Source organism: Rhinatrema bivittatum, chromosome 7, assembly GCF_901001135.1.
Source record: "Rhinatrema bivittatum chromosome 7, aRhiBiv1.1, whole genome shotgun sequence".
Classification (NCBI taxonomy): domain Eukaryota; kingdom Metazoa; phylum Chordata; class Amphibia; order Gymnophiona; family Rhinatrematidae; genus Rhinatrema; species Rhinatrema bivittatum.
The window spans coordinates 68,252,453-68,396,631 of NC_042621.1; the positions used below are offsets into that span (position 1 = coordinate 68,252,453).

The following is a 144,179-nucleotide window of genomic DNA, read 5'->3' on the forward strand; positions in this document are numbered from 1 at the left end:
AGATTAAGCACATAAAATTTTATGCACACAAAAATTAGGCGTCCCAAGAGTAAGCGCTGCCAAAAAACACACAAACAGTACACAAAGATCTGGGCACACCACAGATATGCTTGAAAACATGCGCACAGAAAGTGCGTCCAAAACTGAGCGCACAATTCGTATGCAGAGCCGGACAAACTGCACACACTGACGTGCCTGTATAGGGCAGTCGAACACTCAGAAGTGCACGAAAATGCCACAGTAGCCTACCATGCGGCGCACAGGGGGGGGGGGGGGGGGGGGGGGGGGAGGAGAAACTAACAGCGAGGCCTAGCCCACCCAGGCTGCTCAACCCGCCAGGTTGCTCAGTTCCCTTAACCCCCATGGAAGCGGGAATGAACGTCGGAACGGCGCACTGAGCACAAGAGACCGGAACTCCTACAAAACCCCTTTACACTGTCTTTTTTTTTTTTTTTTTTTTTTTTTTTTAAGACTTACCTGAGCTCGGCCCTTCCCTGCTGAGTACAGAGATGGTCTCCGGCTGTGGGGGTGGGGAGAGGGCATCTGCCATCATTTCGCTCGACGTCCTGCACCTGCTGCCTTTAAACTGTATAACCAGCTAAGTCCACACCAACAGAAAACCAGCTACCGAACCAAGGCCCACATCTGAGGAACCACAAAAATCACCTCAGGAATTCTCAACTGGGGGCATCTGGTATCACCAGAGGAGAACAGGACTTTTTTTTTTTTTGCGCTCCCTCTAAAAGCTGAAGCAATCCCCATACGGAGATGCACATCCACCATCTGCTGAAGACAGAGAATACTGGCAGACTGAGGTCGCTGCAGGAGTGTTTATACTGTGACTTCAGCTTGCTCCGTCTCCATCTGCTGGCAGAGGTGCATAATCTACTGGTCCTGAGTCCATCTGTCTACATGCTAGAAAACATGAATTAAAGCAAGCTCCCTAACAACTCATTTCCTGCTTAGAACAGCTCTTTAACATTATGAATGATGGCAAAGTAGTATATACTTTTACTTTTTTTTTTTTTTTTAATATTCTGATTAGAACAGGCTGAGAACCAAGAAAGCCAGGGTTTAAATTCCCCTGATGCTCCTTTTGACTTTGGTCAAGTCACTTCACCCTCCATATTCTCAAGTACAAACTTAAGTCCTCTGGAGACAGGGAAATACCTACTGTACTTAAGTGTAACTTGCCTTGAAGAACCAATGAAAAGGTCAGCTAAATAAACTTGCCCTTTGATATGGCACTTAAAGCACTATAAAGTTAATTTTTTTGCTAGTGAAAAGCAAAATACAAATGTTTAAATCAACTGAAAAATAAGATGCAGTCTGGTTGTGAAATTAAAGCAAAAACTAAAAAAAGGTAAAGCATTGAATTTTCAAGGTACTTTAATGACAGAATTATAAAAGATCAAGAACATCTCATTTTGAGACAACTTAAATTATATCCAATTTTAGCTTTGTCTGTAAGCCAATGTTGTCTTATACTAGAAAACAGTGAACACAAGGGTATAGTTTCCCTTGAAGTGCAAACATTTTACTGTCTATGAGGACTAGATTCAAGTCTTAGCACCAGCTGGTACTATCTCCCATAGAGAGAAAGGTTTTATACTGTAAAAGGCTAATTCAACCTCCTTCAATATGGAAGTCCCCTCTATGGAGATACTATTAAATGGTGATGGCCAGCATGTAAGTGTGCTTTCCATTTCCAATTAAATCCTGGAGTTTGTTTCCAGGTATGAAATAAGAATAAAAGTTTTGATTTTCTTTTTTTTTTTTTTTTAAACTTCTTCCAATATAACTGCTCCTGTAAAGTTCATTCACAACATATCTAAATTTAGAATGTTAGCAATAAACTATTAACTGGAAAATGTTTACCAAATGAAAAATATCAACTTTCAAACCATAAACTATTACCAGTATGCACCTGTAATCATCTAGAAACCAAGAGGGATGGGAAAAGTAGATAAGACAAAACAAAATAACCCCTAAATTACAGAAAAGAACTTCAAATTTATTTAATGGAAACTAGAAGTTAATAAAAATTAGTAATACACAGAAAATGTACACAACAGCAGCAGTACTATGTAGTGACTTACAAAGGGGGATAAAGAAGTGGCCAGAGACCACTCTGCATGGCTTGTAAATCAGAGGAGGTGGAAAAAAAAAACACAAAACAGTATCTTTTTCACTGTACAATCAATCTACAAACACAAATTTGTTTAGAATTATTTTACATTTCCTGTATAATCATGGACTTTTTTTGTTTTTTTTAATACAAAAGATGCCAGTCTGGATGTCTGTTTCTATATATGTATTTCAGTGGTTTACTGTTGATTTTCTTTTAAATATATTAGTGTTATAACATGCAACTGCTTCTGTTCTTCACTAGCCTTTCCTTGTATTTGCTTTCATATGCCAAACAATCTAACAAATAATTTGGCAGTAAATGTCAATAATAGTTAACCTCATTTCTGTAAAATTAAATGCAAAAGTTTTCCCAACACTGGCCTGAAAATGTCCAAATGCCATTTCAACACATTGAAATTGTAACATTTATGCCTAAATTACCATTTTCTGCAAAAAGCTGTGCAATACTAGTGTCAAAGACAAGGCAGTCACTGTTCATAATGGCTGTTGCAATTCCCTCATGAATAGAGCGAGGCGTTGCTTCCCAAGTCAATCGTCGCCTATGACCATTAAGCTCCAATCGATAAGCAAAGTTTTCAGCTTGCTTGCGTGTTCCTATCAGTTGTACGATTGCAAAGAACTGCTGGTGACCATCATATTTTTCCTGTTTCTCCAAAACTAGCATGAAATGAAAACCAAAACACGACTGCATCATAACCCAATCAACAGCACCAGGAAGATTAATGTCCGTCGCAAGAAAAACTATATCTTCTCCTTGTAACGTTGTTATAGATTTATGCTGATGCATCAGGTGTGGCATTACAGCATCCAAGGAACCTTGCCATTTACAAGATGCCCCAGGACATGGACAGGAATAAGGCCTGAACTCACAGAGCTCTTCATGGTCTGCTTTTTCTGTATGTGGTAAAGTTATCTCGCATCCAGAAGAGGCGTACTTACATGGAAACAATACAGAATTAGCAACTTTTTCCATAGCCAAGTTACGAATCGACCCCAGTGGGCCTCGGCAGGTTGGACAGCATGTGAGTTTCGGGCGACAGTTACTACAAACAAGATGACCACTCTGACACTGAAGAATAGGTGGCAGCACATAGTCAAAGCACACAGGACATTCAAAGAGACTGGCCAAGTCATTGTTGGAAGCTGTAGTGCCAGTCAGAGCAGGTACCCTCTGGGATGGTGTACACTTCAAAGTACCTGTTGGAAGTGCTGTAGCAGTCTGACGGCTCATTTCTATTAAGGAGAAAAAGAAACAAGTTTACCATTCAAATAATTAAACAAGTTAATTTGAATACAGCAATCCCTTGTTAAATGACAACTCAGTAAAATTCTGTTATAACTGAATTTACATTTTGAGACCTGAATTCAAAAAGATAGCACAGACTCACTATAACTAATTTGTACTATTCCGTTTAATGTTTTCTGTTCAAGATTAATGGTTATTCCTTATTACAAATATTTAAGAAATCAAAATAAAAAAAAAAAAGTAAAGCAAGTGGTACAAATCAAAAGTTGTGCATAATCATTGGATGAGAGTGAAAAATGATCAGGGATAATGCAATGTAAAGATGCTGGGAAGCCTGTTTTCCCAGTGAAGGGAAAAGGTTCCAAAGTAGCAAATAACATGAAAATAAACAAAGACTCAAAAGTGACTCTCAGCTAAAACTACTGAAAAATGTTCAACATTTAAAAGCTCCTCCCACAGGATATAAATTATTATACAAGAACATTATAGAGGTAACTTCCCTGGATACACACAAATGCATCGCCAGCTTTTTAATGGAAAAACAGGTTTCAATATACAGAGGAAGTTACATGAACATCTCTTCTGTATAGCGAGGGTTATATTGGTTTTCCTCTAAGTCATGCATGCTGTTAATAAAGAATGTAAGCAATTCATCTTTATCCACATTTTTCTACATCAGGGCCTCCCAAACCTTTAGGCCATATAAACCCAGTTTTAGTGCTTGAAAATTCACATGACTCCAAATTAATGGGGATGGGAGTAGCCTCCCTCCAACAATCATTGGATTCTCACCCTCCATGCACTCCAGCTGATCCCCCCCCCCCTTTTTCAAGCTCAACCTCCTCCAACGGACCCTTCTCTTAACTTCCTCCCCCTTCCAACTGATCCCCTTATATCCACAGGCTCCTCGCCTTCTCAGCTGATCCACTTATCCCTTCCAGCCCTTTCTGCATCCTTCTAGCTGAACCCCCACAAATGATCCATCATCTCCTCTCTCTCACCCCATCCCCCCCCCTCACCCTCCACAACCAATCCTAGCCCCACCCTGACTTCCTCAGCTGATCCCCTTTCTAAAACCTCCTGCCAGCTGATCCAATCTTCAAATCCCTCCTGCATTTGATTCCTCCTTTCAAAACATCCCCATGGCCAAGGACAGCAGCAATATTTTCTTTTGGGCCCCACCAAATGGTGGATAACAATTGGAGGAAAGAGAGGACAGGCAACATTTTTCTTTTGAGAAGGTTCAGTAGTGGATGAGGAGAGAGGAACAGTAGCAATCTCCACTGGTTCAGGTTTCCGAGTCCAATGGTTTTCTGCAAGTAGCAGTAGTATTAGTAATGAGAGTTAGTATGAAGCCTCCAAGCTAGTGCAAACTCACAGGCCCCATAATGGCCCCAATCCCTCCTCATGCAAGCTTCCTTTTATCACAGAAACTCACGTGAGGAACAGGGCCTGCGAGTGCATGCTGGCTTAAAAAAAAAAAAAACCATGCTGAATTCCACTACTAATGCTGCTGCTTCTGGTGTCAGATACTTGTGATGCCAGCTGAAGGTTTTGTTTATTTATTTAATTATTTATTTATTGTTTTTGTTATACCGAGTTTCATGATAGGCATCACATCAACCTGGTTTACAAATAACAAGGAGTGTAAAGCATAACGTAAAAAACAATATTTTCAATAAGAACCTTGAACTTTAAATACAGTGAATCAGAAAAAGGGAGAGGGAAAGTTACAAAAAACAAGGAAAATAAACTTGGGATGGAAGGGGAGAAATTGAACAGCACAATATTTACATTTCAGCCTATTGATACATTAGAATAGCAAGTGAAAAAATAAGACTATGAAACGGTACATAGGTAATCAAATGAATAAATATGACACAGTTGTGAATGGTAATAGTATGATAAATATTCAGCAGGAATTAGTGAGAGAGGGTTTGAGGTTGGTTGATTCGTGTTTACATTCCATTATTGCATACGAGTTAGTGCTAGTGAGAGGAGGTTTTATTCAAGGCTTGGAAATGCTTTTTTGAAAAGCCAAGTTTTTAGTCTTTTCCTAAATGTTAAAGAGCATGGCTCTTGTTACCCCATTTGGCATCACGACCCAGTTTGGTAAGCCCTGCTCTACATAAGGACAGTGTAACCATAAAGAAGTCCTCAGATCTACTCAATTGTCTAAAAGATGCAGAAAATCTTTCCCTTTTAAAAAGATAACAAAATAATACACTTAGGAAACTGTTGACATGTGATGTTTACTGAATTGAAAAAACCCAATCTTTTTAAACTGCCAAGAAGCAGTCACAAGGCTTGCCAATCTTCTGAAGCCCTGAAGATTGTTCAGTCCTCTGAAAACCAAAAGTGCACCAAATATTTAAAGCATACATCATTCGAAAATACGGTTTATAAATCTGTGTAAACAGGATATGCACAGATAGTTTCAGATGTATCCAAATTGCTCATTTTGTAGGATTTGCTGATATAAAGAAAAAAAAATTACTTTTAGTAGTAACTAGCACCAAATATTACTAAACCTGAGGTGGTCATTTTAAGTACACTTCAGACTCTGAATGCCAGCATGGAAAGTTTTAGGCACAGCAAAATTACTAACAAAAGAACAATGCAATGTCAATGCTGACATTTTTTCAGAGGAAACATTTGATGCAAGTTTCCAAAACTATTCTCTTTCATTTGTTGTTTCAGCAGTAACTATTTTAGAACTATTCATGGCACATGAAAAGAACATACACCATAAGATCATCACTAATGCAGGAAACCCCAGATCTAACTAAACCAAGTTTAGATTAAAAGGGCTACACCATAAATATCATAAACGAGCAAAGAAGAAAAATGTGTATTCCAATCCTTTGAGTCTAATTCACAAGTTCAAACTAGGGATACTGGGGTGGAGGGGACAAGATCCAATAAGTTGCAAGTTGGCATTTTTCATGTTTCCCCCGCAATTTTCTAACTTTTTCTTTTTTTTTTGCAGGTCCCCCCAAGAACATGCTCATTTCTCTGTTGTAATTTTTTTGGGATGCAACATACTGTATCACCCTAAATTTTGGTCTTCTCAGAAGCCAAGCTCTCCAGCTGGGAGAACAAGTTCTTCTAACCCTGAGGTAAAGAAATTCAGCAATGAACTGCTGAAAAGAAATTCCTGAAATTTACCCAGGTTAAAAAAAAGCAAACAAATGTTTTGCAACTTCTTCTGGCTGGTTATGGGCAAATGACTAGCAATGTTGGGAAGGCTGTGAGGCTTACCATGGAATACTATCTTACTGCTAAATGTTCCCTCAATAAAAAAACAAAATAGGGAGGTCTGAAAAGCAGAGTTGCTCACCTGCAACAGATGTTCTCTAAGGATAATAGGATGCCAGTCATCAGCTGGAGGCCAGCGTAGAAACTGTATGCATGCAACAAACAGGTTTGGTTTACAGTATATTCACAATGAATATGCACAAAGTATTATTTGCATGTACTGCCTCTATTGTATACAAATCTCACTCCTGCATATTCATTTGGGATGTTTTGTACACCGACGAATTCAGTAGAAACTGGCTTCGATTATTCATAACCTAGTTTACAAGCTCACCTTACCCTGGACAAAAGCAATGCTCAAGCTATACGTTCCCAGCAGAAATTTATGCTCCTGCAACCAACAGCTTCTCGAAATCCCCTCCCACTAGATTGACTCGTCTCAAGTCCAAAGGATAAGCTTTTTCAATAGCTGGTCCAAACCTTTGGAACTCGCTGCCCACTCAACTTCACAGTACTAATGATCCAAAAATGTTCCAGAAAGCCCTTAAAACATTTCTATTTAAGAAATGTAAGAATGCTTACAGCAAATTATTAGCATCCAGTCCAACCACTTAAGTTACTTTTTCTCCCGAAGATTAGTGTACAGACTCCTGGATAGATTCTGCCCAGATGCCATATCTATTTCTGTTGTGTTTATTTATGTAATTTTTAGGAATGTTTTTAGGTTACCTGCTCCAAAACCTTGGAGGGTGCGGGATACAAGTGATCTTAAATAAAAAGAAAACATAGCCAGTCCCTTTTTTTGAAAAAGGGAATCAAGATGATCAGAGAATCCATTTTGAATTTTCCCTTTTCAGGAAATTGTTTAAAGCCCTCGGGTTTAGGATGGGACAGAGCACCAAAGCAGCCACCCCCTCCCCCACACTCACTCTTCTTTGGGTTCAGAAAGTTCTTGAAGTAAAATCCCTGCCCTCTTTTCCCTGGTGGAATGAGTTGAACTGCATTGGCTTCTATGAAGGAAGAGACCTCCATTTTTAGCAACGCCTGATGCTGAGACACTGACCAAGCTGGTTTCGGTGAGCAATTTGGAGGTATAGTTTGTGCCCTTTTCAGATTATGCTGAGGACCCAAGAGCCCAAAGTTATTCTGAGCCAACTGTTTGTGTAAAACCTTAGCCTGACTCCAACAGAGGATCCTCTGGCACAGATACTGGAATCTCAGCTATGCTCTCTGTGATTCAGTCTAAACCCCATCCCAGCTTTTGGCTGGGATATTGGGGTGTGGCTTTGGGACCCTCTGCTGCCAAGTACAACACACGGACCCCACTGTTGACAGTACCAATGAAGGAGAGGAAAATCCATCTCAATTGATAAAAATGCCTCCTTGGTGCCCCACTCAGGTACCTCCTGGTTTGAAGAGTGCACCTGAAGTGGTAGTGGAGATGGTCTGAAGTGTCACACAGTAGTCTTTAATATAAGTGATAGTTTATTTGATCCTGTCTGCAAAGAGATACTCCCCACTGCAATGCATATCAGCAAATCTTTCCTGAACATCCAGGTGAGCCTGCGGGTGCCAATACTCACCATAGAGACTGTTGCTGCAATCTTGAAAACATCAAAAGGTCAAACAAGCCACATGCTTTCCACACTCCATGCCTTTTGTCCACCAGCAACTCCCAAGTCATCACCGCTGCTTCTGAGGAAACTGCACTGCCAACACTTTCATGCTCTTCAGAATTCCCACATATCCTGGCTCTTTAAGAGCTGAAAGGTTGCTATGTGAGTACTGAGCAGAGCTCCCTGAAAAACCTGACTCCCAAATATGTCCAAGGATATGGGAAGCCTTCCCTGAGGGCACTGAGGAATGGCTTCTAGACCTCTTGGTTTCTGGAAAGCAGATTCAAACACCATTGATTAGTGCTGCTGTTTCTTGAATCCTGGAGTCTTCTGGAAATCATATAGTGCCCAACTTATTAACTGGAGCCTCAAAAAAGGGACTCTCCAACATTTCATCTACACCTCCTGAAGGATTTCATTGATGGGGACTGCCATGATATCCGTAGAGGAAGGCTCCACAAATTGAAGGATGTCAAGCATCTTAGTTCCTACTTTAGAAAAGTAAATAGAATGGCATCTATCATTTTCTTAATAAAATCAACAAAATAGAGGTCCTCAGAGGCAGCTTTTCCTGTTGACCCTTACTGGCCAGAGAAGTCTTCAGATCCATAGCTTTGCTCCCAAGAATATAAGCGTGAGCTCGACTGGTAGGTCAGATCTTGCCTGGCTAGCAGACAAAGCCTCAAAGTTTTCTCCCCCAATGGGCCGGGAGTACCATCAGTTCAGTGATACCAGTGTCGATTCTCCTCCAGAAACAAGCATTGAAGGTGTTCTGCCGGGCACCAGCAGGAATTCTGGTAGTGACTAGATATCTGTTGGCAAGGATGTTCTGCATCTTTTGATTCAGAACCTCCTGGATTTTCCTATCAGCTACCTCTCAAAAATTACTGATGTCAACATGGATTGGGAGGCAGGAGGAGAAGCCATGTCTTCCTGGGATACTAGAGATGTACTGGTAGCAGACACTAGACTCAGACTGGCATGGAGGATGAATTTATATTCCACTTTTCAGGTACTTCAAAGCAGAATACATTCAGGTACTATAGGTATTTCCCTATCCTCATAGGGCTTAAAATTTAAGTTAGTACTTGAGGCAATGGAGAGTGATGTCCCGTGCCCAAGGCATTTGAAACTAACTTTTCTAGTTCACGACCCGCTGCTCTAGCCACTAGACTATTCCTCCACTCCTCATTGCGAGAACGCTTTGGGGGGTTCACAGCTACCCCCAAAATGTCCATGCACCCAATACTGAGCATCGACAAAGACCTATATCAATGCTTCTTGACCTTCATCAAATGCACATCATCACCATACTGAAAGTGAATAGGCTGAATCCCTTGCTCTCTTCAGATGGGAGGAGACAGGGGACAGTCTGAACCCTCGGTCCTGCCTGGTGCTCAATGTCAAAGGGGATCGATGCCCTCCCGATGTAGATGCAACACCAGCAGTCAATGCAGTTCCCGGGTCCCATTACGTTGATGCCTCTGATGGGTCAGACTTATGAATCCCAAGTGCTTTTCCAAGAAACTTGGAATGACACTTTCTAAAGGTCAAATCACAAAGAAAACCAAGAAAATTGCCAAAAACAATGACACCAAAAAAAGGCAAACAAACAATAGCAAATATAAAATTAGATCCTAATGTACCAGATGATTAGTGTCTACTATAATACACGCATCAGCAAGCCTGACTGTGTGCCCCTATTTAAATGGACCACCCGCTCTGATACATCATTTGCGAACTGTTAAAGTCTCTTTTTTTGAGAAATATATTTTTTTAAAAAAAAAATTTTTGCACGTAAAAGAGTAACAATGATCACAGCTCTAAAGGTCACAATCACAGAGAATGGACATCCCTGGGTCTTGATCATATCTAGGCAAAGAACATATCTATCAAGACCTGTGATAAATAGGCACTTTTCACACAGGGAACACACTTTGAAACAGCTGGCTTTCTTTTCTTTAAGGGGTAGCAGATAAAAAAAAGAATGCAGCAAAATCAAAATGACCCAATGCTGCCTCATGTGGTAACTGAAAAGGAAAGGAAAAACACAAAAAAAACTTACTAGTGACTAAAATCATACTTAGGTGGCTAAGACAGATTCCTGCATGTTTAGGAAGTATACAGTTCCCTCACAGTAGGAGAGACAGATCTGTAACACTTGGGCTCCACAGAAAAGATAGGACTGAATGTGCCCCTACATAGACATGTGGTAGTATAGAATGTCATATATGCCCAGTGGACATGCTCAAAGTTTCTATAAATTTTAAAATCAAATATCCATGCCAAGCTCCATCTGATGTCACCCATCGCACTTATCCTGACGAAACCACATGTAGTGGGTTATAAAGTATAATAGATTCTCAGTACAGAGTTCCCAAATTCATTATTTCATTCGTTTCTTACATGCATCACTTGGATTCAACTAACTGGCATAAAAGCAAGATTTTTTCAGCAGTAAAATGTCTCAATTTTTGAGAGGTAGCATTTTACAAGTATAAGCTGCATTCATGGCACTCAATTCTACATCTTCTGCCTTTACAAGCAAAACATATGTTCATTTTTTAATCTTGCATTATTTAAGAAATGTTTTAATCATTTTTTATATTTAAGACTGGTTTATGTTGAATAGCAACATAAATGACAGCAGATAAAGACCCAAATGATCCATCCAGTCTCCTCAGCAAGCTGTTTAGGATTGTAGCTGCTATTCCATTCATATTACCCCCATTCAGAAACGTTATTACATCAACATTACAACAGATTACTCTGTTTCTTCATTTCCATCCTTCAACCAACTAGGGATCCTCTGTGTTTATCCTACGCCCTTTTGAATTCCATTACCGTTGTCTTCACTTCTTCCAGGAGGGCATTCCATACATCTACCACCATTTCCGTGAATAAGTATTTCCTGACATTCAGGTCGATACAGTTATGCCGCGTTAGAAAGAGTGCGGCAGTGCAGGGCGCACCCTCGTTCCCCGCACGCACAGTTCTCTTCACATATCGCTCGATACTCTATTCAAATTGCTTGCAAATGCAAGCCGTGTCTGCGAAGCATTAGGCCCATGCAACCCATTTTACTGTATAGGTGCTTAATACAGCGCCTATACAGTATCCTGGGTGCGCTGGTACCTGTCATTTCAAATGTCATTTCAACTGACATGTACCAGGAAGTGGATGGTTTCCCCCCTCCCGAAGCAAGGCGGGAGGGGGGAAACCATCAAAACTAAAACAAAACTCACAACCAAAACTAAAACAAAAGTGTATATATATATATCCAGGCGGCAGCGGGAGCCGGCGGGGCGCCTGTTCATCCAGGCGCCGGCGGGCGGGTGGGCGCCCGGTCATCCAGGCGGCGGCGGGCGGGTGGGCGCCCGGTCATCCAGGCGGCGGCGGGAGGCGGCGGGCGGGTGAGCGTGCGTTCATCCAGGCGGAGAGAGCCGGCGACGAAAGCGGCCTCCAGCAGCCCCCACCGGCAGTGAATGAATGCACGCCTGTTTATGCCCGTGCAATTTCGGAGCTCAAGGCGTGACGTCATGACGCTTGACGTCACGGCATGTGACTGCCTTGAGCGCCGAAATTGCACGGTCGTAAACAGGTGTGCATTCATTCACTGCCGGCGGGGGCTGCTGGAGGCCGCTTTCGCCGCCGGTTCCCTCCGCCTGGATGAACGGACGCCCACCCGCCCGCCTCCGCCTGGATAAACGCGCGCCCACCCGCCCGCCGCCTCCGCCTGGATAAACGCGCGCCCCCACCCGCCCGCCGCCTCCCGGATGAACAGGCGCCCGCCCACTCGCCTGGATGGACCGACGCCCACCCGCCCACCGGTGCCGCCTGGATGAACGGGCGCCCAACCGCCCGCCGGCTCCCGCCGCCGCCTCGATGACCGCACGCCCGTCTGCCCGTGTGGAGATGGGGGATTTGGAAAGTGACATCTAGTTTTTGTAAGCCGCTGTCAGCTCCCATACGGAACATGCGGGATGAAATAATTTTTTTAAGCAAATAACTAATGCAATCGGAGTTCCGTGCAGCATCGTTCATGCAAAAAGAAGGGCTGAGTGCAGTTTGAAAGCGGGTTAGTATATATGGAGGTCGTCCATGGTGCAGGACTAACACCAGGTAGAGGGTAGGCGGTAAACTAACAGGCTACGGACGCGGCAAAATAGCGGGTTACAAAGGAGATAATCGGAGCGCGCGTCACAGTATCGGAGGGAATAGCTAATTCCTTCATTAAATAGCTAATTCGTTCATTTACATATGATATACATGCTGGGTGCGGAAAGGGTTATGCGTCGGTTTCAAGAAGCACTAAGGACGCATGAAACTGGAGACTGTATCGCAGGATCGCTTTATGCATCCCAATATTGCGCCCACAGCGAGTTGCAGACGGGGAATCTCCAACCGCACTTTACAGTATAGACCTGATTATTCTGAGTCTACCCCCTTTGGAGTTTTATACCATGACCCTTAATTCTACAGTTTCCTTTCCATCAGAAAAGGTTTGATTCAAGTGCATTGTTGTCATCCAAGTATTTAAAGATCTGCATCATATCTCCTCCCTCTCTCCTCTCGGATATTCATACAAGTTTTTAGTCCTCATCTGACATTTTGGTGGCAATCCAGAAAACTAATTTATATGATATTCCAGCAAATTTAATAACGTAATGGCAACAGTAATAGAGAGACTAGTTGTTTGGGCTGGTATAAAACTCATAGCATACCTGGTGGTCATGTTCAAGTGCATGTAAGGATTTTTGCCTCTAACTTTTGTGTTTGTATTTTATTTACAATCTAACATTTTAAATGTTAGATATGGTAAACAATATAGTTTCAATACAATTTGCTACGGAAAACTTGAGATGGTTGCTTGATAACACCATTCTCATCATCAAGCATCAGACTGGATCAAATAAATATAGCACCATCTGTCGGGAGTAACCAAAAAAAAAAAAAAAAGTCTTTTCTTAACCCTTCCCTAGTGATATTACTTCCTCCTGAGCACCAGTCCAACCACATTAACAGTCCTGAAAACAAAGAGCTACATTTTGATTATTGTAGCCATCGTAAAAATTTAGCAAAGAATCAGCACACTAAAAAACAAATGATTCAATAGTCCAGTCTTGTATGAGACTAACAGAGGTAGTTTCCATTGAGTAACTACTCTGTTTTGCATCAGACTATATAGATAAAACCTACAGTATGTCTAAAAGCCACATTATAAACAGTCATTTATCAATCCGAAGACAAGCTATACACAGATATCCACAGATAAAACCTCTCTCTCTTCCTGAGAGGGAACCCATAGTGCTAGTAGACAGAGGCTTCACAAATTCTGGTACCCAATAATTGTGTAACATGCAGGACTCAAAGATACAATTTTTAACCAGTATCTTGGCTTTTGTGAGATCCTCAAGGGAAACAACCTGGGGGAAAAAAAAAAAAAAGGTGCAAAAGTTGTTTCTCTATCAGGTGTTTAAAGAGGACACTCATGCCACACACATGGGTAAATAAAATGTCATTGATGGAGCACTGGAAAGATACTTCTTGGATAGTTTTCCAGAGCTTTCTGTGTGTTCCACGGAGCATATGCAGGTTGACCTATAATCAACATTACACAGGGCCCCCTTCAGTTTAATATCTGAACTGAGATAAAAGCAAACTCCTAGGGGAGAGAGGAGGGGTTTGGATGGAATAAATGGCCTATCACTGCAGAACACCCATTAGACGTAAGCAGCTTTGTATAGGATGGATAAGTCACTAAGGGACTGAAGGTCACCGAGACTGCGGGTTCAAGCAACTATTACCAAAAATATGATCTTCTGTATCACGTAGTTCAGCTCACAGACTTGAAAAGGTTCTTTCATCAACTGGGTTTGATTGACGTCGAGTTCACATTACACAGTGGGAGGCTTCACATGAAGTAAGCCCTGAATGAAATCAAACAACTCAAGACTGTATAGTTATGGAATTACCTTCTATATGAAGATAAGAATCAACTGTACTGGGGATGAACCTTAACACAATTAACTCGAAATCATAATCTGAAAGATGCATAAGCTATTAAGCAGTAACTGACTGAGACTGGAGAAAAGTATCTAAGGACTGTAAACTACCTCTACTTAAAACCATAAGACGTTGAAGCAAAATCTGTTTTAGAAAACAAAGATCAGACTCCATTAGTTAAATTCAAGGAATGCATTACCCCCCCTCTCTCAACATTCAGGCTTTGAAGGCTAGGGATCTGATGCTGGGATGAATCAACATTCCCTGATCCTGAATTAGGAATGTCACAGCTGAATTGGTTCCTGGGTAGAAAGAAATCTGCCAAAGAACCAAATCTGTCTCAATATCATCATTCCCTAGTAACCTCTGAGTTTTCATAGTCTTTGTGACTAACAGAACAAATAAATGTGAATTGGTTATTTACTCTTTCAGATAATAGAGGGACTAGGGAGCACTCCATGAAGTTAGCAAGTAGCACATTTAAAACTAATCGGAGAAAATTATTTTTCACTCAACTCACATTTAAGCTCTGGAATTTGTTCTCAGAGGATGTAGTTAGTGCAGTTAGTGTAAAAAAGGTTTGGATAAGTCCCTGGAGGAGAAGTCCATTATTTGCTATTAATCAAGTTGACTTAGGGAATAGCCACTGCTATTACTCACATCCATAGCATGGGATCTACTTAGTGTTTGGGTACTTGCAGCTTGGATTGGCCACTGTTGGAAACAGGATACTGGGCTTGATGGGCCCTTGGTCTGATCCAGTATGGCAATTTCTTATGTTCTTATGCATACAAGATACCACAGGTGTCCCACACTCATGGAATATCTTGTTTATCACCCCTCTGTGCAAAGACCACTCTTGGAGGTCTAGGAACCAACAAAAGTGTCTATCAGGACATTCTCCCTTACTGCCAGATTTGTAATCCTTAAGATATCCCTTAGGAGTTGGCCCAGTTCCAGATTCTAACAGCTTCCTGACACAGGAAGTATGAGCTTGTACCATCCTGCTTATTCATAAAGAACACAGTAACCTGATTGTTTGGACTTTTACAACTTTGTAGACTAACTGATTTCTAAAAGCCTTTAGTAGATTCAGAACTACCACTAGCTTTAGGAAATGTATGCAAAACTATTCCTGAGCAGTCCAAGGTGCCAGAATCTGAAGCCTCTTCTATATGGATGCTTCATCCCAGGCTGGAAAAACATCTGTAGTCAAGGTAAATTGGTAAGGATGAATTTAGAAGGCTACATTTCGGACTAGATTTGACTGAACTAGCCCCAAGGACAGGGAGTCCCTAAGCTACTGAGTGATCTGACTGCTCGTTCAAAAGATCCCAGGTGATCTGCAACCAAGACATTAGGGTTCACTGGACCTCTCATGTCGAAACATGCTTTTTTTTTTTTCTCTTCTTACTGCAGAGGCCATAAGACCAAACATCAGTGTGTACCGATATTCTAGGCGACGTGGCATGCGTAGCCTTTGGCGCCACAGCCTGTAACTGTGTCTTCGGCGCGGACGGTTCCGGCTCCGTATAAGTCAGCGCCTGCGCCATTCTCTGCACCTTGTGCGGCCGATCGTACGACGTCTTTTTTAACAAGGCCGATCCATCCCGATCCCCCGGATCAAATCCCTGATCCAATGGCTTTGAACGTCATGGTACCTCTCTACCTCCAGGCCTGGAGGGGCGAGGATCCCACGATGCTGCTCTTTTGTGTGAGGGAGCCGGTGCAGTCGAGGGCCCAGGTGAAGAATGAGCCTCCGATGGTTCTGACAGGCTGAGTTCCCTCATTTTGTAGGCCCGCTGTCTCTGGGCCCTCGGGGACATGCGGGCACAGAACTCACAATCTTTCTGGTTGTGATCGGCCCTGAGGCAACGGTAACATCGGTCATGGCCATCCATGACAGACATTACCTTGCCGCAGAGACAAGGTTTGAATCCCGATTTCTTCGACATTGCGAAAAAAGCTGAGGAGAAGTCAGCTCCGAGTGTGATCCCACACATGGAAAGAACAGACTGAGGAGAATCTGTTACTTTCCTGCGCGGGAACACACGCGCAACCGCAGAGAGCAAAAAAATCGAACCTCTGCTTGATAAAGCTCCGTCTCCCGGACCTGATTGACAGAACCCATGATAGCATGGCTAATTCAGCCCTGCTATCAACGGGGAAAAAAAAGCACTCTCGAACTCCCAGAGCCAAGAACCCACAAAACAAAAAAGTATGGCTACCAAGGGGGGGTCCCCTGAACTAAATACAGTGGGGCTCACAGAAGCTAACTTAAGTATAAGAAAAATCCAAAATAGTCCACTATAGCAGTAGCAGCTAGTTCTTCATGCTTAATCCAGATTATAGCAGAAAACTCATTTCAGTTTGGAGAGCTCCTCTCCTACAGTTGAAAATAGCTGGTTTCCTGCAATGTAGTTGAAGGGTGCCATTTTTACAGTTGTACAGCCAGCAAACAAGAAGCAGCACATATTCCTGCAAGAGCACAAGAAAGGGCATTTTCTGCCCAACAGATTGTGCAACAAGTTTGATTTTGGGTAGGGTTGGTGGAAGCATTAGGTAGTTGCCTAGAGTGCTATGGTTCTGCTGGGCAGCTTGGAAGAGGAAATGGTGTTCCATAGTCTGCACAGGCCACAATCAGGAGGAAAATTAGCAGAGCACCCTGCACACGAACCAACAGCATCATTGGCAAAGTGGTTTGGAGAAGCAGAATGTAGCACCGGCCCAAAGGAGCTACAGAAAGCCAAAGTAGGGTCGGCCCCTGTCCCACAGCTCGGAGTCGTCCTGTAGGTTGTGGAAGCTGAAGGAAGAGCCTGCTGCTGCATTCTTTGCTTCTAAGTACCAGAAGAGTAGGACATGAATATGAGCGCGCGCAGGTGTGTGAGAGGGTGTGCACAAGAACATGGGTCTGTACACGAGAGAAGAAAAAAAAAAAGTATGTGCAACTTCCCTTCTCCCCTTGTTAATCCACAGCAATCGCAAGGAATCTGGAAAAGCTCCTACGTATTAATTATTGCGTTATTTGACATGTCTGCTGTTCTGTAATATTTTATTGGTATTTGGAAAATGTTTATGGGCTTTTACTTACTATTTTATTCTTCAGCTACTTTAATATATTCTTTTTATTTGAATGGTTTAACTACTATTGATGTTTTATATTTCTAGATTTTGTTTGATGCTTTATGAGGAATAGTAATTTTGTTTTTTCTACTGATGCATTGCATAATCTGGCATGTTGTGGTTTCCAGTTCGTATTTGGTGAGGGTCTGTCTTTGTTCTGCATGTGTGATAGAGGTGAAGTATTCTGCTAGGATGAAGTTTGTGAAAGGGTTCTCAAATAGCTTGGTTAGTTCTGTTTTCTTAAGTGGAGAATATGAGATATTGGTGTTTTAGGACCTGATGTAATATTTACAGTGCTGCCTTTTCATAGATAGGATTGCTGCTGTTTGCGGGCTGGCAATTAGTGCCATTTAAGTATAAGAGGTTTATTATTTTGTAATTTTAACCATTTACTCATGGCTTTCTGAGGATCACACCCAACATTCGTTACAATAGGCCTAATAACATGGGTTCCACATGTCTTTTGCAGGATTTTCTGGTTGATATCATAGCAGTGCATGTAAATATATTATACATGTGATATTTTTACCTCAAGACTGTACTTGAATATATGTAAAATCTGATAAATATTTTTTGTGTAGGGAAGGCATAAGGCTGTAAGGTTAGCTAGCCTAGGACACCAATATCTTTTCAATGGCTCTGATTTTGGGGAGGAAATTGCATTTCTAAGGAAGATAACAGGAGATTAAAAGGCCATAAGTTGCTGGTTTCACCCCAGCAAGTGCACTGTATGCCATTCGTAAGTTTGACATAAGATGCAGCAGACATGAAGTTACTATATATTTTATATCACTAGCCTTAGTGCTGCAAAATTCCTCAGCCATATAACTTGCTAAATATCTAGAAAGAATTAGACCACAACATACCCTTATACTGCAATAGTTATTCCAACCAAATATATTGGGCAGAAAGTTACACTTGGTGCATGACTAATTTGCACATTGCTGGATTTCCTAGGAAATTGGGCACCAAAATTTTCCTTTCAAAAATATTTTTCAATACGGACCTCACTTTTCACATTGTTAAAAGCTGGTTACAATCAAGGTTCTTAGTTTTCTAAAGCAAATCACTGGCAGATTCTATGGCGATTTAGTAGTCTGGCTGCTATGTTAATCCACTTGAATGCAGGGAAATGATTGTTTTAAAAAAAAAAAATACACCTTTTTATTGAACTAATACAGTTCTTAATCACCTGTTAGGATTTAAACTCCATCAGAACAAAAACAATGAGTAGATAAAAGGCAAAGGATGATGTTGCCTAAATGTATAAGCAATTCAGAGATTATGCTGCAATGGTCTGAAAGGATCTTAATCTGTTAGAATGGTCAGAAAATACAACAAATTGTTTTAGTTCTGTGATTTGCATAAAATCAATATGCTGTGTATTAAATATGCACAAAGCCTACTTTTATATAAAAACTTTGTTTTTAACATTTTTCTAAAACCATCATTTAACTTTCCTCAGATTTTTACAGAAAGTGGCGGATGCAAGCAACAGCCTCCCAATGGAGGCACTGGAGACAAGGACAGGATAAGCACAGGTAATCTCTGAGAGAAAGATAAAATACTGTATAGCTGAGTAGTAGTTGTATATAGGCAGACTAGGCCATGTAGTCTGCCAATCTATCTCCCCTGCCAAGTGTTTCACCTGCTTCCATTTCTTCTCTCATCTATTTGCCAGTATAACCTCCTTCCCTCGACTTTAAAGTTTCATCTTCCAACCAGATGCCTCCTTCTGATTCTGCCTGTTGACAAGTGCACACTTTGTTAGTAAATTATATAGCCTAGCAGTATTCTTGGCACTACATAGCTCCAAACTGGTAAACAGAAGGCAACAAGACTGTCAAAATGGATCCAGCAGCTGGAGTGGTGGTGTATTGAGATGAGGAAATGGCCAAGAGTTGCAGCAGCTACAGGGGGCATGGGAAAATTCAGAAATGGGCAGCTTGGGTTGGTTTCCACAAGCCATGTTAGTTCAGTGTTACATTTAATGCAAATGCATCATCAAATCATAGGAAACAATACAACTTGCAAAAATAAAAAAAAGAGTGAATTGAACATAGGATTTGATAAGTATAACACAATGAGACCTACATTTACAAAAACAAAACCTTGTGAACAACCTCAGGTTTGTGCAGTGGTTATTTTTAACAAAATACAAATTTCATTTAAAGTCAAATGTGAAATCATGGTTCAAACAGATAAAAATGTTTCATGTGTAATTACATATTTTGATAGTAGAGCAATGTTCAATCTAAGAAAAAAATGACATATCTTCCAATTTAGTTGTAGCACATATAGCTATTTGTGAATGAAAAATACCTCTAGCTTATTTTTCTCAGCAAACTTAAGTAAAAACAAAATCCTGAAGATCACTTAAGATGAAGACATCCAGTTTTATGTAATGCAAAATGTGTGCATAAAAGAATGCTTGCCTTTCAATTGAATGAAAAAAAGAACTCAATTATATATAAACACAATTTATGTGTATGACACACACACACACACACACACACACACCCACCAATGACAAGATAGAGAGATCCTTTTCATCAAATTTCTCCTTGTACCCTTCCCAGCAAGATTCCTATGAGTTTTATTCCAGTCTGTAGCCCTAAATAACATCTGGTAAAAATGTGGTTGGGTAGAGCCACTATTAGGCTAACAAATGTTTTAAGGTACATGCTTTCAGTACTTCTGAGGTCACTTCCCTTCAGGAATGTGTTAGCCTGTTAAAAGGCAGCCAGCATCTGTAGCAAAACTTGGAACACATGTTCATTTTTACTGAATTAACGCAGTTACTTCTATTCTGTTTCTAGCCTAGCCCCTGGCTATTTTTCTATTGCTATGTTTAATACTAGCAATTTACTTAATTTAAAAAAATTTTTAAATTTAAATTACTAGCATACAAAATAAATGAACTATACAAAAATCTCTTAAGACATTTCAGAAATTATGCTAGTATTAAAACTGGCAGCTTTCCCACCAGAGTCCTAGCTAAGGGAACCTTCAAGGACTTACAAATGGGCCAGTTGTCCTACTCCTTTGGACTTCCAGTTCAATAATTGGTGTGGACACCTTGAGTCTTCAAATTTAATAACCAAAGATGTCTCACCTCTTTTGCAATCTCTCCCAACTTACCATGACAAGGTCAATACCTGGCTGGGGGCCACACGCCAGAGGTACTTGCAATGGTAGATATGAAGTCCAGTCACTAGGTGTCACTGTTATGCAATGATGAACTCCTTCAGGAGCTGTGAACACTGCCTTTGCAACCACCAAGGAATATAAGATCTGACCAGAAAATCAAGCCCAAACCACCGGGCAAGCAAGTTTCTACATTTGAAATTTATACAGCCATCAGATTTTTCAAAATATTTTGCCTTGGGTTTTGCAGTTCGAAAGTGGGTCACAAATGGGAAACATGCTTAGCTATGCTCCTCTGCACAGCGAGTGACTGACACCCCTGAAGAGCGAGAGCGCGCGCGAGAGGCGAATAGAGGATCAGGTTTCCACAGGATAACTAATTCCTTGCACTGCAGAATGTGTAACACAGCTTTATCGCCTCCTCCTGCAATCAAAACCTGTCTACAATTAAAATTTGCTTTACAAGGCACATGAAAATATCACATGTCCTTCAGCTTGATTACATTAGTAAAACGATAATTATTAAATAACTACAGTCGTTATTCCCAAAAGCCGCCTCAAGAAAACTAAAGGTTGTTTATGTTAACCTTGGTTGTTGCACAAAAATGCATATTTCCTACGTCCCAGTTTAAAACAGGTTACATATAACAAAGAAAAAAAAAGTCAAAGCTTTACCTTTATTTTTCCTAGCCTTACTTCCTGACAAACATGTAAACAGCACTCCCTTCCACGAATACAAAACGCCGTAGGAAGCCTTCCCCGTCATGGATAGTTGAACAGTTCATTTCGCTTCCCCATAGAAACATAAACAGATCATAATAGAGGCCCCTCCTGGATACCTCAAACTTAAAGACATTGAAACCCACAAAGGACTTGTCCTTGAAGAATCGGGAAAATTCGCAATCCTGAGAAAAACCTCTGGCAAAGCTCAAAGTCAATTGAGTACGCTGGACAAAATCAATTTAATCCTTAAAAATCGATAGCTGCGACAGTATAAAAAAAAAAAAAAGAAAAAAGCTTTAAAAGTAATCCACCCTGAGTCCGGTTCAACTGAAACCAAGAGTGTACTGCGAAAACTTCAACAGAATTTTTCCCACGGCTCAGGCAGTTGTATGCGCACTTCGTTATCACTCGTACTCCAAGTCACCTACAAACGGCTTCTCAAGTTCCATGGGCTCCGAAAAGTGCAGCACGCAACCCCACAACAGCAGCAGCCACCGGCTAAAACTGGAGATAAGGTCGGCAACATAAATCTGCCTTTCAATCACCGAAACTTCTCTACCATCTCGCTTTTAAAAGACGTTCGTTACTATAGACAGCGTTCTTCCCCGCTCAACACGCAGCCTGCTCGAGAGTACGAAAGAAGGGGCGAGGCTATCCCCTTCCCCCAACCGGGCACGCGCTGCGCCGTAGACACACGCAAAGTGACGTAGAATCCAGCACGCAAGCACGCACAACGTTGCAGCTCTGCTCGACAGAGCCAACTACACAGACACACCCAGAGAAACCGTGAACGTCTTAACCACGCTTTATAAAGAAAATAAAAGCCACACGTTATCTATGTTCCGGATGTAGTCTGGTCTGCCTATTCCCATATAAAATAACGGTTACTATGTAAAACTACAATTTAACAAAAAGTGCTCCAATAATTCAACAGCAAACCATATGACGGCAGGGCTGCCGAGTACTAGGATTCCTGGATTGCGTATCATATCTGATTCAAGAAGGGCTTTCCTCCATTGCAGGACAAGCAGTGAAAAAAGTTTGGCGGCACTGCTGACTTTCTCTGGTTGGCAATGAAATACCGCACAAGATTTAAAAAAAAAAACAAAAAAAAACCCCACCACCTCATAAAAAGCCCATTTTGGATACTTCATTAATTCTTTTCTTTTTAATTTATATCAATCATTTATGTAGAACCGTGCTGTTTAAAAACATGGAGGATACAACATTAACCTTATGGAATAAGGACCCTTACCATGAGCTCCCCTATGTCAAGGTAGCTCAGCAACATTACTTAATTTGTGTTTAGAACAACGTGCCGGCTAAGTAAAAACCACTATTTGTCGGCTATAACATTATTCTGGAGAATCCCAACAGAAGTAAGTCTTTGAGGCCGGCTATCTGATCACAGCATCTGCACATTTTTCCTCTATAATGGCGCAAAGTATGATAGTATTACATCATACGCATTACACAGCAGAAATTTTGGGAAACGCTAATTTCCTTTCAATTGTATTAAAAAAGAAATAGACAAGGGTTACAGTATTAATTAGGATTCAAAATTCTCAAAGTTTTTTAAATCCTCTTTCTGAGAAACTCAAATCTGGTGTTAAACAGGAAAGCAAATTACATAAACAACTGTAATTTTAACCTAAAAACAGGTTTGCTTACTTGTAAGAACATAAGAAAATGCCATACTGGGTCAGACCAAGGGTCCATCAAGCCCAGCATCCTGTTTCCAACAGTGGCTAATCCAGGCCATAAGAACCTGGCAAGTACCCAAAAACTAAGTCTATTCCATGTTACCATTGCTAATAGCAGTGGCTATTCTCTAAGTGAACTTAATAGCAGGTAATAGACTTCTCCTCCAAGAACTTATCCAATCCTTTTTTAAACACAGCTATACTAACTGCACTAACCACATCTCTGGCAACAAATTCCAGAGTTTAATTGTGCGTTGAGTAAAAAAGAACTTTCTCCGATTAGTTTTAAATGTGCCCCATGCTAACTTCATGGAGTGTCCCCTAGTCGTTCTACTATCCGAAAGAGTAAATAACCGATTCACATCCACCCGTTCTAAACCTCTCATGATTTTAAACACCTCTATCATATCCCCCCTCAGTCGTCTCTTCTCCAAGCTGAAAAGTCCTAACCTCTTTAGTCTTTCCTCATAGGGGAGCTGTTCCATTCCCCTTATTTTGGTAGCCCTTCTCTGTACCTTCTCCATCGCAATTATATCTTTTTTGAGATGCGGCGACCAGAATTGTACACAGTATTCAAGGTGCGGTCTCACCATGGAGCGATACAGAGGCATTATGACATTTTCCGTTTTATTCACCATTCCCTTTCTAATAATTCCCAACATTCTGTTTGCTTTTTTGACTGCCGCAGCACACTGTACCGACGATTTCAATGTGTTATCCACTATGACACCTAGATCTCTTTCTTGGGTTGTTGCACCTAATATGGAACCCAACATTATGTAATTAGAGCATGGGTTATTTTTCCCTATATGCATCACCTTGCACTTATCCACATTAAATTTCATCTGCCATTTGGATGCCCAATTTTCCAGTCTCACAAGGTAAACAGAGTTCTCCGTACATAGCAAGATGAATCAGCCATAACATGTGAGTGACATCATCCAACAGCACCAACACAGACCCAGCTCTCAGAGCAGGGTCAAAGTGTTTGAGCGGTGTGAGTTCCCAGGCACCTTCACTGACTCATGAGCAGTGGACGGATGGGTATTAAGTAAGGCTGATTCATCCTGCTGGCTAAAGAGAACCCAATTTACAGGTAAGCAAGCCTGCTTTCTCCATCAAATGGGCATGAATCAGCCATAATGTTTAGGTAGTCCAAAGTTGAGAGTTGCACTATGGAACTACTTAAAACACAAACTAGTCCCAACAGGTGTAGAATAGACTACTGAGTGAACAGGTTACACAGAACTGTTTGCCCAAACTTACTGTCTTCCTCTGACATACTATCTGAATAGCAATGGAATGTAAAGGTGTGAACAGACAACAGGTAACAGCTTTTCATATGTGTTCAATGGAAGCGGCCATCAGATGAGCCACTTAAAATCACCAAGGCTTTCATTTGATGACACTTGACAGAGTAATATGTAAACCAGCCAGAGTATAACAGTGCACTATATAGTCCACTAGCCAATTAGACAAGAATGTGTTTGGTAACCGTCCTTCCCAAACTGTTTGGATCAATGGAGATGAATAAAAGGCTAGGGCTCTCTTGCAGTCCAAGGAAAGTTAGGAAAGTAAATAAAAAGGAGGAAAAAGGAAAAGGCCACTATGGTTTTCTAAAGTAGTAGCTGAAAAAGGAACATAAAAAAGGTTAGCATTCATAAAGTAGAAGAGATTGCAGAAAGAGGACCAGCCATAGTCTGAGAAAGCTAGGTTGGGAAAGTAGTCAAGAAAGCAAAGATGCACATGTAAGGAACGATAGCTAATATGGTACAAGACTTTGGGTTAGGGGACAAGACTGTTAGGTATCTTAATGTTAAGAGGCGATGCGGCAGTTACTACCCTTGAGAGAAGCATGGGGGTGGCCTGCACGGAGCAGGTAGTTGCTACCTTGGGAAGCTTGCTGGGCAGACTGGATGGACCATTATGGTCTTTTTCTTTCTGCCATCATTACTATGATGTGCAAGTTTATCTCATGCATATTAATTTTGGATATCTTGAAAACCCAACTGGCTGTGGGGTCCCCAAGACAGGTTTCGGCAGCCCTCTCATACGCAACAATTTCTACAGCTTAATTGTGCATGGACTGAAAAAACTCTCAAATTTGTTTTAAATACCAGATAGTTTTATAGAGAATCCCCTAGTACTGTCAGAGAAGGTAAATAACTGTTTGCTATGAACTTGCTACTTATCACTCATTATTTCATAAAATTTCTATTGTATCCCCTTTCATCTCTAATCTAAAGAGCCTTTCATAACAGAGCCATTCCATATCATTTTGTTTACCTTTCTCTGATATAAAAATGCACACAATATTCAAGGCATGGTAACACCACAGATCTATATAAAGGCATTAAATTCAGTTCTATTCTCCTTTCCATTCTGAATAATTCCTAATATTCTATTTACTTTGTTGACTGCTGCTGAACACTGAACTATGGATTTCAATGTATTGTCCACAATGATGCCACAATCCTTTTCCTGACTGGTAACTCCTAATATGGAACCCAGAAGTGTGCGTATGTATAGTTATGCTTATTTTTACTTGTGTTCATCACTTTGCATTTGTCTGCACTAAATTTCGTCTTCCATTTAGATGCCCAATTTGTCTTACTCAGTCCTCCTACAATTCTTCACAATCTACTAGTGTTAAATACTTTTAAATTATTTTGTGTAATCTGTAAATTTGATCACCTTACTTATAGCAACTGTTCTGCTTAAATGGCAGGCTGATTTGGGACAAAACTAACAGGGATTCAAGAGACTGAAATCTCTTATTGTACATGCTATCCTAAGAAAGATGTAATTTAAAATACTCCATAAGATATTTACCTAATTTGGGCTTTCAAACCAGGCACAGCACAGACTAGTAAATTCCCAAAATGCTTAGCTAAGGAAGGCTCTTTTATTCATTGTTTCAAAGTTGTTTCTTGTCTTGTACAGCACTGTGTATGTCATATAGCACTATAGAAATGTGTAGTAGTAATGACAAAATTCTGGGAAGAAATCAAATTTCATCGACAGAATTATGAAATGCAAAGTGGAAAAATCATTAAAGTTTGCATCTGACACATTGTGGAATGTGATCCATCCATAAGAAAAGCAAGTTTGTTTACCTTAAACTGTGTTTTCTGTAGACAGCAGGATGAATTAGACATAGTCTGTGGGTGATGTCATTAGGCAACACTGAACATATCTGTCTCTCAAAGCTAATAGAGCTTTGAGCTCTACAGAGTGTGTGCGAGAGGTACCATGAAAGCATTGCCTCAGACTGTCCTCAGTCTGTTTCAAAGCTAAAAGCATAGGACAGTTTGCTATCCAGGCTGGAGGGTGGGCATCTCAGACCAACTCATCCCATCAATGGTATGTTTAAGGTAAGCAAACTTGCTTTTATGTCAATAAGCAGGGCTGAATTAGCAGAGGACTGCAGCGTAGCATATCTGGATAAGCAACCCGGACTTCATCGTGGAGAGCAGATTATTTAGATGAAAGACTGCTTGTTCCACTGCACTGTCCATGGATACCATGGCATCTAAAACAGTAGTGGAAAGTACATGTATGAACAGATGACTAGGTAGCTGCTTTACATATGTCCTCTATGGGTACCTTCCCGAGGCACGCAATGGAGGAAGCAGTTGCTCATTCCTGGTGAACCCTAACTGGATTGGTGAAATTAAGTTCAATTGCGGTGTAGCAGTGCTGTATGCAACTAGTTATCCAATTTTATAGTGTTTTTAGCTATAGGTGCACCCAATTTATTGGGATTATATGAGACAAACAGTTGTGAAGCCTCACTATGGAATTACATTAGACATTTGAAGCATGCCAGAGCTCTTTTGCAGTTCAACATATGCAACATTTTTTTGTCTTCGTGTACATGAGGCTTTGGAAAGAAAGTAGGGAAACTGGTTGATTCAGGTGAAAAGCAGAAGCCACTTTAGGTAAGAATTTTGGATGTGCCCTGAGAACTACCTTATCATGGAAGAACTGCATATAAGGGGGCTAATGAATTAGAACTTTCAGTTTGCTTACTCTTCGTGTAGAAGTGACTGCTACTAGAGAAAGTATCTTCCATGTTAAGTATTTCAGAAATGCAGTTTCTAGGGGTTCAAAAGGAGCTTTCATCAGCAAGACTAGAACAATGTTGATGTCCCAAGGCACCAGTGGTTTTCAAACTGGTGGGTACAGATGTAGAAGTCTTTCCATGAATTTGAAGACATGGGGATGCATGGAAATAGGTGCTTCATTTTCTGGTGAATGAGGAGCTGCAACGGCACAGAGATGCATGCATATTGATGTAGTTGCCAAACCAGACTGGGAGAGGTGCTACAGATAAGACAGTAAATGTCGAGGTTCGCAACTGAATGGGTTTAGGTTGTGCGAAGTATACCAGTTTGATTAATATTTCCACTTGAAAGAATAACTGTGTCTCATGGATGGCTCTCTAGCTGAGAGGACAACATTTGAATTGAGTCTGGCAGAGACCACTGAACTAGGACCAAGAGTTCAGCATCCATGCTATCACATTGAGCGTTAGCAGTGTTGGGTGTAATAAGCCATCCTCTTGGGTTAGTAAGGCAGAACTGACTCCCAGTCTCAAGGGAGATTTGATGGAGAATTGTACTAGACAGGCATACCACAGTTGTCTGGGCCAGTGGTTCTCAACCTTTTTTCTGTCAGGACACACCTGACAGATGGTTCTCACATGCGTGACACACTGAACATATGATTGTCATGGGACTAAATGTAAACATATACTCTGTATCTACAGGATCCACCCTGACCCCCCAACAATGGCTACAGAACAAAACTAGGACATTCCCACTTCAATTTACCATACAAAAGATATTTCTGGTGTCATCTCAGTAACAGCAACATAAACCCTTGCATAAACAGCAACATAAACCCTTGCAGCCTGTTGAACTACCTCCCATTGTAAAAATGTTAATTTAATGTAAATATCTTTATCTAATGTTATCCTCTCCCTTTCTTCTCTACTCCCAGTTCTAGTACCTTGTTATTTGTAACTGCTTCCTCCTCACTAATAGGTTACTCATTTGTTCTTTGTACACCCCTGTTCTATGTAAACCAGCATGATGTGATTGTATCATGAATGCCGGTATATAAAAATTTTAAATAAATAAATAAAAATAAATAAACACTCTCCCCTACCAGGTGCAATAGCCCTCCTTATGAAAAAACAGTAATTTACCACCAATGCATGTTCTATTGAGAAAACACAACAAATAATATTGATACAAATGCCTACATGCTATTAAAATACTTCATCTCGGTCACACCATAGAATTGACCTTCACCAAGTACAGAAATACCACAAATTACAAATATGGAAACAGAAACTGGAATGGAAACCCAAAAAAGTCACTCTGCATTCTGTGCAAAACAGAAATATAGCACCTAACAGACTTCCAGGATCTGCATTAATGTACACAAACTAATGCGCACAAAGTTACACCTGCATTATGGAACTCAAACAGTAACATTACTGCAACAATTACACCAGGCTCTAAACACCAATACACCTCCTATTAGGAAAACAGAACAAGCCAAGCTGCTATAGATCCCTACCAAGGAACTACAAGCTTGCAGAACACCCTTAAGCTGGGTCACACACACAGAACACAGATAGACCCTCACCAAAAACAGAATAAAGTGACCATAAAGCTAATGTTTCTGTTTTTGCGTTGTTGCACTGCATACAGATTTTGGCTTCTTGCTGTTTTGTCTCCAAATTTCTATTTATACATTCCTTGAGAAATATAAAATAATTCTAAAACTAGAATATAATAAATGTTTCAAAACAACTGATAAATGGAATATCCAATCATTACAAATTTTCAAAATTATTAAAAATTCTCCAATCATCTAACAGCTAGTCTGAAGGGTAGCGCCCGGAACTGGTAATGATGGTCCAGTATCACAAAGTGAAGAAAGCGCTGATGGTCGTGATGGACCAGTATGTGGAGATAGGCTTCTGACAGATTCAGAGAGGTCAGGAATTCTCCCGGCTGTACTGCCCTTATGACTGAGCGTAGGGTTTCCATGCGGAAGTGAGGAACCCTCAGGTAGCGACTGACTGACTTGAGGTCCAGGATGGGCCGGAACGTTCCCTCTTTCTTGGGGATGATAAAATAGATGGAATAGTGCCCAGTATTTTGTTGGTGTGTGGGCACCGGTGTTATTGCCCTTAGGATGAGTAGTTTTATTAGTGTGGTTTCCACCGCAGTTCTCTTGGAGGGGGCGTGGCACGGTGATTTCACAAATTTGTTTGGTGGGATACTGTGGAAAACCAGGTAGTATCCCTCTCGAATGATGGTTAGGTCGAGATAACGTCGGACAAGTGAGTCCTATCTTTGGTAGAATAGGGCAAGCCTGCCCCCTATGGCTTCTTCCTGTGGATGGGTCTGTTAATTCTCATTGTGGGGTGCGGCTGAGGCCTGAACCTGAGCCGGCTCCCCTCTTGTTGTGTCTGTTCCGAAAGGACTGGCCCCTGCCTGTGGGGCGAGGTGCTTGGTATGTATTTTTGTATGGTCTCAAATGCTGAGACCCTCTGCCCTTGGATCTTCGGGGAGAGGGGCATTGGTTTCTTTTGTTCCTGTCCTCCGGTAAAGAGGGACTGGGGATTCGCCCCATTTGTCGGCTAACTTCTCCAGTTCACTTCCGAACAGGAGGGCACCTTTAGAAGGCATCCTCGTGAGCTTCATCTTGGAAGTCGCATCGGCTGACCAACTTCGGAGCCAGAGTTGCCTTCTGGCTGCCACTATGGAAGAGATGCCCCTGGCTGAGATGCGCACCAGGTCGGAGGTCGCATCCTTGAGAAAAGATATCGCCAATTCTAATGTTTCAACAGATGTGGTTGTGTCCCTAGACAGTGACAAGCAGGCACGTGTCACCATGGCACAACAGGCAGCGATCTGCAGGGACATAGCTGCGACATCAAATGACTGTTTAAGGATGGATTCCTGACGTCTGTCCTGGACATCCTTGAGAGCAGCTCCTCCGACTGGAATGGTGGTGAGTTTTGAGACCGCGCAGACCATGGCGTCCACTTTGGGGAACCCCAGGAGTTCTTTGGCTGAGGGTTCCAGGGGGTATAGGGTTTCTAGGGCCCGTCCTCCTTTGAAGCTAGAATCTGGGGCATTCCATTCCAGGTCAATCAATTGTTGTATGGCCTGCAGCATTGGGAAATGGCATGAGGCTTGACGAAGCATAACCAAAACCGGGTTAGTCTTTGGCTCTGCTGCGGAGCTTGTGCCTGGGATGGCCAGCATCTTCAGGCTCAGAGACACAAGGTCTGATAGCCCGTCTTTTGAGAAGAAACGCATCATGGTTCGGTATGGTTCCGTCCCTGGAGGGATTTCCCCTTCCTCCAGGGAGTCCGGCTCTTCCTCAGAGGTGTCTGTGTCCCCTAAGGGGAAGCTTTTGCCCGGAAAAGGCATGTCTCAGGGCGGAGGCACGTCTTGTTCTTCTGGTGGAAACAGAGGCTGTGTCACAGGTAGCACCGATTGCACCTGGATGAAGGTTTGCAGCCCTTTGAAGAATTCCACCCAGGAAAAGGTCCCTGGGTCCATATTGAATCCAGCTGCATTCCCTGAGGTGCCCATCGGAGGAGGGCCAGAGCCGGAGATAGAGAGGTCCAGTGTACTGTCATTGGTGGAGCCAGATTCCTCTACTGGCTGAGGGGGGCCTTGTCTTGGTTCCCCCAGAGCCTCTTTACACTGTAGGCACAGGGCAGAGGCCACTTTGTGTTGTGCAGCTCTCAGGTGGCAGGCTGGGCAGAGGGCTTGTCCCTTGGCTTTCTTGGCCAGCAGTGCCAGGATTTGTGCGCATGGAGTGGTTCCAAATTTGTCTATGCGCATATGTGCGGGCGCCGGGAGGCTTATTCGTGCTTTCCGGGTGTGCCGACGCTGTGCGTGCAAGATGCGCGCGCCGCTGTGCGCCCAGCTCGCCACTGTGTGCGCGGCTCAGTTGTGCGGACAAGTCAGCAATCAACGGGGGAAATGGGCCCGAAGACCACGCGGGCAAGATGGAGACTCTCCCCAGAGGGTCTCCATGTGGAAGGACCCTTGCGCCGGATCGGGGCCTAGCCTGGACGGGGCTGCTCAACTCGATGGGACAGACACCGGATAGCGATCTGTGCGGCTCACTGAGCCTCAGAGAACGGAAACTTAAATAATGTTTTCTACCTTTCCTTGTCTCGGCACTTCCCGGTCTCGTGCTGGGTGGTTTCCGGCTGCGGGGGGAGAGAGAGGATTACTTTCATCACTGTGCTCAGTATTGCACCTGCTGCCTCTTAGCCACTCCCGTTCCAAGGGGCAAAGTTCACACCGGGAACCGGCTACCGGACCAAGGCTTACCTCTGAGGGATCTTGGAAATCACCTCAGGAATTCTTGACTGGGGGAGGGACCTTTAGGTATCACTGCAGGAGAGCGGGGCTCATCTTGTAGGGGTAAGATTTTTTCTCTTCTTTGGATTTCGTCTAACAGTGTGCTAACGTGTGTAGAGTCCCAAACTGCTAAGGAGACAGAGAAATACTGAAGAGCAGAGCTTCCTGCATGGGTATGTGTAGTGCCAACATCAGATTGAAATCTGACTCCGTCTCCAACTGCTATCAGGAGCACACTATACCCATTGGTCCTGAGTCCATATGCTACACGCTAGGAAATTTATATTTTTGGCCGGATAATCTTAGACAGGGGAAAGAATTTTATTCTGCTATGAAGTTGATAGCTATTGGGAGAAGGGCATAACATCAGTTTTGGAAAAGGGTACTCCCACCCTCTATTGAGAAGTGGTCTGTGGAGCTCTGTACATGGATGGAGCTAGAGTTGCCCTTTGCAAGGATTCGTGGGAAAGTGAAGTCTGTCCAACAAATTTGGGATCCCATGATGTGCCATTTTTCTTTGAAATCATAAATGGAGTATTTCTTATGCTGATACTGTCTCTTTTTTTTCTTATTTTCCCTTTTATTCTCTTACTCCTTTGTTGCTCTTTGCTTATTATGAGTAATGCCTGTGATGGTGGGTATTCTCTGGAGGGAGGAGAGAAGCGAATACAAGAGAAAAGTGTTTGAGTGGTATTAGACTTATGCTGGATCGTGTTTATTAGACTGGGAGCCATTGTTATTGTGATTGTATGTTTCTTGTTTGAGTTTTGAATGTTTATTGGATCTGCTGAGCTTGCTGTTCTAAGCCTGGTGTGTTGTACAAGATCTTGAAGGCTTTATTTCTGTATTATTGGATATGCTCAATAAAAATTTTAAGCAGAGAAATCCTACCGCTATTAGCGGTAGAATGAAGCTGACATTAGCCACTGTGGGGATGAAGATGTGCATATGCTCACCCCATCCCCCGAAATAGGGCCAATACTATCCATTCTAGGGACACAGAAGCACATCCTCATGGTGATCCTGAAGATACCTCTGTGGTAACTTTCAGAAGCTGGCAACAGCAGGACCACTATGGAGACAGCGAGCGAGTGTGCATATGTTCCTTCATTTCCACGGTGAATACAGTTAGCCACATTCTATTGCCAGCTCCACATTTTTTATAACTGTATAATTAGAGCCCTGGCAGCCAGGTAACATTATTCAGCAAGCTGCAGTTTGAGACCCTCCTACCTAGATGGTATTTCCTCTTGAAATATTGAATTCAGCATTATTTTATGGTCAAAAAAATTTATTTCAGATGACAATCTGCTCAGCCACAAGAGGTATTGAAATGAAGGCACTGTTGTCAGCAACAGCCTATATAAAAGTTGTGTTGAGGACTATTCCTAAAGCAAATTCTCTTACACTTTACCACATCTGAGCCCCACCTAATGACATCCCTATAATTACAAGATACCTCCCATTACCAATAACCCCACCACTTACTCTCCCATTACATTAAGAACTTAAGAACATAAGAAATTGCCATGCTGGGTCAGACCAAGGGTCCATCAAGCCCAGCATCCTGTTTCCAACAGAGGCCAAACCAGGCCACAAGAACCTGGCAATTAACCAAACACTAAGAAGATCCCATGCTACTGATGCAATTAATAACAGTGGCTATTCCCTAAGTCAACTTGATTAATAGCAGTTAATGGACTTCTCCTCCAAGAGCTTATCCAAAAAGTTTTTGAACCCAGCTAAACTAACTGCATTAACCACATCCTCTGGCAATAAATTCCAGAGCTTTATTGTGCACTGAGTGAAAAAGAATTTTCTCCGATTAGTCTTTTTTTTTTTTTTTATAATCACAATTTTTATTGAGTGATCCATTTACACGATAGAAACATCAAATGAACCAGCTAAATGAACATAATACAGTACCATTCGCCTGTGTCATAAGGCAATTAGGGAACACTCCACATTTTCCCCCTGTCCTTAATACAGTGTTGCGTGGACTAAATATAACATGGAAGCAGCCCTTCGGGTGTAGCTAAGCCTACAAATACCAAGAGAGGCTGCGCTCTGATACCTCTCCCGGCCATGTAACTGAACCAATAGTAAGGTCTAACCCTCCCCACGGACAAGGATGAAGAGGAATTCCATGAACATCCCCTACCCCCCAAAATGCCCACCCCCTTCCTACTCCCCCCCTCCCCAGGCCTGGCCATCAAGCAAAAACAAACCAATCATCTAGGTTATATATAAAGCGTAGAACATCAGAGGGTGTGAGGTCATCACTCCTTCAAACAGTCAAACATACATTAGGCATTGAATATCAGGCTACGAGCATGATGTGGTAAAGTCTGCACATATATTTCCCAGATCTCCAAGAATATCCTGCGGTGCGCTGGAGACAATTTAGAAGTAAGATTGTCCATGATCATCAGTCGATGGAAGTGGTTACGCCAAGTCCAATAGGATGGTGCCGATATCTCCAACCAGTGGGCTAGAATCACCTTCTTTCCCACCAACCAGGCCTTTCTAATCAAGGTTCGAGTTCCTGCCTTGCGAACGAGCGCCTGGGGTATGCAGTCAAATAGAATCAATTGTGGAGTAACTTGGAACCGTATTCTCAGAAGGCGCTGCAAGTAATTAACAATTTTCTGCCAAAACTGTTGGATAAGGGGACATGCCCAGAAGACATGGGACAGAGTACCCTCCGCAAGTTGACAACGAGGGCATGTGGAGTCTGTAATAATTCGCGCTCTCCATGCGACCTGTGGGGAGACATAAGCCCTCCTCAAAAATTTATATTGCATTTCCCGCATGTACATATTATCAGTGGATCGCTTTAGAGTCCCCATACAAGCAGAAAAGGTAGCTACTGTAATCGTAAATACTCCATCTTTGGCCCAACGTGCCACTGAGGTCTCATATGTGCATTGTGACCTGCCCCGATGCAGCGTTCTATAATACGTTGAAAGGGAGAGTGGTCGCTCCCTACCCAATTGAAAAAATGATTCTATCGCCTCGAAATGCAGTGGGTCCTGAGTGCCAATCCTCAGAGAGGATATATAATGCTGAATTTGGAAATACCCAAATAATTGGGCCTGCGGTATACCATACAAACGTTGAACAGTGGAGAACGGCATTATTACCCCCTCGGGATCCACCACATGGCCCAGGTGGGTAATACCTTTCAAGGCCCACCCCTGCAAACTACGATCATAGGATCCGGGCAAAAATTCAGGATTCCCTTGTACTGGGAGGAGGTAAGGACTGCAGCGAGGCATCCCCAACTGTTTAGTAAGGGATTGCCAAGATTTCTGAAGCGGGGCAATCAACGGGTTTTTGGTAATCGCAGATGGCATCTCTTTATTCGACCCCATCAAAACATAGGTCAACTCAAAAGGGGCTACTAACGTAGATTCAGCCAACAAGTTTACATAAAAAGAATTTCTCCGTATCCACTCTCTAACAATGCGGAGGTTGGCCGCTACACAATAGGATTGTATATCGGGGACTCCCATTCCACCCGCACCCCAGCGCAACATGAGCCAAGACAACGGTATGCGTGCTTTTTTCCCCCGCCATATAAAGGCACGTACCATCTGCTGAAGGGCAACCTGATCGCCACGTTTCAGAGTTAAGGGTAAATTTTGCAACAAATATATCCACTTAGGCAACAGGGTCATTTTAAACAAGTTAATTTGCCCTCCCATAGAAAGGGGCAGATTTTTCCAAAGTTGAAGTTTATCTCTAGTGAGATGCATTAATTTCTGTATGTTTAAATCATATAAAGTATGTAAATCTAATGACACGTCCACCCCCAAGTATTTGATCACTCCATTCGCCCAGCGCAATGGAAAGGAACCCACCCATTGTTCTCGCAGGGAGGTCTGGGATCCCAAAGCCTCTGATTTCTCCCAGTTGATACGAAGGCCCGAACAGGCGCCATAATCCGTGACTACCTTCAGAAGGGCCGGTAGCGATCCCCGCGGATTCGTAAGAAATACCAGCAGGTCGTCCGCAAATGCGGCATACTTAAAAATCTCCCTCTGCCCCTGTGCCTGAAACAACACCCCTCGAATCCCAGGAGAAGCCTGTATGGCCAAGAGTAAAGGTTCCATTGTCAGGAGGAAAAGGAGGGGGGACAATGGGCAGCCTTGTCGCGTACCCCGAAATACAGGGAAATCAGCGGAGAGCTGGCCATTAACCAACAATGAAGCAACCAGGTCTGTGTATAAAAGTTGCAAGGCGTGATAAAAAAAACCTCCAAACCCCACATCCCGTAAAAGGCCAAACATAAATCCCCATTCTACTCGGTCAAACGCCTTTTCTGCATCTAGACTAGCCATAAGAAAGGGAGTATGGTATCTGGAACAAAGATCCATAGCAATGGTCAGTTGCCGTATATTAGTCAAGGCGTAGCTTTTTTTTTTAACAAAACAGACTTGGCCAGGTTGAATCATCTGCGGGAGAATGGCGCTTAATCTATCCGCCAGAATTTTCGCCAAGAATTTGTGATCTACATCTAGTAGGGAGATGGGCCGATAAGATGCTGGTGTCAGAGTATCTTTCCCAGGCTTAGGGATCAGTGTGATGTGTGCCCTGTTCCCCTGCACCGGGAAGCTCCCCTGGGAAATTAGTGCTGTAAACACTAATGGAAGAAATGGCGATAAAGGCTCTGAGAGACACCGATAAAACTCTGCGCTATATCCATCTGGCCCCGGGGCCTTAAACCTCGGGGACTTCTGGATAACCTGTCTTATCTCGTCCTCCGTAATGGGCCAATTTAAGCTCTCCAACTGATCCGGAGTAATTGTGGGGAGATTAATCTTTGCCTTAAATGCGTCCCACTGGCCGGCATCCCAACCCTCAGCTCGATATAACGCAGTATAATATTCCTCAAAGACTTTCAAAATTTTAGGAGTTTCATGCACTATCGAGCCCTGCGAAGAACGCAATGCTGTAACATGTCGGGACCCTCTACTAGACTTGACCAAACTGGCCAACATCTTCCCAGCTTTATTGCCGTGTCTATGTAGCCGATGCTGATAGTAGAGGATGCTATGCTTCACCCTCTGGTGTAGCAGCGAATTCAATGCGGACTGGATAGTCCTATATTCACTCTTAGCTGCCTGGTACCAGAACGAAGCATCGCCCCTTTAGCCTGCTGCAAGCGCTTAGTTAAGGAGAGCAGCTGACTATTCAACGCTTTTTTCCGATGTGCTAGGTAAGAAATGTCTCCCCTAATGACTGCCTTAGCAGTGTCCCAGAGCAATATAGGGTCATTACTATGTTGTGCATTAAGCTTTGTAAAGTCTGTCCACCTTTCTTGTAAAAAGGTTTGAAAGGCCAAGTCCGACACTAAGTAGTAGGGAAAACGCCAGCATCGACGCTCACTGCCCGGAGGGAGCAACGCCAAGTCCAGCCAAATTGGAGCATGGTCTGATATAATGATATCCCCGATTCCCACTCCGACACCTTAGAAAAGGAATGTGCGCTAACCAACCAGTAATCTATACGGGATTGTGTCGAGTGCGCCCTGGAGACATGTGTGAAGTCGCGCTCACAAGGATTTAAAGTGCGCCAAGCATCAACCATATGTAGATTCCGCTCAAGAAGCTGTATTCCCCGACCCTTGGTCGCCATTCTCCGCGCATTGGCGGAACTATCTAATTCAGGATCCCGTAATGAATTGTAATCTCCCCCCACTACCAAGAATTTATCAATATGGGAAAGCAATAACTTATGCACATTTTGAAAAAAAGGCATTTGCATAGAGTTCTGCGCATTCACATTGCATAGCACTATGGACATCTGGTAAATAGAAACGTCTAAAAGCAGAAATCGACCCTGGGGGTCTTTATGTTCCTCGTGCACCTGCATTGGAATATTCTTACGCACCAGGATTGCTACCCCCGCTGACCTCGTGGTTGCAGGGGCATAATATACTGAGCCCACCCAAGACTGACGCAACTTCAGATGTTCTGTTTCATTTAAATGGGTCTCCTGCAGAAACACTATGTCTGCAGCCTGTCTCCTCAGTGCTTGTAAGATTTTTGACCTTTTAACTGGCGAGTTGATACCACAGACATTCCATGAGACTACTTTGAGATTCCGCATAGCCATTTATCCACAACAAACCACTGAAAATTCCATTGAACAAAATGATTTCCCCACTGCCAAGGGAGCACTGGCCGTCCCAGCATGGACCAGTGCCCCGTGAATGTGATTTCCCCACCCCGCTTACCAACCAGTTTATCAGGATGTATACCATGCCAGAACCTTGCACCCTTCCCCAACCCCGCCTCCCACCCCTTCGTCCCTGACCCTGACTCTCCAAGAGCCTCATCTCAACAAACCCCCCACCTAAGAGATCCTTGGACACTTGGGTACCCCCCCCCCCATCCTGCTTGAAACATACACAGCAAGTAAGCATTCTGTGTGTGTACAAACATTTTTGAGAAAATAAGGTTATATAACATGGAAGAAAGCATAAGCAACCAGCTCTTGCAGTCCTTCCCCTCTAATAAGGCATCATACGGTAGTGCAGACATTGTACATAATAATCATTTCAATGTGCCAGAGAGACCCACAGTCCCCCCAGGAGCAGAAAGCACTTAACCAAACAAAACAGAAAACTCTGAGAAAAAAGATCAAACAACAAGTCTCCCAGCCTCCATGTAACGAAAAACTAAGCCCCCGGCTCTGTGCTGGGAATAGATTGCCAAAAACAAGCTGAAATTGGGTGTTGATGTGTAGCCAGTCAGCCTATATCCGATCCAGGGCTGCGTCCACCCGATTTAATCGCCTCCTCCACGCCCCAGGGTGTCAATATAGGCTTTTAGATCCGCCACCTCAGTAAACCACCTAGGCCCTCCGTCGGTGGCAACCCGGACCCAGCTGGATAAATCACCACCGCCCTCTGACCCAGATTGAACAGCTGGGCACACAACGGGGCGAGCACCCTACGTCGCGCTGAGAGGGCCGCTGAAAAGTCCTGGAAGATGAGAACCTTCTTCCCCTCATACATCAGCGCTGGCCCCCGGCGGGCTGCCTGCAGTATCTCAACCTTGTGAGCATAATTTAGGATTTTAAGAATTGTCACTCGTGGTTTGCCCTGCTGAGCCCGTTTCTGCCCCAACTGGTGAGCTCTTTCAATTCGCAGGGGCCCATGTTCTGTTTTCAAAGATAGTTCACGGGTCAGCCATTGCTCTAATATGTAGGGCAGCGCACTGTCGTCGATATCCTCTGGGAGGCCAACCAATCTTAAATTCAACCTTCTGGATCAGTTTTCCAGGTCCTCGACGCACTCTATATGCCGAGTGACCGCCGCACGTAACTCTGCAATCTCGGACCGCATGGCCTGGGCGCCATCTTCCCCGTCCGACACACGCTGTTCAAGCGCGGAGAAGCGCACCTCATAGCCAGAAATCGCCGCGGTCACCTCGCCGATTTGGGAGGAGAGCTTTTTAAATTCAGGCTCCAGCGCCTCGCCCACAGCCGCGCGGATATCTGCCCAGTTCGTCGGCGCCAAGACATCCGCCATGTTAGGCTCATCCTCGGCCGCCGGATCAGTAGGCCTAATTTTGTCTTTCGCTGCCTCCTTGTCTCTGCGCGCCGTTCGGGTAGCCATCGGTCCTCACTGCAGCTGCCCAAGCAGAATAGGTAGTAGGATTAGCCAAGTCCACACAAAAAATTTTGAAAAAATAGGGCAGGATGAGGGCAGATAGGGAAAACCAGGGAGCCCGAGAGAGTCGGCTACATCCGCCCTCTCTCACGTGTTACGTGATCTCCCCTTCTCCGATTAGTCTTAAATGTGCTACTTGCTAACTTCCTGGAATGCCCCCTAGTCCTTCTATTATTTGAAAGTATAAATAACAGATTCCCTTCTACTCGTTCAAGACCTCTCATGATCTTAAAGACCTCTAACATATCCCCCCTCAGCCATCTCTTCTCCAAGCTGAACAGCCCTAACCTCTTCAGTGTTTCCTCATAGGGGAGCTGTTCCATCCCCATTATCATTTTGGCTGCCCTTCTCTGTATCTTCTCCATCGCAACTATATCTTTTTTGAGATGAAGTGACCAGAAATGAACAGTTTATTCCTCCTCCTCTTACCTTTATGCCATCTTCTCTTTCCCCTACTCCTCCCTCCCACAAAATCAAAAAGTTATCTGGTTGGCTTCAGCCACCTTATTTCTGGACCTGGGGCTAGTTGGATGTGAAAGTACTGCACAACTATGTATGTTAGTTTGTGAAAAACTGTGTTATGTCCCTGACAGCAAGACTGTAAAATCCACTTCCTACTTACAACCCTTTTGGAGACCCTCGGGTCTTTCACTTGTACTCACCCCTGACTCCCCTCGTCCGCAAGCCAGTCTATCTTTTGCTCCTTTCTCCCCACATTTCTTTCCTTGTCTTCCTGCTAGTTTTTCCTCTTCTGCTTTTCACTGTCAACTGGTCACAGAAGACAAAGCCTAACCTGTCATGCACTACTCGTTTTCCATGTCAACTTCTTTTCATTTCTGCAACCAAAACACATTGCAATAATTTTTTGAAAACTTTATACCTAGAAAACTGTACTTCCTAGACATCTAAAAGGGTAACTACTTTTATTTTTTAAATGATTCCCATCTCCCTAATGGTTTTGCTCTTAAATCAGAATTATTATGCAGCAAATCAGCTAACTGAATTGCCAAGGTAGGCTAGCCTCTAAGTTACACATGTATACCAGCTTCTCCTTCTTCCGCTGTGTATCCTGTAGGGGGCAGATTTCTGCTGTGGCTGCCTGCACATGACCCAAAACATGGTTATGTATCATGGCTCCCAATCTACAGGCTAGTTCAGTTATGAACAAAATAAAAATCTGCTTGCCAAAATTCACTTGACTTCTGCCCACACAATCTGACATTGTGAAGGGTAAATAAGAATCCTACTGGGGAAATGCGGCTATAGAGAAGAACATAAAAATTGCCATGCTGGGTCAAACCAAGATCAATCAAGCCCAGGCATACTGTTTCTGACAATGATTAGTCTGGGTCACAAGCACCCAGCAGATCCCAAACAGTGGAAGAACACTGGGATCCAGACTGGTCCAGTGCCTAAAATTCAGCACCTGGCGCAGGCACAGAACACTCGTTGCTGATTGTGCCAGCCACGCCAGAAAGACTTGTGTTCACCAGGTTATGTAGGAGAGAGTCTGAAGAGGTGGTAAGATACATGGAAAAGGGTAAGGGGAAATGCAAAGGAACTACAGATAAAAGCAAAAAAGTACAAATATAAGAAGTACAAAAAAAAAAAAAAAAGCCACTCCCAAAATAGTCACAGTACAAAAGTGAATAAAGAAATCAGGGAAAAAAAGTTACCTAACTACTAAGATCTTTGGCTGGAACCTAAGTTTTTAAAATATTTGTTCCCAGTCCTGCATCTCACCCTGGTCCTCCTTCCTAAAATGTACTTGCCTAACAAATTCTCACTAGCCTCCCTCTCTCTTGAATGGCACTGCTAAAACGAATGACTCTCTGCCACATAGTTCTGGTACATGGAGAACAGAGTAAGACCTGCTGGTATTATGCCAGTGGACAGTTACCATGCTGAAAACCACTTTTCTCCATTTAATGGCTAGAGAGGGAAGAAACAATGACCTGGTCAGCAAGCAGGAAAGGAAGAAGGGAAGAGAAGCAAAGTGCCCAGGGTGGGCCGGAAAAGGAGGAGCACGGTGCTGGCTACAGGAGATAAGCAATAACTAGTGCTGGCAGTGAACTGGGACAGGAAGACAACTTCCCTATTCAGAGCTCTTGCCAGAAGCATGGGGCAGATGGAAGAGCAAGGAACGATTGTTCTCCTGCTAGCAGTCTGATTTCATTCACCTCTTTCCCTATAGCACCAAATAGATGAGAAAATCAGAAGCTCTTTATAATGCATGCTGCAATCCTCTTTATCCCTCATCCATGGCAGGAGCAAAAGCTGTAAAGACAGCATTTCTTAGTTGTTTACTGCAGTGTAGAAAGAGAGGGAAAGATGCAGCCTGGACTGCTGGGCTCCCTGAGTGAAGGAGGCTAGCTGTTCCTTCAGGGATGGAAATGGGATCACCCTGTTCCAACATTCCCACCCCATCATTGCTCTCTGCTTCAATGGCAAGGGGTACAGGGTATGGGATTCAGACACTAACAGAGGGCCCTGAATTTTATGGTTTGGGAAACTGATAACCTGTACAGTATGGCAGATACTACTATAAGCTTGCTGGGCAGACTGGATGGACCATTTGGTCCGTTTCTGCCATCACTTCTATGTTTCTATGGGCATGATTCACTTATTGCTCATATATACCTTGGCGCACGCACGAAGCACAACAAAGGAGCTTGCCCCTTTGTGCGCACCTGAAGTGTGAGTTGCCACAGCCATGGATCCAAAGTATTACATTGAACCAATGCTAGGACGGGGTTGGTAGGAGATCTAAGGAGAGTCCACAGAAGTAAGCACAGAAAGACCTCAACACTGATCCACCCTACGATAAATGTTCCTACTTAAATGTTCACACTGTTCCTACTAAATGCTCAGTCTCTGTCAAAAAATATCCCCCTGATTAATGACCTGCTAGAAGTTTTAAAGCCTACCATCTTTTGTATCTCTGAAATCTGGCTGAAAGACAGTGATAATATACTCCTAAACCAAATTTACCAGACTAACAATGATGTATTTCATTTACCTAGAGCTAAATGAAAAGGTGGGGGCCTATTAATAATTAGCAAAAAAAAAAAAAAAGAGCTTAAGCTTGTACTGTATAAAGTAGAAATGAATCCTCCCTATGAAGTGGCAATTCTAAAGTCGCCACAACTAAACATAGGGCTGGTCTACTGTTCACTAGGTATACTACAAAAAGATTGCTCACCACTGATTTAATTCTTCGCCAAGGTGTTTCCATCACCAGAGTCTACACTAATTGTAGGATACTTTAACCTCCAGGGAGACAATACACCAAGAACATTTGCCTGTGAAAAGTTTTTAGAAACCATGGAAGCCCTGGGATGGTCACAGTTTGTTTTGAAAGCCACTCACAAAGCGGGTTAGACTCTAGACCTAATATTTGAAAATACTATTAACTGCCTAATCAATATATCACACATGACTGATCACTAATTAATAAAAGCTGAAATAGCCTTCACCAACCAAAGCCATAATAAGATAGACAATAAGCTTTCTTTTACCTTCAGGAGAGAGACGGAAGTGCTTGAAACAATAGAAAATAAACTCCATGAACTAAATCAAATTCCACATCTTTTTATTCCTGGGATAAAATTATCAACTGCAAAAGCAGAAACACAGTGAAGGTATTAACAACACAATCCCCAAAAATTGGGAAATCAAAACTAAGATCAAAGGGAATCAACCTATCCATATAGACATACACTCCCTGCAAAAATCTTAGATTGAAGAATAAACGATTACAAATTCCCTCTCCGAGAACAAGGCTAATTACAACTAGAGAACATGCTTTCTCCATAGCAGGACTCAGCCTATGGAACGCAATTCCCCCCCCCAACATCAGACTAACCACAGACAAAAGCACCTTTAAGAAAGCCCTTAAACACCACCTTTTTCTGCATGCCTTCCCTGACTTATGTCATAACCTCATCTTGTTTCTAATTTTCTTTGAAATTCCATTCTTCTATCAATGTTAATATTTTATCCTTATATTGTGTATTAAGTCTGTTTTTAATTTTATGTCTTAAATGTTATTATGCATGTGTTACTGTAACCCGCCCCAAACTTTGGAGGGCGCAGGATATAAATACTTTTTAAACAAAACAATTATATAATCAAAAAAACAATTTTAAAACATCTTATCACAAAACCTTAAACAGTGTAAAGTCATTGAAAAGGTCCAAAAACCCTCAAAACCACAGGCACCAAACATTCAATTAAAAAAAATACTACACACATACCAAACATGCACGCAAACTCATTCACACCAAAAATAAAACCATAAATGAATATTTCATTGTAGGAAATACCAAAGTACCATCCTAGATACAACGTATACAAAGTTCTTTGGGGTATATTTTAAAAGAGAGCGCGCGCGCGAACAAAAGTACGCTGGATTTTATAAGATACGCACGTAGCCGCGCGTATCTTATAAAATCCAGGGTCGGCACGCGCAAGAGGGTGCACATTTGTGCAACTTGCCCGCGCCGAGCCCTGCGCGCGCTGCCCGTTCCTCCGAGGCCACTCTGATCGGCGCGGCCTCAGAGGCAACTTTCCTTCCATCCCCCCCGCACCTTCCCCTCCCGGCCCTATCTAGACCCCCCCTTCTCCCCCCCCTTTATCAGAAAAGTTACTAGTTCCTCCGGGCAGTAGTAACTTACGCGCGCCAGTGCGGCAGGCCCTGACACAGGCTGCTGTGTTGGGGCATTCGGCCATGCCCCCGGACTGCCCACACGCCCCCAATCCAAAACCGCACCCCCTGGCCACGCCCCTTTTTGCAAGCCCCAGGACTTACGCGCGTCCCGGGGCTTGCGCGCAGGGGTTTTTTTTAAAAAGGTTACGTGTGTGCCTTATGCGCACAACCCTTTTAAAATCTGGCCCTTTATGCCTTACCCAACAGAAAATAAAACAGGGATACAATGTATACAAAATCTCAAATGTTGAGTGCAATGGATTCAAATTCACTAACGTACCCCAACAGAGGCCGCTGTTTTGCTGAAACAGCTTCTTCACGGGCATTTGTTGATAAACAACATACATATATCAATATTGATTCTGGAAAATCTGAATGCTCAAAAAACTGAAGTTGAGGGTCTTTTCTTGTAATTCCACATGCAGATAGTCTCATAGGGTAGAGAAGTTCTTTCAAATGCGGTAAAATGGATTTCTCAAGATCGGCTGTAAATGAGAAAAATTAAAAAAAAAAAAGCTACAAAAATTATTTTAACCACCAATAGACAAACAGGTTTTTTTAATATATTGAATTATTTACAAGGGTGGAGGAAAAAAATGTTTTAAATTTTAAATGTTCTTCCTGACTTTGGACTGCCAGTAAATGGCTCCAAAGCCAAAATGTCCATTCAGATGCTCTCTGAAAAACTGAATAAAAACTAATAAAAATAGTCAAAGAAATCATCATGTATTAATTTGACAAAGAGCTAGCATGAGAAAAACTATTAATGTAAACTCACCAGATAAAGTTTAATTGGATAAGAACTGCAAGACAATGCTGTAAATAGTTTATGTTTGCCCTGATTATTAACCAAATAATTAAAGATGTCTTAAAAATGTTTTTATATATAAGTGTTTTATATGGCTATATGTTGATTCCCTTTGATCTTAGTTTAGTTTTCATAAAGCTGTCAATGACATGACTGAAAAAACTCAGTCCCATCCAGATGAAAACTATTAACAAAGAAAAGAATAACTCCAAACATAAGCCCTGGTACAATGATGAATTAGGAAGCAACAAACAGAACCTTCGAAAATTAGAGAAACAATGGCGGAAATGCCCATCAGCTAAATCCCTAGGAAAATATAAATCTTTTCTTACAAAATACTGTATACAAATCAATAAAGAAAAAAAATTATCCTAAGCAGATTCACAGGGTTATATTTAATTCTAAACTGCTCTATGAGGTTTTTAAAAATGTTATTAAAAGACCCGACATCTTCCATCACAAGAAACTACAATTTCACAAAGGTCGCTTGCAATGAACATGCCACAGCATTCTTAGACAAAATCAATAAATTAAAAACACAATTCCCTACCTGTTCTCCATTAAAAACACCTGAAGACTCTAATGGTATGGTTAAATGGTCCACATTTGACAGAGTATTTAATCTGGAAATTATTCAAATCATTACTAAAATTAAACCTGCCATTCACCCAGCAAATTCCTTGAAACAAGTACATGGGGTTATAATTCAGACAATCACAACATTAGTTAACCTCTCTCAGAAGGAAATGTTCTAATTGGGTTAAAAAAAGCTGTGATAAAATTGATCGAGCTGATGACTGGGACAACTATCATCCAACATCCAACTTGTCTTTTCTTGTAAAAGTTCTTGAGAAAGCAGTTTTATCCCAGCTTATAAATCACTTGGAAGATCAAAATATACTCTCCGCAAATCAATTCGGATTTAGGAAATATCATTCAACTGAGATATTACTCCTTTCACTAATGGACCCGGTTTTACAAGAACTTTATGCAGACAAATCATATTGCCTTGTGCTAATTGATCTAACGGCCGCCTTCAACACCGTGGACCATAACCTGATATGCCGTCAGATGAAAAACATTGGCATTGACGGCAGGGTTCTAACATGGTTCTATTTATTCCTAGCTAATAGAACATTCCAAGTCAAACTAGGCAACCATATATCTGATACTTTCCATTGCTATATAGGTATCCCTCAAGGCTCAGCCCTCTCAGCAATACTATTCAATATTTACATGCTCCCACTGTGTAAATTACTGACGAATCTAAAAATAACTTTCTTCTTCTATGCTGACATCATACAATTTTACATCCCACTCACCAGAACATTTGGACATACAGCTTCATTTTTCTCTACCTATATGAAAGCAATACAACAAGAACTTTTGAAACTTAAACATTAAACCCCCAAAAGACTGAAATCATTTGGCTGAGTAGAAACTCATTGATAGATAAATCACCTGCCCTAGATGAATTATTTTCAAATTAATCCTTCAAATCAAGTATGGGATTTAGGTGTACAATTAGATGAGAACCTCACAATCAGGCCGATTCAATAAACTCCGCGGGGGAGCCGGCACTCTGAGGCGAGCACCCGCTCTCCTGAGCGCATGATTCTTTATTTAAATTAGGACCAGCGCTAATAAGGAGGCACTACGGTACCTCCTTATTAGCGGAAATGGCGGCTATCAGTGGGTCTGACAACAGACGCTTAATTATACCGGCATCGGCTGTCGAACCCACCGACAGCCACAGGTTCAGAAAACGGACGCCGGCAAAATTGAGCATCCGTTTTCCAACCCGCAGGCCAGTGGACAGCTTTTTTTTTTGGGACCTCCGACTTAATATCGCCATGATATTAAGTTGGAGGGTGTACAGAAAAGCAGTTTTTTCTGCTTTTCTGTACACCTTTCCGGGTGTTGTCCCTGATTAACGCCTGCCTTTGGGCAGGCGTTAATTTCTGAGAGAAAAATGTGTGGTTTGGCCGCACTTTTTACTTTCAGTATCCCATGGGGATAACTAATAACCTCATCAACATGCATTTCCATGTAATGAGCGCTATTAGTTTCGGGGGGGGGGGCCCGGCGCGTTTTCTACATGCTATTACCCCTTACAGTATAAGAGGTAATAATAGCGCATGTAAAACGTGCGGTCAAATGGGGCTAAACGGTGCGCTCAGCTGAGCGCACCATTCTGTATCGGCCTGAATAAAAATACACATCAGTAAATTAATTAAGACAGGTTACACTAAGTTGTGGATACCTCAACAGTTAAAACTACCATTAACTCACATGGACTTCCGAACTATAAGGCAAACACTAATCTTCTCAAACCTTGACTACTGTAACTCCTTCCCTACTACGTCTTCCAGCAAGCCACTTAAAACCTCTTCAACTATTACAAAATGCAGCAGCACGAATATTATTAGGAACCAGGATTTATGATCACATCACACCCTCACTGATGTCACTGCATTGGTTACCAGTACAATCCAGAATCCACTATAAAGTATAGTAATATTCAACATCATTCACTCAATAACACCAGTTTGTTAGGAGTGACACTACAACCTTTCAATCCGCAACAAACATTAAGATCTCAAAATAAAGGGCCACTGACTATTCCCACAATACGGAGCACACATCTGACACAAATAAGAGATAGACTGTTTTCCATAGCTGGTCCAAAGCTCTGGACTTCTCTGCCTGAGACTTTACGTATTTTACCAGATAGAAAGAGATTTAAATGTGAACTAAAAACATGGCTATTCAAGAACGCATTTAATTTAACTTAAAACCATTAGAATATACAGAACCACAAAGACAAAAAGGTCAAAAGACAATAACCGAATCATAAAGAATAAATCAAACAAGAGAAAGCGATACCCTCAAAACAATCCACTAAGATGTGATAACTATCATTTTATATTATCTGTAATCTTTGACATATGTACTAGACAAATTTCATAAAGGTACCAGAAAATGTAACCTGATAGATATTAATGCCTGCCTATGATTACCTCCCCTGTAACCAATCTTTGGTGAATTACAACTATGAATGTCACTTTGTAAACCGTTGTGATCTTTACATAGAATGATGGTATATAAAAGGTCTATATATCTATATCTATATCTATACACACACACATCCCACATATCTATTTCTATATATATCTATATATAGAAATAGATATGTGGGATGTGTGTGTGTATGTGTGTATATATAGAATAGATATGTTGGGATATATATCTCCCTCAGATTCTTAGTGGGTGGGTTCTGGACTGGTTTGTTAGGACAGGTAAGAACCTAAATTAACCTTCCTCATCATCCTGCCAGAACAGTCCAGGCAAGTGAGATGCACCTATGCAGTACCTATCCCAGACAGGAGTATTCTAGAAATGTTGTGTCCTCCCTCTCCTGAAGATTCAGCCTATAGCATTTTTGTAATTAATATAGCGATGTCCATGTGGGCTGCCCTGCAGATTTCTGCTGAGGCCACTAATCTCTGTTCTGACCATTGAAACTGTCCGAGGCCTTGTAGATGTATTTTTAGGGGCCTCTGGCACCAGCTTTCCCTTTATGTATGCTGTCTCAATTGCTTTCCTTAATCCATATCTGATACTACCTTCCGAAGGGCTTAATTTACAGGCAAAAAAGAAGTGGAACTGTGGGGGGGGGGGGGGGGTGAGATGAGCAGGGTGGTGCAACCTGTGTAAAGCAGTGGGACCAGGGCCCCGAATCAAAGCCATGTGGTTGTCCTTATCTCAGGGTAAGCAGCTCCAATACTCTGTTCTCCTCTGGAGAGCCATAAATTATCCATGCAGCTACTGGCTCTGTTCCGTTTCCTCAGGGGAGCCAGACACAATTTTACACTGCCAGTTCTGCTCCACTTTCTTTGGTCCATTCTGGGTTGTTCTGCCAGAAAGTAAGCCTTCAAAAATGGACACTTAAAGGGGCTGAATTAGCACAAGTTTGAAAGTTGTGAGTAGTGCCATTCATCAAGACCAGGGCTGAGGCTTTGACAATTGGCACTCATGCTCATAAGTTTCAAACTTGTTAATTTTTTAGACTGTTCTGCAGTGTTTGCTTCAGTATCACCCCTTCTGTTACCTGCAATACAGAAGAGGTGAGGGGGAGCAAGAGGGGAGAGTGTGGATTAGGGAGCAGTGTGGCTGTTTTCCAGGCTCCCCCGCTCTCCTTCTCTTCCCTGCAGGCTGCCTGGAGGAGGAACTGGAGCAGAACACCCTTTCTGCTCTGCCTTTTGAGCCTGAAAAGCCAGGCTATTCCCCCATAAGTTAAGCCCTAACCTTCAGTAGGAATGATTGTGTTTCTTTTCTTTCGAAAAGGCCAGGAAAGAATTGTTTACAGGACAATGCCTATAATGCTGAGATCCTTCCGGCCGAACAAATGGACAGAAAAATGGCAACAAACCTTTATGGATGCACTCCTCAGAGACTCAAATGGTGTCCCTGTCAAGGCTCAGAGGACCAGATTTAGGTCCCATGGTGGGACTAGTGGCTTTACTGGTGGCCTGAGCTAGAGCTCCCCTTTCAGGAAGTGGACTACATCCAGATGCAACACTATAGCATGCAATCATTGCCAACTGTATCCGCAATGAGCTCACTGATAGCCCTTTATCTAGCCATCCTGTAGAAATTGAAGAATAGCAGGTACTTGAGCTTTCTGTGGTTGTACATTTCTCTTCCTCTGCCACCTTCAAAGATCTTCCAAATTCTAATGTATGTTAGAGAGGTGCAAATCTTTCTTGTTTTCAGTAAAGTTGATTTTACCTCTTCTGAATAACCGCTTCTGCAGAGTCTCTTCCTCTCAAGAGCCATAATGTAAGATAAAATTGTGCTGGATCCTCTATGAATACCAGTGCTTGGTGCAGTAGGTTTTTCATCTGATTGGTTCTCCTAACTTAAGCCACAATACATCATGCGGCATGCCCCATCTTGGGCTACCAGAATAATTGACCCTGGATGGTGCAAAATCTTTCCTCCTGGGGGAGGAAGAGTAGCCACCCTTCTGACTGTTGTCATGAAGAAGTCCCCAACTCAGCCAAGGCACCCACTTGGGAGCCTGGTATTAAGGCTGTTGCCCTAGGAAACACTTTCCTCCAACTTCCTGCTGCAACAGACTTAACCTACTATCTGCCAGAGGCAGAGAGCTACTGGCACCTTCCTTGATATACCAGAATATATAGTAAGAACATAAGAACATAAGAAAATGCCATACTGGGTCAGACCAAGGGTCCATCAAGCCCAGCATCCTCTTTCCAACAGTGGGCCAATCCAGGCCATAAGAACCTGGCAAGTACCCAAAAACTAAGTCTATTCCATGTTACCACTGCTAATGGCAGTGGCTATTCTCTAAGTGAACTTAATAGCAGGTAATGGACTTCTCCTCCAAGAACTTATCCAATCCTTTTTTAAACACAGCTATACTAACTGCACGAACCACATTCTCTGGCAACAAATTCCAGAGTTTTATTGTGCGTTGAGTAAAAAAGAACTTTCTCTGATTAGTTTTAAATGTGCCCCATGCTAACTTCATGGAGTGCCCCCTAGTCTTTCTACTATCCGAAAGAGTAAAATAACCGATTCACATCTACCCGTTCTAGACCCTCTCATGATTTTAAACACCTCTATCATATCCCCCCCCTCAGTCGTCTCTTCTCCAAGCTGAAAAGTCCTAACCTCTTTAGTCTTTCCTCATAGGGGAGTTGTTCCATCCCCCTTATCATTTTTGGTAGCCCTTCTCTGTACCTTCTCCATCGCAATTATATCTTTTTTGAGATGTGGCGACCAGAATCGTACACAGTATTCAAGGTGCGGTCTCACCATGGAGCGATACAGAGGCATTATGACATTTTCCATTTTATTCATCATTCCTTTTCTAATAATTCCCAACATTCTGTTTGCTTTTTTGACTGCCGCAGCACACTGCACCGACGATTTCAATGTGTTATCCACCATGACACCTAGATCTCTTTCTTGGGTTGTAGCACCTAATATGGAACCCAACATTGTGTAATTATAGCATGGGTTATTTTTCCCTATATGCATCACCTTGCACTTATCCACATTAAATTTCATCTGCCATTTGGATGCCCAATTTTCCAGTCTCACAAGGTCTTCCTGCAATTTATCACAATCTGCTTGTGATTTTAACTACTCTGAACAATTTTGTGTCATCTGCAAATTTGATTATCTCACTCGTCGTATTTCTTTCCAGATCATTTATAAATATATTGAAAAGTAAGGGTCCCAATACAGATCCCTGAGGCACTCCACTGTCCACTCCCTTCCACTGAGAAAATTGCCCATTCAATCCTACTCTCTGTTTCCTGTCTTTTAGCCAGTTTGCAATCCACGAAAGGACATCGCCACCTATCCCATGACTTTTTACTTTTCCTAGAAGCCTCTCATGAGGAACTTTGTCAAACGCCTTCTGAAAATCCAAGTATACTATATCTACCGGTTCACCTTTATCCACATGTTTATTAACTCCTTCAAAAAAGTGAAGCAGATTTGTGAGGCAAGACTTGCCCTGGTAAAGCCATGCTGACTTTGTTCCATTAAACCATGTCTTTCTATATGTTCTGTGATTTTGATGTTTAGAACACTTTCCACTATTTTTCCTGGCACTGAAGTCAGGCTAACCGGTCTGTAGTTTCCCGGATCGCCCCTGGAGCCCTTTTTAAATATTGGGGGTTACATTTGCTATCCTCCGGTCTTCAGGTACAATGGATGATTTTAATGATAAGTTACAAATTTTTACTAATAGGTCTGAAATTTCATTTTTTAGTTCCTTCAGAACTCTGGGGTGTATACCATCCGGTCCAGGTGATTTACTACTCTTCAGTTTGTCCAATCAGGCCCTACCACATCTTCTAGGTTCACCGTGATTTGATTCAGTCCATCTGAATCATTACCCATGAAAACCTTCTCCATTACAGGTACCTCCCCAACATCCTCTTCAGTAAACACCGAAGCAAAGAAATCATTTAATCTTTCTGCGATGGCCTTATCTTCTCTAAGTGCCCCTTTAACCCCTCGATCATCTAACGGTCCAACTGACTCCCTCACAGGCTTTCTGCTTCGGATATATTTTAAAAAGTTTTTACTGTGAGTTTTTGCCTCTACAGCCAACTTCTTTATCAAATTCTCTCTTAGCCTGTCCTTATCAATGTCTTACATTTAACTTGCCAATGTTTATGCTTTATCCTATTTTCTTCTGTTGGATCCTTCTTCCAATTTTTGAATGAAGATCTTTTGGCTAAAATAGCTTCTTTCACCTCCCCTTTTAACCATGCCGGTAATCGTTTTGCCTTCTTTCCACCTTTCTTAATGTGTGGAATACATCTGGACTGTGCTTCTAGAATGGTATTTTTTAACAATGACCACACCTCTTGGACATTTTTTACTTTTGTAGCTGCTCCTTTCAGTTTTTTTCTAACAATTTTTCTCATTTTATCAAAGTTTCCCTTTTGAAAGTTTAGCACGAGAGCCTTGGATTTGCACACTGTTCCTTTTTCAGTCATTAAATCAAATTTGATCATATTATGATCACTATTGCCAAGCGGCCGCACCACCGTTACCTCTCTCACCAAGTCCTGTGCTCCACTGAGAATTAGATCTAAAATTGCTCCCTCTCTCGTCTGTTCCTGAACCAATTGCTCCATAAAGCTATCATTTATTCCATCCAGGAACGTTATCTCTCTAGTGTGACCCGATGATACATTTACCCAGTCTATATTGGGGTAATTCAAGTCTCCCATTGATGGATGTCAGGTGAGATCAACTTTCTCTCTGCCTCCATTTGCTGGTAGTGGGGACAAAGTCCACTTTGGACTAGTCTGGAAGGATAAGGAAGTTAAAATATCCTGTCTTTGTAACAAACAATATTAATACAAATATGTCTCAGGCTCAGATATTACAAAAAACATGACCAACGTGGGCCAGCTCAGTGGCATTGCTGAACACTATCATGCAGAAGAACCTGGATTCATTTCTCAGCTCAGGTCTTCCAATCTTCTAGTTGACTGGAGCTGTGGTTCTGAAAGAAACTCTAGTGCATGGCCTCTTGCCAAGAATTGTCACTGCAATAAAATGGGAAAAAATCCCCAAATATTTGTGAATGAAGACTCATGGTAACAGATCTCAGGCCTGGTTTCGAGTGAGCTGGAAGCTCAAAGCAGGAGGAAGGCGCCAGGTCAAAAAAAGGAAAGAAAATATGGATCAATCTGTAGAATATATATGTGGAAATAAACATAATTATACACACAAAACTATAAATCAGTGGCAACCTAGTTATTATCTGACACTATTTAGTAGTATCTGTATTAATATTAAGGCACTTATTTCTAAAGCAGCCAAAGTTCAACACATAGAGGTCAAAATCTTGCTCAAAGCCAACACAGGATTTCTAACCTATGAATTTTGGGCTTCCCAATACAAACTAATGCTTCCAATTTGATGCATTCCTACAAATTCCCTCAAAAAAACTTCAGCCCATATACGGTAGCTGCATATGGACATTTCCATGTAAGTCCTCAAACTACCATAGTGTGATAACACTTAACTAGCTATCAAATTCTTTTGCTTATTATCCAACTCAAATTTTAAACATTTCAACAGATCCAATCTAATTACCATTCTGCAAAAATCAAACATTCATCTTAAGTATATTCAACCGAATACATTCTCCCTACATTTCCACTCCAGAAAACTCTTCACAAATAAAACAGCAATGAACCTAAACAAGCAAAAATTATAATCAAGCTTCAAGCAAATGGATTAGCAATCAGAGTTGAAAGGAGACTACCAGGCCTAAGTGTTAGGTAGTTGTGGTCACATCATTTTTTCCTGGGAATTTATCAGGATTTATTATAAGAACAAAAACAGGATAAATTCAGTTGAAAAAAAAAATTCTCATTTTTCCAGGCAAATATCTGAGTTTATTTTGGTGGACAGAAGCCAGGATAATAGAACATCATTCTCCCACCCATCCACCCAGCAGCAACCCCATCCCTGACCTCCTGCCTAGCATGCCTATCTCTCTCTCCTCCCACCCCACCAAGAAATCTCCCTCCCTGCCCCCCGCCCCCTACACACACACACACACACACACACATACACACTCACAGCAGCATTCATCCTTACTGTTGGTGGCTCCAGGCTGCTTCCCTCTCCCTTGGCATGTTTACTGAGGCTCCCTCGCTCTGCAATACTGCACTTCTGCTTTTATGCATGACCAGGGAATCTTCCAGAAAGTGCACCTGGTGGGCAGGGCCTGCATTCATGCCACCAGAGAGCAGGCACTTTGGCAGCTTGGGGGATGACAAGGCAGGACTTGACACATGACATGGGTGGCACTGGAGGGTGAGTGCTTTTACTGGTGGAGGATGGGACTTGAAACAAAGCAGTGCTCACACTGGCTTCCAGCAGTACCTGGAGGCCTTAAAAAACACTGCATCTGCAAGCGAGCACATTTTTAATCATTCTAAAATTAGGATGAATATCTGTTGAAACCGAATATCATCTCTGGAAAAATCTGGGAATGTATGGGTGAGAATCAGTTTAAACTGAAAATGAAGGACCTTATGTATAAACTACTCTGAAAAACAGAAATAAACTGTTAAAAGCAAATTTGCTTACCATAAACGGTGTTTCCATAGATAGCAGGATGAATTAGCTATGCTGTCATAGGAACTGTCCATCAGGGCCCAGGAGGCAGAGCTTCTAAGTAGAATACAGACCTTTGCTCTGTGCGGCTGCGCGTGCCTCCCTGCTCAGAAAAACAGTGTCTCCTCAGTCTGTGATTTAGCAGTTCATGAAACATAATTTGGTGACTATCCAGTGAGGTGAGTGGGTCAGCATGGATAATTCATCCTGCTATCTACAGAAACACCCTTTACAGTAAGCAAACTTGCTTTTTCCCATTGATAGCAGGGCTGAATTAGCCATGCTGTCATGGGAGTCCTAAGCTCCCAATCACGCCCAATATGCTCATGAGGTCTGTATGCGTGATCTACAATGTGGATAGTCGGCTGTATATTCAGGCTGTCACCGTTTGCAAGATGACGCGTCCCAGTTTAGCTTCGTCTGTTGTCTGCTGATCTGAACAGTAGTGAGATGTGAACGTATGCAGCGAAGACCAAGTCGCCGCCTTGCAAATGTCTATAGGCAGTACATAACGGAGATGCGCCATTGAGGTTGACACAGCCCTCAATTGGTGTGCATTAGGATGAGACGATAATGGTAGGTTATTCTTCTGGTAGCAGAACTGAATGCATTGGGGTATCCAGCTGAATATAGTCCTTTTAGCTACCGGGAGGCCCGGAGCATTTGGGTTGAAAGAAACAAACAATTGGGACGCTCGTGTCTCCGAATGTGTTCTTTTATAATATGCCAACGCCCTTTTGCAGTCCAATGTATGTAATAACCATTCCCTCTCATTCAGATGAGGTTTGGGAAAATGTTGGTAATTCGATGGATTGGTTTAAGTGGAACTGTGTGAATACTTTCTGAAGGAAGCACTACCTTGTTATGATAAAATTGCACATTCAGTCTGTAGTGCACTCAAGCCTTGAGTTCACCGACTCTGCGCGCTGACGTTAGGGCGATGAGGAATACTACTTTCCACGTGAGGTATTTGATGTGAGCCGAGTCCTTTGGTTCAAAGGGTGCTAACATCAATTGTTCCAAAACTAAATTGAAGTTCTACGGCACCGGAGGTTTAGAAATCTGAGACCGAAAGTGGGTAAGGGCTTTAAGAAAGCGTGAAAGGATGGACGGAGATCCGCTATCACACTGAGGTGTACTCTAATAGACAAGGTTGCGAGGCCTGAGACATAATAATGAGTGAAGAAAATCCAATAAACTTTCAGGTGAGCATTCTAATGGATGTATTCCCTTAGCTGAGCACCAAGACGTAAACCTTTTCCATTTGAAGCCATAATTCTGTTTGGTAGATGGTTTCTGTGATTCAAGACGTATACTCCGTGCAGACAAGGAGATTCCTTGTTCCGTTAAGAGGAGCCACTCAGTCTCCACGCTGTCAAGTGTAGGGAGCTGTGCATTGGGTGCAGTAAGGTCCCTTCCTCCTGCGTTAAGAGATCTGCGCGATCTGGTAGTAATATTGGATCTGCTACTGATAGATGTAGTAGGTGTACCACGTTTATCGGGGCCACGCCGGTGCTATTAAGATTAACTGAGCTGCATCCCTTATGCATTTTTGCAATGTTCTTGTTATGAGGGGTATTGGAGGAAACGCATATATAACAGGTTCCGTCCATGGCAGGAGGAACGCGCCATTTGATATTCGCTGGCCCGCACAGAGCAAAACCGAGGGACTCTCGCATTGAGCTCTGTGGCAAAAAGGTTCATCGCTGGCTTCCCCCATTCCTGGAAGAGTGTGTCCACTACTTGCTGATTGAGTGTCCACTCGTGAGGGTAGAATATGCGGCTTAGGCGGTCAGCTCGAGTGTTGATGGCTCCCGGCAGGTACGTCGCTTGAAGATGTATTGAGTGATGAGACGCGTGATCTAGAACCTGAAGGGTTTCCTTGCAGAGGGACCAGGAACTGGACCCTCCTTGTTTGTTGATGTAGAATATTGCTACCTGATTGTCAGTGTAGACCATTACCCGCTGTCCTTTTAAGTGTGGAAGGAATGTTTGGATAGCGTTCTTTACTGCTCTGAATTCTAGGAGATTGATCTGCAGGCATTGCTCTCGTGGGGACCATAGACCTTGGGTCTGTAGTTGGTCCAAATGAGCTCCCCAGCCCTTGCGAGAGGCATCGGTAGTAAGAAATACGCTGAGAGGGGGTGACCTGAACAGTGCTCCTTTCTTGAGAGTCGGTTCCTTGAGCCACCACGCTATATCTTGCAGCATGGCCCGAGTCAAACTCACCCGCGACGTTAATGGTTGTGAGTGCTGCCTCCATTGTCGTTTGAGTCCCCACTGTAGACAATGCATGTGTAGTCTCGTGTTGGGAACAGTATGAATAGCTGCTGCCATGTGCCCGAGTACGGTGAGGATCTGCCGTGCTGAAGGCTTCTTGAGGAATTGGATGGCCCGAAAGAGACGTCACATTTCTAGTCTCCGATCTTGCGGCAAGAAAGCTTTGGTACGTATCATGTCCAGAAACGCTCCAATGAATTGAAGAGATTGTGTCGGGTTCAAATTGGATTTCTGATAATTGACTACAATTCCCAAACTGTTCAGACATTGAAAGGTGAAGGTAACTTGAGAATTTGCGGTTTGGACGCCACTATGAGCCAGTCGTCCAGGTATGGAAAGATTTTGATGCCCTGCTGGCGGAGATGCGCCACCACCACTGCCATACACTTGGTGAAAACCCTGGGGACTGCTGAGAGTCCGTAGGGTAGTACTCTGTATTGATAATGCTGTTCCCGAAATTGGAAGGAGAGATACTGCCACGAAGAGTGGTGTATCGGAATATGGGTGTAGGCATCCTTCAAATTTATCGAGCACATCAAATCCTTGGGTTGAAGAAGTGGTAAGATGGTTTTTAGTGATACCATTTTGAACTTCTCTTTGACTAGGTGTTTGTTCAACTCTCGTAGATCCACAAATCGGTCGCTGCCCACTGGTTTTCTTGAGAATTAGGAAATAAGGTGAATAGAATCCCTTGTTGCGAGCATGTGTTGGAATTTTTCTTATCGCTTGCTGCTGGAGTAGTGACAAAATTTCCTGTGCCAACTGAGTCTGATGATTTTGACCTCGGTTGACAAACAGATGTGGCAGATTGGGTTTGTTGTTGAAACTGAGTTGATACCCTTGTCTTATTTCTAGAACCCATAGATCTGGGGTGATAGTCTCCCAGCATGGTAGGCACAATGTAATTCTGCCTGGTGGGTTTAGTGGCAGTGATGATGGCATCTGCATTAAAACGATGGGGTCATTTTGGATGTCGTCTGAGGTTGTTGTGCCCGAGTTCTCTGCAGTCTCTGTCTACCCCTTCTAGATTGAAGAGGTTGAGGTGCCGCCCACTGTGGTGGATTGTAAGAAGCAGGCCTATATTGCTGGTATTGCCTAAAGGGTAGACGATGATATGGTTGTCTGTGGGTAGAAGTATAGTACCTGCGCTGCGTGGCTAAGGACAATGGCTGGGTCAATGATTGGACAGCAACTGCCTGGTCTTTTAAATTTGCCATAGTCTCCTGGAACCAGTCCCTGAAAAGATTCTCCCCCTTGCATGGCAAATTTGCCAGCCGCTCGTGAAGATCTTCTCTGATGGCACTGGAGCAGAGCCAGGCCATTCGTTGGGCGGCAATGACCAAGGCTGACGTGCGAGATGAAGATTCGAATGCCTCGTAAACCGTTCGGAGAAGGTGTCGAATGCCTTCTTCCATTTTCTGAATAGACTGGGTTATTGCAGAAGGCGACGATTCCAGAGTAGGCAGTGCCAACTTTAGTGTTTGTAGAGTTTCATAAAAATATTGAACCAGGTAGAACTGGTGTTGACTTATGCGGGAAGATAGCATTGATGACTGATACGCTCTTTTCCCAAAGTCATCTAGGAGTCGTTGCTCTTTCCCTGGAGGTGCAGATGCATGTAGTTTAGAACATTTGGCTCGCTGCATCGCAGATTCTACGACCAGTGAAGAGTGTGGTAGTCATGGAGTAGAATAGAATTGTGATTTTTGCATTCTAAATTTAAGATCAGTCTTTCTGGAGACTGGCCGGGATAGTGTAGGGAGTTTCCCACAATTTTTCCAGGACAGACTCCAATACCTTGTGGGATGGAAGTGAGGTGGGTTCAGCTGGCACGTCAAACATCTTCAGCAGACCAAGCGTTTCTGCCCTAGGATCCGGTACCTTTTGGACTTCCAGGTTAAGAAGTGTCCCTATTTTATCCAGGAATATGGGATAAGACAGGTCCTCCGGGGACGAATACGGTTCAGGTGTGTCCTCCGGCGGGTCCGATGGGTATCCCGCGGACGATGTGGGTGATGACTGAGGGGAATCCGAATCTGCCATTGTTGGTGATTGTCCCCTAATCGACTGTGTGGTCGAATGGTGGGAAGGAACTGGTGGCGAGGGGTTCCTTGGCTGCTCCGGAGATGACTGAGGGTGAGGCGAAGCTGGTGCACTACTCGTTGGAGATGGAGGGAGTGTGAATGTGGACTGCAGCATTTCAAAGAAGTCCAATAGGGCAGACGAGAGTTGTGAAAAAGCCTCTTGTGTTTGTGGTGGCATCTTTGGCTTCACCAGTTTCATTGTTTGAGACAGTGACTTGTATCCCATGCTCAAAACGTTATCTGGCCCCATAGTAGGACTCAAGTGGGATTGCCCATGATCTGATATCTTCCTTCTCTTTCGGAATGGCTCCCATGGTCCTGTATCATCAGTTCTATGGTGAGATACTGAAGAAGGAGGAGGAGGATGAAACCCTGATGTACTCCTCAGATTGCACTGTCGACCAATGGTAGCTCTCACTTCTGGGAGATATGGAGTGTTCAGAGAAGTGTGGGCTAGGGAGCCGCATGTCCCGATGCTACGAGGTGTAAATTGATCCCCTTCGTGGGGATGGGGAAGACTGTGGGTTGCTTCCAGTCGACCTCACTCTGGGCTTCTCTTTCCTATACTCATGCTCCGAGCAGGTTTCACTACTGGAAAGATGAGTAGAGACGTATGTCAATTTTGGCTTTGCGTGCATCTATTTGGCGCCCCAAGCATCGGTGTGGATGCTACATGCGTCGGTTTAGACTTTGTATGCATCGGTTTGGATACAGTAGGCGTCGCCATTGACGCTTGCATCGTTGAATGCGTCAAATGTTTTGTCTGCGCCAATCCTGGCGCCGATGAGGTTTTGTGTCTCTGTTGTCTGTGACGTATGTTTCGATGGCGTCGACAACACCCCTGCGGAGCTATTCGACGCAGGTCTGGGTAAGTCACCCGCGCCGCACTTCATGGACTCTTGCGCTTGACGCATTAATCCTTATCCCGCTGAGTCGTGCGAGTCACGGCTTTGACTCCGGGTTTGGTCTTCTCCGACTGATGCCACCCTTCTTACTTTCAGGGTCCTCTGCTTAGTGGGCCCCGGAGACGAGTGAGCCTCTGAGGTAGGGCATACGATCCCGATTTTGCCTCACGAAGTGCTTGAATTTTTTGGGCCCTCTGACGCCGGGCTCGCAGCGACATGCTACCACAGTACTTACATGTGGCTTGCTGATGATCTGGCCCAAGGCACCGATAGCAGCGATCATGTCCGTCTGTGATGGACATGATTTTGCCACAATCGCAGGGTTTGAACTCTGAGGGCCTCGGATCCGGTATTCTGGACATTTGTCTGTTTCTTATACAGCCTGAAGAGAAACAAAGCCCTGCGTGCGATCCCACGCGCAGAAAAAACAGACTGAGGAGAGACTGTTTTTCTGTGCGGGAAGCCATGCGCAGCCGCACAGAGCAAAGCTCTGTATTAGAAGCTCCGCCTCCTGGACCCTGATGGACAGTTCCCATGACAGCATGGCTAATTCAGCCCTGCTATCAACAGGAAAAGTTGTAGTCTTCACCTCCACTGAACAATGTTACTGAAGAGTCAGTTTTGATTCCTGAGAGGGTGGTGGCCATCTGGAACAGACTTTCAGCAGGGATTGTAGGAGTCATACAGTAGCAGAATTAAAGAATGCATGGAAAAGATATGAACAGAAGAGGGAGGAAGACAATCAGAGATCAAGATAGACCCATGACTGCACAGCAGACAGGTACAAATGGGCAGACTGTATGGACTAAATGGACTTTTCTGCCAACATCTTTTATGATTCCTTCTGTCTTTAGTCAAAAGCATCAAATCCCATACTATCACAATAATAATACCCAGTAGACTTAGGTGTGTGTGTGTAGCAGGTTCTGGAGGGAATTGCAGTCTATGGCCCTTCTGCCAAAGAGTGCTGCCATAGTGGCCCAGCTAAGTTGGGAATAAGGATGTAAATATCTTTTAAAAAAGTGTTAAACCATTTAAGCTTCCAAAAAGATAGAGGAAGAGCCACTTGCAACTGCATGAAGAGGGGGAGAGGAAAGGAAATATTTCTTAAAAGAGAGGGTATGGATGCATGGAACAGCCTCCCTGTGGATTTGGTGGAGACAAAGACAGTATCTGATTTCAAGAAATCACGGGATAAACACAGGGGATCTCTGAAAGGAGTGATAGGAATTGTATGCTGAATTAGTTTGCGTGGATGGGCAGACTAAAGCCGTCAAAGGATCTTTTTCTGCCATCACATTTCTAAGGTTCTATATTTCTATGTAAATAGAACATGCATGTTTGTTTGTTTTAACAGATCAGTATTTTCTGACACTGCTGCAATGAGCCAAAGATAGTCTCAACTTGATCAGTGGCTGACTTACAGGTTCCCCTTTTATGGTGTGCTGTGCAGCTCCCCATCCTGGGGTGCTGGGCTGCTACTGGCCAGCCTGTGGAGCATGCAAATATATCAGGATGGTGGTGGGAAGTGTATGAGAATGTCAAGGCCCCTTTTCCTTAGATTACTCCACAGTGTTTATGTCCTTTCACCCTCATTCCAGAGCCTCCTTTCCTTTGAAAGAGGCTCACCTCCTCTCTATGGAAACTGATGTATTCCAATGTTTCTATCATATATCCCTTATCCCGCCTTCTAGAGTGTAGATGTTTAGATCTTTAAGTCTGTCCCCAGATGCTTTAGAATAGGGATTACTAACATTTCAGAAGCCACCCTCTGGACCAACTTCAACCAGTTTATATCCTTTTGAAGGTGCTGTCTCCAGAACTACACACAGCATTCCAAATGACATCTCACCAAGGACTTAAGGGCAATATCACCTTTTTTCTGCCAACTATTCCTCTCAGTATGCAACCAAGCATCTTTCTGGTTTTTGCAGTCACACTATACACCTGTTTGGCCATCTTAAGATCATCAGATACAATGACTTCCAGATCCAGCTCTTTTTTTTTGTACTTAGAAGAATTTCAGCCCTTATACCAGGGGTGATCAAACCAGTCCTTGGGGCTCCCACCAGCCAGTCAGGTTTTCAGAATATCCCTAATGAATATGCATGAGATTTGCATGCACTACCTCCTATGCATGCAAATATGTCATGCATATTCATTAGGGATATCCTGAAAACCTGACTGGCTGGGGAGCCCCCCCAAGGACCAGTTTGAGCACTCCTCCCTTATACTGTAGCTCCCTTTTTTTTTTTTTTGCATCCTAAATGTATAATGCTGTATTTTTTAGCATTAAATCTTAAGCTACCAGAACCTCGAGCCTTACCAGATCCCTTCTCAATTTTTCAACATCTTCCTGGCTGTCTACCCAAATGCAGGTTTTTATATCAATAGCAAAAAGACAAAACCTTTCCCGACAATCCTTCCGCAATGACACTCAGGAAAATGTTGAATCAGTCCAAGAACCAATCTCTGAGATACTAGTAATGCTCCATTTACCACTAAGCTTTGTCACCTCCCACTCAATCAGTTTCTAACCCAGTCAGTCACTCTGGGGTCCATACTAAGAGCACTCAATTTATTTATAAGTCATCTATGTGGAACCATATTGAAGGTCTTACTGAAATCCAAGTATGTTACATTTTGCACTTTCCCCTGATCCACTTCTCTGGCACCCAATCAAAAGATACTAGATTCGTCTGACAAGAGCTACTTCTGGTAAAAATCAGGCTGTCTCAAATCTTGCAAGCCACTTGATTCCAAAAACTGCACTATCCTGTTTAGCAGTGATTCCATTCATTTGCTCACCATAGAGGTTAGACTAACTGACCTCTAGTTCCCGGCTTCTCCTTATTTCCAATTTTTGTGATTAAGTACCAAATATGCCTGTGTCCAGTCCTCCAAAACGATTCCAGACTAAAGAAGCACTGAAAAGGTCAGCCAGTGGAGTTGCCAGAACTTCTCTAAGTTCCCTTAATATCACTGGATGCCACCTGACCCATCACTTTATCTACTTCTAGTTAGTTCCTCACAAAAGATAGTTCTGCTCCTGGTCCTTATCCTTCCACAGTGAACACTAAATAGAAATATTTGTTAGCAATTTTGTTTTCCTTATCAGCCTCTACGTATTCCTCTCCGTCAACTCTGGATCTCACAATGTCACTTCTGCACTTCCTTCTATCACTAACATATCTAAAAAAAAATGTTGTTCCCCTGTTCTATCAAATTTGCTATTTTTTCTGCCATTCGCATCTTTACATTTCTAACTACTTTCCCAGTTTCCTTTAGCTTTTCTAGATATTGCTAGTCTTCCTCTTTCTACAATCTCTTGTAGTTTATAACATAGTAAACATAGTAACATAGTAATGACGGCAGAAAAGAACCAAATGATCCATCCAGTCTGCCCAGCAAGCTTCTTATTTCAGACAGTGCTGCTTGACGTGCTTTGCTTATGGACTTGGACCTCTGCTTTTTCCTTTAACAGAACCCTAGACCATAAAAGCCAGGGCCCATGTTATCATCTGAATCTAGTTCTTCTTACACCCCCACCCACACTGCTGTCAAAGCAGAGAGCGATGTTGTAGTGTCAAAAGCATCAAGGCTTATTGTTTTAAGGGTAGTAATTGCTGCTGCTCCGTACAGGTTACCCCCACGCTTATCAGTTTCCCAGACAGTAAATGATCGCTAATCTTTTTTCCTTAGCTTCTCAGCTATTCCTCTAATAAAGCCTCTTTTTCCTTTATTTACTTTCATAACAAAAAGGTTAGTTGTCCTTATAACTCCTTTTAGTTTGCCCACTGCTCTTCTACTTCCCCTAGATTTTCCCATCCAGCTAACATTTAATATTTTACTTCTCTATTGAAAGAAATTATAAAAATAATGGGAACACCCACCCAGTAGCCACACTATGCTAATAGAATTCAATTCTGATGATCAGGAATTCAAAAATTCCTCCAGTACTTATGCAATTGCCATGTACTTATCTCCACTCCACAAATAATTTGTTGGGTAGGTTGTTATTTTGGGAGAAGGACGAGATGGTGAGTACATTTCTCACAAATGTACTCCCCCACGCCAATGGAGCTCTATCTCTCCTCCACATCACATAAATGTGATCATCTCTCCTTGCTGCAACTCTCCCATTCTCTTCCTCTAGCCCCCACCCCTGCTGCTATAGCTCTCTCTCTCCTCTTCAAGGCTGTTACTGCTCTCATCCTCCACGCTAAAAGCACATCCCTACACATGCAGGTGAAAACCCCTGTCTCCATCCTGGACCCCCCCTCCCCAAATCTGGCCAAAGCCACCAATGCCTCAAACCGAAGCTGCCATCACCACTGCCCTCCTGAGATCCAGGCCAAAACTACTGCCTCCTTTTTGGACTGACTGGACCAAAAAAGCCCCCACCTCCCTCCCAGGTTGAAGATGTCTCAAGCTACCAATTATATCTTGCTAGCCATAAAATTCTATTTCCCCTATGAGAACAGATTTGCAAAGTTCTACTTATTGAGCTAGAAGACCAAAAAGAATAGGAGGAAAATGTCAGTCAAAAAAAGGTTTCCTTAAACTTAATGGGCCTGATATACTATAGAGTTTATCCCATTTTCGTCTCTATGGGACCTCTTAAATTATAGAGCAATGCAAGAGATAAGTGAATCAATTCACTTTTTTGTATAAGAAATACAAACTGCTATAAAATCATTACTTTTTATAATTACAGTATTTTGGGATGAATTTTCAAAATGTTACACATTAACATCTATTCATGTATCCCGTATTTTATAAAAGTTGAAAATGTATATTTTCACTTTCACACGCACATATACATGTATAAAAAAAGGAGCAGTCTAGACACATTCCAACATTTATGCGCATTTTTATTTTAAAAGACACGCAGATTTGCCAACTTATAGGGGCAGAGTTTCAAAGGATTACGAGTGTTACTTACACGCATAACCACGAAAACCCTGCTCCTGCCCGCGCCGAGCCTAGGGTCACACGTATGTTCCGGGGCTTTGAAAAAGGGATGGGAAGGGGGCGTGGCGCCGGTCCAGGGACCTGCCGGCACTGAGGGATGGTGCGCTGGCAGCCGGCGCTCGCAAGATACGCCTGCCTAAATAATTGAAACAAGGTGGGGGGGAGCGGAAGAAAAGTTCCCTCTGAGTGGCCTTGGAGGGAGCGGGGAAAGCCATTGGGGCTCCCCTAGGGCTCAGCGCGTGCAAGGTGCACATGTGAGCAACCCCTTGCGCACATTGACCCTGGATTTTATAATATGTGCGCGGCAGCACGCACATGTTATAAAATTGGGTGTACGTTTTTGCGCGCCGGGCAGTGCGCACAAATGTATCCCCCACACGCAGATTTTAAAATCTGCCCTTAATTTTACACCTAATTATCTGGCATAAATGATATTTAAAGTGTTTATTGTGAAGTACTGACTGGATGGGAGGTCTGGGTTAAGTGGGGGGAGTTCAGGCCGAAGAACCAAGAGAAGTCTGGGCAACTGGTGAACTAACTGGTAAAACTGGTAATTTCCTTTAAAATATGCCGATTTACAGAAGTCCTTTATTTTTGCACGTACAATAATACAATTTTTAAAACAGGTAGGAAGAGTACACATTCCATGTATTGAAATATGTTCTTTCAATGCACTGCATGTATTTTATTTTATTTTATTTAATATCTTTTATATACCGACGAACGTTGGGAACATCTCATCGGTTTACAGAGAACAGAACTTAGCAACAGGCGTGTATTCGCGTGTATGCCTACATACATACATACATATGTTGCTGGGTTGAGATATATGTATTTTATAAAACCCAGATATACATGCAAGTTATAAAATACTAGCGTAGATCTGTTCGCAGCAATATACACATGTATATACCACCGCACTTATTTGTTTGAAAGTTATTCTCCCTATGTTTAGTGAATATACAGTATTCTTTTACTTCTATAACAGAGAAAGCATACTAAGAACAATTCATCCAGAAGGTAATTTACAAACCAGACTCTTCCCTCATCTATGTGCAATAGTTTACCAATTATCTACACAAAGCAAGAATTTTTAGTTGTTGCTAATAATGCTGTAATCTAATAGTGGCTTATCTTGTGCATAGCTTCGGCCCAGAAGCAAAATAGTATAGTAAGAACGCATAATTGTCTTAGTTCAGGTGTCTGTAGTCATCAACACGATTTTTATGGCATTAAAACAAGCTGCCTTTTGTAACAATTTCTCCTCTCTTTTTATTTTTCAATTTTCACTTCAGTTTAATAAATCAGTCAACAATTATTACCATAAATAAAATATTAACACATAACAACTTTATGCATTTTAGAAAATGTTTCCCACAACTTTAGAGATTCATCATAGCACAGGAACCCATGTCCACCTTATTTACAAAGGTCAATGTATGGTAATTTTGTAAACTATGAAATGTAAATCGCCTTCTTTTCTTCCTTGCCTAAAGGAATCTAAGTGTTAAATCACGCTTTATACTCATCAAGCAGATCCATATCTTCGTTTCACGCCTCATTTCAACAATCCACATTTGAGGGAACAATAGAAGTGTCAGGAAAACCTCCAGAAGCAACATAAAGTAGCAGGAATGTGACCCAGTCGACTCCCGCCATGTTAGCAACAACAAACGGCCTCAATCTCATTCCCAATAAAGCAAAACATTACTGTAGCAGCTACAGTGTGGAGCGTAAAATCAATATCAGCACACATACAACAAAATTAGAAGGGATCGCCGACCCTTTATTCTGCCCGGTGTAGCTGATTCTCTTAGACTTATCCGATTTCAAAGAGTATGTATCCGTGTTATGTACACACGAGGTCTGTTTTACATTCAGCTGTCCTTGCTAAGCCCCGCCAGCAGTTTTCTTATCCGTCTTCCTAATGCATAGATAAGGAAATGGATCCCAAGAAACGAAGCGCTTGGGCCTCTCTCTTTTTATCTCTGCAAACGCTTCCAGACAACAACCACAACCAAAGATGCGCTCATCCCTCCAGCACATTGAACTTATTCACTACAGAGGCTCCCTGCCCCTAGCCCTTTACCCTATATACCAGATTCCTACCCTTCCCAAATACAGAGGACTCCTGTCCTGATTTCACTCCCCCCCCAAAAAAAAGCCTTTCCTGTAAAACTCCAAAGAGGGATAACGGCCTAACTGGACAACAACAGAGACAGCAAAACGAGGCCTAGCGCCCCAAAACTCCGCCAGGGGGGACAGACCCTATTGTCTGGTTTTAGCCTCCCTTTGGCTGTTCGCAGACCCCCTGTGCCCTCTAAAGAGGCCTCTCCGTTCCTCTACAGGCGAGAGTGGTGCCGGCTCCTGAAAACGCGAGAGAACACACAAAAAAAAAACCCATCCCCTCACTTACAAGCGAGGAAACCTCGCCACCCAACACAAGGCTCACCTGTCTGCGACACGCTGCGAACTCGATCCGACGGCGCCTCCTAGACAGCGATTATTGTAGTTTTATTATTTTTGTGTGTCGTTGTTTCTATCCCGGTGTAATAATCCTCGCTCGCTCCCCCCCTCCCCCCACCCGTCTTCATCCACACGCGCCGTCGGACACACACTACTAAGGGGGGGGCGCGCGAGCTCGCTCGGGGACTGTTGCAACGCCGTCTGCCAGCCCTAGAACCGCTGCCAGCTTCGCGCCGCCGGCTAAGTGCGACACTGCGGCGGGAGCGCGGGCGCGCGCGCTCCCGAGCTGCAGTTCCTTTCCTCCCCTGCCCTCGGCTCCAGCGCGGCTCGCGCCGGCCCCCGTCTCAACTTGCGCGTGCCCATGTGAACGCGCTCGCGCGCGCGCGCGAGACCGTTTAGCTTCTGTGTCGTCTTCGGTCAAGCGAGGGAGGTCAGTGCTGATGGTGCAGCAGCATCAGCGGCAAAAGGAGGGGAGAGGGGGGGAGAGATGGGCTCTTGGCTCCCCTCTTGTTTTTCACGCCAAACCAACAAGGAAACTGTGAATTCTCCATGCTGCCTAATGTCCTTCTTTTCTATAGAAAACTACCCGGCCCTCTGATGCATTGGACACCTTTATTTATTTCATTTATATTCTGCTCTTCAGGCACTTAAGGTAGACTCAAAATATGGGGTTGAATTAGCACAAAATTGGAACTTATGAGCAGTAAGTTAAAGGTTCAACTCTAACTACTGTCGGTTTGCATAGCTTTCGTAAATATTTATAATTCGATTATCTTTAAAAAAAAATAAAAATCTATCAAAAATAAGAGTAATGTAAGGTGTAATCTGTGCAAATTTTGATAGATTTCTTTCATAATTTTTTTAAGTTAATCAAATTAGGAATGTTTATGAAAAGTGCAGGTACAGTCAGTAGCTAGGGTTAAAGCCTTTATGGTTGGTGCTATACCAGTTCAACCCCTTCTTGTGTCTTTGGTACAGAAATGTGCACACTATCTAAAATGTTCAGAATTTCTGTGTAATAAATACATTATTAAACATTAGAGACATTTTTACCTATATAGAAAATTAGGCAAGAAGTAGACCGATGGCAAGAAAGCTTAACAAATGCTTGATGTTGGGGCTGGTCCAGTAGGAAGATCCAGATTTGATGTCCAAGCTGGCCATTTGCTCCCCAGGCCACCTGAGGATGGCATTGCTGGCAGAGGCAGCATTCACAGCCCTTGGAGTGGCAGGGGGTGGGGGGAGGGAGGGAGAGTCCTAGCCATTGCGCTCAGTAGTGTCATCTACTTCCTAGAACTAAAGTGCAAGCGGGTCAGGTTCCAGAGGAAATCATGGTTTGTGGCTTCCAACCAACACCATAGTGGCTTGGGTAGGAAAGGTAATAAAATAGGGGAGATATCCAGGATAGTTGACAACGAAGGCTCATGTGTTGCTGTCCAATAGAAGCCATTTTCTTTATGAGATCATAATGTGCTCTGAACTACCTGAGATTTCAACCTTACTGAATTGAGCTGGCCTTTGTGTCAGAGGTGTTGAGGGCACATGGCAAATGTGAGCCAGAGCTCATAAGATGCTCTACTATCTCTGGCACAAATTTGAATGAAATTGGATGAATGGTTCAAAAGCTATTGGGGGGGGGGGGGAGGAGGGGTTAGCAGCAGACACAGACCCCAGACTTGGTGATCCTATTAGGTCAGTTTCCCGGTAGAAAACTACATAAACACTCTGGGGGTCATTTTCAAAGGAGTTACGCATGTAAATGTGACATACTATCGTAGCAATTTTCAAAAGCTATTTACTCGAGTAAAGTGCACTTACTTGAGTAAATCCTATGGACAATTCAATGGCATATCTTGTAGCAATTTTGAAAAGCCCACTTACTTGAGTAAAGTGTATTTACTGGAGCAAAAACCAGTTTTGCTCGAGTAAATGCTTTTTAAAATCTACCCCTATATGCACAGTTCTTAAAATGGGAACGGGTTTTCTTTTGTTCTGCCTTGTTCCTTTGAAGATAGCGGTACCTTGTAATCCACCCACAAAATAATTAAAGATGTTGTTGCCTTGGTTATGCAGAATATTCTAAGTGACTGGAAAGACTACACATTTCATTTGAGTTGCAAAGAGGATGGACAAGGCAATAACCAAAAAAAAAAGTAAATCTACAAATAATAATCACAACAATGACTGGATTAAAGTAAATTGTAAAATTCCCTGACTACTTGCAAATGAATGATAGCACCAGATCCCAGGCCCTGGATCCAATTGAGCTGAAAGCACAGGAGAAGAGAAGGAAACTACCAGATAAAAAAGATCACATGTGAAAGGATAACTACACTATCATAATTAATGCCCTTCATCGTGTTTATAAGTCCTATTTCAATTGGATAATGGTATCCTTTGCTAGTGTCTCGAGTATGTGATACATTTATGATTCTAAATACTTCAGACCTAATAGCAATTATTGTTCTTGAAAAGATGTTTATTCATGAGCTTACAGACCACTTAAGTCCCTGATTTTGACTTTATTTTTTATTTAAATCTGTTGACCAGGAAAGCCAGATTAAGGGCCTGATTCCCAGAACAGTAACCTTAAAACGAGCATGGAATTTTAAATTGTTTGCACAAGTGTGTGAGTATAATATAAAATACTCCAGGCACGCACATGTGGGCTCCTAATTTTAAGTGGTTACATGAGGAAACGTTATTCGCATATCTTTCCTTAGGACTCATCAGCTTTTACATGTGTAAAACATGCATGCGTGAAGGAAATAACCAGTGTAATCCAGAACCCTTTTTGGGTTACTAATAGGTCTTGCAACAGTCTAGTGCAGTTAGGGAAATAATTAGGGGAGTACCCATTCATAGACAGTCCTGCCACTGGCAGAGCTGTAATGGATATACTTGGTCCTGAGGTTTTATAGCAGACCTCTGCAATAGGAGATGGGGGCAGTATTATTTGGAAGTTCTAGATTCTCTAGAAAGAGGTGGTAATTTTCCTCTGTTTGAATTTTAGGCCTACCTGGAGCCTCAGACATCTTCCAAGACCCCTCTAGGATAGGTCATAGAGCTCCCCTGCTATTCTCTCCACACAAGGTTCAGAGGGGTTGCCGTGGGACTATTTTTTGGATTTTGAACCTTATTTGTGAGGAGCCCTGCTGGAGGCCTAGGCCTTTCCAAAGCCAGGAAATGGAGAACCTTGTGCCGAAGACGCCCAATGTTTAGGGAAGACCTGGCCCTGCCAAGATGGTGACCCACTACAGAGGATTTCCTGATTGTCTGAGTTGGGGAAACAAGATTTTGCTTTTCCAACATCTGGGAGGAAGTTTTCTCTGCTCCACGTCTTACCCACTGGTGGCCCTTTAAATCTATCTAGGATCCCTGCCAGAAGAAAAAAATCTACTAACTGTAAAAAATCAAGTACAGAGAAAGACACCCACACAGAATCCATAAAGGGATAGGGAATATTATTCTCTGTGACAACATAATTTTTGTGCCATCCAGGAGGGGTTTTTTCCTGCTTTCAAAGGGGGCCCTAACTGTGGTCAACCTCCATACCATCAAATCCAGATGGATTCCTGGCCTAATTATGACTAATGCATAGATAGAAGAGAAAAGATCTGTAATTAAGAGAGGAATGACAGAGGATGTGGTGTGTGATTTACCATATTTAATTGTGTCATTCAACAAACTGTATCAGTAAAGATTTATTTTGGGCACTGCCTATGTGGTCCAAGTGTGGTTTGTTTGGCGCACAACACCTAACGCACAGCAGAATTGTTGCGTCCGTCGGTTGCAGATGGCTGCGACCGCTCTGCCTTACTTCTTTTTCTCCCCTTTCTCTCTGGGCAAGATGGCTGCCTCCGGTGCCGAGTGCCGAGGGTCTCGGCATTGCCAAACCAGCATGGGCGTCCCCATCCGCCATGCTCACTCCCGTGGCCTCCTAGGGCGCGAGCGCGCACATCTCCTACGCTCAAATACACGTCATGGCGGGATCCTCGGGGGCGGCTCCACCAATGACGTCAGTACCTCCGGGTATATCTAGCTTCCGCTTTCACTACCACCTTGAGTTAGCAAGGACTTCGGTTTAAGCTAATCTGACCACTCTAAGCTGCATGCTTAGACGCTGCTTCACTCCAAGGGACTCGCTCCAGTAGAAGCTCAAGATACCTGCTCCTCGGGGGTCTCTCGCTTCCAACTACCCTTTGGGGTCCTCTCTAACTAGACAACAGCTCCTCGGGTTTTCTCTCTCTTCTACATTTCAGGATATCGGACCATCGGGTACTCGCTCCTCGAGGGCCTACCAGCCATTATATCCTGCACCATGGACCTTCGGTCCCAACTTTCCACCATCAGGAAGACACCATCATTCCTGTGAGTACCTCTATGATCCGGTGCTCCAGCTCCACCCACCAGCTGCAAAGTTATCCGCTCTGCAGGCTTCCACCTATCGTGAAACATCTGGGTGAGACTTCTCATCTGAGCCTGTTGAACGTACTGGCACTTCTGGGATCAGTGCCTTCCCTTCCTGGTTTACCATCTATCCACAAGCAGTACAATAAAGCCTCTATCCATACTATGTCTGCAATCAGAGTTCAGTCTATCTCAGTGGTTCCCCACAGGACCCCTTCCCGTGGGTGGAGTCATCTCCATTGCGACCAAGGGTCCACAATGCCACAAACACAACAAGAATGATGGAATTACAGCACAGCTCACTAGTCACCCCATACAGGGACCAAAGAAGACTTCTTTCCACCTCTAGTTTGAAGGAGCTACACCTTGGGATGGGAAGAGAAGTAAAAGTTAGCCAGGGTACCTGCCCCAAAGAACTTACAAATAACTTTAAGTCCCCCTCCATACCCAGTTGGTACTGTAAGGATGGGGGTTATATAAAATGGCGCCTAACGTGGGGCTCGAAGTATGGGATGTGAAGACGACCGGAATCGACATTGGAATTGCTACGAAACAGCTTGTTTGATTAATTCTGCAAAAAAGCTGTGAACTTTACCAAAATGGCCACCATTCCCACCAAAATGACTGCTCCTGTCAAAGTATTCAGTAGCAAGTAAAAATACGCCAAAAGAGGGGACATGTCAGCAAATGTGTGACATCATCGACTGGAATAATGCCAGTATGTCAGCACGATGTCATTGCACCAGCACACTACCATGAGCCACGGCCTTTGTGGAGCACATTCCCCGTGATGCAATGAGTCTGGATGCAGCAAGCTACAATATCAGCTACGCAACATTCCAAGTTCGAACGGTCAAGGCCAGCTCTGCCCATTCTGGGCCAAGTAGCAATCACCATTCCATCTACGGCTCAGTTGAGGGGTCCAACAAACAACAAAGAGCTCCCAACAGTGCCAGATCACCAGAACGAGATGACCAAAGTTGGGGAGCATCATCGGGTGATGCCTCAATGTCAGCAGACATGGCATCTTTTCTCCTCCCTTATGGGAAGATTAAGATAACCCTCTGAGGAGACCAGTCGATGGGAGCTTGGGAGTGCCGGCAGTGCCCAGGGCCAGTGCTAGCTTTTTTTTGCTGCCCTGTGCGAACAATTATTGTGCTGCACCCCCCTCCATTCATTCATTCTCTGTCCTAGGCCCACCAAAACACCACCCAGCTCCCTTCAGTGATACAAACTTTAAAAACTGACACCATCCTCCCCCCCTTGAAGTCATGGCTGGTGCAAAGGTATTAGGTACCCTAGTCAAACCTTATAGCCTTGCACAACGTTCCCCCCCCCCCGCTCCATTCCACACACAGAGTTAAAGAGTTATGCATTTATATTATAAATGAAAAATATCAAAGTACAGTATTCTGAGATAAAAATATCACTTACAGTATATTTACATGCACTGCTGTGATGCCAGCTAGAAATCCCTGCAAAAAAAGACATTTGGAATGCATACGATATTAGGCCTATTGTGATGTGTGTTGGATGTGGGCTTGACCCTCTGAAAGCCCAAATACATTTCCTATTAGAAAAATTCCTCACTTCAGTCACACATGCAGAACATAAACAGACCCTCACCAAATACTGAAAAGAGCAACCATAAAGTAGAAATACAAATGCACAGAAAAAAAACAAAACTGGAAACCACAAGAAGCCAGACTCTCTATGCAGTGCAACAATGAAAAAACAGAACCATCACCATTCCTCAAACATCAAACAATAAAATCAAGAAATAAAATAAATACATAATCATAATACAAAAACATACTAATATTATTTTAAAACTGATGAATAATAGATCAAATAATTTAAGACTAATTGGAGAAAATTCTTTTTCACTCAACGCACAATTAAGCTCTGGAATTTGGTGCCAGAGGATGTGGTTAGTGCAGTTAGTTTAGCTGGGTTCAAAAACTTTTTGGATAAGCTCTTGGAGGAGAAGTCCATTAACTGCTATTAATCAAGTTGACTTAGGGGCGGATTTTCAGAGCCCTGCTCGCATAAATCCGCCCAAAACCGGGCGGATTTACGCGAGCAGGGCCCTGCGCGCCGGAAAGCCTATTTTACATAGGCCTCCCGGCGCGCGCAGAGCCCCGGGACTCGCGTACGTCCCGGGGTTCTCGGAGGGGGGCATGTCGGGGGCGGGGCCGGAGCGCGCGGCGTTGCGGGGGCGTGTCGGCAGCGTTTTGGGGCGGGTACGGGGCGTGGCTACGGCCCGGGGGCGTGGCCGCGCCCTCCGTACCCGCCCCCAGGTCGCGGCCCGGCGCGCAGCAGGCCCGCTGGCGCGCGGGGATTTACGTCTCCCTCCGGGAGGCGTAAATCCCCCGACAAAGGTAAGGGGGGGGGTGTAGACAGGGCCGGGTGGGTGGGTTAGTTAGGGGAAGGGAGGGTAAGGTGAGGGGAGGGCAAAGGAAAGTTCCCTCCGAGGCCGCTCCGATTTCGGAGCGGCCTTGGAGGGAACGGGGGGAGGCAGCGCGGCTCGGCGCGCGCAGGCTATACAAAATCGATAGCCTTGCGCGCGCCGATCCAGGATTTTAGTGGATACGCGCGGCTCCGCGCGTATCTACTAAAATCCAGCGTACTTTTGCTTGAGTCTGATGCGCAAGCAAAAGTAGGCTGATCGCGCTTCTTTTAAAATCTACCCCTTAGGGAATAGCCACTGTTATTAATTGCATCAGTAGCATGGGATCTTCTTGGTGTTTGGGTACTTGCCAGGTTCTTGTGGCCTGGTTTGGCCTTTGTTGGAAACAGGATTCTGGGCTTGATGGATCCTTGGTCTGACCCAGCATGGCAATTTCTTATGTTCTTAAGTTAATTCAAAACTCATATACAAGTTTTTTTAAATGTCCCAAACACCAATAAAATATTTCAAAACAGCAAACTCAGCAAATAACACCTGAAAAATAAAACTAAAAAGGATTTTAAAAAGTCATGCACTCTAGACGTGGGAACGTTTAATTTCCAGATGCCTTGAAATTGTCATGGATTATCAGGCAGACAATAACTGGGGTAGATGTGCACATACATGCTCCCTCTCATACACACACATGCCATCTCTCACTCCCTCACACACAGGCACATATGCTCTTACTCACTCTCACTCTCCCACACACAAGCACATATGCTCTCTCTCTCACTCTCCCACACAAGCGTACATGCTCTCTCTCTCACTCTCCCACACACAAGCATACATGCTCTCTCTCTCTCACACACAAGTATACATGCTTTTACTCACTCTCCCACACAAGCATACATGCTCTCTCTCTCTCATTCTCCCACACATAAGCATACACTCTCTTTCTCTTCCACACAGAGGCACACATGCTCTCTCACTCTCCCACACACAAGCATACATGCTCTCTCTCTCTCTCTCACTCTCCCACACATAAGCATACACTCTCTCTCTCTTCCACACAGAGGCACACATGCTCTCTCACTCTCCCACACACAAGCATACATGCTCTCTCTCACTCTCCCACACACAAGTATACATGCTATCTCTCTCTCACTCTCCCACACACAAGCATACATGCTCTCTCTCTCACTCTCCCACACACAAGCATACATGCTCTCTCTCTCTCACTCTCCCACACATAAGCATACATGCTCTCTCTCACTCTCCCACACACAAGCATACATGTTCTCTCTCTCTCTCACTCTCCCACAGCGAGGTCAGCGCTACCTTAGTAAGTGGAAAAGCAGTGCAGCCCTGTCAGAATCAGCAGCATTGCCAGCAGGGCTGCACTGCTTTTCCACTTACTAAGGCAGCGCTGACCATGCTGTCGATTTCGGTGGGACTGCGCTGCTTTTTCTTGGCAGCACGCACTTTTTTCTTCTGCTGCCAGTGGGATCAGGTCCACCGGCGGTACCACAGGCCTCCTCTTCTGCCGCCAGTGGGATCTGGTCCACCAGCAGCACCACGGACCTCCTTCTGCTGCTGGTAGGATCGGATCCACTGGCGGCAGCATCGACCTCTCCCTGCTCCTGATGCTACCCCACCAGATGTGGGGTAGCATCAGGAGCAGGAGCAGTTTGTACACCCGTTGGTGCCAGGCCTGGCAGTACCATACCTTACAGCTGGCCCAACTGGTGCAACTACAGTGTGGGCATTGTCTTGGCCTGTTGTATGGGATGGCCAAGTTACCAAGTACCATGCCTACCCCAGAGCAACCTTGCAACTTGCTTCTGCCCTGGAGGGAGTGACTGTGTCCGGACAGTCTGTATCACTGTCCCTAGAATCCGAAGGTAGCGGGGACTGCATCATCAACCAGTGGAAGAAGAAACAGCCATTTAGCTGCATCTGAGGGCGGCGGCCAGTTATTGCCACCAGAAGAGGCTGCTGAGGCCTACAAAACCAGTGGCTCTGGTGAGTTCATAGCTCTAGAACCCGAACGACCGCCATCGAGGCTGGGAAAACATGACTGGGAGGACTAGTGGAGGCGGCATCCCCAGTAACCGATTACGAGGCTGATAAAGATCTGGAGAGAGGTAGGCCTCCCCTATGGAGACCACTAACACAAGCAAGGCCCCAAGGGATGGGGCGAAGTCTACCAATAGTACGGTCTAGCAAAACGTCCAGAGGGAAAGGCCAGTTGAATGCAGTATCCACCAGCTCACGTTCATTTAGAGGTACTCCATCAAGGAGGACAGGAGGGCTGAGGGAGTCAGCCCAGTGGAATATGGCAACCAGCACTAGAGTGGCCCAGGAGGGATTCCACATTGTAACCCCGGAGGTCAACCTATATGCCAGAAAGCCAAAGACCTATAGAGAATACTGCATGCAAACCATGAAGCAGTGCCAAGTGATCTCCAGTTTGGGCTTTCTTCAGCAGAGGCCTCACTGGCTGGAAGCAGCCCACCAGGGTCTGAATGGCCTGAATCTTGTTACCATTTTAGGCATATAACACAGAGCGTATATCACATCCCCCTACTAAAAATAACATACAGTATATAAATGTAGGGGCATCAATAATCTGTTCATACAACTATCCCATACATTAACACATTATGCACATATCTCTCAAATTACATTATACAATGTTTATTATTTTACAATTAGCCACAAAAATAGTATACACCACACCATTTATACATTTTTCCATAGTATCATATTAAACAAGCAAACATCTATGGACATATCAGAAGGTATAAAACACCTATTAACATTGGAACCATATTCCTCAATATAACTATAATCAAAAACATGCACACACCTTATTACCATCAACTACCCCCCATCCACTCACATTCACTACACCTCACCACTCATACATCATACTACACTCATCATACACATTTAAAACCTCCATCTAAAACCAATTCTCACTTCCCAACAAGGACCCTTGTGTTCTATGCTGCTCCCCGAAGGGGAGGAGTAGCAATTGATAATACTCCGTAGGCGGAGTTATCGATCTGTAGTGGGATGGTTCCCCCCAAAGAGACAGTATGTTATGGTACAGTTCTTGTAGTGGGGGAAGAGCACCCAATGTAAGTTGGTGAATCCCTGGGCTGATGGAAGATGACAGCGCCCCCAGGAGGATACTCTGAGAGACCGGCTAGGCTGGAGTATGGAGACAAACACAGATAGTTCTTTATTAGACAGGAAGTAGAACCACCAGATGTGGCAGTAGTGAGTTGATGTTCCCGGCAGGGCTGAAGTCCCTCAGATACTGGAACTGCGATCTCTGGGTTGCTGAGCTGTAGAGATAGACTATAGATAGTGAGTAGACAGGGTATGCTGGATACGTAACCAGTAGTAGATGATACACTCACAATTGTAGATATCTTGTAATGGCTTCAGTGCAACAGAGAGTCTTCAGTATATTCAGGAACAGAAGCCGTAGGTGAGTTCTGGTTCCTATATGCAGTCTGGAGTAAGAACTCACAATATCTGTGTATGAGATGGCTTCGGTAATAGAAGAAAGGCTTTGGAAGGTTTTAGGAACATAGGCCCTCGTGGAGCGAGTACCGGTTCCTATCTGCAATCTGCAATAATAACTCACGATCTCCGTACCTGCGATATTGTCTTAGACAGAAGGGAGTCTTCAGAGATTAGGAACATAGGCCCTCGTGGAGCGAGTACCAGTTCCTATCAGTAATAGAACTCACAGTGTTCACGTCTGCGATCGCTTCCAGGCAGTAAGGAGTCTTCTGAGCATTCAGGGACGTAGGCCCTCGAGGAGTGAGTTCCGAATCCCATCTTAGCAATCTGAAATCAAGAAGAGAGAGCGGAGCCCCCGAGGAGCGGGTACCCCTAGGTAGTTCAAGAAGGCAGAGTAGCTTGGGCGAATCGTATCCAAGGGAGAATGATTCGAGTCCTTGCTAACTCGATTCGTAGTAGCAAACAAAGATCTTTTAAGTTGGAAGTGGATGACGTCACTATGGGGGGACACCCCCAAGGTTCACTCTCTTGCCGGTACAAACTCTGGAGCACATGTGCGCGCGCCCTTACATCATCAGGAACATGGCGGATCCGCAGCGTCAGGCCAACCTGGGGATTCCGGGGAGAGGCGGCAAGGAGACACCGCGGCAGCAAGCCGTCCATCAGGCCCGGAGGGAGTCGCCACAGTGGCACAGAGGGTGGAGTGAGGGTAAGAAACAGGCCCGAACGTAATACCTTGTTTCGCCCCACCCGGGCTTCCTCAGGGGATATATTTCTGCACCATTTCTTTAGAGTCCCCAGATGAATATCTTCTACAAAAACAAATTCCACAACGCTGTATCCATTATTCACATATGGTCCCTATGCCAGTAACCACTGCACCTGAAATATATACCAATAATTAGTAATACTCCTTACCTGTTTCAAAAAATAATACTCTTTCTTTACCACCATTAACACTTGCTAATTACCTCACACCTTCTTCATGTCCATATAATCTTCTATTCACATTATCTTATAAATCTTCCAACATGGACTCCCTACACAAACAGAGATAAAAATCATCCCTCACCCTATAACCACAAATAACATATTTACCCCACTACCCTTAATAGTCATAACTACAAATGTACCTATCGCATTTTTACCAAAGTTAATAAATTCACCATTCAAAAGCACCCACGTTCGCGGCAACCCACCTTCAACACCTTCAATCGGCGACCAACCTTCTCTAAAAAGACAAAATACAACATCAGCAAAATCCCCAAAAGAAATCCACAATCATTCATATTCCTCCCAAAAAGTACTAACCTAATATATTTTCTTCATGCCACCACAAGCACTCCTCAAATGCGAAGGAGATTCATCCCTTCCGGGCACCACCGCCCCAATACGTCAACGTACGTGATGACATCATTAAACGTGTCCCTTCAGCCAATCAACATAAATCTCTTCATCGGCCGCCCCCCTCAATCCAACCAAACCCAATCAAAACACCCCATAGCATATCCCACCCCCAACCAACAACTTATATATAACCAGTCCCATGAAAATACATGGCAACACAGACTTTTACAACGAACAAACCCCAAATCCAACTCGCGATATCAAATGAGCTCACCCTTTACTTAAGCATAAAATGCTTCCCACTCCACATCATTATTCAAACCCACGGAAGCCTGGGTGGGGCGACACAAGGGTCCTTTTTGGGAAGTGGGAATTGGTTTTAGATGTGTATGATGAGTGTATAGTATGATGTATGAGTGGTGAGATGTAGTGAATGTGATTGGATGGGGAGTAGTTGATGGTAATAAGGTGTATGCATGTTTTTGATATGGTTGTACTGGGGAATATGGTTCCAATGTTAATAGGTGTTTTATACCTTCTGATATGTCCATAGATGTTTGCTTGTTTAATATGATACTATGGAATAATATATAAATGGTGTGGTGTATTTTTGTGGCTAATTGTAAAATAATAATAAACATTGTATAATGTAATTTGAGAGACATGTGCATAATGTGTTAATGATGGGATAGTTGTATGAATAGATTGAGCCCCCTACATTTATATACTGAATCTTGTTACATCAGGTCCCCTGCACCCACTGATGCATCAGTAGCCCTTTCACATAAGAGCATATGAATGCCAATGGAGCTATTCGACAAAGCTATTCAGATAGATGTCGGAGATCAATCCTGGGTGGTCCCCAGCTCCTGTCTTGATGCAAGGAAGCTGCTCAGAGCCTCCCAAGCAGAAAGGCTGGTATGCCGCCGGGTTCAGTTGGGCTTTAGCCTAGACTAATCCTTATGTCCCAATGCACATAATGGATTATATTGAACATAAGAACATAAGAAATTGCCATGCTGGGTCAGACCAAGGGTCCATCAAGCCCAGCATCCTGTTTCCAACAGAGGCCAAACCAGGTCACAAGAACCTGGCAATTATCCAAACACCCAGAAGATCCCATGCTACTGATGCAATTAATAGCAGTGGCTATTCCCCATGTAAACTTGATTAAGAGCAGTTAATGGACTTCTCCACCAAGAACTTATCCAAACCTTTTTTGAACCCAGCTGCACTAACCACATCCTCTGGCAACAAATTCCAGAGCTTAATTGTATGCTGAAAAATTATTTTCTCCGATTAGTTTTAAATGTGCTAATTGCTAACTTCATGGAATAACCCTAGTCCTTCTATTATCTCCTGGTAGATCGCGTAGGAGCCCAAACCTCCCCTGCTTGTTTATGTAGAACATAGCCACTCAGTTGTCTGTCTGGATCATGATTCTGTTTCCTAAAATAAGGCGAGATAAAGCCCTTAGAGCTAAACAGAACTGGCATGAATAGCTGATTGAACATAAGAACATAAGAAAATGCCATACTGGGTCAGACCAAGGGTCCATCAAGCCCAGCATTCTGTTTCCAACAGTGGCCAATCTAGGCCATAAGAACCTGGCAAGTACCCAAAAACTAAGTCTATTCCATGTTACCATTGCTAATGGCAGTGGCTATTCTCTAAGTGAACTTAATAGCAGGTAATGGACTTCTCCTCCAAGAACTTATCCAAACCTTTTTTAAACACAGCTATACTAACTGCACTAACCACATCCCCTGGCAACAAATTCCAGAGTTTAATTGTGCATTGAGTAAAAAAGAACTTTCTCCGATTAGTTTTAAATGTGCCCCATGCTAACTTCATGGGGCACATGTGAAGTAGATCACTGCATCATCAGGAGTGCTTATGATCCCAACTTTCAACAAGCCCACCCAGATTACCCTAAAGAGTTGGCCAAGTGCATGAAGGAGATGCAGCTGGGCCGCAGTATTACAAACCATGCTGCTGTTTACCAGCATATCCTTGGGCCACCAACTGAGTACAGCATCCATGTGCAGTTTCCTTGTGGTGTGACCATAATAAAGCTTCACTCTGATCATTATGAACCTTATCCTTTTCCCCCTGCAGGCCAGGAATAATAAAGTAAAAATCCTGGTTCCAGAGCACATACCGATAGTACAACATTGACATTTTTACCTTCTTGGGGAGGGGAAAATTCTTGATATTATCACACTAAGGTCAAAGCAGACAGTGATACTTTGTCAGATTAATAACAAAGCACTGTAGCAGCTAATGTAAAACCACACTGATACTATGCTACATACTACAAATCTTATGCACTAATTAATGACCTGCCTTGCAGTCCTAGTGCTTCCCAAGACTGACACTAACTAAATCAAATAAATCACCACTTAATAATACAATGATGATTAATTTGAAATCTTGAAAAAATATTAACTATCTCTCTCAAAAGAGCAAAGAGCTAAACTATCTCCTCAATTCACCCAAAGCAAATCAGCAGACAACCAGAGCCCCCTAAATATATCTGCACTCAAGTCAAATGAGCTAAAAAAATTCAACCACATAACTGAATCAAAATACACTTTTATCATGTACTAAAAAAAATAAAAGAAACAGGATTGTATGATTTAAATATGCATATCCCAAAATGCCAAGGCTCTTTCCCAAAATGAACATGAATTGGCAAATTCAGATTATGCACTTGTATTGCAGGCTTATGCTGACTAGAACTTGATGCTTTTATTGCTTGTTTATTTATAAACATGTAGATAAAGGTGAACTGGTAGATGTAGTGTATTTTGATTTTCAGAAGGCATTTGACAAAGTTTCTCATGAGAGGTTTCTAGGAAAAGTAAAAAGTCATGGGATAGGTGGTGATGTCCTTTTGTGGATTACAAACTGGGTAAAAGCCAGGAAACAAAGAGTAGGATTAAATGGCCAAATTTCTTAGTGGAAGGGAGTGGGTAGTGGAGTGCCTCAGGGATCTGTACTGGAACCCGTGCTTTTCAATATATTTATATAGGATCTGGAAAGGAATACGATGAGTGAGGTAATCAAATTTGCAGATGATACAAAATTATTCAGAGTAGTTAAATCACAAGCAGATTGTGATAAATTTCAGGAAGACCTTGTGAGACTGGAAAATTGGGCAACCAAATGGCAGATGAAATTTAATGTGGATAAGTGCAAGGTAATGCATATAGGGAAAAATAACCCATGCTATAGTTACACATTGTTAGGTTCTATATTAGGAGCTACCACCCAAGAAAGAGATCTAGGCGTCATAGTGGATAACACAGTGAAATTGTCTGTTTCAATGTGTTATCCAGTGCGGCAGTCAAAAAAGCAAACAGAATGTTGGGAATTATTAGAAAGGGAATGGTGAATAAAACGGAAAATGTCATAATGCCTCTGTATCGCTCCATGGTGAGACCATACCTTGAATACTGTGTACAATTCTGGTCGCCGCATTTCAAAAAAGATATAGTTGCGATGGAGAAGGTACAGAGAAGGGCGACCAAAACGAACAGCTCCCCTATGAGGAAAGACTAAAGAGGTTAGGACAATTCAGCTTGGAGAAGAGACGGCTGAGGGGGGATGTGATGTTTAAAATCATGAGAGGTCTAGAACAGGTAAATGTGAATCGATTATTTACTCTTTCGGATAATAAAAGGACTAGGGAGCATTCCATGATGTTAGCATGTGGCACATTTAAAACTAATCAGAGAAAGTTCTTTTTCACTCAGTGCACAATTAAACTGTGGAATTTGTTGTCAGAGGATGTGGTTAGTGCAGTTAGTATAGCTGTGTTTAAAAAAGGATTGGATAAGTTCTTGGAGGAGAAGTCCATTACCTGCTATTAATTACGTTGACTTAGAAAATAGCCACTGCTATTATTAGCAACAGTAGCATGGGATAGACTTAGTTTTTGGGTACTTGCCAGGTTCTTATGGCCTGGATTGGCCACTGTTGGAAACAGGATGCCTGGCTTGATGGACCCTTGGTCTGACCCAGTATGGCATGTTCTTATGTTCTTATACTTGTAACCAGACAAATGGCATCTTCCCCCAACATACCATCTTGCAATCTTGGCACCAGAAACAAGTAACTAAAGAGACAACCAGTGGAAATGTAGAACCATACCTCTAGCCTTCAAACTGCTCCCCCATTTGAAACTTTTAATCTTATTTGTAGCATTTTCAGTTATTGTGCACTAAATCCAGTTAGTGCACACTAATGGAAATTAGTGAGCATTAACAAAAAACTAAAAAGAATAATAGAAATGTTTGCGTTTTTTCTTTTGTTTTGCAGTTCCAATGAAATGAAATAAAATAGACAATGTCAATGACTGTCTATTTATTTTTTTTATACTTTTTATTCAGTAGAGAATGTAATACAGGTCAGTATATAACATCAAACCAGTAAAAACATTCTGAATCTGGTTTGACTTTAGATAAACAAGACAGCTGGACCTGTCCAATTGCTAATAAAACCATCGCTCTTTCCCAAATCTTTGCAATAATCATAAACCTTAACCTATAACTCTGGCCTCACCCATCCAGCACGTCTATTTTATTTTTAAACAATTGTACCTCCCTACCTGACAGTGAGCGCTGTTTGGCCACAGCCATGCTTGCAGCAATATTAGGAGCGACCAGAAGACCAATCAGTGCCAAAAATGCACAGCTTCCTCCAGACTATCAGAGACTCAAGAGATGGGGTGGAGCACAATGCTTATTTTATGGGAGTGTAATAGACAGAAATTGGATTCTATTAAGCATAAATCTGTACCATTCAAGTATTTTTCTATATCTTTTAGTTCAGATTATGGATAATCATTACATAGTTTCCCATACGTACTAAGCACCAGATTTAAGTCTGACTAAAAAAAAAAATCCAGCATTTGTATATGACTGAATACTAAAACAAAGCAACCCCAGATTTTATGAGTGCAAACTGCAAAACCTAAGGATGTGTATCTTGCGTGTGACGTTTGAATACTTTATAGGCTGTCATGCCTGTCATTGGATCAATGTAACAATAATCCAAATATTTTATGGGGTATGGCGTTTTCAAGACCATACAGGTTCTTTGTCCAGATGTGAAGAAAGGACCTGTGTGCTCTCAAAAGATCATGTTTTGCAGTTTCTTTGGTTTATTGTTAACATTGATCTAATGGAAGTTATTGTAGCCTACAAAGAATCCATTTTTCTCCAGCTCCGAGAGGGCCTGTCTGAATTCACTGATCCTTTGGGATTTTTGCAAGGTATCCGCATGTAGTGTTTTCAGAGTGCTTACTTTTCCCACTGTAGTTTCTCTTTTTTGACATTATGACTATTTCCAACTACTGGCTTTATATTTGAAGCTGCCTTATTATTCATAAATTTGGAATTTGTAATACATTTACACCTGCAGTATTGGGAATAAAATGTGAATACATCAGTTTTTATTGAAAGCCACCAAAAGCCTATATTTACTCCGAGTTATGAAATTTCACTCTTTTACATGTTTGATAAGATCCTTCTACATAGTCAGTCCCAAAATTTGGAATATATCGAACTCTGGGTATTACCCCTTTTTTTTCTGGATTACCTGCCTTTGAGTGATTTTCTCTTCTTTTTTCTCTGTGAAGTTTTCAAGTTTAAAACATGTGGAACAGTGAAGAATTTCATTGCTTTGCCCTTGGAGACTGCTCATCTCTTCACAAGTGTAAAAGTCAGTAAAAAAATGTTACTTGCTTGGTTCTTTGTCCATCTTAAATCTCATTTAAATGTTTTGCACCCGCAAAATTGCATCAGAAACTCTCCTTTTTAATTAGCTTGCTAATAACATAGATAGATCCTCCTTAAAACTTGCTACTCTCTAGGTAACTGCACAAAAAAATGCAATTACTCCAACACAGACCATGTGTAAAAATAATTGCCAAAAAATATGCAGAAGTGTTGCATCTGTCGGTCTCAGACGGCTTCGACCCGTGCCTCAACTTTTTCTCTGCTCTCCCCGCTAGCCTTGGGAAGATGGCCACTGCCGCGTCTACAAGCCGCACTCTCCGGCATCCCCGGAACGGCTATGGCATTGCCCTCCCGCCATGTTCCTCCCAAGGGCCTCCTAGGATGCACGCGCGCTCTACCCACGTCTTTATTCCAGCTATGGCGCGAACCTCGGGGGTGTCCCCCTCGAGTAATGTCACGTCATCTGGGTATTTAGCCTTTGCTTGTTTGCTAGCTTGAGTTAGCAAGGATTGGATTTGTCCGGTCTACGCTGCTCTGCCACTTCCGTGTTGCCGCTGGAAGCTCTCTCTCTGCCCTTCGGGGTAACTGCTAACCTGGGTACCCGCTCCTCAACGGCTCTTCCTTTTCTTTCAGGTGCCTTACTGGGATCAGGTACTCGCTCCTTGAGGGCCTACTCTCCCTGCCTTGGTGCCTGGAACCATCTACTTCTGCCTGGTGGAAACCTTCAACATTACAGCTACCATCTAGTGAGTAATCTAATTCTCAGTCTGTCTCATCTACAGCTTTGCCATGCTGGGGAACCTACACCGGAGCCTCCCTATATCACCTTGGTGAGACGGATCCCCTCTGCCGAGGGTCCCTGGACTGCTACTTCAGGACCTGCTCACTACTGCCACCTCTGGTGGCCTTCATCTGCTGTATAATAAAAGACAATTCAGTGTTTGTGCGTCCTGAGTCTAGCCCTGTACTGTGGCTCCCCAGGGGGCTCCTTCCCGTGGGCGAGGTCATCGTCCACAGTACCCAAGAATCCACTCAAACACCTCAAAACTATAACAAGAAGGTATTATGAGACTTTTGCCATTCCTTAAATCTGTCCATTCAGATTTGGCAGAAGGATCCCACAGTTCTTTCATCTGGGTCAGAACATTACCCTTCTAAAAGACAGGGGAAGTACTTTTTGGTGGTACAAAGGCCCCTGCAGAAAGCTTACGTATGAGGTAAATTTTAAGACCTGCACGCGGGTACACATTTGCCAGCTCGCAAATATGGACGTGGTGATTTTAAAACACATGAGCATGTATGTGAGCTTTTTAAAACTGGCTATTCGCGTGCACATGTTCTCGTGATTTCATACTGACGTGCGCATGTGCGCGCAAATGCCGCCTTGCTCAGGTAAGTAGGGGGGGAGGGATTTTACTAGACAAGCACGCCGACGCGATTACCTCTTTTCCCAGTTCATTCCTGGTTCCTCCCAGTAATGGAGAGGTCTTCCTAACCCTCCAAGCTAACTCGCCTCCCCTTTACCCTATCAGCTCCGACCCTTAAAACCCTGCTGACTAACCTATTTTTTTTTTATATTTAATAACTTGCAAGCTGTTCATAGCAGAAGTAAAGATACGCGGTAGGGGTCCCCGGTGCATGCTTATGCTTGTAAAGACTGACACGCAGACTTCATGGTATATTCGTTATATTGTCATTGTAATTGTTGAAATGTGAACCGAAGTGATTAGTAACATTGTTACCTGAACTGCGGTATATAAAACTGTTAAATAAATAAATAAATGGTACAGTCACAGCCCACCCATGTTCCTCTTATGCTCTACCCAGACCACGTCTACGCCCTGGCCCCTTTTTGTGAAAAAAAATGTTTGTGCACGTACTGGGAGATACATGTGTATTTGTGTGGTTTTTAAAATCCACACGGCACACACCGGACTGAGTTGCGTGCGTATCTCCCGGCCTCGGCACCCGTAGGGCTTTTAAAATCGACCAGTACAAGAGTAAAGTTCTAGAAAAGAGAGCGAGTTTAACTAGATGTAAAGTAACTCTAGCAACAATCTATATTTTCTAACTGAAAGAAAAACAAAGATAATTCGCGGGGGCAGTCGAAAATAGTTTCATGCAGTTTTAAATAAAAATGAATTAGATGCATCTTTTCAGGCAGAAAGAACACATATACCATTGTGCCTCGGATACATCTCAAAGAACAGAGGTGTCCAAAATATGTCATCAAGGGGATTAGCCTGACAAGAGCTAAGAAACCCCATACGCAGGACTCTAAATTAGATATGGAATTGTAAAAATCCATGGCCCTTAGGGTTTTGCAGCTCGTCAACAGACTTTGCAGTTACAGAACTACAGATAACTATATTATTTAGACAAAAATCCATCATAAATATCAATTTGGTGTTCTATGTAGTGACCTAGTGGGGTTTCAAAATGTCAAGGATATCCAATGGATATCCAATGGATAATGATAAGGGGAATGGAACAGCTCCCCTATGAGGAAAGACTAAAGAGGTTAGGACTTTTCAGCTTGGAGAAGAGACGACTGAGGGGGGATATGATAGAGGTGTTTAAAATCATGAGAGGTCTAGAACGGGTAGATGTGAATCGGTTATTTACGCTTTCGGATAATAAAAGGACTAGGAGGCACTCCATGAAGTTAGCATGTGGCACATTTAAAACTAATCGGAGAAAGTTCTCTTTCACTCAACGCACAATTAAACTCTGGAATTTGTTGCCAGAGGATGTGGTTAGTGCAGTTAGTGTAGCTGTGTTTAAAAAAGGATTGGATAAGTTCTTGGAGGAGAAGTCCATTACCTGCTATTAATTAAGTTGACTTAGAAAATAGCCACTGCTATTACTAGCAATGGTAACATAAGAACATAAGAACATGCCATACTGGGTCAGACCAAGGGTCCATCAAGCCCAGCATCTTGTTTCCAACAGTGGCCAATCCAGGCCATAAGAACCTGGCAAGTACCCAAAACTAAGTCTATTCCATGTTACCATTGCTAATGGCAGTGGCTATTCTCTAAGTGAACTTAATAGCAGGTAATGGACTTCTCCTCCAAGAACTTATCCAATCCTTTTTTAAACCAGCTACACTAACTGCACTAACCACATCCTCTGGGTACTTGCCAGGTTCTTATGGCCTGGATTGGCCACTGTTGGAAACAGGATGTCTGGCTTGATGGACCCTTGGTCTGACCCAGTATGGCATGTTCTTATGTTCTTATATTCTTATGATATTAGAAACTAAAGCAGGGAGAGAAGCTAGAAGAATTATCCCGTTGTCCCTCTAGTCAGTCTTAGTAATTTTTCTGAATTAATCATCACCCCTTGCCATTCTAAAAATATACTATCGATTACTTTGTCATCTTCTGTCAAATTGTGCTTTGCTTCCCATGGTGAGAGGGCATTTCAGTCATTACACAACAGAGACGCCTAGTGGCCAGATTTTGGGTGCATGCCTACCAAGTTCTGGAAGGAGTAGGAGTCTGTGGCCCCTGGTCAAGGTTTGCCATTGCAATGGCTGTGCTGGATAATTGTGGAAAGAGGAAAAGCTGGGGGTCAAAAGAACCTGGGTGGTTGTGAAAGAAGGTTCATGACATCATAGTCCTGTAGAGGCCAGATCAAATCATCTGAAAAACCAAAAGAACAGGTGGAAGAATAGCCGAGCAAAAACAACAACAACACAAGAAGTTGTGCATTCCTTGAGTTGTGTCAAAAATATGGTTTAAAATATTGTACTACTAAATTTACCTATAGGATTTGTAGTTCATATATCCAATTTTAACAAGTATGACTAGCTGAAATTATTTATATTTACTTATTGATCTATATAATTTGTAGAGTCTCTATACCAAATTTAACAGTTTATGTGTTTCTACTCAGCATTAATATCAGGACGCCTTGCCTTCGTGAATGATGTAGACTAATATTTGTAAGCAGGAATGATGTGCCTTTAATAAGAATATTTTTATAGAGGAAAATTTATATTTCTGCAGGTACAAAGGTACTTTACCAACAGAAATGCCTTGTTATAAAATTGCCTGTCCAATATGTAGATAAACTTATATATGCACTGTATGTGTGTGTCTGTTTACCCAGACTGAGTGAAGGTGTTGCCATAGGTTTGAATTTATACATATATTTTTCCTCGGGCATGTTGCTAAGAACCTGCCCGAGGCCAGGTCCTGTCACTGAGGCTCAGTCCTAAACCTAGGCCCAATGCTAGGGCCCAGCCCAAGGCCGGGTCCCATCACTGAGGCCCAGACCTAGGCCTCAATGGCCAGGTTCTATCACCAAAGGTCTGCCCCAAAGTGGAGGCCGAGTCCAATTGCTGAAGCCCAGGCCTAGGCCTAGAGCCAATGCCATTGCTAAGGCTCAGGCTTAGGCTAGGCTGGGTTGTATTGCTGAGGCCCAAGCCTAGGCCTTTCGTCATCTTCTCTCTTTTTATGACGATGAAAAATGACACTGTCCACCCATATGTTTGTCGGAGGCTTTTTTCGGTTCACTCCATTCATTATGAACTGAAAATAGCCATATTCGTTGTATTTGTACATTCATTTGAAACAAATGCACACCTCTACGAAACACCCTTCTTTCAAGTTTCCACTTTCGTACAGCATCAACTCCTTTCTCCACTTTAACACAGGAATTAGCTTAGTCCATCCTTTTTCAGAAAAATAACTTTTTTTGACACTATTTATAAACTTTTTTGTATGGCATACAAAGTAGCGCAACATAGCAGATAAAACTTACATTAAAACCATGCACATAGCATGACAATATTAGAAAAATAACTTTTAATACTCACAGATCCTTTCACGAGTCTTCCCAGGTGGCTCAGAAGCACCGTCTAGGAGTCTAATATGGTTTTCTGGAGTCATGGCCTTGCTGAAAACCGGCAGTAGCTGCAACTTGATTCTGCTTCAAGGGAAAAAAAAGTACATTCCCACTCTAAGCACCCCCTTATAGGGTACCTATATACTCTCCCTGTAGAGGTTCTCCCATGCAAAACCACTTAAAGAAACATACCAACTTCTAAACTCGACCACAATAATATATCACTCAACCCCAAAATTAGAAGATGAGTGCATTCCCCAGAGAATGGCTTCAAGGGCCCATCTTGTGACTAAGTATATTTACTGGGGATGTGAATCGTTTTTATAACAAATAGAAATATCGTATGATATTTCTTAATTCGTTATATATCGGGTAAAACAAGAAACGAACACTTTTCCCCCCGAATTTTCATGAAAATTGTTTTTCGGGTTAACGCGCACTAACAAAAAAACGTTTATTTTTGTTCATTTTTGTTATTTTTGTTAGTGTGCACTAAGCCGAAAAACGATTTTTTACTAAAAAAAAAAAAAAAATGCCGATCCGCGGGAAAACGAGATTTTCCTACAGCCACACGAACCTGAAAGCGCAAATGATCAGGCATCCGATGCACATACCTAATATTTACTACAGTACTGATCACCAGCAAAAACAGGTTGCTGTATTTTTAGATAAGGGGTAGGCAACTCTGGTCCTGGAGTGCTGCAAACAAGCCTGGTTTTCAAGATATCCACAAAGAAAAGCATGAAATATATGGGGTAGATTTTCAAAGGGATACGCGCATAACCCCTGAAAACCTACCCCTGCGTGGCGCCACCGAGCCTATTTTGCATAGGCTTGGTGGCGTGCGCAAGCCCCAGGACACACGTATGTCCCAGTGCTTTCAAAAATGGGCGGGCCGGGGGTGTGGAGGCGGTCCGAGGGCGGTCCCGGGGCGGTCCTGAGTCCTCCGGCACAGCGGCCTGTGCCGGAAGATGGCATGCTGGCATCTGGCTGGCGTGCGCAAGTTACGCCTGCCTCAGGTGTAACTTCTGCAACAAAGGTAGGGGGGATTTAGTTAGGGCTGGAGGGGTGGGTTAGATAGGGGAAGGGAGGGAAAGGTGGGGGGGAGTGGTAGAAAAGTTCCCTCCGAGGCCTCGGAGGGAACGGGGAAAGCCATCGGGGCTCCCCTTGGGCTCGGCACGCGCAAGGTGCACAAGTGTGCACCCCCTTGTGCCTGCCGACCCCAGATTTTATAACATGCGTGCGGCAGCGCGCGCATGTTATAAAATCGGGTGTACATTTGGGCGTACCGGGTAGCACGCACCAATGTACCCCACACGCGTAAGATTTAAAATCTGGCCCTATTTGCATATAATGGAGACAGTGAATGTAAATATATCTCATGCACATTCATTATGAAAAACAAAGTCTGTTTGTGCCACTCCAGGATTATAGATTCACCATAGTAATACAGAGACACTAGGGGAGGAAGGAGATGAGAGTTGAAGAGGGAAGGAGGGGAGATGGGTGGGTGGGGGGGAGGAGGGTAGATGGAGGGGTGGAGGGAAGGGGGTAACCTGGGAAGATGTGGCAGAATTGTTGGGATTTGAAAGGGCTTAGTTTTAATGTATTTTTAGCCAGCTAGCCTTTGGTTTTAATGTATTTTAGCCATGTATTATGTTTAATGATATGTTTTTTAGTATATATGTGCTTGAAGGTTGCTACTGCAATTTCAATCAATGTAAACCGCCTTGAAATGAACTTGAAAGCCGGTATATAAGGTTGAACAAATAAATAAATAAATAAATAGTTACCTACCTCTGTTTTAGATTATTTAATTGGTAGTTAAAATTATTAACATCCTTCTTTTTCATACTGATTTGATGTTATTTCTGAGAAAAATATTACTGTTTTAAATCTTTGAAATAACCTCTTGCTTAGTCACTCCCATTATTATGAATCTTAACAAGGGTGCTGCGGTGCCCACTGTCGGTGGAACCCCAGGCAGGAATTACAGTTCTAGATATAGAGCACGAATACTGCACAAAAAAATGACAGATGGTGGACTTGGAGAACAATTGCTATCATAATATTATAAAATCTTTTTTCAAAGTAAATAATAGAACAGATTGAAAGAAGTAGCAAACCTGTTTTACCTGGAGTTCAGGAAATCTTCAGACATGTTTAGTCAATGAAAAAGTCAAAACTACTAGAAGGGTAGTCAACTGAATCAAAAAAGGTTACACAGTGCACAGTGCACTGCAAAAAAGAGAGGCTTTTGCTGTGTACTTTATTGGCGTTCTATTGGAAACATTATAATAGCACATGAAACTTATGTACTGTCATTAAGTAAACATATGACAGAAACTGTACTTCAAGTACTTGGTCGATTTATTTGCATCATATCATGAAAGTGCTTTAGATGAAATTAAATTGCTTAGCAGTTAAGAAATGTACCATCACATATTCAGCTTCTTGGTACAGTACAGTGTAGGCGATGGAGAGTGGAGCTAAGTATTAGGCATTTCCGGAAGTAGAGAGTCTAGTCATTGTACATGCTACACACCTCTTGGCTGCTCCAGTTTTCAGGTGAAACTTGGCAGTGCTGCAGAAACATGTCTTGACCTATTTCCCTTGATTCTCCTGCAAAGAGCTAGAAAGGAATGGATACTTTACTAAAATATTTGTTGGCTGAGTCTATCCTTCAAGCCATGAATGTGCTGTCATACAACCTTGTGTGTTCCAGAGAAGGAGGAAGAGACAAGAGATGAGAAGGTTCCCCAGAAAGATGGAATAGAAAACCCCATTTACAGAAGAGAGTGTTTGGGTGGAACTTGCAAATCTGAAAGTGGACAAGGCCATGGGGGCCTGATGAGATCGATCCCAAGATACTAAAGGAGCTCAGAGAGAGATGCTGGTGGCTCCACTGATACGTGCGTAACCCCTGAAAACCTACCCCTGCATGCGCCGAGCAAAATGAGGAGTGGTCTATGTTTTGGCAGCTGGGATTCAATGCCAAGAAGTGCAGAATCATGTATCTGGGGTGCAGAAATCCAAAGTAATTGGGAGCAAAAGACTGGTGTGCTCGGACCTGGAAAGAGACCTTGGGGTAACAGTACTTAATGACTGAAAATGGCGAAGCAATTTGACTAGGCGGTGGCTAACGCCAGAAGGATGCTGGGCTGCATAAAAAGAGGCATAGAGGCTCAAGGCAACCTGCTGCCTGAGACGAGAGATGAGATGGCACCTTCCTCCCCTAGGCAAAGCATGGTTCAAACCAGCGAGAAGCAAAGGGAGGGGTGCCCCTGGGAGCCTGGCCCATTTGGTGATTTGAAATACTGGGGAAGTGGGGAGGCAGGGGTCAGGGTTCCCACAGGATTAGCAGATAGAGTGTCAGAGATAATATTCCTAGGAAGCTGGCAACCTTGTGTTACGACTGTCGCTGCCCAACGTATCCACTCCGCCCTCCTTACCTCCTTGGCGACTCCTCTCGCGGTTGATGGATGTCTGGCTGCCGCGGTGTCTGCCTGTCGTCCTCTCCGGCGTCCCCGGTCCGGCTTGGGCGCTGCATCCCGCCATGTTGTTCAGCTGCCATAGGGCACACGCGCCATGCGGCCCTGCTTCTTATTCCTTCTTTGGCGCGAACCTCAGGGGCGTCCCCCTGTGATGACGTCACACATCCCGGATACAAAAGCCTACTCTGTTTGCTAGCTAATCGAGTTAGCAAGGGAATTCCTTACGGATGGGATTCGCTCTCCGTACCTAGCTACTCTGCCTCTCCTTAATTGGACTTACTCTATCAGGGTACATGCTCCTCGGGGCCCTCTCTCTTTTCTTTCAGGTCGCTGTCTGGAACTGGTACTCGCTCCTCGAGGGCCCATGTTCCCGGACTTGCTGCCTGAACCTATCACTTCTGCTTGGAAGAAACCGCTGCCTACATCATCAGTGAGTTACCACCTATATTCTCTCAGAGCTGTTCCCTGGAACCAGGTACTCGCTCCTCGAGGGCCTGCCTCTATTCCAGCTTCTGTGTTACCTTCCGGGAGAAATCGCTGTGTGAGTAATCAACCAACAAAGCTCTATACCAGAACCCTGTGTATGCTCCACTGTACTCACTATCTCAATTTCTCTCCAATACAGCATAGTTATTGAGGGATCGCTGTTCCAGTGTTCTGAGGGACTACAAGCTCAGCCGGGCTTCATCTCTAATCACTGCTGCCACCTCTGGTGGCTTCTCAACTCTGTCTAATAAAAGATATAACTCTGTGTTGTGTGTCCTAAAGCTGAGCCTGACCTGTGGCCCCTCACGGGACTTCCCCCCGTGGGCGTGGTCATCTGCCACAGCATCCAAGGGTCCACCCAAAACCTTACAAACAATAACACCTTGCCATACTCCCAGGAATCCTATAATCTGTGTCCCATCCTTCCCCAGCATCTGCGCTTTGGGGAAGTAGAAGATAGGTGAATTGTGGGGGTATATGTGTGGCACACTCTTAGGGCCAGTGCAATGGTATCAGGTACCCTAGGCCAATCTTACAGCATTGTTCACCTCAACCTGGATCTTCCCACACACACAATTTAAAATTTTGCATTTCTTTTTTTTTTTTTATTTAAAATTTTTTTGGCAATAACAGATGCATAGAGAACATGGTATAACAGAACATCATTGTATATCAAACTCTCTCAATATACAGTTCACGATCGACATGCCAAGCCAAGACAATTTTTACCCCCATATATCCCACCCCTGCTTCTAAACACACTTATGACTGTCCATGAATCCTTCCATAATTCTGTAGAACTAGCTATCAGTTGTTTCCTCATAGCCATTATAAAACATGCACCAACACCCAATGATCCCAATGGCAAGGATATCCTGAGGTTTCCACAGTAGAGCTTGAATGATGTACCGTCACATGACTTTGGGTCCTCAAAATTTCTTATACCATCGTAGAAAAGGTTCCCAGATTTGAATGTGGTAAGTAACAGTGTCTTTCTGTATAGCCGATAAATAGTACCAGTAATGCACGGACCAGATCCTTTTCAGGACTGCTTCCACAGTAGGCGGTAGTTCTTTAAGCCAGTGGGCCACACATAAAATATAATTAATTAATTAACACCCTCACAGTTGGTGGCCATATTGATGGATAGGCTGAGTAAATATATTTCAGAGATAAAGAAGACAGTTTAGTCACCTGTGTGAGCCCTCCTTCAATCCATCTCCAAAAGGGTAGTATCCTAGGGCATGACCACCATATATTTATTTATTTATTTATTTATTTATTTAAATGCTTTTAAAATATACCGACATTCATAGGACATATCATGCCGGTTCACAATCAACATTGTAAAGGAGGAAGAGGAAATTACAAATAACAGGGAGGGGGGAGGTGGAGCAGTGAAGGAAAAAGGAGAGGATGGGGGTCAGGTGACAGTAAGCGCAGAAGTTGCGGGAAGGAGAAAGGTAGTGAAGTGCTAGGGGAGAGAGAAATTGATAGGAACTGTGTTAAAAAAACTGAGAATAAAAATTAACAAATTTACAAAATCAGCAATTCCCTAGGATGCATCAACGGATTAGAAGGGGTAAGGGAATTGGAAGTGGCAGTGGAGGGGGTTTAGGTCTGATTGGAGTCAGGGTATGCTTGTAAGAAGAGCCAGGTTTTGATGCCTTTTTTGAAGTTGGGTAAGGAAGGTTCAAGGCGGAGATACGTGGGAAGAGAATTCCAGAGGGAGGGGCCGGCTATGGTAAAGGCTCTCTCTCTGGTAGTTGAGTGGTCTGCTATTTTGAGGGGTGGGATGTGTAAAGTGCCCGCCGTGGAGGCTCTGGATGGACGATTGGATGTACGGAAACGTGGTGTTTCCTTGAGCCATTCGTGGTCATTTTTGTGAAGCATGTTATGGAGTATTGTAAGGGTTTTGTATTTTATACGGAAAGGGATGGGGAGCCAATGCAGTTCTTTTAAAATGGGTGTGATGTGTTCTCTCTTACGAGTGTCTGTGATGATTCGTGCCATGGAGTTCTGCAAGATTTGTAGTGGTTTAATTGTGGCGTAGGGCAGGCCTAGGAGAAGTGAATTGCAGTAGTCTAATTTTGATAGGATTGTGGACTGCAATACAAGGCGAAAGTCTTGAAGGTGGAGGAGGGGTTTGAGCTTTTTGAGGATGTGGAGTTTATAGAAGCCGGTTTTTAGAAGGGATTTGATGTGTGGATGAAAATTAAGGTGTTTGTCTAATACAACACCTAGGTCTCTTACAGATGGCAGGAGGGGGAGAGTTGTGGGGGTAGTTTTAGTAGAGGCCTGTGAGGTAACCTCGAGTTTGTTGGAAATGAGGATGATTTCAGTTTTTGCTGTGTTAAGAGCGAGTTGGAGGCTGTCTAAGAGAGAGTTAATGGAGGCAAGACAGGATTCCCAGAAGTTTAGAGTTTCTTGTAGGGTTTTTTGCATGGGGATGAGGATCTGTACATCATCCGCATACATGAAGAAATTGAGACCGAGGTTAGAAAGTAGATAGCAGAGGGGAAGAAGATATATGTTAAAGAGGGTGGAGGATAAGGAGGATCCTTGGGGGACACCCTGGAGGAGGGGTATGCGTGGGGACTCAGAGTTGTCAATGTTGACCAGGTATATATGAGAAAACCCCTCCACCTTGCACTGCCTCCAGCATTTATTATCTCGAGATGGGTACTTAACTTAACTGGCGAGAGGTACCAACGGTAAACTAGCTTATAATTGGTTTCACAAATGTTGCATTTCTAATAACAGAGTTTACATGAAAAAGTACATTCAAAGTATAGTCTTATGATGTAAAAATATCACTTACAACATGTAAATCATATTTACATGCACTGCTGGGGTGCCAACCAGAGAACCCTGCAAAAAGACGCTTGGTACTCATACAGTATTAGACCTAAAGTAACAAGTATTGGGTGTGGGCTTGGCTCTCAGAAAGCCATGAGTAAACTGAACTACAATTACAATATAGTAAACCTCCCATACCAAAACAGCACTAACTGCCAGCACTCAAAAAGAAATATCCTTACCTATGAAAAGGCAGCACTGCAACTATTACACCAGGCCCTAAAACATCAATACATCTCCTATTAGGAAAAGAGAAAAAGCCAAGATAGCAGAATACTTCACATCGGTCACACATGCAGAACACATAAGGAACCTCAACAGATACAAGATAAAGAGAAAGATGCAGACAAAACCGAACTGGAAACCGAACCAAGACAGACCCTATATGCAGTGCAATGGAAAACCAGAAATATTATTCCTGATATCACCAAACATTTACATTATAGTAAAACCATACTAATAAAAATAATAAATATTTTTAAACAGGTGATGACTAGAACATCTTCTAATTAAAAAATCATGATTTTTTAAACTTTCCCAAACACCAATACATTTTTCAAAACAGCAGACACTGTTGCGAGGGCGGGGGCGCAGTCGCTTGCTCAGAGAGATGTGAGCCCTTGGGCCACGGCGCGGCTCAGTGAGGAGCCCCAAAACACACACCTTGGGAGGTGAGATTGTTCAGGCACGGGCTGGAGCTGGAACAAGACTGGACCAGGATCAAGACTTGGAACAAGGTGGGCTCAGCCCTCCACTGGACCTGCACGCACCGGTGAGACACAGCAATGCAATGCTGATCTCAAGAGTAGCCCTCCCGCCACTCGGTAGCCCTTCCGGGTACGCCGCTTGGGAACAATGAGTGCGTGAGGCCAGAAGGAGGCTGAGGGCAGGAACTAGACAAGATGTGGAATTCAGGAACTAGAAAACTCACACGAGGACTCAAGGAACTTGGAAGACTCAGACAAGGACACGTGGCACTTGGAAGACTCAGACAAAGTTTCAGGATATTTGGAAGACTCGGACAAGGATTTAAAGGACTTGGAAGACTCAGACGAGGTTTCAGAATACTTGGAAGACTCGGAAAAAGACTCAGGATACTTGGAAGGCTCAGACTAGGATTCAGGGTTCAGGCACTAATACAGGGTGAGTACTGCACTGCAGCGTGCCCTACACAGCTGCCCATGGCTTGTTGCAGACCATGCCGAAGGTGAAGCAGACTCCAGATGAGAAAGTAAGACTTGGAACCGGAAACATGTCGAAGATTCAGGAGAGACCTGCACCAAGGTGCGCCTTACACAGCCGCCCATGGCGGGTCGTGGACCACACTGAAGCAGAGCAGGTTCTGGCTTGAGTCTTGGGCATGGACGGAAGCAGGCACAAGGTATTCCGAAGACTGGGAACAGGATTCAAGACTCAGGATTCAAGACTTCAGAACTCGGATTCAGGAACAGACCTCGGAATTAAAAACAAGGAGCCTTCTGGAGACATGAAGACAGGCCTTGTGCCACAAAGCGCCCTACACAGCCCCCCATGGGCTGGTCACGGACCACGACGGTGGCATGCCAGGAAAGATGGACAAGCAGGGAACCTGGAAGCAGGACGAAGCATTAGAGACAAGGACATCAGGACCAGGACTGGAACACGGAACATCAGGAACATCTGGACATGGAACATTGTAACTTCTGGACAAGGAACATCAGGACTTCAGGACAAGGAATGTCAGAACACCAAAGAGACAACGAAGGAGCTCCAACGAGGAACAGGACCAGGAACATCAAACATGAAGCCATCAAAACACGAGAAGACCATGGAGGACCTTGACCGGAAGAAAAGCACAGGCAACTGTGAAGTCCAGTTCGAAGGCTCTGAGGAAATGGAAGAGAGCCCTTTTATAGGGCTGGTGAAGGCGACGACTGATGATGTCATCATTGTGGCTGCGGGGCTTTTCCCGCCGCTGGCCCTTTAAATAATGTGAAGAAGTGCATACCTGCGCCTAGAGGATCCTGGAAGATGGAGGAAGTCGGCAGCGGCACCAAGATTGCATGAAGACAGTTGGCGGCGGCTTTCTGCCGCGAAGATGAGATGTCCCGGCGGCGGCACTAGGGCCATGAAAAGGAGCAATGACGGTGGCTTCCCCTGCCGCGTGAAGACGATCCCAGTGGCACTCCTGCCACAAAGAAGCACTGGCAGCCCTTCCTGCCACATACAGCAGTGTCGGGCCACGAGGAACGACAGCAACGGCCCGGGGGCAGCCTAGGCCACACAACAGGGGATTGGCGTCATTGGGCTGGTGGTCAACGGTGCCAGCGCAGAGCCAGGTAAGTGAGGGCCTGCTAGCAGGATAGGCTCTGCGAGCAGGATTGTAACAGACTCATCAATTGGCACCCAATAATTAAAACTAATAAGGAAAAAACAATTCCTAGTTCTCTATATCTGGGACCTTTTAGTTTCTAGTCACCCAGAGATTGTTGAGGGCTTTGTGGCAGAGAGGGAGCAAAACACACAAACTATCTCCTTTCCCTCTCCTACTCACACAAATGCTCTCACACGCTCCCTCCCTCTCTGTTACTTACATGTTCTCTCACATGCTTCCTCCCTCTCTCTTACTTACATGTTCTCTCACATGCTCCCTCCCTCTTACTTACATGTTCTCTCACATGCTTCCTCCCTCTCTCTTACTCATATGCTCCCTCCAATTCTGTCCCCTCCACTCTTCTCTCATTGCATCCTTTCCTTCACCATTAGCTCCTGTCCTCCTCATTCACTCCCCTTACATCACAATCCGCATCCTTCCCTTTCTTAGCCCCTGTCCTCCATTTACCCCCTCCCTCCATTCACTCCCATCACACCCCAATTTCCTACCCTTCGCTCTATAACCCCATCTCCTCCATTCACTTACCCTTCCATCTTCCTCACTTGGTGGGCTCCGGATCTTCTTTGGCTGTTGGGACCTGGACTTCCCACAAGCTGCTGGGTTGTCTTTCAGTGGTGGGACCCAGCCTCTCCTCCAGCCGCTGCCTTTCTGGGTGGGGCCACAAAGTCTTCTTTGGCTGTCGGGTCCTGGCCTCTCTGGGCATCGGGTCATCTTTTACTGTGGGGCCTGGCTTGGTCACCAGCTGCTGTCCTCTCTGTTGGGGCCAGTGCGTGGCACTGGGGTTGGACTTTATCCTCCTGCCGGTGGGGGTGGGATCCCCACATCACATCAATAAATCATGTGGCCACATGGGACTCTTTTCTTGCCAGTGGGCTGTAGGAACCCCACTGGTACCTTGCATTGGAACTTTTGTCTGACAGAGAAATGAGGTGCGATCTGCAGTAGTATTTTAGGATGGCATGTTTGGTCACCCCAAAATTTTGCCACCTAGGGCGACTACCTCACTCTGCCTAAAAATAGAAGCACTCCTGGCAGTTACTACCCTTAACAAAAGGCATGGGGGTATCCTGCATGGAGCGACATTTAGTACTCTTAACAGAAGGCATGGGGGGTGGGGGGAGGGGGAACCTGCATGGACCAGCAATTACTATTTTTTTTACAGAAAGCATGGGAGTAATCTGCATGGTACTACCCATAAAAATAAAATTAAGAAAACTTGCTGGGCAGATTGGATGGATCACTTGGGTCTTTTTTTTGGCATCATTTACTATGTTGCTATGTTTCTATGTAAGACCGCTTAGACAACTTATCCAACTGCTTGAGAATTTACTGTGTTCATTTCTGGAAATAGAGCCCTGAATGCGGACATTTAGCCGCAGCAGCAAAATCTGCAGTGAGCTAAGATTAAAGCATCAACCCCTACCCACGGGAATGTACCATACTGTTCCATTGGAATCTGTTGCTGTTTGTGGATAGGCTCTCTCAGCAGCAGAAGAAGAAGCTAACGGCAAAGCCCCAGCACTATTATGGTGCACTTTCTGTTCTCCACCCCAAGGATGAGTGGAATTGTAGATACTTGTAAAAATTACCCCCGTTTTCATCTTCTTTACAGGCTGGAGTGTGCCTGTATGATTAGTGGCATTTGATCTGTTATCAATAAACCTGCAGCAGTTTGTGAATCATTGTACTTGTTATAATAATTGTTATGCATAATTATAGCTATTGTTTACACTCAGAATTAAGAGCATAGAGGAATTTATCCAGCTAAATGCTGACTTTTGAATATTTCCCTCCCTTATCTTATCCTAAACTTTAGCTAGGTATCTCCTTATCTTTAAAACAGACATCTATAATTCAACAGTGTGGCTGCACTACTGAATATCTCTCTAACGTTAGCTGGATACGTTTATCCGGCTAACTTTTCAATCTGACCAGCAACTGAATATGGATCGCATAAAGGTCAATATTCAGCAATGTGGTGAGCTGACAATGTCTCCGGCTAAAGGTATCAGGATAAATTATCATAGATATTCAGCTGACAGGTAGGCACTCTGCTGAATACAGCTGAATAATGTCCTAGTTAGCTGGATAAACATTTATTTAAGATATATTATTGACCACAAAACCCCGACCCAAAAAGAGTCATCCAATGCGGTTTACAAAATCAACATACACAATTAAAATCGCATTTAAAACAACATACAAACATAAAATTCCCCAAATATGCAATTCTACATTATAAGAGTTCATTCAGATCGACTAAAATATCATTGTAACATCCATGCATAGAACAGTACTTCCAACTCTGCTTCCAGCTTTTGATTATCTGCAGCTCCAGTATTATGACACATAATCTCAACACCTCAATTATTATTTAAAAACAACTAGGTCTTTACTTTTTGTGGAAACTGAGATAGTTTTTTTTCCTAGCCTAATCTCTAAAGGTAACAAATTCCACATTGTGGGGGCTATTAACATAACTTGCTTGGAAACTCAATCTGACTCTATGCCTAGCTCAAAATGCAGGAACCACTAATAGCTGCCCCTGACTAGGTCTTAATGAATGTACAGGAAAATATCACTGAAATGTATATTTTAAATATACTGGCCCCAATCCCCATAAGGCCCAAAAGGTCAAAATCAAAATTTTAAACTGTATTCTGGCTGCACCAACGCAGTTTACATAGTACTGAGAATATACACTCCCTAGAGAGCATCCTGATACTACCCTAGCTGTCACATTCTGGACTATTTAATAAATAGTATTTATAGCCTATGTGTGAGCCAATTTACAATATTGGTGAGGAAATCTTTAAAATTGTTTAATTGATCAGGGCACCTTGGATCTAAATATGTGATCATTTACATAGAAAAAACAGTTAAAACCCAGACTTTGAATGATGTAGCAAGTGGAGCCATATATTAATGAAACAAGGAAGGGGAAAGTATTGAACCTTGTGGACTTTCACAGGATAAGTGATGCGATTGAGAGAGAATGGATCCTCAATTTACTTCATATCTTCTGTTATTAAGAAAAGATATGAACTAGTCAAGAGCTGTCCCTCAAATTCCTTTATGTCCAGGAGGGTATAGAGTCCAACAGGATAAAGATTATACAAGAGTCTAAATGCACAGTAGAATCTATATGGGTGAAAGTCCCATGTCTATTGGGTAAGAGTATAGTGATAGGCGTATACTACCATCCACCTGACCAAAATGATGAGATGAACGATAAAATGCTAAGAGAAATCAGGGAAGCTAACCAATTTGGCAGTGCAGTAATAATGGGAGATTTCAATTGCCCAAAGTACAATAGAGCAATTTACTGCACTTCACAAATATCCCAACACTCTAGTCTGTTGCTATTATAAGTCTGTGGAGTTGCTGCCTGAAAATGAATAAAAGTTTACTTGCTCTGTAGAGCTTTTTGAAGAATCTTCTTGGTTTGGACTAAGTTCCTTTTCTGCACTTTTTGTTGGGAGATTTCAATTGCCCCAATATTGACTGGGTAAATGTAACATCAGGACATACTAGAGAGGTAAAGTTCCTGGATGGAATAAATGACTGCTTCATGGAGCAATTGATTCAGGAACCGATGAGAGAGGGAGCTAGTTCAGATCTAATTCTTAGTGGAATGCAGGATTTGATGAGAGAGGTAATGGTGGTGGGAGCTACTTGGCTATAGTGATCATAACATGATCAAATTTGAACTAATGAATAGAAGGGGGACAATATATAAATCTAAGCTCTAACACTAAATTTTCAAAAGGGAAACTTTGATAAAATGAAGAAAATGGTTAGAAAAAAACTGAAAGGTGCAGTTGCAAAGTTTAAAAGTATACAATAGGCATGGACATTGTTTAAAAATACCATCTTAGAAGCGCAGTCCAGATGTATTTCACACATTAGGAAAGGTGGAAGGAAGGCCAAACGATTACCGGCATGGTTAAAAAGTGAGGTGAAAGAGGCTATTTTAGCCAAAAGAACTTCCTTTAAAATTTGGAAAAAGGATCCATCTGAAGAATATAGGAAAAAGCATAAGCATAGTCAAGTTAAGTATAAAACATTGATAAGACAAGCTAAGATAGAATTTGAAATGAAGTTGGCCCTAAAGGCAAAAACTCATATAAGAAAAACCTTTTAAAATATATATCCAAAGCAGGAAACTGTTGCAGGAGTGCTAGGGAGCAATCCCACTTTCGAGGAGAGTGGTGTGCCCTTGGACCATGATGTGACTGCAGAGAGGAGTTCCGTAGAAGCACCGAGGCAGGTGAGACGTATCCCAGCATAGGCAGACAGGTAGAAGACCAGGGACTCGCACCTCTACCGAACCTGACTCATCAATAGAGACCCAATAACGCAATACTGGTCTTTGGGGTAGCCCTCCGGCCACTCGATAGCTCTTTCAGACCTGCCATACGGGAACAGCAAATGCGCCAGGATGGACAGAGGGCGAGGGCAGACGATGGAACTGGAAAAAGACAAGACTTGAAGACTGAAGACGATCAGATGATACTTGAAGACGAGGATCAGACAAGGACTTGAAGACAAGGATCCGACAAGGACTTGATAAGGATAAGACAAGGCTGAAGAGAAGAACATCAGGGACACTGATGAAGACACTTGCTGAGTGAAAAGACGACAGAAGAGTTTGTATTATGTTAAACTTGTTCTTTATAAACTTGTTCTATGTAAAGCGCCACCCCAGGCACTAGTTTATGTTACGCTGTGAACCGATGTGATATCATTGATGAATGTCGGTATATAAAATCTTTAAATAAAATAATAAATAAAATAAAACACAGTATGAAGGTATACGGCCATGACTCGTAGCAGCATCCATCCTGAACTGAGGCTTCGGGGACCCGGCGTAATTGTGCAGGCCAACCTGAAGAAGCAACGGCTTCAGACCCAACTCGGACAATGAATCAGAAGGTCAACCGAAGCTGAAGAGGATGGTCCACTAGGAGGTAAAATCCAGAACCAGGATATCCGAGAGGAAGGCTACCCTGACGAGGGAGCCAAAGAGTTTGAAGGCTCCTTGACATAGGAGCCAAAAGGTTCTGAATGCTTGACAGCAAAAAGGACTGAAGACGAGGACGTCAAAGGGATTCTGAAGACAAAGACAACTTGACACGAAGACGTCTGGAACGTCAGGACATCTGGACTTCAACCCCCAGGGCACTCAGTCAAGAGCATCAAGGAGGTGTCAAGTGAACAGGAGAATGAGACATCTGAGATATCTGGACATCTGGACCTCGGACCCCCAGGTCACCCAACCAACAGCAGCGAGGAGGCTCCGAGAAGCAGAACAACAAGAAGACAGACTTCAGGAAGGACAGGTCCTCAGAAGATGAGGACTTTAGGAAGATCTGAAGGTGAAGACATCAGGAGGGTCAGACGACGAAGACATTTGAAGACAAGGACTTAGGATCCGGTGAGAGACCAAACATGGAACGAAGATGTAGACGAAGGATCAGGAACCACAAACGAAGAAAAAACATCTCAACCTTAAACCTCAAAAAATCACTGCCCCCCATAAACTCGAAATTGGCCTCTTCAAAGCCAAAGAGCTACAAGTTTGCCTCATATACGCCCCCTCAGGGCAGCTTGATCAGGATCCGTCCCCCCTCATCAAATTTTTATCAGACAACATCACTATTGACACCCCTGCCATAATTCTAGGAGACTTCAACCTCCATGTAGATGCCCTCCCTTTCTCCCCATCCTGTGAACTCTTCCTAAACACCCTTCAAGCTATAGGCTTCAGACAACTTATCACAACCCCCACACACAAAGCAGGTCATACTCGATCTTATATTCATTAATGCAAACATTCAATCTCACCATACCCCCCCAAAATCCAGGTCCCATGGTCCGACCACTCCCTTATAAATGCTCTCCTCACCATAAACACCCCTACCCCTCAACCTACCCTCCCCTTCAGCACTATCTCCTACCGTAAACCCTGCTCTACTGAAACTCTCATTACAGCATTCGAAGAAAAATCACCTAGCACTGACCTTACCAACCCTGATACTTCACTATCATCATGGAACAATCTCACCGCCACCATAGCCGATGAAGTCTGCCCTATAGTAAAAAAGAAAATCTCCCACAACAAGTCAGTAAAAAAACCTTGGCACACTACTGAATTAAAAAAACTAAAAAATGAATTGAGAAATAAAGAAAGAGCCTGGCGAAAGACCCCATCCCCAGCTCACGCAGCTGCCTACAAATCTTCTCTTCACTCATACAGACAATCCACCCTAAAAACAAAACGTGACTACCATTCCGCCAAAATACATGACTACCAATTCAATGCCAATGCTCTCTTTTCTTATGTCACTGAACTAACCACCCCCTCCCCCCCTCCTTCCACTGAAGAAAATGCCAGCACTAAATGCGAGGAACTTGCCATGTTTTTTAGAAACAAAATCACTAATGTCCTCCAATGGTTCCCTCCCCAGTCAACCCCCTCCCCAAAAACTCAAGCGCTAACCTTGAACTCACCTCTCCTAAACAGATTGAACAAATCCTCCAAAAGGCTAAACCCGCCACACATTCATCCGATATAATCCCCACTAAGACTCTTCTTTCCATCCCCACCACCATTTCAAAACTCCTAGCTGACATAATAAACTGCTCCCTCTCACATGGGAAAGTACCCGACCCCCTTAAACATGCAGTAGTCAAACCCCTCCTAAAAAAAACCTAACCTCGAGCCCAGGATCCCAGCTAACTATCGCCCTATTTCTAACTTGCCTTTCATAGCAAAAATAATGGAGAAAATAGTCAATACCCAGCTTTCCGAATTCCTTGAAGAGCACAACACCCTTCACCCGGCTCAATTTGGTTTTCGTAAAGCCCGTAACACTGAAAGCCTCCTTCTTACCCTTTCTGACACTATACTCAAGGGATTAGACCATGGTCAATCATACATACTGGCCCTACTTGACATATCTGCTACCTTTGACACCGTCAATCATACCATACTCCTCACCCGCCTAGCAGAAATCGGTGTCACAGGTTCTGCGTTGCAATGGTTCTCTTCTTATCTCGACGACAGAAATTACACCGTAAAAATAGCCAATTGCAAATCATCCCACATTGCCCTCTCTCAGGGCGTCCCGCAGGGCTCCTCCCTCTCTTCCAGGCTCTTCAATATCTATCTCCTTCCCCTCTGCTATCTCCTCTCTGATCTTGGCCTAAAGTTCTTCATGTATGCTGACGACGTTCAAATCCTCATACTGCTTCAAGAATCCTTCCTCAAAACATTACAGTTTTGGGATTCTTGCCTTACTTCAATCAACACCCTCTTCTCAAACCTACATCTCGCTTTAAATGTAACAAAAACGGAGCTCCTCACAATCTCCAATCCCCCAGCTCGCTTGCTCCCTGCCTTAAGCAACACCAACCCTCCACCTGATGCATTCACCTGCAATGTGAGAGATCTCGCTGTCTATCTTGACCAACATTTAAATTTCAAATCTCACATCCACAATACCATAAAAACAGGTTTTTTCAAATTGCTCATCCTAAAGAAACTTAAACCCCTGCTATATACCCAAGACCTCCGCACAGTCCTACAGGCAACTATTTTAACTAAACTGGACTATTGCAATTCTTTATTTCTAGGCCTCCCTCTCTCCACTATCAAACCCCTCCAACTTTTACAGAATGCCATGGCCAGAATTCTCACAAACGCACGTAAATCTGATCACATTACCCCTATCCTAAAAGACCTCCACTGGTTACCTATAGCCTCCCGCATAAAATACAAAACACTCACCATTCTGCACAATTTATTGTACAATCAAAATCATACTTGGCTCAAGAATGCACCACTTTTCCGATCATCTACCCGCCCTTACAGATCCAACCTTGCTGGAACTCTATACACCCCCTCCCTAAAAACTGCTCACCACACCTCAACCAGAGAAAGGGCTTTCTCCATTGCCGGCCCTTCCCTATGGAACACCCTGCCCACGGCCCTCCGCCTAGAACCTAACCTGTCTAAATTTAATAAAGGGCTCAAAACCTGGCTCTTTACATTAGCGTATCCAGATGTTGACCAAACTTAGCTTGCACTCTAACCCCGCAGCCCACCCATGCTCCCCTCCTCCTCTCTGCCTCTCCTTTTTCTCCCCCTTTCTTCACCCCAAGCAAAGACTCCAAAATATAGTGTTTCTTCCCCCCAAGCAAAGACACCTAAATACTGTTATAAGTTCCCCCCCCCCCCACCTCTCCCTTTCACTGCCATCACTGGTCTGGTACCTACCAGCCCACCTGCACATATTGTCTATAGTTAATTTATATTCTTCGAATGTTCCTATCAAATTTATCCCTTTCCCTATCCTTCCTACTGCTGTCCTTTCTCCTCCTTCATTACTGCTCTCCCCTTCCCTTCCCTGTTTATTGTATTTCTCTCTTTTGTTAATTTGTTACAATGTAAACCGGCATGATGTTCCGATGAATGTCGGTATATAAAAATCAATCAATCAATCAATAAATAAATAAATAAGACAAAGGAATTCCCACGAAGAAGAGAGTTCCTTGAAGAAGCGGAGGAGGACATCGTCAGAGGCTCCTGGACCGAAGAGCTGGAATGGGGGATCCAGAAGCAGTTCAACTCCATGACTGAATCCTTGCGAAGGCGAAGAGGAACCGAAGACTGAGCCCTTTTATAGGGCTGAACACCCAGGATGACATCACGAGAAGGAGCCAGGAGGACTGGCCCTTTAAATCTGGAGAGGAGGCGCGGCCTCATGCCTAAGGAAGTAGGAGGCAGGACCCTGGAGAACGGCCATGATGCAAGGAAGAAGAAAGCAGGCCCGAGGCATCGGAGGTGGCTCCTGCCGCTGAAGAGAAGCTGGGGGCGGCTCCAGCCACTGAAGAACACCAGTGGCAGCCTCCGGGCTGCGAAGAGGAGCTCCTGGGTGGCCTCCTGGCCGCAGAAGAGGAAGGTGGAGGCAGCAGTCCCGCTAGCGGCGAAGAAGGAGGATGTCGGCGGCTCCAGCCACGAATAGGGATGCTTCAGGACACCTCCATGTTGCGACCGTTGGTCTTTGATGGCTTCGCCCCACCTACCTCTCATTACTTGCGGCTCCTCCCGCTCACTTCGGACTACTGGCTGCCGCAGCGTCTGTTTGCTGTCCTCTCTGGTGTCCCTGGACCGGCTTTGGTGCTGCCTCCCGCCATGCTCCTCCAAGGTACCTTAGGGCACGCGCACGCCGTCCTCAACTTTATTTCCACGTTGGCACGAACCTCAGGGGTGTCCCCCTGATATGACATCACACTGCCCGGATATTTAAGCCTACAGTATTTGCTAGCTCATTGAGTTAGCAACGGTATCTCTATGGATGGGATTTGCTCTCCGTACCGAAGCTGCTCTGCCACTCCAGCGCTATCTGGAACTCTTACACCCTTCGGGGTTTGCTAACGGGATACCCGCTCCTCGGGGGCCTCTTCTACTTCCTTCAGGAAACCGGTACTCTCTCCTCGAGGGCCCATGTTCCCTGAGTCGCTGCCTGCATCTTCAAACCCTTCTACTTGGAAGACTTCACTAACAGTTTCCATCTGTGAGTACAACTACCATCTATTCCACAGTACTGCTTCACTGGAATCAGGTACTCGCTCCTCGAGGGCCTGCCCTCTGTTCCAGTGCCAGACCTCTCGTCTAGTGGAATCTCTGTTACTGCTACATGAGTACAATAAAACTGAGTCTCTTTGCTCTAAGGGATCAGGTACTCGCTCCTCGAGGGCCTGCTCTCCCTGTCTAGGAGCTTCTCCTAATTCTACCTGGGACTCTGAATGCTTTTTATCATGTACTCATAAATCTCAGTCTCTTTCCACTACATCACAGCCTAGCAGAGAATTTGCTGTTCCAGCGTTCTGTGGGAGACCTGCCCAGCCAGGCTCAACATCTACTACTCACTACTGCCAGCTCTGGTGGTTTCCAAAACTGTTTAATAAAAGATTCAAATCTGTGTTTGTGTGTCCAGAGTCTAGCCTGACACTGTGGTCCCTCACGGGACTGCCCCCCGTGGGCTTAGTCAGCTGCCACAGTGTCCAAGGATCCACCCAAACATCAATAACCATAACACTCCAGGCCACGTGGCGATGGCGTCTGCAGCCTCCTGGCTGCGGGATGGGGAAAAGTCATTGGCAGCTCCTGCTGCAATGGAGGCAGGATGATGGCGGTGGCTCCAGGCTGCGAAGACTGCATCGGGGAGCTGGCTAGCTTGTGGCGAAAAAAGGTAAGAGACTGTTCGCGACCTGAGAGAGTCGGTTGGACCGTCAGATGATTGAGAGGTTAATGGGGCTTTTAGGGAAGATAAGGCCTTCGCGGAAAGCCTAAATGAATTCTTTGCTTCCCTTTACCAATGAGGATGTTGGGGAGATAACGGTTCTGGAGATGGTTTTCAAGTGATGAGTCAGATGAACTGAACCAAATCACAGTGAACCTGGAAGATGTAGTAGGCCGGAATGATAAACTAGACTAACAAATCGCCTGGTCTGGATGGTATGTACCCCAGGGTTCTGAAGGAACACAACAATGAAATTTCAGATCTATTAGTAAAAATTTGCAACCTATCATTAAAATCATCCATTGTACCTGAAGATTGAAGTGTAGCCAATGTAACCCCAAAATTTAAAAAGGGATCCGGGAAACTATAGACCAGTGAGCCTGACTTCAGTGCCGGGAAAAATAGTGGAAACTATTCTAAAGATCAAAATCACAGAGCATATAGAAAGATATGGTTTAATGAAACACAGCCAGCATGGATTTACCCACAAGAAGTCTTGCCTCACAAATCTGCTTCATTTTTTTGAAGGGGTTAATAAATATGTGGTTAAAGGTGAACTGGTAGATGTAGTATTTTTGGATTTTCAGAAGGCGTTTGACAAAGTCCCTCATGAGAGGCTTCTAAGAAAACTAAAAAGTCTTGAGATAGGAGGTGATGTCCTTTTGTGGATTACAAACTAGTTAAAAGACAGGAAACAGAGTAGGATTAAATGGTCAATTTTCTCAGCGAAAAAAAGTTAAACAGTGGAGTGCCTCAGTGATGTGTACTTGGACTAGTGCTTTTCAATATATTTATAAATGATCTGTAAAGAGATACGATGAGTGAGGTGATCACATCTGCAGATGATACAAAATTATTCAGAGTAGTTAAATCACATTCGGATTGTGATGAATTGCTGGAGGACCTTGCAAGATTGGAAGATTGGGCATCCAAATGGCAGATGAAATTTAATGTGGACAAGTGCGAAGTGATGCATAAGGGGAAAAATAACCCAGGTTGTAGTTACACGATGTTAGGTTCCATATTAGGTACTACCAGCCAGGAAAAAGATCTAGGCATTATAGTGGATAGTACATTGAAATTTTCAACTTGGTGTGCTGCGGCAGTCAAAAAAGCAAACAGAATGTTAAGAATTATTAGGAAGGGATTGGTGAACAAAATGGAAAATGTCATAATGACTCTTATCACGCCATGGTGATATCGCATCTTGAGTGCTGTGTAGAATTCTGGGTGCCGCATCTCATAAAAGATATAGTTGCACTGGAGAAAGTAGTCAGAAGGGCGACCAAAATGATAAAGGGGATGGAACAGCTCCCCTATAAGGAAAGGCTAAAGAGGTTAGGGCTGTTCAGCTTGGAGAAGAGACGGCTGAGGGGGGATATGATAGAGGTGTTTAAAATCATGAGAGGTCTAGAATGGGTAAATGTGAATGGGTTATTTACTCTTTCAGATAATAGAAGGACTAGGGGGCACTCCAAGAAGTAGCACATTTAAAACAAATCGGCAAAAATTCTTTTTCACTCAAAGTACAATTAAGCTCTAGAATTTGTTGCCAGAGTATGTGGTTAGTACAGTTAGTGTAGCTGGGTTTAAAAAAGGTTTGGATAAATTCCTGGAGGAGAAGTCCATTAACTGCTACTAATCAAGCTGACTTAAGGAATAGTCACTGCTGTTACTGACATTAGTAGCATGGGATCTCCTTAGTGTTTGGGTAATTGCCAGGTTCTTGTAACCTGGATTGACCACTGTTGGAAACAGGACGCTGGGCTTGATGGACCTTCAGTCTGACCCAGTTCTTATGTTCTTATGGGAAAGAATTGATGTGCACACCTTGCTAATAGACCTTCAGTTCTATTTTCACATCCAATAGATTTATCATTAAGCTGTCTTCTATCCAAATTGTTAAACTAAGTTTTTCACTTTGCTTTGGTACCACATTACTTTATTTTGATAGCATTTTATGCTAAGGTGGATACTGAGCTGCTAAGCAGTTGGGCTAGTTAGCTAGATAAAGGTATCTGGCTAACTTAGTCCAAATATTCATGCCGCTGAATATATCCAGCTATCTTAAAGTTAGCCATATAAGTTTATCTGGCTAACTTTAGGCCAGCCCTATGGGCCAACTCGCCTTAGCTGGATAAGTTATTCAGCTAACTCTGAATATCCAAGTTAGCCAGATAAGTTATTCGGCTAAGTCAGCTTCTCCCCAGAATGCCTTCACCCTGCCTGCCACTTAGCCAGCTAACTAGTCAGATAACTGATTATTATGCTATGTGGTGGCCATTCATTGGGGCTGGATATCTAGCCACTGCTACTTAGCTGTATAAGTCCTAACTCAGGGCCTGATTTACTAAAGCTTTTCTCCTATTCTGTGTCTATATGAAAAATAAACGAGGCCCTTAACTGGCTAAGGAACACTGAATATCGCCCTCATTATCTGAATTACAAACAGAGTCATCACAATTTTCAAGACCTTTTTTTTTTTTTTTACTGTGTTGTAGTACAAAAGTGGAAAAACTATTTAGAAAACAAGGCTTGATATGTGGAATTTGACTGCTTTTGAGGGGCTACATTTTTAAATGGTTTTGTTATTCCTACGGTAATGGTTTTAACTCAGATGTGACATTATATTGCTCTGTATTCTTTGCTTATTGGCACTTTAAATCAAAACAAGTTTGTTGTTTTAGAAATAGCTTTGATTTTTTTTTACGATTTGTTGTATAACAAAGGAGTTCAGGAAAAAATTGAAAATATACCTATGCTGTGTTGTGTTTGGCAAGCTTCAAGCAGTATGATATCATTTCCTTCCTTATGAGATCTCTTTTAGTTTCTAGCTCAATGTCTTTTATTTTGTCACATTTTGAATTGTCGTAACATTTGTATTTGATTGTGTGATTTATGTTTTAATTATGTATGTTCCATTTTTTTTGTAAACCGCTTAGACCCACACAAAATGTATAGGCAGTATATAAAAGATTTTAAATAAGTAAGTAAATAAATAATATATGAGATGTAAGCTTGTATTTCATTTTCCTAATAGATTACATGATAGTTGGATTCAACTGATGGCAAAAAAAAAATTCCTTTACATTGCTGTGGTAATATAAAGGCAACACTATTCAGAAACACCCACCCTAAAAAAATGTAGAAATAAAGATGGACAAACAAGTTGTAGGGAGGATCCCTTCTTATTGTGCTACACAGAAACAAAGATCAACAAGCAGAGCAGTCACATTACTTTATAGCTTAAGAAAAGGTTGAGTCTATTTAGTCAGCAGCACATCACTTTTGAGACAATTATTTTGTTATGTTTGTTACGTTTGGTTCTCGTCCATCTTGCCTTGTCCTTGTACTGATCCATCCTTGTTTGCCTTGCCTAATTGTTGTCTTGTCTCATCTTGGGTCTGTTCTTCATCTTGTTTTCCCTTGGCTTGTTTTCCTTGATTTTGACCTCAGCTTGGACCTTGACCATTCTTTGATTGCTGCCTTGACTTGACCTTCTGCCTTGGACCTGACCTTGCCTTGTCTGTTGCCTGTCCCAACCTCTGGCATGTCTTCCAGTATCCGCTATCTGCTGACTGCCCCAACCTCCGGCTTGTCTTTTGGTATCTGTTCTCTACTACCAGCCCTGATCTTCACCTGGCCTTGCATTCTCATTCTCTAGATCACCCTAGGGGCCCACCTGCTGGCTGCCAGAACCCAACGCGGGATAGATGGCTGGTACAGGTAAAGCTCAAACCTGTCCCGCTGCCGAGAATGTCTGCCAGGTATTGGTGTGGGCCTAGCGAGTTTGCCCACTAAGCTGTGCCCACCATGACATAGCCTACTAATACCGAGTGTATTACATATTTTCATGGCAGATATCAGCAATAAGTCAATAAATCAAGAGGAAAGATATAGATAACTTCAAAAGTCCATTGAATTTGTGGAGAGTTCAAAAAGGTTTATTCAGCAATGCTTCTGGCGAATCAGCATGCAGACCATATCTTGTGTACAGAAATCAATGGTGCTCCAACACGAGGCCATGTTTCATAAGAACTGCTTCAGGAGGGAACCTTACAAGGCTGTTCCGAGACTTCAGATTATTCTGGTCAAATGAAAGATTAACATTTTGAGCGTTTAAATCATTGGCTCAAACAGTAAATAGTCATGACACAGACCACAGCTTCCACCTGAATACCTGGAGATGACCCCTGCTCTCCAGATAAGTGATGATCAGTCACTGATGGGTGGAGAGTTGGAAGATACAGAGCTCTCTCCCACCCTACAGTACTCTACTGGCCATAGAGGAGAAGAAGTTGTTATTATTCTTCATATCAAGCATCTGTCTTCACCTTACAATTTTGCTGGTATTGTCGACCCAAACTTGCTGAAACTGTGACCTTAACATACTTTGCATTTAGCAATGAAAGTTGGTATTGTTCATAGATGTCTTCTGACTCATGCCAGCATATTCATGAGAATATGCATATATATGTATCAGCTAAGATGAAGTCATATTAGAAGCCCACCAATCCTATGTCAAGAGATTGAGGTAAGATCCAATCAAGATCAACTTTTGGAAGGGGTCCACATGTATGAAGTTTAGAGAATAAAGAAAAGGACATAGATATTGGACCACATTGCCGCATTACTGCTGTATTGCTTGCTGCCATTCATACCCATGAACTTGACATCTGAGACTTTTCATGAAGCTCAAGCTAAGCTTTGAGACTGAGCACAGCCAGTCCTGCTCCATTAACTGTGGAGTACTTGTTGACCTCATCTTTGTCTAAGGCCTAGCAAGCCAAGCCCTCTTCGCCCCATCCTTGCCTGCATAACTTATAGAGGTATCTGTGAGTTCTGGGTCTGCTGCCCTGGGACAGTAGTTGTTAACCTGTCATTTGATCGCCAGAAGCCCAGCAGGCTGTCCTCCCTGTTGAGATAGGACCCTGATTCTCCAGATGGATGATCTGATTGCTGTGGCTAAATTGCTACTTTAAGCTGGGGTGGTTTAATTGGCATTGCATATGTAAAGTGTAAGTTAACTTGGAGTTAAACACAGGGGTTTTCATAACCTTTGCAACAAGAATGCTTTGCTTTGTTAAACCAGAAACTTAACAATATCTACCATATGTAAAACCATTGTATATTTTATGCTACTCAATAAATAAAAATCTCATTCTCTACTTCTAAAAGGTATAGATATTCTGCTCCCTTTACCGGAACTTGTGACATATGTTATATGATTTAAATGTCAGATAATCCATAACTGTAGAATCCCTTGCAATGCCAGCAGCAACTTTCCTCACCCAGGGCAGATATTCAGAATTATATCTCTTCCCTATCTCCTGACGTACCATTTGAAATGTAAGGATTTTTGGGTTTTTTTTTTAAATAAAATAAGCTTTATCTATTTTAATAATATCTAATATGGAATAAAGAGGTTTGGGATGAAATAGTCTAAGAGTATAAATAAAAATGGCAAAGTAATATGCACTATAATTATGTATTGGTAGTGGCTCTGGCACCGCTCTCGCAGCAGCAGCTGCCCTCAGAACAGCTACTCCATTCCTCTTCCCCCACCTCCTTTTTCACCCCTTCCCCCTGCCCTGCAACATCCACCCTTCTCTTTCTCTCGCTCTCCAACCCTACCCACCAGCCCCCTGTCCTCTCCCTCCTGCTGCCACCCAGCAACTTCCATCACTCCTGCCCCTCCTGCCCCCATAACCCTGTGTCTCCTTAAATATTTGCCAACCTTCAGGCTTGGAGGGACTACAAATAAAAAAAAATAAATAGCAATGTGCCAGAAAAAGCTTTGTAATGCCATTTTTTTTTTCTTGAACAGACAAGCTGTTTTCATTCAGATATTCTACACAAAAGTAATTAACAAAAGATGACATCATTTGGATGGGAACGGTCTGCCTGCATTATTAACCTAATTCCGATGTGTTGCTGTTATCTAAGCTATTGTTAGGTGCTTTAGCTATTTCTGGCTTCTTGGATGAATCACTATATCAAACTCTTGGCGAAGTATCTGCTCTCGTGAATCTGCTTATGGCACTAGCTCGTTTTGTTTCAGCTACAAAGCCAACAAATATTGGACACAGGATAGAGACTCACAGTTTTTGGTGGTTTTCATTATCTTGCATTGTGGATATGCTTCATTGCAATTAGATTACACTTTAAGCATAAAGATTAGAGTTTTGATGTACAATAGCTTTTTAATTTTTTTTTATAAATACTGTTATACTGCCAGATTCACTAAGCTGCAGGGTCATTTCCCTTAGGGAAAAATACCATGGCTCAGTGAATGACCCCCCTGAGTTTGTAACTTGCTTGGGTATGGAAAAACCGAGTAATGAAATCCAAATCCAGCAAATTAGTAAAAATAAAGTTTTACAATAACATCTTTGGTATTAACAGTGGATCTGCTATCCAAACATAGCACTAGTCACAGTGTGGCTTGGTGCTCCAGAAGGTTTTGTTTATTCAGTGGCCTGGGTGTGGATATTCTAAACTCTAGCCTATTATTGGTAGAAGTTCGGTCATCTCATATAGGATGTCCCTTGTGTTGAACTGAGTAATCCATATATAGCTGACATCATAGTTGGTGAACCAGCACCAGCTAGAAGTCAGGAAGCTATGAAAGAATCTAGCAGCAACCAAGTCAATTCCAGTTGCAGCAATGGAGATTTGCTGATAATCTTCTGTCTCCTAGTTTGGGCCCCATCTGTGTCCACAGGAGAAAGAATGCAGCACAACTCAACTGAATCTCCTCCTGTCAAAGAATAACCTTTTAGAGTTCAACATTAAAACTGTGAGTAAGCACTTGTGCTATGGATATTGAAGCTAGAGAGTGGATTCCCCTCAACAAGGAGGCTGTTCTAGGTCCTGCGCACTTACATTTCAAGCTGGAATGATTCTCAGCTCTTGAGTCTAGTGATTAAATCTGATGGAATCCCATCTGTGGTTCTGAGATGGCAGATTTCTGTTGCTGCTCTGTTATATTTATATTATGTAAAGAAGTGTGTAGCCCTTGTGATGTCTTTGGAGGTGGACTTGTAAATGCCTTTGTTTAGCTGATCTATAAATAAATCAGAACTGCTTTGGAGACACAGTTTAAATAGCAGTGCGAATTTTGTGAATGGACTCTGCACTGTGAGGTCACAGATGCTGACAATGTACCAGGAAGAAGACTCTATCATAGTAATATAACACAGTAACATAGTAATGATGGCGGAAAAAGACCAAATGGTCTATCTAGCCTGCCCAGCAATTTTCTTACGATAGTAACTGCTGCTCTGTGCCAGTTACCCCCAAGCCTTATGTTAAGAATAGTCATATTTCAATATGTTTCAATATATTCGTTATGAATGCGTTTTATGTATGATGTTGGTTACATTGTAAACCGGAGTGAAGGCACCCTGCTATACTTCGGTATATAAAAGAATCTAAATAAATAAATATTTACAATGAAAACTAATCAATTGTCAAACGCATAACAAAATTACTGTTGGCAACATTTTTACAGGGTGAGCAGCCTTCATGATAATTCAGACAATGCTGCTTGAACGTGCTTTGCTTTTGGACTTGGCCATAGAAGCAGTCCTGTGCTTTTTCCCTAACGTCTGCAGATAAGTTCCCTAGACCGTAAAAGTCAGGGCCCCGTAAAAGGCAGTGGCCTGTGCCGGGGGATGGCGAGCCGGCGCGCAAGTTACGCCTGCCTCAGGCAGGCGTAACTTCAGAAATAAAAGGTGGGGGGGGATTTAGGTAGGGCTGGGGGGTGGGTTAGATAGGGGAAGGAAGGGGAAGGTGGGGAGGGGGGGGAAATCGCAAAAAAAGTTCCCTCCAAGGCCGCTCCGATTTCGGAGCGGCCTTGGAGGGAACAGGGAAAGCCATCGGGGCTCCCCTTGGGCTCGGCGCGCGCAAGGTGCATATGTGTGCACCCCCTTGCGCGCGCCGACCCTGGATTTTATAATGCGTGTGGCTGCGCATGCATGTTATAAAATTGGGCGTAGATTTGTTCACAACAGGTTGCGCGAACAAATCTACACCCGCGCATAAATTTAAAAATCTGGCCCAATATTTTTTGGACTTTGAGAGAGTTGGATATTTTTTCTGACCAGCTTCCAGCTCAGAAGGGCAAACACCTCTGTGTGAGGGGACTGGATTTTGGCTCTTACACTCTGAGCCCAGCTAAGGCAGAGTTCATTAGAACCAGGGCTCCGCATCACACTCTACCCAGCGATAGTGGAGAGTGTGGATTCCCGGAATAAGAGCTGGTTTTTGGAAGAGCTGTTTGTTGAAGAGGGATTTTCTTTTTGCTTTGGAGAGAGATCATTTTCCACTACCATCTCCCTGCCATTTGTGGAGAAAATAGGGGTTTTTTTTTTCCCTGTCACTGAGAAAGGATTTTTGACACTGATTCAGAGGCTGAACATGGATAGAGAGATTGTAGCACTTGGCATTATCATTTTTGTTTTTTCTTATGATGATTTTTGCCATTCTGGACTGGATTCTAGTTTTTTAAGTTGCAGGAAAATATTTTTCGTTTGAACACCACTCCAAATCACGGCCTGTTTTGTTCCAGTCTGAGGACCAGCCTGTTGAAAACTGCTGAGATCTACATGTGTGAGTACTGTGGAAGAGAGGCTGAGTACCCACACCCGAGAGCCAAAGGTCCAGGAAGCCTGTCCTCCTCCCTGCGGGTTGGACCCCGGCTTCCCAGTGGATTACTACTGCAGAGTAAATGGCAAGAAGAGCGAGTGACTTTGACTCTGGGACTGTGTGATCCCCGGGGACCTCTACCCAAGAAGGGTTACATATAAAATAAAAAATAGGGCAAGAGGAAGAACTGTGCAAATATAGCATGCCAAGTGGGCTTATAATGGTTATTGACTGGGATTATTTTAAGAGTCTCATTGCATCGTAGTTGGAGCTATTACAGCTATTTTCTTTTCGCTTGCCACACCTGAGGTTCCTTATCAGATATATCAGGGGCTGGCCAACTGTAGTCCTCAAGAGCCACAAATGGTGGTTTTCAGGAGATCCGTAATAAATATGGATGAGATAGAGTTGCATACAATAGAGGCAATACATTCAGATCTATCTAATGCATATTCATTGTGGATATCCAAAAAACCAGACCTGTGTGTGGCTCTTGAGGACTGGAGTTGGTTATCCCTGAGATATATCTAACAGCTGCTTGCCTGCTCGGTTGTGGATAACTAAACTCACTGGTGACTATGATTAAAGAATCTTTGACATCAAGATCTTACTTGGTGCACAGGGAACAGGGTGCCACAGCTCAGGGGAACAAACCACACATCCAGCTACTTTCCACCAATGCTTTTGCTACAGCTTCAGACCTGATAGACCATGCACCAGAGTCTGGGAGTCCTGCGGTGGACTCAGACCCTCTCAATGAGGTGTTAGTTGGAGCCTTCTCCCATCCGTTATACAGCAGTATGGCAATCGCACTGTTTTAATGAGTCCATCCCCAGTGGTCACCCACTCAGGTCACACAGTGAAGCCTGCAGAGATACTTGATCCATGAAAACTGTTAAGATATGGTTATTTGGCTACAGCAATGTGAAAGGACAAGAACAATGTCATGTTAACTATTGTTGCAAGGTTTCTTGTTTAGTGTTGTGGATTTCTCAAAAAGGGGACGATGTTATGAGAGCATAAACTTGTTAGCAGATGCTTTGCTGTATAGAAGGTTGCAACTAGGAGGCACCATGAGGGAATGAACTTGGAAGTAAAGAAAGGGGATTAATGGGAGGGCTTGCAGAGAGGCTGTTGTGGTGAGGACTATTAAAAGTAAAATGTCCTGGTTTACTAAACTGCCTTCAGTCTCTTCTTTGAGTGCATACTACATTGCATACTATATTGTACTAATGATGTAACTGTATACCACCTTGTTGCGTGTCCTTGCTTGGAAAGGCAGTTTATAAAGGATTAAATTATTAATTATTAAAACCAGACTTGGCCCAAACTCTTCCTCCAGAAACCTGGTCCCTTGCCAGCTCTGAAGCACAATGTAAGCAACTTGTGTGACAGCATTCTTAGTGCTACTTCATGTGTAAGCCGGCCCTAAAAGTCAGACCCAATCTTGGTTTTGCCCCATTGCAGGCATGGAGTTGCAGTTTTCATTTTCCTAAGAAACATATCAATGATAAGGAATGGATAAGTCTGAATGAATGAATGAATGAATGAATGAATGAATAAATAAATAAATAAATAAATGCAAAAGGAGTGCAATGTGGTATTTGTAGTCCTGGTTCATCCACTGGAAATCAATATGACAGGTAGCAAACTGCAGCGAAGGGGTGTCATTAAATCCAGGACTAGTCTACAGCCTCCTCCAAGAAACTGGGTCACTTGGTAGCTCTGATGTTGTCTGTGCATCTAAAAACTATTCTAAACAGCCCTACTTCTAATCCTACTCATGAGCTAATTATACACTTCAAAGCTACCTGCAATATGACAGGACGGAACATGAAATTCATTCACATATTAGAGGGCAAGCCTAAATGATAGCAGCAGGCTGAGAACCAGGAAAGCCAGTGTTCAAATCTCACTGACACTCCTTATGACCACGAGGAAGTCATTTCACCCTCCAATGCCTCAGGTACAAATTTTACAGGCTGATGCAGAAAGGTGCGTTCTGCCGAATGCTTCTTTCCGCTTACACGTAAACGCGCATTTTCTGAGCACAAAACTTACTGTCGAAGAGGCAAGGAGTTTTGCATGCGGAAAATGCACATTTTTAAACAGAAGTACTGCTTAGCACCCTTGCATGGAAATCTCGTGCAAATGAGGTCATTAAGCAGTCCTCTCTGACACAGAAAGACTGCACCTGGCCAGCGCACCTTTTTAGCACTGTGCACTTAATTCTGGGTCAGAGCTGGACTTAAGTTTCCAGCGCTAATGTTCTGGAACTTACAATTCCTAAAAAGGGGAAAAAAATGTTTAAAAAAATGTCCGCAGATATGTATTGACTTATCTGGTGGAAGCAGCTGCCACCATTTACCCAGCTAAGTCTGTACTTCTCCGGCTAAGAAGTGGCTGATGTCACTTACCAATATAAGTGCTGACTTATCTGACTATCTCACAGAGAGTAATAGCTGCCAGATAAGTCAGTACTTATCCGGCTATCTGGTGCAGGTTACCAGCTGGGTAGCGGTCACCCACAGCAGCCTGCTGGATGAATCAGTATTTATCCGGGGATTAAGAAGCAGCGTCTGCCATCACTTATGGCCTGTGAGGTATACCTCCCCGCTTCCTGAGTTAAAAAGGGCATCGGACCTGTGCCAAATGCACATTTTACTCTTAGAGGTGCTTTTTTTAAACTCCCAATGCATTTGCATTTCATTAGCTTACCGCATTGGTAGTTAAATAAAAAATTAATCTGGGCATTAAAAATGTGTGCTAAAAACCAGCAGATAGTTTCTTAACACCCAGATTACTGGATTGGCTTGCTAGGGGGTATTTACTAAATTGGATTAGGACTTTACCATGTGTAAAATAGCATTTAACATACAGTGAATGCCTTAAGGCAGAGATAACGTTTGATACTATGTGTTGTCTTTCCCCCCCATCTGAAAAACCTGGCACAACTTGGGTATTTACATTTGATTTGCTTGCAAATACGGAAATGCATGCAAGTAAAGTCACACGTATAGTAATAAAATATTGCAGCTTGCAGTGAAGTCTTCAAGCCGTGATATTTGATGGAAAGTTAGCTACACTTTCACGAAGTATAGCTAATCTTCCCCAGGAGCATCTGGAAAGAAGTGCCAGTACTCCTCAGGGTCTCCTTAGAGGGCCCGAGCAGCCCGGATTCCGGCCTCTTTCCCCAGTCAAAACCCACTAGGGGTATAAGTAAGAACCCCCTATCCACTCCCACCACTATCCTGCCTCCACTTCTGGAGGCAGCCAAAGTCGTATCAATGTAAAAGAAATGTGAAAGGTTCTGTGTCTGGCCCTGATCCCAGTCTCAACCCCCCCCCCCCCCCCGAGTTCTCTGATAGATAAACTTGAAGTCCCAGCTTGCCCAGTGGGTCCACACCTGCCCCCTCAGTTTGCCAATCCTGTGCCATCAATGTCACAATGATGCTGGCTGGCCGAAGGCACGATTTTGGCCCCGTCATACGATGAGTAAAAGTATGTCTTCGGCAGGCCAGGGCCTCATAGAATATGGCGGTGGATAACTGAGTGAAGTTGGGGGGGGGGGGGGTTAACTTTTAAAATTCAAAGGGGGTGAAGTTTAGAATAGGGTGGGGTCAGGTACGGAATCTTCAAACTTTTTTTTTTTTTTTTACAACTTTGGCTGCCTCAAGGGGTGGGGGGAAGGGGGGGGTCTCATTAGAAACCCAAGGATTTTAACTTAACTGGGGGGGAAAGTCTGTGGGCTGCTTAGGCCCTTTAAAAGATGGCAGACCTGGGATGCAGTGTCACTATAGTGCGCTGTTTCTGAAGGTCAGCTAAGCCATTTCCCCATGGTCTTTTACTGCTGGGGAAAATACCGCAATACCACAGGTTAGTGACCTGCCAGCACCCTCACCCTCTGCTGCCGCCTAACGAGGTGGCCCCCAGGAACAATAGCCCTTCCAGCGTGGCAATGGCCCTTACCCTCCACCCCTCCCCTTCAAATTGAAAAGTGCCACGATAGGTCACCTACCTTCACCATATTGGAACCCTCCTTCCAAATTAAGAAAAAAAAAGCCCTGATGTCTAGTGCCGCCCCCCCCCCCCCATTACCCCCACTTCTCTTCCCCTGGTGGTCTGGTTCACCTCACCCCTTCTGGAAGCCCATTACCTTGGCAAATGGTCATCAACAACTCATTGGGGGCCCATGGCATCCCCCTGGCCCTCCAACTAAAGACCCAACAGAAAGGAATCCTTCCCTTCAGGGTACTAGGAAGCCACCAAGGTTATTCCCTTGGCCTGGGAGTATGATCTTTACAGAAGTGGATAGCCTGAAAGGGGGACAAAAAGAAGGGGAAGGGTGTTAAGCAAGGCTACCCCCTGCTGCAGGAGAGGAAGAGCCTCCTCAGAATGTCCCGAGCTGATGCTTCATCTTAGCAATTATGCTCAAGACAGTCATTCTGGTAGAATGGGGCTCAGTGTTGAAGGACCCCCAAGAAAGGAAACCAGAGGCACTTTTTAAACAGGCCTTTATGACAAAAGCAATGGTTATCCTAGCCTCCACTTGTGAAGACTATGTGACCGGAACCACTGCATTGGGTTCAACAGTTCCCAGACAGCCCAAAATCAGCCTGGACGGAATTAAACTTAGCAGTCTTGGCTGACCATAGGGGCAACCTTGTGAGGATATCCTCCAGGGCTCTGGCTTGAGGGGGTCATTCACAAGAGAGGGGTCTTGACACCTAATTACATTGTGTGGTTTAAAAAAAAGAGAGAAAAGATGGTTCCTTTCACTCAGTATTGGACCAATAAGGGGCCAAAAGATTCCTACATATGCCCCATTTCTGGATGGAGAGGCTGGTCAATGGAGGTCAGTGATACCTTTGGTATGGATGGGAGACTACTTTGCATCTTTGGACCTGGCAGAAATGTACTCCCATAATTCCTATTGGATGTCCCATCAGAAGCTAGTAAGGTTCTGTGTATTGGGCAAGCATGCCCAGTTTCAAATGTGGCTTTCGACCTAGTGGAAGTCCCTAGGACCTTCATCAATCTCCTGGTAGCAGCAGTCCTGGGCCTGGTCTGGTTATTCCCACCTGGATCCCAGCTCTTATTCCCCAGTCTCTGGTTATGCCCTCTGAGCCCCACCTGCCCACAGGATCCCATCCATAAAGCATATTCTCCTTAAGGAATTTAAGGTGGACCAAGTGTCTAGCCTGGTCCTGCACAGGTAAATAGGGAAACACTAGAGACACTGCTTCACATACCCCTTCTCTCAGCTTGGATCCATCAGGCCAAGTGTCCCTGCAGAGGTGAACAGAGGGATATCGCCTGAAGTTGGGGTAAGTAAGTTAGCCATTAAATATTAATATATTAAACAGGCTAAGGTTTATGGCATGTTTGAAACCACCCATGGTACAGAACTTTCTTTAGGGTAAATTGGTGCTTAGTGGCCAGAATGTTAGAGACAGGAATTGTTGTTATCTTCTGATGCTAAATCCTGCCAAATCTGATAAATAAAAGTGTATTCCTGAGTAGAACATGTTGTCTTTTTCCTGATCATGAAGTAAAGTAGGAGGGTAACTGGAAGTGTCCTGTAGCAGACAGGTCCCCGCACCCCTAAACTTACTAACATTATCCCTATGTGATTTTTTATATCTAAGTGCAGTAGGAGAGGTTTTGATATTTTTTATTCTTCCCTTTGGGGATGAGCTTTTTGGGTTATAAAGACCTTTGGAGCAAGCCCAATGCTTCAGAGGGTGAGCGGGTTAGGAGAGCAGCTAGAAATCATCCCTGGATTTCAAGCAAGTGGGAAGTGGGTTGAAGAGTGAGGAACTGAAACCTTCCCTGGGTTTCAACAGAGAAAGGATTGGAGAACAAGAGATATCCCCAAGATCTCAAAGCAAGGTCGTAGGAAAACTGGAGATTCCCCTTGGATCTCACAGAAGGCAATTCAAGCATTTGGCAAAGAGGTATTGAGGAAGAGAGTTTTTGAGAAGACTTTTTGGATATTGATTGACCAGTGCCTGAGGGAAGGGATACCCCCAGTATCTCAAAGAATTTTTGACCCATTCACCCTGGAATGCCCTTCTGGAGGAGGTGGTGAAGACAAAAATGGTGAAAGATTTCAAAGGGGCATGGGATAAACACTGTGGATCCCTAAAGACTAAAGAATGGAAATGAAGAAAAGAGAGCATGGGGGTAACTCGCTGATGCAGCTTTTACTACCCTTAACTAATAAGCCTGATTCCCTTAATGCTACCATAAGCTTGCTGGGCAGACTGGATGGACTGCTTGGTCCTTTTCTGCTGTCATTTCTATGTTTCTATGTAAGTTGAGGAATTGGGTGAACAAAAGGATGTAGCCTTTTGAGCCAACCACTCAAGAGACTTGTAATTTTGAGAAGTTTGGTTACCATTGAAGGATCTGACTACTCTAGTTATCCCACTTTCACAGATGAGAATATTTTCAATCAGGATGAAGATGCAATAGTAAGAAGGGAAGTAGACTAAGGAAGGAACCATTTGCTTTTTATTGATCATTGGATGTATGTTGATCTGGATCCTCTTCTTTAAGTTACAGTAAAGACTATCTTTATTTGAACACCAACTATATCCAGTGGTTTTCATTGAGTTTTACCCAAGGGTAGACTTCCTGGGGAATGGATGGACCCTTTTGTGATTCCTGGTTTCTCCCTGTTGTGCTGGTTTTGGCTTCCCTGCTCTTGTGTTTTTTTATTATCTGACACCTCCTGGAACTATTTGATATAGAGTGTGAAGTGGTCACAGGGATAGTGATAGAGAGCACCAGAGGACCCAGAAAAGAAGTCTTCCTCTCCATCTGGATATGAAAGTGGATTCATAGTACCCCTAGTCTAGGATAAAGCACCAGAACGGGGGACCGGCTACACCTAAGAACATAAGAATTACCATACTGGGTCAGACCGAGGGTCCATCAAGCCCAGCATCCTGTTTCCAATAGTGGCCAATCCAAGTCCCAAGTACCTGGCAGGATCTCAAAGAGAACAAGGATCCCATGCCCAGAGATAACGACGGTATATAAAACTCGATAAATAAATAAATAAGTAGTGGCTTTCCTCAAGTCTATCTAGTTAATAACATTTTATGGACCTTCTTTTTTAAACCCAGCTATGCTAGCTGCTTTTTACCCCAGAGAATTTCTGAGGTTGTAAGCAGGGATTTAGAGATATAGTGCCCTCTGTTGATTGTTTGTTGGAGGTGTTCCTGGATTAAACGAATTTCCTGTTCTGATGCCAGTTTACTGGTTTCTTTGGAATTGAAGACTTTGAAGATGAAAGACTTTCTGGGGAAAGAAGGATAAAAGACTTGAAATCCACCAAGTTTTAAAAGACTATATACCCTGAATTTAAAAATGTGTATTTCAAAGGTTTTAAGTTTTGAAAGAAAATTGGGGAAAAAAATGAAATAAGTTTAAGGAAAACAAAATCATATAAGTAGAAACGGCATTTCTCTAAAAATGTACAAAATCATAAAAAAAACCCACATGTTGTCCACTCACAATTTTGTCCTTATTTGTATTTTTCCATACATTTATGTGAGAAATTTGGAAATTTTTTCCAGGTTGTCAAATCTTGGTGCACAAAGAACTGGTGGTGCCTATTGTAAAAAAGATTTTTCTTTGCAGGCCATAGTACACATGGAGGAGAATGTCTATGTTCCTTACTTTCAGGTACCTGGATCTTTAACCCAAAGGGTTGTGCTTGGAGGTGGACCCTTGTCCTGGAGCAGTGGAGAACAGCTCCCTGGTAGGGACCAGGAAGCACCTGGCCCCCAGGGGCCGGAGCACAGGAGGAGACAGAGGCTAGGATGAGCTTCACCACTGGAAGCCCGCGGTTCCCCAGGGTGGAGCCCATCGGGTCCCAGGCCGCTTGGACTTAGGTGGGCCTCTCAGGGTCTGCCGGAGAGGTAGTAGAGAGGCGTGCCCACGAGCAGCAAGGGAGCGCAGTCGGACTCTAGGCTGTAGGTCTGGAGAAGCAAGGAAGGCCAGTACAGCATAGGCGATGACAAGGCAAAGGACAAAGCCAGAATCAGGAGACGTGGTCAATGGCAGCTGGGGTCAGAATCAGAGGATCAGTCCGAGGAGTAGTCAACGAAGCAGGGGTCAGGTTCCAGAGGTCAGACGAGGTCACAAGGCAGGCAGAGGTCAGGATCCAGGCAGTGAACAGAATGGTCAAGGAGCAGGCCGAGGTTAGTACCAGAGAGACAGTCCGAGGGTACTACTTGGGGAGACAGGACAGACAGATGCTGGAACAGAAGGACGCTGGACAAGACTGGAACAGTAGGACGCTGGAACAAGGCTGGAACAAGACTGTGAACGTGGAGGCTAACTAGTACACTTACAGTGCCAACCCAATTGCCAAGGCAAGGAAGTGCAGGCAGGGACTTCCTTATATCGTACGTTCAATCAGGGCACGCCGTGGAGCTAGGACCCGTCCCTGGCCCTACAAGAGGCTGGGCGGTTCGCGTGCGTGTAGGGGCATGGCCAACGCCACTGAGGACGCCGAACTCCGGCATGAGGCCTGGTGCGCAGTGGAAGGCCCGGCGACTGCTGCCGCGGGACGCCGAGGCCTGGAGGAGCTCGCGGCTGCCACTGGGGAGGCCGACCCGTGACCTGCAGAGGAGCTAGCGAGGTGAGCAGGCCCGTGCGTGGGCTGGGTGCGGACGGGGCGTGCAACACAAGTAGAGTGACCTGAAGGATGGGAAGGTGCCAGCCTGGCTCTTGTCCACAGAAATGTGATGGGTATTGTGTTGTGAAGGAAGTGTGTTTGTGGAAGGGGCCAACTGCCAAAGTTGTAGTGGTTTCAAAAGGGTGGATATATCCTGGCCTTCCCTTTCATAGCAAATGGCTTTGCATTACTAACCTATTAGCATTTTTTTTCTGTTTGCATCTTCACTCGATGCTTTCCCAGCTTCTCTTAGCTCTTCCAGATATTGTTGCCTGTCTTTCTCTTTCTCTGATCTCTTGTAGTTTAAGAATGCTAACTTTTTTTTCCTTATCTTTTAAGTTACTTCTTTAGAAAACCATAGTAACCTCTTTTTCCTCCTAACTTTACTTTCCTAACAAAAAGTAGGTGGCCCTTATAACAGCTCCTTTTAGCTTTCCCACTGCTTTTGTACTTACAATCCATTGCAGAAGAAAGAAGTCACGAGAGAGAAATGTAAAGATCTTATGATCTTAACTGATAAAAAGACCCAGAAGCAATTCATTGCAAGCTTGGCACAGTGTCTGAGAAACTGGCCATTCGAGGATCACATGCAAAGATCTGATGTCAGTTTTGGCTTTTGGCTTTATGGTAACTTTGTCTTGTATGAGACAGATAATAAAAGTCTGCTAAAAAGAAACCACAAATCCACATCACACAAATTAAACACCAGATGAGAGCGTTGAAAACATCGATTGGTTATTTTATTTATTTATTTATTTTTATTTTTTCTATACCGACATTCTTGTAGAGATACAAATCATACCGGTTTACATTTAACTTCAATTTCGCCGTGAGGCGGTACAGTGAACTATGTTAGAAAATAAAAATAAAAAATTTTTTTTAACAGGAAATGTAACACTCTGGTCTAAGCATAGCCTTATAAGATCATATCTTTATATCATGAAAGAAAAAAAAATCAATATATTAAAAAAATAAATTTAATTTTGTGGATCTTATTTATAAATATGAATTCATGTACTCGTACAACATTTTTTGGCATAATCATGTATCCATTTAATCATACTTTATTCAATGTGTAAAATAAAATGTTCATACAGTATACAAAAATCTTCAGTTTGCAATGTGCTACAACTATTTAGTATAGAACAGCGAATTCGACATAGGTAGGGTGGAGAAGACAAACAATATTGTTTACTGCAACTAGAACAGAAATGGATTTTTTTTTAATATTTGTATTTATTTTAAAAAAAATAGTTGTAGCACTTTGCACATTGAAGGATTCTGGATATGAACATTTGAATTTGCACATTGATTAAAGTATGGTTAAATCGACCAATGATTATACCAAAAAAACACTTAGGGGCAGATTTTCAAAGACCTACGTGTGTAAATCCAGGAGGATTTACGCGTGTAAGGGGGTTACGCACGCCGGGCCTATTTTCAAAAGGCCCGGTGGCGCGCGTAAAGCCCTGGGACGCGCGTATGTCCCGGGGCTTTTCTGAATGGGTGGGCAGGGGGTGGGATGGTATTGTGTCCGCCGGTTCCCGACGCCCTCTCTCCACACTCCTTACCTCTTTGGTGCCTCCCTCTTCAACCTCGGGAAGATTGGCTGCCGTGGCGTTCCTCTGCTGAGGTCCTCCGGCGTCCCCGGACCGGCTAGATGCTGCAACCCGCCATGTTTCCTGGAGGCGTGGCCCCGACTGAAGTGGCGGGGATGGTGTGAACCTCAGGGGCGTCCCCCTGAGATGACGTCACACGCAACGGATATATAAGGTCTTAGAATTTGCTAACAGATTGAGTTAGCAAGGATAGGGTTCGGGTTACTCTACCTAAGCTACTCTGCCTCCTCGGACTAATCAGGGGTACCCGCTCCTCGGGGGCCTCGCTCTCTCTCTTACTTTGTAGATTGCAGTCTGGAACTGGTACTCGCTCCTCAAGGGCCCTCGTTCCCAGACTTGCTCCGTATTCTCTTCTGCCTGGAAGTCATCACTGCCAACTACATCAGTGAGTTACCATCGGTCTCTCTCAGAGCTTTCCCTGGAACCAGGTACTCGCTCCTCGAGGGCCTATACATTCCAGCTCCTGGGCTTCTATGAGACATTGTGTGAGTGTTACCATCTGGTTCCGTACATGAACTCTGCATACCCTGCCTACTCACTATATTCAGTTTCTCTACAGCTCAGCCTACAGGGATCGCTGTTCTAGTATCTGAGGGACTACAGCCCAGCTGGGCATTCCAGCTCACTACTGCCACCTCTGGTGGTTCAGAATACTGTCTAATAAAAGAACTAGTGTGTGTCTGTCTCCTAACTCTGAGCCTGACCGGTGGTCCCTCTCGGGATCATTCCCCCGGGGGCATGGTCATCTGCCATTGGTCCAAGGATCCACCCACAACTCTCCTAAATAACTACAGATTGCTAACTCCAGCAGATTGCTAAATCCCTAGCAGACTGCTAACTCTTATCAGATTGCTAACGCCTAACAAATTGCTAGCTCCTATCAGATGGGGCGTGGCGGGCGGTCCAGAGGCGTGGCTAAGCAGTCTGGGGGCGGTCTGGGAGGCGTGGCCGAGGACTCTGGCACAGCAGCCGGGGGATCGTGCGCCGGCACAGCACTCGGCTGGCGCGCACAAGTTACGCCTGCCTCTGGCAGGCGTAACTTCCAAAACAAAGGTATAGGTTGTTGTTTTTTTCGGGCTGGGGGGGCGGGACAGGTAGGGGAAGGGAGGGGAAGGTGGGGGGGGGGAGGGAACGGGGAAAGCCAGCTGGTCTCCCCGAGGGCTCGGCGTGCATAAGGTGCACTAGTGTGCACCCCCTTACGCGCGCCGAGCCCTGATATTATAACATGCGTGCAGCACCGGGTAGTGCGCACAAATATATGCCACGCGCGTACCTTTTAAAATCTGCCCCGTATGAAATAGATACCATATTATTGGTACTTAGCGATTCCCTGTTCTCCTTTATTTCCTGTACTGGTTTTCTGGTACTGGGATACAAGAGCCTATTGGTAAAAGATTCCAATAAGACATTTTTCAACTCAGCCTCTCTCTTAAAGAGGAAAAATGTACAACTCTGGTATGGATTGATGGATTTACACTACACAGCAGCATAAGCTTAATGGGGTCTGATAAACAACACCAAACCACTGATAGAATATGGCAGTGGAAGTCTCAGGAGGAGACAGCAATTGAACGGAATACATTTCTCTCATTTTGCTAAGTACCTCCTCATGGAGCAAGCCAACCAGTACAAAGGAATGAAAGGAAGCAAAAAGAAAAGCTCATACCGACCGCACGTTACCGAGGGTAATAAGGCGCCCACTTTCAAATAGCTGCGAGGGTGTATCTGCACACGCATAAGCCAGCTCGTGCGAATGGACGTGGCCATTTTATAACATTCGCGAGTATACATGCACGCATGGTATAAAATCGGCAGTACGCACGTACATGTATGCATAATTTTATATGGACACGTGCACGTGAGCGCAAATGTTGACTCTATCACGTAAATGGGGGGATATTTTTTTTTATAATTTATTCTTTATTAATTTTTCATGACATTTACAAAATAAAATCATATTTCTTTACATAATATAAGGAAATTATTATAGCAGCCTTAAATTCCTAAGAATATACCAAATAATTCAAACACAAAAAACCAACATACTGCTATAAAAATCTTATAATGTGGGAGCCCTTTAACCAATAAAATAGATACCCTATTAATTCAACTCTAGAAAAGGGAAAGATATTCTAGTATCTTATTGGGCTAACATTGATGAAACCTCGTTTTCCAATTGAGCCTGACTCTTATCTCTAAGAAAATTTTCCAAATGAAACGGTTGGGAAAAAATAAATTTTTTCCCTTGATAGTTAACAAAGCATTTACTGGGGTACTTTAAGAAAAAAGTTGCCCCAAGTTCTAATACTCTATTTTTAAGGGCAAGAAGCTGTCTTCGCCTGACCTGAGTTGGTCTGGATACATCAGGGAAAATATAAACCTTATGCCCACAAAATAAAATATCCTTGTTTTTGAAAAACTTTTCCATAACAATCTCTTTATCTCTTTCTGAAATAAAAGACACAAACAAAGTTGCTCTTTTATTTATCAAATCCACAGATTCCTCTAAAAAGGTTGATATTCCTGGCGAACTTCCTCCCTCCCTCCCAGGAACATCTCCCATTTGAAATGGAAAATAATACATTTTAGAAATAGCTGGGACCTCGTTCCATGCTAAAACTTCTTTTACATATTTAGCAAACATCTCAAATGGTGATAGTAATCTTGTCACTGGAAAATTTACAATACGCAGATTTTTTTTACGCATTAAATTTTCTAAATTTTCCAAATTAGAATGTAACACAATATTATCAGATGTATGCATACTTTCCAACTTTTTTACATTTTCCATTTCCATAGTCACATTTTGAACAGATGTTTCTATGTTATTCAAACGCTTCCCTTGTTCCTGTATAAGAATCTTATTTTTATTAACTACAGCTCCTAAAGAGATATTCATCTGTGACACATTGGAATCCAGTTTAACCATCATCCTCCACAAATCCCCCATTGTCACATTGGTTGCATCCACGGCTTCTAGCCTGACACTATCAATGTTAGGTATCAAAGGTCCCTCACCTGTTCCTTGCTGTATTAGCTCTGGACAGGGGGAACATGCAATGTTCAGCGGTTGAGAAGAAACTTCAACGTCACTTACTATTGCTGATCTTCTACTGATTTCTCCTGATGTTTCCAATGGGGGTTGAAGAGGTGTTGTCCCTGTGCCGGGGCTTAGGGACACTTCCAGGGAATCCCTATCACCGCCCCCTTGAGGCGATACCTTATAGACATGTGCGTCCATAGGCCCTGATCGAAACGGAGCTGGAGAGGATGAAACAATTTTGGCCTTCCTTTTCCGCCCCATAAAATTCAAGAAAAATTCAAAATCTAGCAATCAAAAGCGATCAAAGTCAATCTAAGTCGCGCACGCCCCTTTGATGTGCGCGGCTTAGACGATGCGCCGGCGGCTCGATGCGCCGCAGTCCCGCGTTCTTTTCAGCACACGGGCGCAGGAGTGATGTCACCGGCAGAGGGTCCACAGCTGTGGTAGTTCTTAATTTCGTCTCCGCCTCCTCTCTCGGGCTGCCTGCGTCGGCTTCTCTCCCTCCTCCGCTACGATTCAGGCTCCGTTCTCTACTGCATTCCCGCGGTCTTTTCAGCACACGGGCGCAGGAGTGATGTCACCGGCAGAGGGTCCACAGCTGTGGTAGTTCTTAATTTCGTCTCCGCCTCCTCTCTCGGGCTGCCTGCGTCGGCTTCTCTCCCTCCTCCTCCGCTACGATTCAGGCTCCGTTCTCTACTGCATTCCCGCGGTCTTTTCAGCACACGGGCGCAGGAGTGATGTCACCGGCAGAGGGTCCACAGCTGTGGTAGTTCTTAATTTCGTCTCCGCCTCCTCTCTCGGGCTGCCTGCATCGGCTTCTCTCCCTCCTCCGCTACGATTCAGGCTCCGGGGGGGATTTTATTACATACGCACACCAATGCGATTACCAGGCCCCCTAGTCTGTTCCCAGTTCACCCAGGCAAAGGCGAGGACTCCCTAAACCCCCAATTAACCTGCTTCCCTTTTTAGCCCCAACCCTTCAATCTTTTCTATCTATACTAGTTTCACGCCATCCATACCAGTTACACGCCTATTTATACTAGTTACATGCCATCCATAGCAGAAGTAAAGATGCGTAGATAGGGAGCCCGGTATGCACATGTGTGTGTGTGTGTGTAGCTGTTTAAATGCTAAAATCCGGGAGTGCCCACGCCCCCCCCCCCCCCCCCATTTTTATGCGCGTACCAGAATACACGCACAGCATGTGCTGGCCCGAGATTCGCGTCTACCTCCTGACTTTGGAGCATGCTGTGCTCTTAAAATTTACCCCTTAGCTTCAGCACTAGGTGGTAGGAATGGTGCTAATCCTTCAGACGAAGACAGTATCTCTGGTACAGTTATAGGCCACAGTGACCCTGTTCATTGACCACTGTAGCAGAAAGCAGACTAGAGAATCTAATGAGAAAACCAACAGGAAGCGATACAGGGATATACAGGGATATATAGGGATCCCTAAATATAGAAAAAAGAGATAATGTACTGCTATTTTTATGCCACAAATCCTCTAATTAAATCAAGAGGGTTTACAAAGAAAGCATAACGAAAAAAAATAGGAAGCTGCTTTGGCTCAATGCAAGCACAGCAAGTTCTCGTGGTTACAGTGCCTGAGTACGACGTTCCGCACTTCCGTGTCTCACGGATTTGCACACGGCTCCAGACCTCCAGCAGTTAATTCATCTTCTGATGCAGAGTTATGGATCCAGACGATGATGATCCGTATCCAACGCTGACCTCTGCCACTGAGCGTGCAGGACATGACATCAACACATTCCAAACCAGCCCCGCCCCCAGTGAGACCGGGCTATTTAAAAAGCCAGTTCTCAGGGTGGAGGGTAGCGGTGTTTAAGTCACCATTTCAATCTCCCATGGTTTCAGAGGAATCAGTGACTACACCCTGGGAGTCCTTTGCCTCTTTTTCTCCTTAGAAACTGAATGTAAGAAAGGAAATGCCAGCATCTGTCCAAGCCTTTGTTTCTCTCTCCTTTTATGTTTATAGCATTTTTGTGTCTGTGTCCTGTGAAATTTCCTGAAGCTGGCCTCTCTGGAGAAAACTGTGTCCTGAATTTGTTATCTGATTTCATGTGCCATAGAGAGTCCTTTGAAGATGTAACCCAAAATGTAGTAGAGCTGGGCAAAGAACTCAACTTGGATGTTCAACCATAGGATGTCCATGAGCTGCTGGCATCACATCCCACGATTTTAACTATTGAGGACCTCCTGGAAATGGAAAAAGCAGAAAGTGGCAGATGGAGGAAAAGATGATGTCATTGTTGAAGAGAATCTGATTCCTAAAAATACAACAGCTCAAATGCTGGCAGAGACTTTTCATTGTTTGGAATTTGCCATGTCCCTATTTGAGGAAAATGACCCCAGTGTTGAACGTAGTGCATCAGAGAATAGGGGGCTTCGCCAGCATTTACTCCTGCTAGAGAGAGAACTTTACAAGAGAAAAATAGAAAGCATTCCAAATTCACTGGATATCTGCATTCACCATCACAAGACAAGTTGTGTCATAAGATTTCATGTTTTCAACATTTTCAGTAATAAATTCCTTTATCTTTAAGTGAAAACGGGGTCCCGGGCTTGATGTTAGGACCAATATAACATTGTTTCCTATGGGAAATCTGGTTTCAATTTAAGATATGGTTTTTGGGAACAACTGTGGCTTAAGTGTGAGGACTTCCAGTATTAAGAAGGCCCTTAGCAGTAAATGTGCGAGACTGAGGTCATACTCAACATACCCTGTTTTATGAGTGAGGTACTTTTCCAGGCGGTTTCCAAAGTAACGTTCATAATCCGACAATAAATTAGGTGCAATGTGGTCATGCTAATGAGATGGGCCACATGAAGATGCATGCTAAGCAATTAATTGGCATGGCAAAGAGTAATGTAAGTTGCTGAAAAGTTAGTTATGCTGTGAGGGCCACCATTTAAAGAGGCTGCAAGACCCTATGAAACCTCTTTGTACCCATGCATAAAATCCCTGGTGATTCACGGGGCAAACCCCTCCTCCCCCAATCTCCCTCCACACCCCCATCCAGGCCATAAATTTGTTTTTTAAGATAACCCACAGTTAAGCCCTGCCCCCTAGCCTCATTTGAAAACAAATGCCCCCCCCACCTTCCAAATACCATCCTCCACATCTTCGGACCCTCCCCAGGCTTACCCTAAAATCCTGGAGATCTAGAGGGGATAGGTGCTACTCTCCACGGTTTCTTACATCGCTGGGACAAAGGAGCAGCTGGGGGTCAGTTGGCACCATTTTGAAAGATGTCACCAGTGGGGCAAAAATGAGTGGGGATCGCTTCTGTCCCCTCTAGATAATTGGAATTTTAGGGTAAGGGTTGTCTTAGGCTCTTAAATCTAAGCAAATGATTTGCAAGTCTGCATAGACAGCCAGGTTTTAGGTATCTTAATTTATGTGAATTTTCAGTCAAAAATGAAGGCCCCCAAGTTCAGCTGAAAGTTTAAACCTAAATGTAGGCTCCTAATTTAGACACTGAACATTTTTTTTAAATTGACCCCCTTAGGGAATCCAGCTATTAGTGTGCATGGTAGAAATAAAACAAAGGGAACGCCTGGAGATAAAGGGCTTCCAGAGACCAAATAGTTTTGCTTAAGGTTAACATTTCAGTTTTAATTTCAAAATTAATGTCACAGTAGATTTGTGCTTCATGTGTTAGCATGTTTATCAATCAGACTAAGAAAAAATAAAACTTGTATGTGTGTGTATACAGCATACACACACACATACCTCAAAGACCTGATTATATGTGTGTGTGTAGATATGCAGTACATTCTATGACAGTGACTTTAAGACGAGCACGCGCAAGCCCACATATGCACGTATGTGGGCATCAGCTCACATACACTGGGATTTTACATTATTCTAATTTTAAGCATTTACCCAAGCTTCTGATAATTGTGTATTTTCCTTAGGAATTGTCAACTTTCACACGCGCAAGTGAGATAATTTTATAACATGCGCATGTGAAGGAAATGCCCAGTTTAACCAGTTTGCCCAGTCTATCTCTAGATCAAGACCCCCCCTTGTTTCTTTAGCCTGCACTCCTCCCAGTTTATCCAGAACCCTCGCGTAGCCCATATTTGTCTATAAATTTGTTGCGCTCGGGGATGGACCCTTGTCCTGGAGCAGTGGATAACTGCTCCCTGGTAGGGACCAGGAAGCACCTGCCCCCCAGGGGCGGAGCACTGGAGGAGACAGAGGCTAAGATGAGCTTCACCACTGGAAGCCCGCGGTCCCCCCGAGTGGAGCCCTTAGGGACCCGGGCCGCTTGAACTTAGGTGGGCCTCGCAGGGTCTCCTGGAGAGGTTGTAGACAGGCATGCCCATGGACAGCAAGGGAGTGCGGTCGAACTCGGAGCTGTGGTTCTGATGGAGCAGGAAGACCAGAACAGCGTAGGTGATGACAAGGCAAGGAACAGAGCCAGAATCAGGAGACGTGATCAATGATAGCCGAGGTCAGAATCAGAAATCAGTCCGAGGAGTAGTCAACGGGGCAGGGTTCAGGTTCCAGAGGTCAGAAAAGGTCACAAGGCAGGCAGAGGTCAAGATCCAGGCAGCAGCAGAGAGGTCGAGGAACAGACTGAGGTCAGTACCAGAGAGATAGTCCGGAGGTACTACCAGGGGAGACGATACAGACAGACACTGGAACAGAAGGATGCTGGACAGAAGGATGCTGGAACAGGGCTGGAACAGTAGGACACTGGAACAAGGCTGGAACGAAACTGGAACAAGGCTGGAACAAGACTGGAACAAGACTGTGAACGCAGAGGCAAACTTGCACACATGCGGTGTCGACCCAATTGCCAAGGCAAGGAAGTGCAAGCAGGGACTTCCTTATATTAGGACTGATGAAGCAAGAGGGTAGGTGGTCTAAGAACGCCGGTTAGGCAAACAGTGGATTAGACACCAAGTGTTGTCCAAAATTCTTTATTTGAATGGAGACACGAGATTCGGGCGATAGTATGAATCTTGTGTCTCCATTCAAATAAAGAATTTTGGACAACACTTGGTGTCTAATCCACTGTTTGCCTTCCTTATATTAGGTAATCAATCAGGACGCGCCGTGGAGCTTGGGCCCGCCCCTGACCCTACAAGAGACCGGGCGGAGCGCGCGCGCGTAGGGGCGTGGTCAACGCCACTGAGGACCCCGAACTCCGGCGTGAGGCCTGGCGCATAGTGGAAGGCCTGGCAACTTCTGCCGCGGGACGCCGAGGCCTGGAGGAGCTCGCGGCTGCCACTGGGGAGGCCGACCCGTGACCTGCAGAGGAGCTAGCGAGGTAAGTAGGCCCGTGCGTGAGTCGGGCGCGGACGGGGCGTGTAACAAAATTGGCTTATTCAGACTTATACCTAATAAATAGCAGAAGTAAATATGCGCAGGGAGGAGATGTATGCGAGCTGCGTTCTCGGGATATAAAATCTCTACTTACGTGCATATATGTTGTCCCCCTCCAAGGAATGCCCTCTTCTTTTCAAGATGAAAGATATTCACATATCAATACTTGCGCGCCTATGTGCAATGTTTATAAAATCTCCCTAGTGCGAATAAGTGCTATTATGTGCATGCATTTCCAACTTTTTGCATGCACAGTGCTTTGAAAATTCGCCCTTATGAGAATTGTCATAACTACCAGGACAATTACCAATACATCCCTTTATCTTTGAGAAAGAGAGGGGGAGAATCTCAAAGCAAATTCACAAATGTTATTTTAGCTTTTATTTTTTCCTCGACTCTAGTTTTTTTCCATTCTACATCTTTGTGGAAAAATTGTTTGACAGGCAGGTCCTTGGGGTTTATTCAAGTCTTAAGATCTGTTATGGTGGTTTGGAAGTAATCTCTGGAATTCAAGATCATTCAATAAAAAGGATGAACATTTTGCAGAAGTGAAAGAATACTATTTCCCACATACTTAGAGGGGGGTCCCTCTAGAATTGTGGTAGGAAGAATTCCCAATAATATTTACATCTCTCTGAAATGCACTTAGCAACAGAAAATATAAAATAGCCCAAATGGCAACTATTAGTCAATTAGATAAATTGTGTGCTACATGTAATAACTACAAAACAAATACAAGGTTAGAAACAATTAAGTCTGGGGTAACATTCCATACATTTTAATTCTTCAGTTATGGTTTATGAAACAATAGGGACGTGCTATCATTTCTATTAATTTCGTTCAGATGAGTGCACACTAAATGGTACATTTTAAAAGAGTTGTGTGTGAAAAAACGTATGCACACAAATACTCGAGCATGCACATATTACTTAGCTATATGGACGAGTGCGCGCATGCACATGTATTATATATTGGGCGTGCAAATGCACGCACACTATATTAAATACACTGAAATCTACTCAACAACGTTTGCATATCAAAAATATGCAGCATGTATTTTAAACATTGCCAGATGAGTTTTGATTTATCCAGTTAAGTGGTGACAAATATCAGGCTAAGTAGCACTGTGGCGACTTGTCCGGCGAAATAAGATAGCTGGATAAGTAAAAGAAAAGTGCTACTTAGGCAGATAAGTAAGACAGATGGATAACTAGCATTTGAAGACTTATCTGGGTAACTTACTTAGCCAGCTATGTAAAAAGTTATCTAGATAAGTGGCAGTCATCTGCTGTACACGCTTATTTGTGCTCCTAATTTTAATCATGTACACAAGGAAATGTAATTCGTGTATTTTCCTTAGCACTTGGCTCATATTGCATATAAATGATCAAATATTATAACATGCGCTCGTGAAGGAAATTACCAGTTTAAGTAATTAGTCCACCAGTTTGCCCAATCTATCTCTAGGTCATCAAGACCCCCCTGGTTCTTCAGCCTGCACTCCCCCCCAGTTTCCCCAGGACCCGTCACCCAGTCAGTATTGGCCTATAAAGACAATTAGCAGGTGTAATATGCGCAGGTAATAGTTATACACAGTCACATTCATAGGTTTTAAAGAAGCATCTTATACACATAAATGTTAGCCCCCTTGCCAGACTGTCCCTTGCCTGCCCCAACCTGCTCCTTTGTCCTATGAGCAAATTTCTTTGCGCATCATTACTTATGCATGCATATTTGATGTTTATATAATAGCAGTTGCACGAATTTACACTAAGTTTTAAAGTTATCCTCTATTTAGTGTGCGCCAAATCAAATTAGCATGCAGTAAAGAAATTAGCACACACTAAATCAAATTACTGCACACTAAATTGGTTTTACTGCACATTAAGAATGCAGGGTCTCATCTACTAAGTATTTTTCCCATAGATACGGAAAGGGCGAAAAGGTTTAGTAAATCAGGTCCTTAGTTTGCACTAAAATGCAATGGCATAAAACAAAAGAAAAAACAAAACAAAATATAAAAAACTCAAACAAATCAAAACAAAACAAGCAAAATATTTTTTGGTTGCACAAACAATTGTTATGGGCTGGATGAACTAAGGGAGCTTTTCCCATTTTGGGGGCAATTTTCAAATTGCCCATCTAGGTGCCAAGCCCACTGGTATGACTGTGTACGTATTTTGCTAAGGAAAAGGATGCATGTGCTTATCATTTTGAAAAATTACACAGGCAGAAAGATTCCACAGACTTTTGCATCTCTTTTCTTTGCTGGGGTACAATTTCTCTGGAAAATAATATGCGCAGATTTGAAAATGCAATCTCTACCTGTTGTTTTCCCAGTCCTGCCCGAAACGTGCCCTCCTTAACTTCTTGCTGAAATGCGGCTTTAAGAGCGCATGTCGTGAAACAGCGCACATACATTTAGCAACATTTTAAGGGCAGGCAGCTCGTTTTCAAATCTGGCACTTTACTTGGGTAAAGAGAGGTCCCATACTCAGTCATAGCTGGGTTGCAAAGTTAGCCGGATAAAATTATCGGCTAAGTTTGGAGGTATATTCAGTGGTGCAGCTGCACCAATGAATATAGACGGCTATCTTGAAGATAACCAGGTAAGTTTTTCCGGCTAACTTCATTGTATCTTGAAGGCACGACCAGAGTTAGCGGGAACTATTACTTGGCTAACTCTGAATATTAGGGTTAGCCAGACAACTTATCCAACTAACCCAACTCCTCCCAGTAATGCCCCCGGAATGTCTCTAAGTTTTTAGTCGGATAATGAGATATCCAGCTAAAGTTTAGCCTGATAAATGAAGGAAATATTCAAAAGTCAGCATATAACCAGATAACTAGTGAATTAGCCAGCTAAATGCTTCTTCATATGGACCTCATTGGTTTCTATCTGTAGTGTGTACATGCCTGAAACTTATTCTCTGTGTCCATGGGAAAAATGCTTACTATACTTGGGCCTAAATGCGGTTTTGAGGCACGGCCTAATGAAAACAGAGCCAACAAAATACATTTGAAATACCCCCCTCCCAACAATTTAGTTCATTTTGTCAGAAGTCAGTTCATGTCCCCACCTGCACTCCCTGCTGGAGCTCTGATACTAATGGCAGGTGGAGTTTTGTCTACTACAAGCTAGGCAAAGCTCCAATAGCAACGTCTCTGTTGACACTTTGAGGATTCGTTTTCAGTCCAGTTCAAGCAAAAAATTGCAAAAAGACTTAGTAACATTATCCAAAAAGCAGAACTGTAAGGGGAATATTTTAACAGTTTGAGCCATTCCACATGTTCCAGGGTTCCTGAATCCACTATGGAGATGATGTAATAAAACCTGGACTAAAATTGGAGTTAAAAACAGGGATCCCTGTGGGATACAGCAAGCTAATGGGAGGCAAATCAAAGTGGAGTTAAAAAAGCATGCGAAACAAAAAAGCACACTAAATTGAAAACTCCACACTAGTGCAAAAAAATTGCTTTAAAACAGAGGTAAAGAGGAAAGTGCTTGAAGCTGGAAGGGCCTTGCATGCAAAACTAGCACTGAGCTTTCTGACTTGGCTACAACCTCAGTTGCAAGGCCATTTGGGCAAGGCACCCCAAGTGAAATCAAAGGGTAAGCTCTCTAGAGAAGGCACCTATCGCTGAATAGTTTGCACTTTGGTGCTCTGCATCTCAAATGGCTGTAGTTGCCTGTTCGCGAGACCTTATCTTTTGATTTCACTTGGCAAAATGGCCTTGCATGTGAGATTGGCACTCTCTTCCATGAAAACGTTGGCTCACCTTAAAGCTGAATGAGCTGCAAAAAAAGAAAGTATTAGCAACCACTAAGAAATCCTCACCCACTTTACAGTATTCAGGAATCGTTTCCCCAGTACCACAGAAAATCCAAAATCCCAGAACAAATAGTGGGCTCAGGTAGGATAAGACCTGTGACCCAAAGACACCCATTCTTCTCAATTGTGCAGCCCCCATGTCCCCCCCCCCCCCCCACACACACTTGCACAGAGCGTACAGGAACCCAAGAACAAATGGATTACAGTGGGCTCTGGTAGAATAAGACCTGTGATGCGGAGACACCCACTTTCTCAAGTGACACAAGTACAAAATTCCTTCTTTGTATTAGATAATGAAGAAGCTCTAGCGATGGAGATTGAAGTGGTATCTGACAGGAAAGAAGAAACCCAATGCACGCAGAAATTCCATAATGGAACCAATAACCATAAGAAAAAGTTCCTTGTGCTGGGTGACTCAGTCATGAGAGGCACTAATTTGGGAATTCTTTTTGAGGGAAACACTATAGTTAAAAGCCTTCCAGGATCATCAGCTGGTAGAAACGCTGTTCAGAAAGTCAATACAATCAAAGAAGAAAGTAAGGACTCTGTAGTTAACATTATCAACCATCTGGGAACCAACAACCTTGCTCGAAACAACATCCATATGGTTCAGAGAGATTTCCAGACTTTGGCGAAGCAGTTTAGTCATTGGAAAGGGGAAAGAGAGGCAAAGCCATGTAGATAACTTCAATGTGAGGCTCAAAACTTGGTGTAAGGAAGAAAGTTTTGGATATATTGGGGACTGGGTGTTGCGTCCGTCGCTGCTCGATGCCCTCACTCCGCCCTCCTTACCACTGTGGCAACTCCCTCCGGGCCTGATGGACAGGTTGCTGCGCGGTGTCTTCTTGCCGTCTTCCTCCAGCTGTGGATCCGCCATGTTCCTGATGATGTAGGGCGCGCGCGTGCTCCAAATAATGTACCAGCAAGGACGCGAACCTTGGAGGCGTCCCCCTGAACTGACGTCATCCGCTTCCAATATAAAAGGTCTCAGAAATTGCTAATGGATTGAGTTAGCAAAGGTTTTCCGGACAAGGGATTCGTCCAAGCTGCTCTGCCTCTTCGGACTTACCAGGGGTACCCGCTCCTCGGGGGCCTCGCTCTCTTTTCTCTCTTTTAGATTGCCGATAGGAACCGGTACTGGCTCCTCGAGGGCCCATGTTCCTGAACACTCTGAAGATTCTCTACTGCCTGGAAGCTATCACAGATACAGACAATTGTGAGTTACTATCGCTTCTTAGAGCTCTCCCTGGAACCAGGTTCTCGCTCCTCGAGGGCCTAACCCTTTCCAGCTACTGAGCTTTCTAAGACCTTATGTGAGATCTGTCATCCAGATCTGGCTACTCACTATCTATAGTTTATCTACAGCTCAGCTACCCTGGGATTGTGGTTCCAGTACCTGAGGGACTTCAGCCCTGCCGGGCATAACAACTCACTACTGCCACCTCTGGTGGTTCTACTACCTATCTAATAAAAGAATTCTGTGTCTGTCTCCATACTCAAGCCTAGCCAGTGGTCCCTCTTAGGATATCCTCCTGGGGGCGCTGTCATCTGCCATCGGCCCAAGGATTCACCTATCTACATTCCTCTACAGCTGAGTGTCCTCTCCAAGCACTCCGCTGGTAACAGATGGTAACAGAGCCGAAGGGAGTTGCCACAAAGGTAGAGAGGGTGGAGCGAGGGCGAGAACAGGCACGAACGCAACAACTATATCTACCGGTTCACCTTTATCCACATGTTTATTAACCCCTTCAAAAAAATGAAGCAGATTTGTTAGGCAAGACTTCCCTTGAGTAAATCTATGTTGACTGTGTTCCATTAAACCATGTCTTTCTATATGCTCTACGATTTTGATCTTGAGAATAGTTTCCACTATTTTTCCCGGCACTGAAATCAGGCTCACTGGTCTAGAGTTACCCGGATTGCCCTTGGAGCCTTTTTAAATATTGGGGTTACATTGACCACCCTCCAGTCTTCAGTTACAATGGATGATTTTAATGATAGGTTACAAATTTTAAATAATAGATCAGAAATTTCATTTTTGAGTTCCTTCAGTACCCTAGGATGCATACCATCTGGTCCAGGTGATTTGCTATTCTTTAGTTTGTTGATGTGGGCTACTATATCTTCCAGGTTCACAGTGATTTTGTTCAGTTCATCTGACTCATCACCCCTGAAAACCATCTCTGGAACTGGTATCTCCCCAACATCCTCATTAGTAAACAAGGAAGCAAATAATTCATTTAGTCTTTCTGCAATGGCCTTATCTTCCCTAAGAGCCCCTTTAACCCCTCTGTCATCTAATGGTCCAACTGACTCCCTCACAGGTTTCTTGCTTCGGATATATTTTAAAAAGTTTTTATGATGAGGTTTTGCCTCTATGGCCAACTTCAATTCAAATTCTCTCTTCGCCTGTCTTATCAATGTTTTACACTTAACTTGACAATGCTCATGTTTTATCCTATTTTTTTCACATGGATCCTTCTTCCAATTTTTGAAAGATTTTTTTTTGTTAAAATAGCCTCTTTCACCTCACCTTTTAACCATGACGGTAATCGTTTTGCCTTCCTTCCACCTTTCTTAATGTGTGGAATACATATGGACTGCGCCTCTAAGATTGTATTTTTAAACAGTGTCCATGCCTGTTGAACACTTTTAACCTTTGCAGCTGCACCTTTCAGTTTTTTTCTATTTTCTTCATTTTATCAACGTTTCCCTTTTGAAAGTTTAGTGTTAGAGCTGCAGATTTACTTATTGTCTCCCTTCCAGTTATTAGTTTAAATTTGATCATGTTATGATCACTGTTGCCAAGTGGCCCCGCCATCGTTACCTCGCTCACCAAATCCTGCGTTCCACTAAGAATTAAATCTAAAATAGCTCCCTCTCTTTTTGGTTCCTGAACCAATTGCTCCATGAAGCAGTCATTTATTACATCCAGGAACTTTATGTCTCTAGCAAGTCCTGATGTTACATTTACCCAGTCAATATTGGGTAATTGAAATCTAAAAAGCAAAAAGAGCAAAACCTGCACTTAAGCAAGTAACTACCAACACAAAAGTGCAAGTAAATGTAAGAGTCCCAAAAGGAATTCATCAAAGGATTTATTATATTTTCACATAAATGTGCGGCAACTCCACTGGCTTTAAACAACAGTGTTTACACAAGGGTCCCCCGACACGGACCCGTGTTTTGCCGAGGCTGCGTCGGGAGGGACATGAAGCTTCAAAAGGAATCTTAATGTAAGTAATTCAGACGTGGCAGGGAGTGCATGTGAAAATAAAATAAATCCTTTGATGAATTCCTTTTGGGACTCTTACATTTACTTGCACTGTTGTGTTGGTAGGTAATTGAAATCTCCCATTATTATTGCACTGCCAAATTGGTTAGCTTCCCTGATTTCTCTAAGCATTTCATCATCTGTCTGACCATTTTGTCCAGGTGGATGGTAGTGTATTCCTATCATTATACTCTTACCCAACACACATGGGATTTCTACCCATATAGATTCTACTGATCATTTAGTCTCTTGTATGATCTTTATCCTGTTGGACTCTATACCCTCCCGGACCATAAAGTGCCACGCCCCCACCAAATTGATCCTCCCTATCATTGCGATATAATTTGTACCCTGATATATCACTGTCCCATTGGTTATCCTTCTTCCACCAAGTCTCCGTGATGCCAATTATGTCAATCTCATCATTTACTGCTATACACTCCAACTCTCCCATCTTATTTCTTAGACTTCTGGCATTGGCATACAGACATTTCAAAGTGTGGTTTTTGTTTGTATTAACAACCTGCTTTTCAGTTGTTAGGGATAATTCAGAAATCATTAGCTTTGGTGATTTTTTACATATAGGCACATGGACTATGTTTGCTTTTAATGAAACCTCTCTGTTGGGATGCCCTAACTCTCCTGTTTCATTAGTATCCTTCAAGGATACATTTCTCCGAACCATGCACTGCTGACTGACTGTCGGCTTTCCCCCTTGTTCTAGTTTAAAAGCTGCTCTATCTCCTTTTTGAAAGTTAGTGCCAGCAGCTTGGTTCCACTCTGGTTAAGGTGGAGCCCATCCTTTCGGAAAAGTCTCCCCTTTCCCAAAAGTTTCCCCAGTTCCTAATAAAGCTGAATCCCTCTTCCCTGCACCATCGTCTCATCCACGCATTGAAACTCTGGCACTCTGCCTGCCTCTGGGGTCC

The 144,179-nt window shown here is 43.5% G+C and overlaps 1 protein-coding gene across 7 annotated transcripts; it reads right to left on the minus strand.

Moving 5' to 3' along the window:
- Window positions 1–1,371: 1,371 nt before the first annotated feature.
- Window positions 1,372–67,197, minus strand: SIAH1 (siah E3 ubiquitin protein ligase 1). Of its 7 annotated transcripts, XM_029608483.1 has the most exons (4): window positions 66,964–67,197; window positions 44,051–44,255; window positions 39,725–39,898; window positions 1,372–3,384 (listed from the first exon to the last, which is right to left on the minus strand). In XM_029608483.1, the coding sequence occupies exon 4, from the start codon at window positions 3,380–3,382 to the stop codon at window positions 2,534–2,536; it is 849 nt and encodes a 282-aa protein (XP_029464343.1). In that variant the 5' UTR covers window positions 3,383–3,384; window positions 39,725–39,898; window positions 44,051–44,255; window positions 66,964–67,197; the 3' UTR covers window positions 1,372–2,533. The 7 variants fall into 7 exon arrangements, with proteins under 7 accessions (XP_029464343.1, XP_029464345.1, XP_029464340.1 ...); XM_029608485.1 differs by lacking the exon at window positions 44,051–44,255; XM_029608480.1 differs by lacking the exon at window positions 39,725–39,898.
- Between the last annotated feature and the right edge of the window lie 76,982 nt (window positions 67,198–144,179).

Bases quoted from the DNA above. Each gene is read 5' to 3' on its own strand.
- SIAH1 (XM_029608479.1), bottom strand. From the start codon at position 21,313: ATGACGGGGAAGGCTTCCTACGGCGTTTTGTATTCGTGGAAGGGAGTG. The intron at 3,385-21,222 runs GTAAAGCTTTGA...TCTCCTTAATAG, and splicing joins TAAGGCTAGGAAAAATAAAG to AAATGAGCCGTCAGACTGCT.